Source organism: Siphateles boraxobius, unplaced genomic scaffold (genome assembly GCF_051911475.1).
Source record: "Siphateles boraxobius isolate OS27281-9 unplaced genomic scaffold, OSU_SipBor_1 12, whole genome shotgun sequence".
NCBI classification, from domain to species: Eukaryota; Metazoa; Chordata; class Actinopteri; order Cypriniformes; family Leuciscidae; genus Siphateles; species Siphateles boraxobius.
In genome coordinates, this window is record NW_027508722.1 from 16,567,442 (window position 1) to 16,711,620 (window position 144,179).

The 144,179-nt window shown below is 38.6% G+C and overlaps 7 protein-coding genes and 1 long non-coding RNA gene across 16 annotated transcripts; 6 read left to right on the plus strand and 2 right to left on the minus strand.

Annotated features, from left to right (window-relative positions):
• Positions 1-1,400: 1,400 nt before the first annotated feature.
• Positions 1,401-37,800, minus strand: setd2 (SET domain containing 2, histone lysine methyltransferase). The gene is made up of 22 exons (XM_077209417.1): positions 37,447-37,800; positions 31,988-32,110; positions 30,789-30,810; positions 26,690-30,684; positions 26,393-26,524; positions 26,029-26,157; positions 25,815-25,938; positions 25,631-25,708; positions 25,261-25,358; positions 25,011-25,155; positions 24,203-24,337; positions 23,918-24,046; positions 22,567-23,730; positions 19,655-19,703; positions 19,282-19,546; positions 11,900-12,689; positions 10,531-10,656; positions 9,803-9,939; positions 9,507-9,618; positions 5,601-5,675; positions 5,394-5,495; positions 1,401-2,873 (listed from the first exon to the last, which is right to left on the minus strand). Exons 2-22 carry the CDS (start codon positions 32,014-32,016, stop codon positions 2,703-2,705), a joined length of 8,007 nt encoding a protein of 2,668 aa, XP_077065532.1. The 5' UTR covers positions 32,017-32,110; positions 37,447-37,800; the 3' UTR covers positions 1,401-2,702.
• A 4,276-nt stretch (positions 37,801-42,076) lies between these two features.
• Positions 42,077-47,042, plus strand: rbm12bb (RNA binding motif protein 12Bb). 2 transcript variants are annotated; one of them, XM_077209234.1, is made up of 2 exons: positions 42,077-42,275; positions 44,696-47,042. In XM_077209234.1, the coding sequence occupies exon 2, from the start codon at positions 44,718-44,720 to the stop codon at positions 46,611-46,613; it is 1,896 nt and encodes a 631-aa protein (XP_077065349.1). In that variant the 5' UTR covers positions 42,077-42,275; positions 44,696-44,717; the 3' UTR covers positions 46,614-47,042. The 2 variants fall into 2 exon arrangements, with proteins under 2 accessions (XP_077065349.1, XP_077065350.1); XM_077209235.1 differs by having other exon boundaries at positions 42,094-42,140.
• A 2,637-nt stretch (positions 47,043-49,679) lies between these two features.
• On the plus strand, positions 49,680-53,639 carry gra (granulito). 5 transcript variants are annotated; one of them, XM_077209236.1, is made up of 7 exons: positions 49,680-49,811; positions 50,889-50,959; positions 51,099-51,127; positions 51,267-51,372; positions 52,517-52,626; positions 52,770-52,837; positions 52,966-53,639. In XM_077209236.1, exons 2-7 carry the CDS (start codon positions 50,896-50,898, stop codon positions 52,973-52,975), a joined length of 387 nt encoding a protein of 128 aa, XP_077065351.1. In that variant the 5' UTR covers positions 49,680-49,811; positions 50,889-50,895; the 3' UTR covers positions 52,976-53,639. The 5 variants fall into 5 exon arrangements, with proteins under 5 accessions (XP_077065351.1, XP_077065363.1, XP_077065371.1 ...); XM_077209248.1 differs by having other exon boundaries at positions 53,329-53,639; XM_077209256.1 differs by having other exon boundaries at positions 50,889-50,950.
• An 898-nt stretch (positions 53,640-54,537) lies between these two features.
• upp1 (uridine phosphorylase 1) lies at positions 54,538-61,116 on the plus strand. 4 transcript variants are annotated; one of them, XR_013196299.1, is made up of 9 exons: positions 54,538-54,684; positions 54,834-54,884; positions 55,290-55,401; positions 55,497-55,655; positions 56,694-56,808; positions 56,969-57,178; positions 57,277-57,423; positions 57,686-57,963; positions 58,631-61,116. XR_013196299.1 is itself a non-coding variant. In XM_077209287.1 (8 exons), exons 2-8 carry the CDS (start codon positions 54,847-54,849, stop codon positions 57,832-57,834), a joined length of 930 nt encoding a protein of 309 aa, XP_077065402.1. In that variant the 5' UTR covers positions 54,538-54,684; positions 54,834-54,846; the 3' UTR covers positions 57,835-61,116. The 4 variants fall into 4 exon arrangements, 3 of the variants coding, with proteins under 3 accessions (XP_077065402.1, XP_077065393.1, XP_077065411.1); XM_077209287.1 differs by having other exon boundaries at positions 57,686-61,116; XM_077209278.1 differs by lacking the exon at positions 54,538-54,684 and having other exon boundaries at positions 54,791-54,884; positions 57,686-61,116.
• Positions 61,117-62,158: 1,042 nt separating this feature from the next.
• On the plus strand, positions 62,159-69,252 carry stmn2a (stathmin 2a). The gene is made up of 5 exons (XM_077209308.1): positions 62,159-62,611; positions 64,697-64,792; positions 66,078-66,253; positions 66,462-66,653; positions 67,721-69,252. The coding sequence occupies exons 1-5, from the start codon at positions 62,593-62,595 to the stop codon at positions 67,778-67,780; spliced, it is 543 nt and encodes a 180-aa protein (XP_077065423.1). The 5' UTR covers positions 62,159-62,592; the 3' UTR covers positions 67,781-69,252.
• Positions 69,253-79,551: 10,299 nt separating this feature from the next.
• fabp4b (fatty acid binding protein 4b) lies at positions 79,552-80,603 on the plus strand. The gene is made up of 4 exons (XM_077204890.1): positions 79,552-79,685; positions 79,864-80,039; positions 80,167-80,268; positions 80,424-80,603. Exons 1-4 carry the CDS (start codon positions 79,613-79,615, stop codon positions 80,475-80,477), a joined length of 405 nt encoding a protein of 134 aa, XP_077061005.1. The 5' UTR covers positions 79,552-79,612; the 3' UTR covers positions 80,478-80,603.
• A 7,342-nt stretch (positions 80,604-87,945) lies between these two features.
• Positions 87,946-125,076, plus strand: ankib1b (ankyrin repeat and IBR domain containing 1b). Its single transcript, XM_077209321.1, has 20 exons — positions 87,946-88,166; positions 91,979-92,243; positions 93,695-93,995; positions 98,359-98,541; positions 98,720-98,837; positions 102,636-102,844; positions 111,845-111,933; positions 112,047-112,191; positions 113,154-113,320; positions 114,080-114,168; positions 114,294-114,424; positions 115,453-115,587; positions 115,814-115,900; positions 116,348-116,414; positions 116,628-116,773; positions 116,862-117,040; positions 118,905-118,956; positions 120,641-120,752; positions 121,840-121,883; positions 121,978-125,076. Exons 2-20 carry the CDS (start codon positions 92,056-92,058, stop codon positions 122,749-122,751), a joined length of 3,216 nt encoding a protein of 1,071 aa, XP_077065436.1. The 5' UTR covers positions 87,946-88,166; positions 91,979-92,055; the 3' UTR covers positions 122,752-125,076.
• LOC143713739 (uncharacterized) lies at positions 105,039-105,539 on the minus strand. The gene is made up of 3 exons (XR_013195272.1): positions 105,470-105,539; positions 105,278-105,330; positions 105,039-105,177 (listed from the first exon to the last, which is right to left on the minus strand). It is a non-coding gene; the product is annotated as an uncharacterized LOC143713739 (long non-coding RNA).
• Positions 125,077-144,179: the final 19,103 nt, after the last annotated feature.

Genomic DNA, 144,179 nt, shown 5'->3' on the forward strand with positions numbered 1-144,179 from the left:
ATGAAGAATCATTTTGACACATGAATTGGCACCTCTGAGTCCAGAACTTAAATTCATTGAGTCCTTGGGGTGTGCTGGAATAGACTTTACAGAGTGCTGGACTCTTGCATTGTCAAAACAAGATCTTGACCAAAAATGAATGCACATCCTGATAGGAATAACATTTATTTCCATCAAGAGGTGCATTAATTTTGTCAAGATCTTTTATTGACTATATATAAACTAAACGGCATATATATATATATATATATATATATATATATATATATATATATATATATATATACACACACACACATATTTTGCAGAATATTTTGCAGCACACATTTTTTAATGTACATTTATAATAGGCAATAACTGAAAATGTCTAGTCGGGTAAGGGCTTTAGTACCTGAAAATATAAAATAAGTTTAATTTTGGGAAAAAAATTATATCAAGCTTTTCTAATTTACAGTTAATGGTTATATATATATATATATATATATATATATATATATATATATATATAAATTATATATATTAGAAAAGCTCCCTAAAATGTATTACCAATTATAAATGCACATTAAAAAAGTGTAAGTGTGAGATAAGATTTGTTTCCAAAGATAAATTGGCTTTTTATATTGATGTTATACTACAGCCAAAGCAAGTGATTAATGTATCTAATAAATTCAGCCCATTCTATTTCAGGAAATAAAATATAACAGTTTGTAATATTTAAACATAGCCTATAACAATTTTAACCTACTTTGCATTTTCCCCCTTACCTTAAGAGATAATAAATGCATTAACTCGCTTTTTTTTCCAATTTTAATATATTTTATAATTCTAAATAAATATTAATAAAATAAATGGTAAATAAATTATTGCAAGTAGTTCCAGAGCAGCTTTAAAATGACTCTGGTGATGTATGGCAGACTTTTCCAATCAATTCATCCGGTTAAACTCCGCCTCTCCACAATCAACTGCTAGCTCGCATTCATTTCTGTGAGCAACTCGGTCTCAAAAATCCAATCAACAACTGATGGACAGAACCAAGTCCCCGCCCTTCATTTTCTTCTTTATCAAATAGTTCCCAATCATTCCCACAATACGTAAGATCAGTTGTTTCTTTCATCTCATCTCATTTTTCTTTTCTTTTTATATTTTAATACATTATTTTATAATTTAAATGTACAGTTTTTTTCTAAACTTTTCACTGACCCCTTGTACCCCAGTTTAAAACCCCCTGTTTTAAGCTACTGTTGTAGTTAATGCAGCCTTTCTAACACCAAGGACTGGGACTTCAAACTCCATGTCAGAGGGTAAGAAAGACCTTTTTTTGGAAGTAGTGGGTGCCATTTTCATCACCCAGGATCACCCAGGACACATAGGTATTAGGTGATAAGGAAAACCAAGCCTTATTTTTTTAGAAAACAGTTTATTTTATTTTAAAATGTTTTGACACTCAGTATGACAATGTGCTTGCACAGTACTTACAGTGGAGTGGGGTGAGACTCCTATTTGCACATAAAAAAAAAGATCCAAAGTCTTTCTACAGAGAAAGCAAAGGAAAAAGAAACCATAATGACACCCCAACCTTTAAAATCCAAACCAATAAACGGAGCAGTGGGATAGTGCGGAATTCTGCTTGATAAAGGAACAACGGAGCTGCACCGGCGGGACGGAGGACTTGGATCTAGTTGCATCCTTCAAATCCCGTTTTACCAGTCTGGTATATTACACATATTTACACAAGACATTGTGGACCTTGTCTGTGCTAATGGTCTCAAAAACTAACTCTCAATATATTCACATATAAAGCAATATAATACATGTCTTGAAACAGATTTAATGCAGGTTAATTAGGTGGGGTGAGTTAATTAATGGCCAGAGCTTATAGGATGGTAAACCTGATCAATCTATACGTGATGGCCACAAAAATAAGCTACAAACTGCCTGGAGAGCTTCACGTATGCCTTTATGACATGAATAAAAAAAGTTAATGTAAAAACAGTGAAAGACATAGATAAAATATCATTGCTACATAACCTTCCCCCCAGTCGAGAAGAAAAATAAGACCAGGGCAAATGGGGTTAGATCACAGACCTGCACACTTCTATAGACTAAAATCCATAAAAACAATGCTGGGCGACCAATGGCCAGTGAGTCCAAAACGACTAGGTCTGTGGATAGTTGATCTGAGACATACCATAATCCTTAGCGTCTGTCTTTCTCCTACCCTCTTTCCTCGACTACTATCAGCGAGGAATCGGGACTTCGGCGGAGCAGGTAAGCTAATAAAAGCCCTCGGTAACAACTACAGTAATGGTGTGGGGTGGCAAAGGAAAAGGATTTTAAATGGTCCACTTATTCTTTTTTTCCCCCCTCTAGAGTTTAAGATGATCCTCTTCTACAAATTGATGTGACTTGCCTTAGAGATAATTTGAGAAGACAAAGAGATCTTGGAAAGAGTCTGTGTAGCACCCATGAATTGCGTCCTCCGCACTTCATACCGCAGCAGTTTATTTCATCATAAAAACGTCCCCTGTGTGGGACGGCTCAGGCAATGCCCCTTCCCAGAGCAGCATTTACGACATGGTTAGAAGGTCAGTGGAATAAAACAACAGGACTTGCGTTTGAGCCGCCCTGTCCCGACGCACCAAAACTGTTCAAGTCAGGGGTGATCGGTTGGAAAGAGCTGCCAGGAGGTTCCTGGAGTTGCTTCAGGCTAGTAAGTCCAGATCTGTGTCTTCCTTGGGTCTGTACACAGAGCCAAACTTCTGCATGTACTTCTTGATGTACTCCTTGGTCTTGTGTTTGACGTTCTCATTACATTCAAGATCTTCAGGGTTCTTGCAAGACTTCAGTTCCTTGTTCATCACCCCGTGAGTCAGCTGTGAGCAGAGAGACACACAAACACACGTAAAATACTTTATAAACATGACACGCAGCAATCCAATGACATCATCATAAAAGACATCAGTGAGCACATCATTTGCTCACCCTCATGCCATCCCAGATGTCTGACTTTTTCAAATGAACAGAAATTTAAACAAAAATGATCAATTTCTTTTGAGTCCATATAGTAGACAGATCACTCAAAAATATATAAATAAAAAATAACCATAGGCAGAGAGTGGCATAGACTTATCCTTTCCTGCTGCTTCTGAAAGCTGTTAATAACTGATGATCTAGGATCAGTTTCTCCATAATAATAGCATAGCATATTGGCAATCTGGCAAACGATTTAGTGCGTATCGGTGTTTGCGCCATGGAGAACGTCAAAGTTATCTATTTACAATATTTGTGTTTTTGCAGCGTTAAGAAATGTACCCAATCACAGGCATTTCTTGAATGCAATGGTCAATAAGGGGTCTTTAAGTTAGAATCCATTCACAGCTCAAAGCTGGAGTTTTTGTCCAGTGCTGAGTTCTGCACACTCCCAAATCCTCTCATTATAACAAAGTATAGATAGTATGCGAATAAGAGAATCAAAACGAAACTTAATTAGATTGCGTCATCGAAATGAACTAAGATGAGTGACAGCTTTTTAGTGATTATAAAGGGACTGCTCTGCCCGCTTTCAAAGCAATATAAAATCAGTTCAGAATTTGAATACATCTTCATGCTTGACCAGCGGCCACATACACCCAGCAAAGTTTCGGGAGTGCCATCCTCCAAATTCATGAGGAATTCTTATTTTCATGTATAGCAATTTTCATGTTGAGCAATTCTTATTTTTATGTATACATGATTTATCTTATTTCTCACAATAAAAAATAAATTGTCTCATATAATTGGGTGGACCAACCATCAATCTGAGTGGCTCAGTGTCACCCTGGCCCTTGCGTAGCCTCGCCACTGCCTCTGGCATGGTTCGAGTCTGATAATGGTGGCCTTGGGTCCCGGGTAATTTAAAATAAATGTGCTTTTACAGAGTGGAATTCTTTTAAACTATCCCAACCTCGCACACAGAAAACCATTTTATAGCTAAAAGATCCATCAGGAAACGACACAGGTCACTGCATCTTCATGCAGGTTTTTTCTTTTGCATGCAGAAGCGGTTCGGCAGAGCGGAGGTAAATAGTGTTACAGTCAACACAAGCAGATCTGTGATTTATTACGCTATCCATTTGTTTTACTTTATTTTTCCAATCCACTGGTCACAATTAAAAGCTGAAATTCAAAAATCACTTGTGTGCATTGGGCGGGCTATAATATAAAGTAATAATAAATAAGTAAATAAATAAAACTGAACGGAGCAGTTGGCCAAATGAGTCTCCGACCACCTGACTGGTGCATGCGGTGCTGCAGGCTGTGCACACGTCAATGCCGTTTACGTTCAGTTGGGTTTGAAAAAATTGACATTGAGTCGGGTCTGATTTTATTGGGTCTGTCTTGGATCGGGTTTTTCTTTCTTTTTTTTTCTTTTTTCATTTATGCACGCCGGGTTCAGGTAAGAAGTGATTCGTGTACAGATGTTTTGACCCGAGAAGACCTCTACTTCTCGCCTGAGTTTCACAGCATACTTATATATGGACTATATGGCTATATGACTAGGCCTATATGGACTTACATTATGCTTCACAACATGCTGACGTTTCAGTCACATGAATGAATGTGTGACAGTTGGCTGAAAGCAGTGATTTATAGCTTAAAAAGTTGAAAACAAGTATTTCTCCTACACCCCCCTATTGTTTTGCTTCAAAAGACATTGTTACAATTTATCAATTGGGAGGGATACATGACATGGACTCACAGAGATGATTACTTTTTTTTTAAATCTGTTTTTGTTCATCTGAAGAAATCGTTTTTAAAAATCTGAGACGGCATGAGGGCAAGTACATGATTACTATTTTAATTTTTAGGTGGAGTATCCCTTTAAGGGTGTGTAAACTACATATTTTCAAAAGCAATTAGTCGGTAGAGTGGCTGAAAAAGGACACTGTGAATAATAAGAGTATTAGATAAGTTTCCTGTTTAATTTGTTCATGTATTAAATGTTTCATTTATTATATTTCTTTTTACGGTGTAATTTTTAATCAAAATGTCATCTTACGGTGAATCTCTGGTAACACACGCCAGACTTCTCCATTCATTTAGTCCCGCTTTACCCCATTCCTTTATTACAATCAGCTGATGTACAACAACTCATTTATTGAACCATTTTTCACACGGATGAATGTCACAGACGTAAAGTCAACTCTTTTCTTCTGTATTGTTTCACAGTTTTAAAAAGACAAGCCATAAAATAAAAAAGGTGCAAGCCATAGATGTCTATGCTTGCGTAGCGATGCACGTGCTTTAACAGGTCTTATCTATATCTGAGCATTTAAAAAGACAGACATAAATGCTTTTTTGCAAAAAGAATGCTATTTGTCTGTTTTTAAAAAGCATACAGGCACACACATTACCTTTCTAGCAAGATGTTTGAAGTCTTCTGTGTTACTGATACGGCCCAGCTTGCAGTCTGGCTTGCGGTATGGATTAAGGCATTGCACAATAAACTGTGACATCTGAAGAGATAAGTAGGAGAAATTGAAAGGTTAGACGAGTCGGACACACATGAGCTACCGCTATTAATAATTTGGTAAAAAACCCCAGGAGAATCTCAAGCTCACCTCCTTGCGGAAGACTTCTTTGCTTTTTTTGGCCAGCTCACTAGACGTGTCTGCCTCGGCGGTCTTTGTAGAAAACTGGAAAGGGGTCAAACAAAAGCCAACGCATGAAAATAAATACTGTGAATTCTGACAATTTGTTTGGAATATAAAAAACAATGACGGTTTATTTGACATATTACTCATGTAAGTGTATCTAGAGATTGTTTTAACTTTCTTTTCCAAAACATACTCGGGAGAATAAATTCTGCAACGAGCAACATTAAACACTGTAACTCCCAGAGTCCCCTTAGGTATCATATATGACATAAATGAGAAGAATCATGTTGAATCAATGTGTCAATCATTGTCCCCCAAAAAAATCCAAAGGGCAAAGCAGTGCACATCAAACAAAATGCTGACATACTGACAACAAACAACAAAACCCCTTGGTAACAATATCTGTAAAAAGTTTAATAGTTACGATATTTTAAAATCTAAAATGAAAGGACGATTCCTGAAAAGACAAAAGAGATTCTGCAAAGCTCAAGTCCCAAACAAGAAACCACACATAAATGAAAGCAGGTTCAACAGCTGGGTTTGATTAGTATCAAAGAGAGCCAGAGAAAACACCAGCAAAAGCCTGAGAGAGAGAGAGAGAGAGAGAGAGAGAGAGAGAGAGAGAGAGAGAGAGAGAGAGAGAGAGAGAGAGAGAGAGAGAGAGAGAGAGAGAGAGAGAGAGAGAGAGAGAGAGAGAGAGAGAGAGAGAGAGAGAGAGAGAGAGAGAGAGAGAGAGAGAGAGAGAGAGAGAGAGAGAGGCACAGAAAAAAGAGAAAATAAATGCAGAGTGGGTAATGAGGGAGAGAAGACTTTAGTGAATGACAGACCAAGATGGTTGAGACCTTTGAGATGACATGTCTTAAAAACGATGTTTACTGTAACTTGTTTTTTACTTTGTTTCAATTCGGTTTGGCCCAGTCATACCTCTTGTTTATTTTTATCAGATAATGTCTTAAAAGCCAATGCCTTTTAAATGCCTAGGCAAATCTAAGTGCTCTAAGTGTTTTCTTAAAAGATCCAAATAGCTTTTCTCTATTTACATGAGCCGCAGCTGCGAACCATTCCATTCTTGATGACTGGAACAACATCTTCAATTATCCAGAGAGGCAAGGACAGTCTCAGGTCCAACATGCATGTACTTAAGCGAACACTAAAAAAGTACTTAGGTTCTAAGTCGATACTAAATCAATCAAATATAAATTAATAAATAAAAATAAACACCACCAGTATTTTGACAGTATTGGGTACTTAATTTGGTACCAAAACGGTCTGAATGCATGTCTTGGTCAAAATTACCATACCTAGATGTATGTTATGTAAATACAGCCAGTTTGTGTAAAAAGAAAAAAACAGGATGGACAAAAGAATCAAATTTGAATAAAATGAATATGGCTACAATAAGTCAAAAAGCAATACTGACAAGAAAGAAAAAAAACCGAACACCCACTACTCATCTAATTTATTTATTTATTTTCTTATTACTGACATTTTGTTTTAGTAATCTGGATTTTTGTCTTTATTAAGGGTCTTACCTTAAAATCAAATTTAAGACAAATCCATATGAGCTCAAAATAAATAATATCAAATTCTTTTACATTCAGCAAGGACTTCATAGTGAAAAGCAACACAATGAATGGGAGTTTAAAATATTCAAGTCATGTTCTATTCCTTCATACTCATGTAATAAAATAAGGGCTGGGTATCGGTATTTTATTTTTATATCGATACCTTGACGATACTTTTTTCAATACTAATGAAATCTGTTTTAACAAGATTACATTAGCCAACATATATAACCTAAAAAAAACTAAAAAAGGTTTTGTTTATTTAGTTTGTTGACTTTTTACAGACTAATATAGGCTACTGGTGGTTGTAATATATGCCGCGTGCTCAAGCGCAGCACTCACAAAAGAAGCCTAATGGTTATCAATGTGTCTGGAAAAAATAGCAAGGAGACATTTTTGTGTTGGCTGCAAAGATAAAGTTGAAGTTGCGGGCTCGTCATCTCCACAGTATAGTGAACAGGCGAGCGTCTTTAGAGAGAAATGCACATTTTGTTTGGATTATATAATCAGAGAGTATTTGTTTTCGATTTGAATTGGTTTAAACATTTCAAGCTTTCTATATGCCTATTTCTCATGTCTGTGAGGCAAGTAGCCATTTGTGACGCGCTCCAGTTCTTCATGCAGTCAAAGACCGAGCAACTTTCTGTTCTCAAGTTTATTCCGTGCATCATCAGATTCGTTGTATTGCCTGTCTTGGCATCAATTATCTTGTCATAAATATTGATTTTTGCGCTGTTGGCATCTTGCCTGGTGAAATGTAGCCACACTTTTGATCTTTTCCACATCTTTTACATCGATGGGGGTTGGGACGCCTACACACCACAGCCTTGCGTGTGAGCAACGTCTCTGGGCGTTACCGGCGTTAAACTAGTGTTTTTCCTTGATGCCTCGCCACATGCTGCATGCTTATTGGCTCACTGACTATCGAAATTTGGTACCGAACGACAAGACATTTTTTGATACTCGATGGTGTCAAGGCAATTCGGTCCATGCCTAAAAAGTATCGAACTCGATACCCAGCCCTAATTAAAATTGGTTTATGTACCAATATATAAATACATAGGAAATGAAGGTTGACCAGATTTTGCTGATACAATAATAATGTGTTTAAAGAAAGGCAATAAACTGATTATTGTGCCGATACTAGCAAAATCTATATACTGAATGCACTAAAACAACATTCTTAGTCTTTCTGTCTTGTATGCAGGCAAGAGAGCCCACTAAGTTTAAACAAAATGCCAAAAAATTACTGAAAATTATCTCTTTCTCCGCCAGCATTAAAAAAAAAAAAATCCAGCCACCGCCCGCATTTTGGATCATGTTCACAAACATTTCATGCTCCCCAGATTATTTTGTTGTATGAATATCTGAACATGCAATATGATCTTTCAATATAAAAATTTATTTCATATCTTTATAAAGAAAGAATAGACCCTCCGATTTTAAACAAAAAAGCTGTTTTAATCTAGCCTCATGCATTCTTTTTTATTAAAACTTGAATGTGGGCAAGTTCCATAAAAAAAGCAACATTTGAGCAAAAAGCTGAGAAAATCGCGTTTTTGTCAAATACTACATCCAGATCGGACATCGAATGATGATCAAAACATAGATGGAGTAAACCGAGTCCAACACCCCTAACGCTTGCACAGTCCTGTAGCTCGTCCTGGATCGACATTTCATTCACTTTTGATTGATATGCCGTTTGATGTTGATGATCGCGTTATTTTACATATGGATATCATTACATATGATATCGCTTGATTCTGCTTCTTCTTCGTCTGTGTTTTGATTATTATATGCAAATACATATGACAGGCAGGAAGGACATCCTATTATTGCTATCGGACCGAATGCAATGATTGGACACACATTTTTTGGTCCTGAGATTTCCACAGATATATATACATCTTTTAATATTAAGACCACTTCTACTATTGATTGCGATCAGGATGTAAAGTGTGTTTCAACCAGTAGAACAAAAAGTGTTTAGGAAAAACGTAGCCTACTGTACCTTTAAGACATCTTAATGCAACAGACCTCTGGTATTATTAACTTATTTGCATGTGAAATGAGTAACAAATGTCCCAAGTTGCTGATCTAATGTGTAATCATGGACAGGCATCTGTTTATGTATTTATAGAGGTGATGTCAACACTGTAACAATTTCTGAATTACCTGTTTTTTGCTCTTAAGTTTTAGTAGATGATCTGGGTGTTATTAAAGCAGAACATTTACCATATTTCAAACTCAAGATTGATAAAAATCCCAAGATTTTCCCTTTAAAGCATGAGGAATTGTTTAATACCTTTGAAGGATTTTCATCGTATGTGGGCGTCCCTAGGTCCATCTCAGCCTCGTGTTCTAGACTGGCTTCCTCTGTAGTCCCATCCCAGCTGGGAGGATCCCACTGTGTTTGCCTGAAAGAGAGAGAGCACATGAAGCAATGACAATAGGACAATGGAAGACATGGTCTGTTGGTGATGTCCTAACTCATTAAATCAATCCATGCTGATGTCGTCAAGCTTAATTGAATAAAAGGAGGTTTGATTCTTGAAGTTTTAATGATGTACAGGCTGCTTGTTTAATAAGGACCATTCATACCTGGTGATGATGTGGTAGTAATAAATTCTGCCCTCTGGGTCTCGCGCCACTTTCCAGCTGGGAGGCAGGATAATGGTTTTAGGTTTGGGAGGGGAAGGAGGCGGCAGGTCAATGATGCTGTTGGGTACGATCATTTCCTGTGGTGAATCACAGTTCAGGAGAGGTTAGTAAGAATGTTGAGATTCCTGGATCCCTGTTTATAGTCTATAAAATACTAATTACAAGCTGCCTAACAGGACCATGATTATAGACTATGTGACCACATTCATTAATATTTAAGAGTAATAAACATATAGCTTATAGTTCTGTATATAATTTACACGCATCACACTGAATCAAACCCGCATTACAACTTGCTTTAATTCAGAAGACACAAATCTCAAAGTTCCTGTCATTCGGATTTTATTAGCATGTGTCTATAAAATAGTTTTTATTTCATCTTTATGTTTTTATTTATGCTTTTTTTTTCAATAAACAAGAATAGCTTGTTCAAGTCATCTTATTGTGTTACTGGTTATAGAACGCATGTGTGGAAAAAATATTTTTATTTGACTAATCGATTACTCTTTTATGTGTTAAATTAGACAACAAAATGACTAGAAATTCCAATTCTTAGTCCTTACATGTCTTTATGATTACTAAGAAGGAATGCTTAAAAAGACAAAGTAGGAGTAAGAGAGATAAAGAGTTACAGCGCCCTCGTCTGGTGACAGACATGACTTGCATACCTGTTGAACTGTCTGAGATGTGACAATGGTGGTGACGGTGCCTCCCTGCTGCACTACCACACCCTGTTGATGACCCGTGTACACCTGCTGCCCATGCAAGTAGTTGGCAGCTGGGTCAGTGTATGTCTGTACACAACCACAAACAACAGTATGCCATTACATGCTAGTTGTTAAGACTGATTATCCTTAAGTGTTCACTCTTGGAAAAAAAAAAAAACACCACCACTGAGTACATGAGGTAGTTATGCCCTGAGCTGTCATTGGGTGTAGATATTGCAGATGTCAGTTATACTCCTGTGTGACAGCCATTACATTCATATCTCACAGCACTGGTCCCATGAGTGATCATTCCCAATGGACAAAATCAAGTCACACCTATCTTTTTTTTTTCTGAAAAATGGTTGCAAATTCAGTTTCATGCAGACATTAAAATAGAGTCAGTTACCATCTTTCTTTTTTTTTCAGTCCAGCCTAACAAAAGTTGTTTTAAAGATCTTTTACCCTCCCCGTAAGGATATCCTGTCTCTAGCCACTAACATAAACAGTTTGTGGTTCAAAACCAGCATGTTTCCAATTGAAACAAAAGTAAAGACAGATATTTTCAACCATATTGTGGCGTACATCCAGGTAAAATAGATTATCGAAAACAAGAAAATTGTAAGAGGTTTAAGTCGACTAAATGATTAGAAAATTCCGGCAAGAGAAATGTTATTTCACTGTAAGATTATTTTCAAATTAAGCAGAATCTTTACTATAAGATCAATAACATGCATTTAGAAAACAGGTGGGGTCGTGCAAAAACAGTTTTTTCAAACAAAAACTGCCTTTACTTTGATGTAAATGCACAAATTTGTGCAGTGTCATAATGTTTGAATTACGAATCCATACATTCTGACAAACACATTAAAAACTAAAATCCATCACTCTAAATGCTTTAAATCTCTAAGGCTCAAAAAATTAATTTAGGCATTACATTATAATTTACAGTATAAAATAGGATTTTTATTGTGGTATTTGCTAAAGATTACCACTTATTAAATGACAATAATGTTATTAAAGGTCATCTAAATGTAAAATATAGGGGACATAAGCAATAAAGTAAAATAAAATCTGTAATATCTGCCAGTAACCAATTTTGTACAGATATTTTGTTCATCCCTATTTTTTTTTCTTTTGCAAGTAAAATGTTTAATTTGTAAAATGTCTCATTTGCTATCATTTCATGGAATTGCATTGCATCATATTTTGTATTTACAAAAGTACCTCTCTGCTCTCTAGATATCTGCAATGAAAAACTTTTTACCATAGTTGACCACTATGTGAGAATACAGTGAGAATAATGATTAAAAGGGAAGTATTGTTATCCAACCTGTATGACAGGAGTGCTGGTTTGCGGGTAGCCTGCAGGAATGCTATAGATGGTCTGGCAGGGCTGGCCCTGATAGTAAATGGCCGTCTGAGGCTGTGCCGTGGTAGAATACTGCTGGGTGGGCTGCGTCTGCACCGTGACCGCCTGCTGTGTGTGGGGGTCCCAGAGCGTGGTGTAGCCCTGCTGACTCTGGACCTGTGTGTTTGCTGTTTGTGCAGGCACCGACAGAATGGCCACGCTCGGGTCCTGTGCTGGCACGGCAGGCTGGATGAACTGCTGAGTCTGTGTGCCAGAGGAAAGCTCCAGAGAGGCAGAGATATGTGCCAAGCTGGAGACAGGACAGGCCTGGGTGGAGGTGGAAGAAGAGGAGGGTGAAGCTAGACCGAGATCTGATATGATTGGCTGAGTAGGCGTTTGTTCGAAGGGACCAGCAGCTGGGGTGACACAAAGAGGCTCTACAGGGGGTGTGGGCAGAAGCACTTTTCCTGCATTGGGATTGGTGGGATCCACATAGGTCTGGATAGGGTATCCAGGTGGGTAGGCCATGAAGCTCGGACTGGAGGTGTAGGCCAGTGGGTTAAACGCAAGCGTCTGTAATTGCTGCTGCTGTTGTTGTTGTTGTTGCTGTTGTTGTTGTTGCTGCTGCTGTTGTTGTTGTTGCTGTTGTTGTTTCTGAGCCTCACGCTGAGCCATTTCCTGTTCAAAGAGCTTTCGTCGTTCCTCAGTGGACAGCTTGTTACGAGACTCTTTGGTGTGGAGTTTCTTCTTGCTGCTGTTGGCCTGCTCATAACTACAGAAAATAATGCAAAAAGATCTAAGTGCAGGTAACCAGACTTTGAACATCTCTCATGTCTTTTAAGGAATAGTTTGTCCAAAAATGAAAACAACAATATGAGGGTGATTAAATCATTACAGAATTGTATGTACTAGTGCAATGCCCGTGCAAAAAGCCCGTGTTTTTGTGTGTTTTCTAGTAATTGTTGGTTTGGTATGTTTGAGTTGCTGGCCTAAACTCTGAGAAAACGATAACGTTAAGCGCACCAGAATAAAATATAATATTCGGAAGTAAACAGTGTAGCTGACTTACAGATCTGTTAACATCCACAAATGAATAAGTGTGACGATTCAGGGAGAAGCTACACTGAACTCCGAGAAAACGCTACGCTTGAGCAAACAGTTTGTGAATAGGGCAGGCTACTACAAATGATGGCCGTGAATAAAATATAATATTCAGATATTTTTAAACCACTACCCTCTAATGTCATTATGTTTATTTTTAAATCACAACCTTCTAAACATCATCTAAACATCATCTAAACATCTTCAATGTGTGCTTCTTTTACCGAGATATGCGAATAACAGACACACAGACAGACGTTCCTGTTTTTTTTAGATAGAATATGTATTCGTGTCAAAATGACATCTAAACACATTTTCCTATTCTAGTTTGCCTGGAAACGCTTCCAACACCCTTGCGTGTCCCCTGAAAAATAGGTGTCGGTTCTATTTCTAGCATACATGCTTTTTCTGCGACACTCGTGAAAAATAGGCGTCGGTTCTATTTCTAGCATACACGCGTTTTCGGCGAAACGTGCATGTCACGCAGGTAGTGTTCAAGCTGTTAACATGGGAGCCGAAATAAAAACGTACACGCCAGGCAGACAGTGTTTCGCCGTCCTAAAGTAACAGCTGATAGGGATTTGCCATCACGATCGGTAAAAGGATTACTATACTCGTTAAAGCCTGCTATTACTGTCGAATAGGCAGGGCAACTATTTAACATAGCATATTAGGCTGCGTTTACACTTGGCATTAACATGCGATCACCGTGATCCGATCAAGCAGATCAGATCATTAGATAATCAGGACATGGAGCGTTTACATTAATTTTGTTCACATTAAGTAGCCTCTATATCTGGATAACCGATCGGATTTCTGTTTCCTGCATAATATTTAAACTGGGTCTGTGGCATGACACCAGATTAAGAAGATGATAGCAATTAAACAACGTACCAATTGCTTTCACTCACTCACTTTACTTTCCTGTGCAATCTCCAGTCTTAGATCATATAATTGTTTTTGAACGAAGGAATACTTCCAGAGTTGATCATACAAATTTAACTGGGTTGATCATGTTAAACAAGTCACATCGATCATCTGGGTTTAAGGTTATAACGTGCAATGACTATATTGACAGAAATGGGAGATTGATAAACATGCTGAAACAATAAAAGCATTCAACATTTAAAACATTAAAAAAATACGATTCCCATTCTTCTTCTGGCAAAGCAGCGTGCAGCTCTTCATTAAGATCTCATGACTGACTGTGATTGTAGCCTACAGGCGATCGCCTCGTTCAGATAATGTTGCGCAATTAAAATGAAAAATGACACACATAGTATCGTGTAAGTCTAAATAAACTGTTTTAAAGATTGACGTTTATTATAAGGTTCAAATAAGTTTAATTTCTTGTCTAAACTGCGTCTGGACATTATTTTCTGACAGCCACGCGGGGAAACTGGGCGGGCATTTAAATATGACGTCCACCTGTGAATGCAGACCATAGACTGTAAAAAATAGATGCAGACACGATGGCTGGATTGCGTTTACATTACACTGAGATCCGATCACAGTGCGTTCTCGACTACCTCCGAAACTGGACACGCTGATCGGATAAGATCATAGCTGTCAACCCTCCCGTTTTTTCCGGGTTTCTCACGTATTTTAGCTCTTTTCCCGCTGTCTTCCCGTTTTAGTATTTTCCCGTAAAATATCCCGTATTTTTACGCTCTGATTGTGTGAGACGTACAAGCTCGGGCAGATTCGGCTTGAAGTTGTTCATCCTCGGATGCGGCGCCGCAATCGCTGTTACAAAAAAAGCCGTGCACACAGCAAAGCGAAATGTGGTCTTGCGCACCCAACTGGTCATTTTTGCCGCGCGCACCTTCGCGCTCTGCGGACGCGTCGAGTATAAACCATGGTATAAACAAAGCTTAACCCTAACTCCGTGTCAGCGTGCGCTCTGATCTGTAAAGGGGCACAGACCTCTACCAAATCATCTCCTGCAGCAGCCTCCGAACTTCCGAAGCACCACTAACTCCGCCTCCGTTTCCCTCGTAAGCTGATATTAGTATTTAAACATTCTCTATGATAAAAAATGTAACAAATATTTTAATAACACGATTTTGGCGGTTATAGAGTTCTAATGACGGTGTTCAACTATAACCGTCGGTCTCACGGTTACGGTCACACCCCTAACACACACACACACACACACACTGTCTCTCTCTACCTCTCTCTCTCTCTCTCTCTCTCTCACACACACCCACTGTCTCTTTCTCTCTCTCATACACACACCCACACTGTCTCTTTCTCTCTCTCACATATGTAGGCCTATATGTAGTTATAAACTCTTTAGATTGTTAATGATTAGTGCTTTTTTTTTTAAAGTTTGTGGGTAAGAATCGTGTAAAAAAATCCCTTATTTTGGGGATGGATTCCGGGAAATCTCCCTTATTTTCAATGTTCAATGTTGACAGCTATGGATAAGATTCTGATCAGAAGTGTTTACATTTGTCTTTTCAATGTGTATGTGGACAACATCCGGATACAGGTCGCATGTTAATGCCAAGTGTAAACGCATAGTTAACAGCACATTAAACATCACATAGTTAACATATACATGCGAACTTCAGTGCGCATGACACAGTAACGTTAATAGCATTTACTAAAAAATGATGGCCGTGAAAGAGACTGCAAACGCATTGAATATGATATGCATCTTTCACCAAAATTAAATACAATATTAAGAAGTAAACAGCGTAGCTGACTTACAGATTTAGTTGTTTGTTTATGTCAGATGTTTGCAGATGTCAGATGCAAAATGTACATTTTTAAAATGTTTATTTTTAAACCACAACCCTCTCTAATGTCAGAATGTTTATTTTTAAACCACAACTTCAATGTGAACAACTTCTTTTACCGATATATTTGACGATATCTCTTGCATTTCTAATCCAAACAACGTCAAACTCGGCACTGCACTTACTCGTGCCCGTAGCAAGACACCTGTCAAGTTTGAGATCCATCGGACTAACGGTTCGAGAGATATGCATTAACAGACACACAGACAGACGTTCCTGTAATTTATAGATAGATGGAAGTAAAATAATGACAAATGTTTTTGAAACAAAAAAAGCTTGTTGAATTCCACTACTTGAAAGAAATATGCATTCCATTAACCCTGCTTGCATTTTAATGCATTTTATTTTTATGGGCTGAAATTCAACATGGTTGTATATTTAAGCTGTGAATACTTCAATTCAAAACATTTCACACACGGTTTCATTATTAAAAATTCTATAATACATTTTCACCTTTCAGATTTCACTTACAAAATATTCTTTCTGTTTAAAAATACAACCTATAATATACGACAGGCAATTTTCGGTAGAGAAAGCTGCTTACATGTGCAAAACTAACTTAAGACTTAAATGTAAACAGCTTTTATGTTTTTATCAGCTTTTCCATATATAAACTGGTCCTGATAATCATCACAAATACTTAACTCTGGCTCCATTTCTGTAAATCTGTTTTCATGAATGAACGACAGTAGCTGTGTCCCAATATGAAGGTTGCATCCTTCGAAGGCCACGGACTTCGAAGGATGCAGCTAAGCTTGGGCGGTATCCAAATGTTGATACCGTCAAACCTCCTCCCTATTTTACCGGGGTATATGGTATTACCGTGACTAATTAAAAATTATGTGTCTGATCCCTGTTGACGGCATTAAATGTAATTATGAGCCGGAGCCCTATTTAGACTCGACTATTTTTAATACGTGGGCCGTTATAATATGGTGGCGCCAAATAATTGTTTAACCCAGGTGCTGAGGGGGTGGTAGATATAAATACCATTTATAAATGAGCAAAAATGGGACAATTAATAATATTTAATTATTTTAATTATGACAATTGTATTCATTTTATTAATTCATTTAAATTAAATTAACAAGCAACAAGCAAGAAGTGCATTTGTAAATCCGGTGACACGCGTCCATTGATTTTTATTAATACAACTTTTCTGTCAGTGCTGCAAAGATTAAGTTGACGATCGCCATCTCCTAGTGGACGCGCATATATAGAGAGAAATGCAAATCATGGATTACATAATCAGAAGGTATAGGCTGGCCTTTTTCTTTTCGTTTTGAATTGTTTCGTTTAAAGAAATTGACGATTGATATCTCCGTGGTGAACGCGCGTATAGAGAGAAATGCACATCCTGGATTAATCAGAGAGTATGCTGCCTATATTTCTTTTCCTTTTGAATTGTTTCGTTTAAAGAAATTGACAAATCGCCATCTCCATAGTGAACGATAGAGAGAAATGCACATCATGGATTAAATAATCAGAGAGTAGGCTAGCCTATTTCTTTTCGTTTTGAATAGTTTCGTTTAATTTGATGATCGCCATTTCCGTATAGAACGCGCATAGAGAGAAATGCACATCATGGATTAAATAATCAGCGAGTGGCCTATTTCTTTTCGTTTTGAATTGTTTCGTTTAATGAAATTTCAAGCTTTATTTAGATATCTGTCATGTCTGTGAGACATACACTGAGTTTCGGTTAATTTATGATGAGATTTCAATGCAAGTGACCGCGGCGCGCCAGCGCACGATCATGTCATGATTATGTTGTCTGCTATATTTGATTCTTATTTATTATTGGTTGATAAAAAAAAATATTAAAATTATGATACAATTTATACAAAACGAAATTCACTTTAAAGAAAGGCCTTTTACAAAATGAAACTTAATTAAGTGGTCAATGTCTGACTCCCGATGCATCCCATCTTACTCGTGCTGTTCAATTTTCATTATCAACGTAAAAAAAAATAACATTATAATATTTTAACAAATATAAACGAATGCGCTTATTTAATGAACTCGGGGCAAAATGCATCCTCGCAGCACTGAGTGGGTGGTTGTTTCGGAGATGCGACATTAGGTTAGAGGTGTTTCCATCTCTCGCGGTCACCTTTTTTATTGCAACATTTACAAATTGCCTAGTCAGTATTTACCGCCTCTCCCTTCTCTCTCTCTTCCACACTGTCACTTGATGACAACTACATAAGCATTTTTAGGCATTGAATAAATTATATTTATTTATCATATATAAGTGCCGGTAATGACGGTATTGAAACTGATACCGTTGCTATTTTAAGACCCCGCGGTATACGATATTACCGAAATACCGCCCAACCCTAGATGCAGCCTATGCGTCCTTCGAATGATGCACCCACTGAGCTATATAGAATGATTCGTATAGATATAGATAGTCATTCTATATAGATCAGTGGATGCACCATGTAGTCTTCGTAAGATTTCCTAATTGCGCAACCAGGTGTTTCCGATTACCGCTCCTGGTGCCAAGCAACAGTGCGAGAGTACAGCTGCCATCCTGATCAATAATTTGATATAATTGAGTAAACAGCTATGGAGCCAGAATTGGCTATTGTCATTTTTATGTCTTATATTTTACTGAGGGACATGGTGAGGATGTTTCACCCCCGGTCCTCCCGGGTCATGTATTTTCGGCTAAGCCAAGACCAATGGCCAGAGCTGGTTTACTGCGTCCCAATTCAGAGGCTGCGTCCTGACTCCTGAATTGCCGGATTACACTTTAAACTGTTCAAGTATTGGGTGTTAACTTACGTAAATAATGTAATGAAATATGAAAAGAAGACATACATACATATACATATATACATATATATATATACACACACACACAGTGGGGAGAACAAGTATTTGATACACTGCCGATTTTGCAGGTTTTCCCACTTACAAAGCATGTAGAAATCTGTAATTTTTATTATAGGTACTCTTCAACTGTGAGTGACGGAATCTAAAACAAAAATCCAGAAAATCACATTGTATGATTTTTAGAATTCTACAGTTTCATCCCGTTCCCGGATGTCAAATGTTAAATTTTCTTTCGAATTTGAACCACTGAATTTGTGGAAGCGAATTTGTAAAGCGAAATAAAATGGACGGAAAATTGCCTGTCGAATATTTTAGGTTGTATTTTTAAACAGAATTAATATTTTGCAAGTGAAATCTGAAAGGTGAATATGGATTATGGAAGTTTTAATAATGAAAACGTGTGTGAAATGTTTTGAATTGAAATATTCACAGCTTAAATATACAACCATGTTGAATTTCAGCCCATAAAAATACAATGTATTAAAATGCAAGCAGGGTTATAATGCAATGCATATTATTTCAAGTAGTGCAATTCAACAAGCTTTTCTGTTTCAAATACATTTTTCATTATTTTACTTCCATATGTATGCATTTGTTTTATTGTGCCGTAAATCTTACCGGTCATCGTTTCTGCGGCCCCTTTCATAAGCTGAAGGTGGAAGAGGGGAGGTGGAGCCTCGTCGTCTTTTCCTATCTGCACTGCGAAGGGACGATCTCTCTCCATCCCTCTCCCGTTCCCGCTCACGGTCCCAGTCCCGTTCACGCTCCCAGTCTCTGTCCCGATCTCTGTCTCGATCCCGATCCTTCTCTCTTTCCCGCTCTCTCTCTCGACTGCTCGAAGGAGTGCGAGGGGTCATTAGGGCTTCCCGATCACGACTGCGATCTGTTAGAGGAAAATAATGGAATGGATCAAGAGGTCATTACAAAAAAAGTATGAAATGGTTTTAAATTAAACTGGGTAGGATAAGAGCATGATGCGTTCTTGACCTACCATTTGACTCTTTTTCAACCTGGCTCTTCTTTGGTATCCTGTAAACCTCCTGAGAGTGAAATAAAACAGCTTGTTTATTTGTGATCCATCATTATCTAGTCTTCAAGTAACCTATTTCTTTGAAGTGACACAGATACAGTTAAGCCCAAAGCATTCTTAATTTTTTAAGTGTATGCTTACCATATGTGTAAAGCTGAACACATAGCCTTTCAAAGTACACTACATTTCATAAAAAGCTGGTGGTTGACAGGCGCATTACAAACTTTCACATTTGTCCAGTGTCAGTACTATTTCTCTTGTTATGTTATCATTGGTAAAAATGTATTTGTACTCTTAAACTAGAGTTAGAGGAATATCTTAAGGCCTCCGGTTTAGTCTTTCACATTTTTTTTTAACTGTAAAAAACAAAACAATGGCTCAGGCCAGAGTTGCTTCCTTGTAATGTTGTCACGATACTGGAATTTCCAACTTCGATAGATCAAATGAAAAACTTTGATATTCGATACCAAAATGGCTTTAATTTTTTAATGTGGGTCTAATACTAGTTTTCAGGTAAGAAATACAACAGAAATAAAAGGTGCTCTAAGCGATGTCGGGTGACATCACTTCTTGTTGACTAGGGCTGCACAATTAATCGAATTTCTAATTGCGATTACGATCACGGATGCCACGATTAGGTAATCGTTCAAAGCCGCGATTACAAAAGAAAATCCACTCTGCGTGTGTGTGTTTAGAGCATAATTATGTTATGAGAGGCGAATCACGACTACTTCAGAAAACCCAGCACAATATGACATACCAGGCAGTGACGTAAGTGTACGCTGAAATAAAGTCTTTCACCTCAGAAAAACGGACTTTACTGTCCTGTGAGCCGTTATACTGTGCTCGAAGCGCGCACTCTTCAATTGCACGCGCAAATGCGGCGGTGCGTGCTGTGTATCGCTTCACTGTATAAAGTGCAAAAGAAACTACGAGCATGCAACGTCGTTACAGTGTAAATTAGTAAATCACGAAATAAAAGTAAAATACCAATAAATCACGTGTTAGGTGAGAACGATTTGCATGAAGGTATGATTTTCATTCTATTCACCAGGAGCTGTTTCATTAACAGTTCTTGTTAGTATTGTGTATTTACCATGGTAAGTGTCGTTTCCATAACCCCAAAATGCCAATATATTTTCACTTTGTGTTATTTTTTATATTTTTAAATGACTGTGGTGGCTGTATTAACAAAACATTGTATTAACAAAAACTAGTTTGGGACTGCTATTTAATTGCTTTAGTAGTCCTAATGTTTTTCTAGTCTTTACTATGAGTCATTCTTACAATTTATGTGTATGTTAAGTAAAGGGGGACAGTACTTGTGTGTGTTAACAATTTTTGTGTAAACATGTATTATAATAAAATTGTGATAATCGTAATTAATAATCGCAATTACAATTTCAAGGGAATAATCGTCAATTATGATTTTTTGTCATATTCGTGCAGCTCTATTGTTGACGTTTAAAGTATTGTCAAACAAAACGAAGGCTAGCTAGACCCTCCCTCATCCGCGCACTAACCCACCAAACCGCACCCCCAAACCCTTCTTATCGGTTATTGGCTGGAACAGTTTGTTATGTTTCGTGGTGCGGGTAAGCCCAGTTTGTTTTTGATGCCGTATGTGGAGCCCGGGGTGTCTGCAGAGACCGTGTTTTTTTACAGTGTGTTCAGGGGACAGGCAGCTAGCAGATAGTGAGGAGATGTTTGTTGTATGTGACAAAAAATGTTTTGGCCTAAAAAACGCATGACATCGCTTTGAGCACCTTTAAAGTAATCCAATGTTAAATAACACTGGATAGTTTTCATTGTAAAAATTCCATTCTTGAATTCAATAATGCTTAAAATTAAAGTTATTTAAAGTTATTCAGTCAAGAGCAGCGAGTGATTTTCTCTTTGTCTTTTGTTCTTTGATTAACATGACAGACAGCAGCAGGTCAATTAGGCTGCTGTCACTTTAAGAGCTCATGCACAGACCCAATATACTGTTACACAACGTAAGTTCTCTCAACTATTTACGTCACAAAAGTGTATTTACCTGAATATTTGACCATTTAAGCACAATAAACCACGAAAAAGACAATAATTTGGTTCTCGGAAGTGGCTGAGTAAAATGATGTGCAATACAAGCACTATTCAACCGAAACGAATGAGATGAGTGAGTGAGAGGCGGTTGAGTGTGTTAATTTGCCGTCGGAGGGAAGAGATCGAGTGAGAACGCGCAGCTGGTATCGATACTGCAGAGGAGTATTGGAATATATTTAAGATAGTTTCGTACTAATACGTATCAAAATTATTGGACAACTCATTCTTGGGGGGAAAAAAATCAATGCGCGGGTGCGACCTTAGCATACAGCGTAAATGTGGTTAGAAAAATCAAGCTGTGTGCGTACAGTATGCACTTACTATGCTAATAAAATCAAACGCACTGTATGCATACCCTAGGACAGTGGGTCCCAACCCTGTCCTGGTGCCCCCCCCCAACACTGCGCGTTTCTTTGTCTCCCTAATCAAACACACCTGATTCAACTCATTAGCTCATAATCACATGGTTAATGAGTTAATGAGTTGAATCAGGTGTGTGTGATTGGGGAGACAAAGAAAAACGCGCAGTGTTGGGTGGGCGCCAGGACAGTGTTGGGAACCACTGCCCTAAGATACACGTAAAAAAAATTTTTTTTTAAATTGTACTCCCGGCTTTACTAGTATTGGTTTTAGGTTAAACACGCTACCTCAAATGATCTGTCCCACTATACTGTACTTAATTACAGCATTCCTAAAAAATACAGGTATCAGTGAGAACAATAAAGAAACAGTAGTTGCACACAGCCTCCAAAAAAACTATATCTGCTTTTAACAAATCTTAGTCTTGCCTTTAAGTCTTTCCAACTGTCCAGCAGCCGGGCGGCCATGTCACAGATATCAGAAGCCCGAATTTGTGGCTCCTGACTGCGCTCGCTCTCGACGTCAGAAACGCCTTCCTCCTCATCTTGAGAGGGCGTTCCCACTGCAACGCTCTCGGCTGGAACAGCCACAATAGCCAGGGCCGATGCACCAGCAGACTCTGCAGCTACAACAGCCTCTGATGTGTTTTCAGTAGAAACAGTAGCAGAAACAGGTGGAGTGGTCTCCAAAGAGACAGATGGAGATTCTGTAGGTGTGCACTCTATGGCAACAGCTGTAGAATCAGAGGTTACACTCTCCATTATAACTTCTGCTGGTTGCGTGGGTGTGATTTCTGCCATGCTACAACTTTCATTCCCTTCAGAGCTGCACTGTTCAGAAGATGCAGTCTCCACCTGGGTCTCAGTGATAGGAGTTTCCACATTAGCAACTACATCGTTACTAACGTCTTGTGCAGATGTGGTGTCTGTGACTAAAGGGACATCTTCAACGGTCACTGACTCTGTCTGGATCTCTGATGGCTCCTCACTCTTGGTCTCTTGCACCATCTTCTCATCCTCTAGTTGTTCTTCAGGCTTACAGAGGAGTTGTTCTTCAGGTTCTTGCATTACAAGTGTCTCTCCCTCCTCACTGACAATGGCCTCTGGTATTGAAAGGGGGATTTCTACAGTTTCAGGGGGTTCCTCTTTCAATTCGGCCTCAAGTTCAGCTTGACTTTCAGAAGGTGCTTCAATGCTTTCTACTTTCACCTCACTTTCAATTGTGGATTCCAACTGTGAAGCCTCATCCTCCATCTCTTCCTCTTCCTCATCCTCCTCTTCTTTTCCATCTGAAGCTTTACTAGCATCGGACAGTGCACTGTCCAGACTGTTCTCACTGATGATCTTCAACCTACGATAGACAGCTCGCTTGGGAGTGTCCCCGTCCAGCTCAGTGGCCAGCTTGGCCGGTGGACCATCAGGAGTGTTGAGGGGCGTTTGGGCACGGGAGGTGCTCTCACTGGAGTAACCATCCTGTTCGGCCGGTTGGCTGAGTGGTCGGCTTTGAGCCCAGCGCTGGATAAACTGCAGCACTCGGCTCTCCTCCAGCATGTTCTTCGTTGAGATGGGTAGCACTGCCAGAGCCTTCATTATCTAAAAAATTTTGCAACAACAACAAAAAAAACCTTCAAGAGACTGCACTTTAAATTTCTATGTATGACTTTAAAACTATACAGCCTTATTATAATTCAGCAACATTTACTAAAATATCAGGCCACAAGGAATTTCTAGAGTTTGCCAAAGGAACATAGCTTAAATAATTAACTTTTTAAACTTTTACCTCCATCTGTAGTTTAATGTTGTTTACAGAGTTGCTCTTAGCCTCAGAAAGTTCAACCATAAATATCCACAGCAGCGAGAGGCCGTGGTGATCCAAAAACTGCTTCAGGCACAAGGGATTCTGGGTATTCTGCACAGGCATGCAAAAAACTCAGTAAGACCAGATATCAATAATTTTTTTAAATGCTTAACGCCACACCAAAAACATGCAGCAGTATGTCAACACTGCAATGCTGTGCAATCTAATAAATCAAATTCATCTCAATGTGACATTGTTGCAGTTTACCTGGATGAGTTTAAGGCAGGTAAGTCGCTGCTCCATCGTCTCCACTCGCACCATTAGTCTGCAGAGTGCGATCACATCTTTCTCTCCACATAAGCCTTCTCCATTCTCCTGCAGAGCCTCCAGTTCCTCATCCAACTGCAGAACAACTCAACCAGTTTAGACACCAGCAGCGTCACAGGGGAAATCCTGCTTGTTCTCGATCAAACTGTGACCATGGCAAAAGCTCAATTCCAATTTTCAGTAATTTCATTTCATGTACCAGAAGGATGTTTCTATATTATGCCATAAATGAAGAGTGCTAGAGTGCAAACAAGCTAAAAAAAAATCCTTAAAATGCAATTAGCTTGAATGCATGCAGAATACATTAGCCATGATATTTGTAGACTGGAACAGGCCCTGAAAGTCTCAGAGCAATTCACATGCAAGCAAGAACAAAGCTGACCCAATTCAACCAGAGATCATTGTTCTGGTACTGCTGGTTTTTAAGATAAAGCTTTACCTACAATGATTTGAAAATCCAGCAGGCCACATGTTATTTGTGTCTAGTTTTAACACACAATTCTTCAGGCACAAATGTTGTGAATAACTAACAATGTGTCTGAATAAATAACAGATTAAAATCAGGTGAGGGACTTGACATGTAAAACACTTTCAGTCAATGCATGGGTTCATTCTGAATAAATAACAGATTAATATTAGGTTGTGAACTTGACATGTAAAACACTTTCTATCAATGCATGGGTGGGTTAATTCTGTCTTTGTCATGTTATTTCCAAATGCTCCACAATAATTAAGCCCTCTTCCTCACCGTGGTAAGTGCACTGTCAGTGTCTTTCTTCCGTGAGCGTTCCTTCTGTTTCTTCCCCCCTGCTGCTCGGACACTGACCCGAGTCTCTCCACCAATTAAACCCCGACAGCTAGGAGCTCCACAGAAACACTTCTGGGCCTCTTTACTGGTTGACAGGAGGAGGAAGTTGTGACATTATGGTCAACATGTATGTTGTTTCATTTTCAAGAACAGTAAGGCAATATGTTATATAAATTATTTGATCTTTTACCCATATCTTTGGAACTGATAATCAAAAGTGAGCTCTGTCCCAGCTGTCACAGCTTTGGTGGTGAAAAAGCCAACACGGAGCTGGCCATTCACAGTCCACTGCAAAGGATGCAATGGATTAGAAATTCAAAACAAAGATTTTACATGGAAATCAAAGGCTCTAAGTTCCAGTAGCGCTTATTCCTACATGAGCAAAATCATGTAGGGATGTGCAAAACATACACAATCAGAGGCATTTCTTGGCAATATTTGGATATATGAAACAGATATTAGGTTATAGAACAATAACCATTAATAAACATTTACAGCATGTTAGTAAGTAATCAAGTAGTCGTCCTTGATAATTGACTAATCATTTAAAGTGCACTTACTTTCTGAGTTTCGCAATTCGGTTCACAGCTATGATTCATGAAACGGGAACAGTTTCCTTTTAAAGTAGCATCAATTATCTGCAGACATAATAGACACATATGCTCATCTTTTTTAAAATGAATTCATGAAAGTTAGCAACAACACTACTAATTCTCATCTTTTGCACCAATGACACTAACTCACCTCATTATTTTTCAAAGCCATGAAATAATAGTGAATGTTCTTGTTTCGTGCATACTCCTTTACCCGTGCTTTAAATTCCCGGTGATCCAAAACTTCTCCGCAGTATTCTAAAACAAAGGTATTCCTGCAATATATATAAATAAATAGGTAACTTACATAAAAGAAAAAGGATGTATTTAATAAGCAATTGATAACTGAAGCAAATAGTACTTACGGCTGTAGGTCTTTGCCTGCTCGTAAACCCCAACCTTTGCTCTCTGTCAAAATTACCTCAAAGTCTGCATGCTGTTTCATTTGGAAGCGCCGGTTGGAGCAGTATGCTCCATTTAAACACCGGGAAGAGCTTGGAAGAACAAGAAAAAGGAAAAAAAATATATATATATATAATAATTTTGCCTTCCATGTTCTTTCTGCAAATTAGAACAAGTTGAATCATTGAAGACTCCAGTCTCAACAACTGCAATCTGCCAGTTATATAAAATCAGCCAGTAACAAACACAATATATTAATTACGGTCTATCTCTACAGGTTCTCTCTGCTTGAAAGCAAATATTATGTTGTAGTAGCAGGATATCTACCACTCAATCATCAGCAAGCGATTAAGGCAATCTTCCCCACAGGCCATAATCCCTCGAGCTCGCTCTTCTCTTGAGAGGATAGCACACTCACACTGCATACGCTTGATGTCACGATGAGACTTATTCTTTTTGCTGCAAGGACAAAGATCAGATTTGATGAGCTTTAAGAAAGTTAAAATTAAATGGACAAACATTAAGAAAATCAAAAACAGTAGAGCATGGTGCCACTAACACAAAGAATATGAATTCATTTGCCAAGGACAAAAATGGGTGTAAAAAGGAAAAATAGACACTTACCGTTCAGTCAGATACATATTTTCTTCAATGAGGTCAAAGTAGGGTGGCATTTTTTTCTGCTTTGCCTTTTCCCTCCACACATATGGATCCCGGAAGTTGTTAAGACTGAGCAGTGGGCGCTGCACCTCTTGAATTTGATGGAAAGATTCCTTACTATCTTTCAAACCTCTCGAGTTCTCATCCAAACTATCCCTTTTACTGGTCAGACCGGCCTCAGCCTCATTATCTGATTCAGATTCAAAATCTTGACGTCTTTTCTTAGGTGGGCCCCTACCTCGATGAGGCTTTTGGTTGTCTTCTCGAGGGGCTTCTGAGATGTTCTGATTTTCTGTGGTGAAGCTGCAGTTGCTACTTATCTCATGGGCTTGAACAAATGGGGATGATCCTGGAAGATCAGCAGACAGGATAGATCCTTGTTTGATCCCTACTACCCTTCTCTCACTATCGTAATCATGGTCATTGGTCAGAGAGTCTGGATGGATCTGGTTAACTGAATTGTGATACTGAAAAGGCACATGCATGTTGACTAGTCTGCTGGTTTCAGAGATGGCAGACTGACCCCATTGATCTTGTCTGTGAACATTATCAAACAGAGCAATTCCTGGCTGAGATGGGCGTTCGGTGCCATGACTGCTGTCGGGTTGCTGAAATGTACTGCTGGGCTGTTCTGACTGATTGAAGTCCCAGGCCAAGCAATAACCCTTCCCACCGCTGAAGTCATTTGAGTCCCCATATTGCGGTTTTCCTCCCTTCCTTCCATTCCAGCTATCTGGTCTATCATGGTACTGATGGTGATCCAATTCGGGCCGCTTGCAATTCTTCTCAAAACTCTGAATAGAAGCTTGGTTTATCTGGACACGGACATTTGGTATTTCTTGGGGACCCCAGTTCTTGTCCACATGAGCACTGGTAGCCTCCGAATGGCTGGTGCTGTCAATCATGTTGCTCTGCGATTGGTAGGAGACACCTTTAAAATCTGGAATTGCATCTTGTGCACCGGCCTTAAAAAGTGCAGCTGATGATTGTTGCGGCTTGGACTTATTGTTAAAGCCATAAGCAAATTCCCTATTAACGCTTCCTTGTGTATCAGTCAGTTGCTGGCCAGAAAACACTGAGGACCCGGGAGACGGTTCAGTCAAATCATTTGTCTCAAGAGCAATGGTTGAATTTTTTGGCACAACCACCACAGAGTGCAACCGCTTTAAGGAGAGCCGCTCATCATCTGAATCAGAGTCAGATTCTTCACTCTCACTGTCCTCACTGTGGCATTTACCATCATGGTTTAAGAAATCAGGGTCTTGAGTTTCAGGCCTTGGTTTGTCTACATCGATTTTCTCTTTAGCAGTAGAACAGCAATTAAGGGGAAGATCACTAAAAACTGCAATATTTGTTGACTGAGGAATTTCAACAGTCTGATTTACTAATTGACTATGGGTATATTGGTTTACAAGGTCAGATGTGTGGGAAATTACTTTGTGATGAGATTCAACTGAGGTTTTGTCTTGTATTTGTCCTTCTATAGATTTTTCAGATGGTAATTCAGAGTCCTGTTTCTGTGTACAAGATTCATCAGGGGTAGTATCATTGTTGAACTCTATTTGTTTTACTAAAATTACCTTTTTCACATCTGGATTAATTATTTTCGTAGGACTTTGATATTCTGAAGTGACTTGACCAACAATGTCCCATCTAGATTTTTTAGCACTACCATCCTTTTTCAAAATATCACTAGGTTGTTCAGAGTTCACGCTAAGTTGCTCAGAATCTTTTTCAAAAGGTTGAGCACTCGGTGTGATGGGTATACTGATTGTACTAATGCTTAGCGATGACCCATCCAATTTAGTGTTTAATTTCAAGCATCCTCCAGCTGGTAATTCTTTCACAGAAAGAGGGTCTGTCAGTGATCCTACTGAATCCTGACTGGGAGAGTGGCCTACGCAAAATGACTTGGCTGGTCCTTCTGTCAGAGCTTCGGTTTGGATTGGAATTTCATCTTTTATTCCAGGTTTATTAGCCTCGGTGGAACTTCTAACTTCAAGGCTTCTACTTGTTGTGGAAGTGGATGGCTTCAATCTTTCAGTTGTCTTGTGACTCTCAGGGACATTTGTACACTCTTCCAAACTAATAATATCTTGGTTTGGAGGCTGATGCTCGGTTTGTCGATTTGTTTCGAACAAATTAACTTTGAGTTTAGCTTCATGCATCTCTTGAGAAATGCATTTAGCTTCAGGCAGAGTAAAGTTGTCATCAATTTTGTTGCATTCCTTCTGAGGAGTAACTGAACAGGGGGCTAACTCTGGCTGCGTTGTGTTATTATTGTCTGTTGATTGTCTCTCTGTTCCAGTAACATTATTTAAAGTCTTGTGATCCATTGAATCTGTTTTATTGGATGATAAAGTCTGTGAACCAGATGATCTGTCTGATCCTTGTGACTGATTTTTTTTTCTGTGCTCCTCTTCAGAGTCAGAGCTGTTTTTATGGACCTTTTTCTCAGATGTTCGAGATGAGGTAGCTCGGTTGGAATTTGAGGTTTTAGCATTAATTTCTGATTTTGAGTGGGCACTGGATTTCCTGTGAACTGCTTCTGCTTCAGGAGAGCTCTTTCTATTGGATTCAGAATCACCAGCTTTTAAATTAGATCGTTCTGATTTTGAATGCTGTGTTCTTTTGTCTGACTCAGATGATCGAGAACAATCTGTGGGTTTTAAGTCCCTGTGGGATCTGGAGTGAGTGGATGATTTTGATTCTTTTTGTGAGCTAGAGTATGTAGAGGATCGGCTTGAGTCACTACCTCGAGTCCTTGTCTGCCTATGGTCATCCTCCGAGTCAGAGCTGTCACGAGACCTGCCATCAGTTCGAGACCGCGAGCTTCTCCTTTCACGATGAGGAGAACTTCTATGAAACCTCCGCTCAGAATCATGGTAATGTGACCTTGACTGTCTCTCACTCCTCGACCTTTCAGATCTGGAATAAGAAGAACTAGTTCGACATCCTCGAGATCTGGACCGTGAACGACTTTTGGTCCTTCTTCTGTCTCTGTCAGAACGAGATGATCTTAAAGACGTGTGCCTGGAGTCACGCTCAGACTTTGCCCGACTCGACCCCTTTTCATCTTCTTTCCTATTAGGCCTCTGCTTTTCTAATTCCTCTGTTTTGAAATTAGAAGATCTTTTCGCTTCATTTATCTGGGATTCAGATTTTATTTTATTTCTGTGGTCACTAGATTTATGGCTAGATGATGTACGAATTGAATCCCCATCAGACTCTGAACCTGGAAGTGTGCTTTCTGATCGTGGCTGGGATTTTCGGTTTTCCTCATGCTCAGAAATAATGGAAGTGTCCATATCCCCCTTCCCAATATGGGAAGAAACAGGACCTTTAAGGCATGAGTCTAATTTCTCCTGAGGGTTTTCCTCTTTGATAACTTTTTCAGAGGAACTATCAATGACAGAGTTCTTGTGAGACTGTTGCACTGAGATGTCAGTTTCAACCTTGGCTGAAGATCTAATTTTGTCTGACTCAGGTGGGACTACTGGCTCTGAAATATCTGCTGAGGCAATGCTGACAATGGAGTTATCCTCCACAACAGTAACACTGAGAAACTGTTTCTTAAAATGCATCTTTCCAAGAACATGTTTTGACTTGAGTGGGATGGATACTGGAGCAGGTGCAGTCTGGTTCTCCACCACTGCTGGAGTATTTGTGTCCACATTCTTGGTTTCATCAGTCTGTCCTGCTAGATCTGTAGTAGGTACAGATCCAGCTTGCAGTGGAGAAGAATGTTCACTTGCAGATTTCTCTGGGCTTGGTGGGGCTAAAAATACATTTTGACGTGGTTTCTTTGTCTGTGCAAAGCTAAAGGAGACCTTTTGTCGACCCTGTTCCTCAAGGTTTACCTTCGCCTTGTTTCCTTTAGGCAGGAGATGGTTAGTCAATACGATCCTGGGTGCAAGGCCTTTGAATATGACTTGCTTCGGGAGGCTTTCAACCTTGATCTAGTGATACATATATAAATATAAAAAAAATACAATTAAGCATTTTATTACCATGTTGTATGTACATTTAACAAACAAAAAGAGATCTAAACTTAAAGACCTACCGAACAATCGTTTACATCTTCCCTGTTGTCAAATGAACAGCATGAAAGAAAGCAGAACATTAGTCAAATTTAAAATCTCATTTTAAAGAAAATGAACCACCTTAACAACAATTAACAGTTGCATAAACATAGCCATTATCTTAAGATTGTGTCTAAACCAATTAGCGCTTAGACAAATGGCAATCAGTCTTACTTTTTGGTTGGCAATCAGTCTTACTTTTTGGTTTGAAATTACACCAATCTATATTTTAATGTAACTGGCAGTTCTGAACAGTATTTAAAAAAAGAGAGACTAATTTGTTATACTAGTCATAGCAGTTTATACAACTTGCCCCTGCTGTGAAATAACATTACTATTTTATCCAAAACGCCAATGCCAAAAAGTTATAAAAGTTCTATGCTGACAACACACAATTATAGGCCTGTTTCATATTTTCTTCCTATTTTTGAAGTCTCGTCATATCATACAAAACTGACACACTTGCAACAACAAGCATACTGCTTGCTAGTTCTAATATGAAGCCTAAAATGAAGCTACGAAGCAACAACTAGCTTACATGTTCCTCTGAGACTAATTTTCTTCATCTGACCTTCATAATGGAGTCACCCCACAATGATAATAGTAGTTATGGGAGGGGCTTCTTATGCCATTCATATGTCAGACGTCATATCTCTGAGCAATATTTTAATCTACCATGACCCTATTTGATATATTTTTTTCAATAATGGCACCATCAAGAATCAGGTATAATAGAATGAATAGCATTTTGATGCGTGACCCACAGCCATTCTAATGCAACATTTCTAATAATACTGCTAAAATTATATCCCTAATGACACTCACTAGAAGCATAACATAAACTGAAATGTCAAATCTTTTAAGCCTGCATAATATATGCAAGCACTCGCTTATCTAAAATCCCTCAATAGTGCAAAACCAAATTTAGCCTGGAACTGGAGAAGCAGGATTAATATTGCAGGGATGCATGGCTTAACATTCTTGCAAACTGTCCGTTGACATAAGGAGCTAAAGATATATTGACACGTCAAATTGAAATTGGACATCAAATTCTGCAATTCAAGTTATGTTCACTGAAACACAATTGAAGATTACTGCAAAGCCTCTGTTCTATTAACAGCCAAAGGTTAAACGTTTTGTTTTTGCTTGCAGTTTAAACAAATGGTATACTGCAACCTACCTGAGATCGGGATTCAACAGAGCATCCATGTTGGGGCAGATCTGATGCAGAGCAGCTTGAAGGAAGCTGCAACACTGGGGCAATCCAACTCAGAGAAGTATGCTCTCTGACAAAATGTCACACCTATAGAGAAGAGACAGCATCCTTTAATACAGTCAATGTAGATTCCCTGATACAAATATATTTGTTCTCTGAATTTGAACATACAGTATTTGGTCTACAGATGAAGCATCCAGGTATCTAACTGTTAAAAGGGGGAAAAATATTAAAGATCTCCTCCACAGATACATCACTAGATGTTTCTATAAGTGCTAAATTATATTTTACAATTAGGTTACTGTGTTTTTGCTGTCTAGGCCAGTGGCTCTCAACTGGTGTCACAAAAAAGGGTCACAAGTCTGTTTTTAACTGGTCGAGGACAGCGGGTAAAAACTATGCTAAAGTTGCAATGAAATGGATAGAGCTATGGAATATAATACGATGCATTGCGATGCTGATGTGAGCGATTCTGAATTGATGCATAAAAACAAAATAATCAATTTTTAAAAATGTTATTAAATAGGCCTATCAAACATACTAATGTACTGTTTTATTTCAAATAAAGTACTCTTATTATATATTAAGCACAAGGCACTTGCATCTGATGTTGGCAGATAATGTACCAAGCTTCTTGAAAGCAGATATTTGGGCACATTTCGGCTTTTATGAAAAGAACATGCATGAATGAGAAAATTAAGTGATGTTAAAAAGAGTTATTAAGCACAATAAGACACTAAAAAGACGTTTTAAACAGATTCATCATCTGTTTTACCTTTCACAAACTTGTCCATTATATTTTTACAAGGCAATACTCATTTTTGATTCTTCAATCCGGCCATCTAGTGCCCTGTTATACCACGACAACAGCCACTATAACAGATAGGTGGTTCCAAAACTGACGAAAGTGATTGTAAAAAATCTGATGTGTAACATATTAGATCCATGCATTATGTCTTAATATAATAAACCTGCTGCTGTATACTTCATTAATGTTGATCAAACAACAAAAGAAAAGAGGGAATCACCCACTGCTCTTGGCAGAATAACTTTTGTAGTAAGAGTGCAGCGTGATGCATTGAGAATCGTTTAATAATCGAATTGTTGCAAGTGAAGATTCACACCTCTAGAAATGGAAGTAGCTCTAGACAGATTCTTTTTTTCATATTGCAACGTATATCCGAGGGTAACTGAAGGGTATGCATTGACCTCACTTTCCTGCCGGAACACGCCCCCTCAGCCGGACTGAGTGGCAAAAGAGTCTGCTGTGTGATTTAATAGGGGAAACAGCGAAAACGCGAGTAAAACAAACGATTATCAGTTTAAACTAGCCTAAAGGTTGGATTTGATATAGCGTTCCTTACAACTTACCAAAGATCCAGTGATCCATGGATATTGACATGCAGCCATGCAGGAATCGTGTTTCCTGACATTTATATGTGCTTGATTTCGACACCGGGGAGATACATTAAGCATATATGCCTGTGTGAAAACTTTATATAAATACAATTATAGGTAGGTCTAAATTCGGGGGATCACTTTTATATCATCCAGCCCTAAAACTTGTATAGTTTTTTTGTCAGTGTTTATTTAAAAACATCCAATTATGCAGAATATACTAGGGTAAATATTTAATTGATGAGTTGTCAATACAATATGTTATGATTTTACCCCTAAATTTAGCTTATTAACACAAAATGATAACTGCAAATCCACCTTTCGCTACCTGGAGTCCAGTTGTTTCTATGAATTGCAGCGATCCATTTGCTTCTTTGTTCTGTAGTTTTGGCAGTCTGTACAAATATAGGTTACCTCAGATTTCTTTTTACATATCTAGTTGTGCAGTCAATCGCAAAGCTCTTTCTCATTTTAGAAGTGTTTTGTGTGTCTTTCGCTGTCACTCCGGCCGACGGTGACGTCATGTGCATACTCTCTATACTGAAAAGGAAAAATGTTGAGACATGGTCGTTGCATTCAAAAATGGAAGCAGATAAGCTCCAGGGGAAGGTTTACATTCACTAAATTATTGGAATCTTGCATACATGACCGGAGAAAAGTCTGTGAATTTCACCAGTAGATCCAGTTATGACGATATTTACATAATCATCTAAACACCGTTCTCCTCTCATCAGAGTGGGCGCCGTCAGATGTTCGATAACAGTATATCGCTGTAAATGTATTTCGAACTTCGTTTTACCCTTTAAATGAAAAACGAAAAAGAACTTTGTTGTGAGTATATCGGGCCTTTACATTGTTCCAAACCTGTATGACTTTTTCTTTTGTTGAACTAAAAAGTTAATTTTGGTAAGACAATTGACGGTTAGCACAGTAGGAAAAAAATACTATGCAAGTCAATGGCTACCATCTACTGTGTGGTTGCCAACATTCTTCAAAACATATTTTGTGTCCAACAGATGAAAGACACTCATACAGGTTTGGAACAACATAAGGATGAGTAGATGATGACAGACTTTTTTGGGTGAACTATCCCTTTAAGTTAAATAAATTAAATTCGTATTGAAATTTCAAAAGGGAAACACTTTTCATTTAGCTGTCAAAACAATCTTTACAATATTCTGCTGCAAATTAATCCGTCACTTGTCTTGAATATTAATATGGCTGCTAATAGCAAAACAATATTTGGACGAGTGTTTATTCCATGCTGCTGGTAAATTACACTTCTGTGTTATTCATTTATTTACAAAATGACTGTTTTCATATTCAGCCTACATGTCATGTTAAAGGTACAATATGTAGGAATTTTGTAATAAAATGTCCAAAAAATCACTTGCACGGTGTGATATATTTCCAGCAGTTGTGTACTTACAATATACCAAAAGTTTCCAAACATTATTTATTTCAGAGAAATTCCAATTTTAAATAATTGGTTGTCCTGGAAAATAATGTCGCCTGTCAAAGACGCAATATCCGCGCTATCTTCGGTTTCCGCTCGTAATCAAGGGGGTAATCCATCAGCCAGAAACTGAAGCCTCGCGGGAGCCGCCATTGTAGCAGAACTTCTGCTGCTGTTAGCATTCCATTGACTCCCATTCATTTTGGCATCACTTTGACAGCGAATAACTTTACATCTGAGGCGTCCAAAGACTTCATTTGTCTATTATTAATTTCTAAAGAAACGCGACATTGTATAAAAGGCTCCATTACTTTGTATCTTACGTTATGTCCCCGTAGAAGGGTTTTTTGAAAATAAAGTCAAGGGAGAAGCCCATCGATAGAGAGTCCATAAAAGCAACAGGACAAAATATTTCAACAACGTTTTTGAGGAATTAGGTGATTTAGATTTGTCTTGGCACAGCTACTAGAAGATTTACAACTGTCAGACTGTCGTCAAGCTCAGTTTGAGCCTGCGCAGTTGCTCAGCCATCAGGAAGTGAGTGCTTTAATCGTGCTTCAGTCTTCTCCGTTGAAATCAAGGGGGTCGCTGTGTCCATTTCTTTTACTGTCTATGCTCGTAATGTCATAGCCATGACGTAACCATGGCGACAGACGTGGACAACTGCGTAGTGCGTAACGTTTAGCGGCACGCTGTTCTTCTCTTGTTCAAACATAGACCATGGCAAGCAGCCTTTGGGACAAAAAAGGAGAACTAAAATGAGGATCAATATCGGCGTGGCGTTTTTGAGATGCCGAGAGCTCCACGTCAGCGACTAACTCGGACTTGACAGAGCTTCACGAGTCACGACTTGACACCGACACCCTCTTGCACATACTTTATTAGACAGGTGAGCAAATGTACATAAAACAAATAAATGTTATATAGCTCAACATGATGAAATGTTAGAATATTATCAGTATGTTATTCTAATGTTGATCTAGCTTACTGCTAGTTTCATATAGTAAACAAACTAACACATAGAATAACATAACTTTCAACGCACGTTTAAATGCTATTTAGTGTGATAGTGTAACGTTAGACCAAGTGAAACAGCGCTGCGTTACTTCATTCCTTTATGTCCACGGGCCTTGTGTGTGATACCGGTCTCTTATTAGCAATCGCGACCTGCTTCATACCACTGTAATGTTAAAAAATGTTTTCACTCATCCATAAATATTATTAGATCTACCAGCTTGACAGCAAGTCCCATCATTCAGCTTATCACTGCGTCATAAACCTACGCCTTTGTTATTGTAAGAGCGAGGATAGCGACCCATAGCGGCAAAAAAAATATTACATATTGTATCTTTTATAATTTTGCATATGAATGGGGCTATGCATTTCCTTGTAATATTCATTCATTTCAAGTTTGATCTTTAGGAAAATGGTTTGCTATACTATGCTTTAATCTATAATATCTTTAATAATAATAATAATAATAGTTAAAGCCATATATTTTCTATGCTTGTAGAAACGAGAAAATGTAGAATTGAAATGGTCATCTGGGTGCTTGTAGCAGCAGACAGAAGTGAAGGGAAGAGCACTTATCTGGCTCAGCAGGACAAACTGCCTTTTGTCTCAAATGTGAAAGGTAAACTACGTGCCTTGGACGCACAATATGGGTTTTTCTGACATAAATGAGTAACAACGGATTATGTCGTTTGTTATGTTCAATAATTATAGCTTGATTGTTGATCATATAATAAAGGATTATAAATCGACATGTTGTGACAAAGTGGCCAAATTAATGCTTAAATACTGCAGAGGAGCGCATGTGGGTGACATTTGTTTGCACAACATAGCAATGTTTTGTCTACAGATATCTCAGTTCAATTATTGCTGTGGATGACCATGTGAACAACTCAGGTTCTTTAATAACACGGCCTTCGGTTCGTTACCAGTAACTCCAGCGATGACTGTCTGGTTCATAATGTCAACGAGCTTGCAATGAACCGCGGGGAGCTAAAAAAATTTACCTCGTGGATATGAGGCCTACACGGAGGCCTCGCTGCATCTATTTTCACTTGTGTATCCACCAGGACATATGAAATACATTAACATTACAGTATTGTCTAATAATATTTGAGACATTCTGTGAATTTCCAGCAACAAAGAACATCACATTTTATATAAAGTTAATCGTATTTACTTTTTTTTTTATCGGTCCCTGCATGTAACGTTAGTTTCCTCGGCTCGCTGGCTAACTGCACAGTGAACTGTCGCTATGGTCACCCATTTAAAACGTCTATGATTGTTTATTTTTGATAACCGAATCTATTTGTTGAGCATAACGGGTTATCAACAATACCCCTTTCTCTACAAACCAAAATTTACAGTTTGACCTATGGTTTATGCTCTGAACCTATGAAAACAGGTCACGGTGAGCGTTGGGTTAGCGAGTTAGCAGTAAAAGGACTAACTAGATAGCTCAATGGCTAGCTAACTGGTTAAAATATGTAGTGCATGTAGGTTTTCATTGGGTATGTTTTGTGTGCCAAAAAACGCACAGCAGCTGTAAAGTACTTACTTCGTATAGTTCTCCAGTTCGGTCAAGCGCTCCATCTTGTAGGACAATTATGGCAGTTTCTTTCACTTGTTTTCTCCCTAAACATCCAGCAGAACACAGACGTCAAATCCACACGGGGCAACAATTCGCCTAGTGTTAGATAGCATGCAGCTAGATCCAAATGCTTGCGTTTAATGCTCGGTCCACGGTGATCAAATAAATACTCATTAGACGACTCCTCTGTACTGGTTTATCAGTACGAAGCGGGTTGAGGAAGGCACCATCCTTTTTGTTTCATGATGTAGTAGGGCAGCCTCAGATGATCTGGCGGAGTCGATATGCACCGGTCGCGGGACTCGCGGCTCCTCCTCTCTCGTTACGAGCCACAGCTCATGCAGTGAAGAAGAAGGTCGACTGATGTCTCGGCTGTCCAGGGGGACTGATGACGATCCTAGTCGACGGTCTTGGGGCCTTTGTTAAGCTACGAAATCTTCCATTACTAGATAACGTGGAATAAAATAGTTTAATGCTAAGGTAACTCGGGACATGCTCAGCTAAAGACCGTTTAGTGCAATGTTTTTGGTCAGAAAACGTGGAACCCTGATAGGCATTCAATAGTGTGGGACCCCCTGAAGTCAGTTCAGCATCCTCAGTATTATCAGGGGTTAAACTCGAAATGTGAAATTCGGAAGAAAATGGGCAAGTTGTATATGGCAAGCAGTTTAAACATTTAATCTTTAACACAAACTAGAATCGAGTTTAATGTTACTAGTTTTAGTAAGTAATCCAATGACTATTTTTCAATTTAATTTCACTGAAACTGAATATGCCCATTTGTCACTATTGGGAAAGTGACTTGTAGCAAAGTAATAAATAGTAGTAAGCTATCTAATCAATATACTTGTATTTATTACTTTGCTACTACTCACTTTCCAAATAATAGCAAATGACTATTCAGTTTAATAGTAACAAATGCCAAATTTTAACTATGGTCCATATATCAATTATTCACTTCAGACTAGTAAATGCTTCAGTTGTTGCTGATGCTTGTTTCACTTTATCTTGCCTTACCTAACCATTCATTACTGATAGTACTTGTTTCTTTGTTACTATTTCAATTTCTAATATATAATATGAATAATACTAGTGACTAGTTGAATACCAGTCATTATTAGATCACTAACTACTAGTAATTAAAAAAAACAAGTATTAGTAACATAAAATACTAAATACAATATATATATATATATATTTTTTTTTTTTTTTTAAATGCATGCATAAAAAATATCTGAAATATAAACTGTTAGTTTTAAGAAATCAATGTTAAACAGCTTGTGGTTTATATGGATGCAGATAAAAGCTTTGGAAATGCTGACTTTTCTCCAAACTAGTATTTTCAAGGAATTTCTCTGTCTATTGTATTCAGCAGTTTCATAATAAAATATTTAATTTATAATATATTGTGTCTGGTTTTATGAAAAGCCCTTCCAGTGATCTCGTTTTGAACCATTCCTTGTCATTTTTGCCAGTCTTTAAAATAATCCAATTAAAGTTCAACCTGTATGGTTTATCATTGCAGTCAGACTATATAAAGTATTTTAAAAGACATTCAGTGTATGCAAATTGTCAAATGCTTTGCATAGTGATGCCACAGATACCTACTGGTTGGTAATTTTTAACTAAATGTCTTATTTCACGATAGCGTTTGTGTTTGATGTGTTGTGTCGTAGACAATTCACTCAGTTAGTTTAGTTACTAATAAAACAATTAAAGGCAGATATTCTCACACAGAATTACTAGCAGACATCTCAAGCCACATTGGCTCGTCAAATAAAGGCATGTCTTAAACATTTAGATGGTCTATCTCTTCTGGGGTCTATTCATTTCACAACATGGTTAACTTGTTAACAGTTTGTGTTTAGAGCTTGAGAGTCTATCTATAGTCTTATAGTTTTTACTTAACTTCATTACCAATTTCAGCTGAAATCTAAAAATATTTGGGCTGATAAAAAGATTAAAATATATTTAAAAAAAGCAATTATTAGTAACATGATTATTTTGTAATAAAATGGTGTTTGGTTTGTTGATGCTGCACAAGCCTTGCTGATCGGGGCACATAATGTAAAGTGTGTTGGTTATCCGTGTCTGCTTTATCTCACTGTTCAGTCCTTGCTCTTAGCTTCATGAGGAAATTTGTGATGAGTTTCCAGTGGGAAACATCCTGACAGTCCCAGGTGGAGCCTCGTAGTGGAAATAGCCCTGCCTAGTCCATCTTGTACTGTGCAGGTCTTTTTCTTGTCTTCAAAAGTCCCACACTTGATAAATTGTTTGTAATTCTGTTCATTTTCTCTCTATACCGGTCTGATGTTTTGTTGTTATCTTTAAATGGCCTTGTCTGTCTAAACATGTTTTGTTTGGTATGTTTGTCTTTAGAGAGAGTTCACAGTGAGAACACTTCAAAAATCCCCACAGGTCCAATTTGATGACAGACCTTTTTTTTTTTTTACTCATTTAGGCTACTGTATTTTCTTTTTTCTGTTAATTCCTGTTTGTTTTATCTATACTACCTTTTCCTGATTTTCTATTAGGCCTATTTTATTTATTTGTGAATATGGTATCTCAGCACCAGGCTCATATGATTATTTAGGCAGTCTTGGCAGCTGGCCATGGTAACAGGACAACCACTTTATCACGTCTGAAGTCTCACAGAGGTTACAATGAGGGCATCTTTGTGTTCAATGGACCACTGATCAGTAACCCTTTGTAGTATCACAGTTACAGGGATCTGCTCACAGGACTATTCTGAAATCAGATTGTTTGTAAATTTTTCATTTGGTTGTTGTTGTTGTACCAACCGTGAAACAAGTATATGGGTCGTTTAACCACTATAGACAAGGGGAAATATGGCCAAATTGTCTCCCCAATATTTGATTTTATTGATGCTTCTCTGCTGCACTCCATTGCTGTTTGTTGTTAAGGTGACAAAAAGATTTTAAAAGTTATATTTAGGCTTGTCTGTTTCAGCGTTCTAACAGCGCTCTTCGATGTCAAAATGGTTGAGATGGCCAGTCAAATCAGGTAAGGTAAGATGGCTCCCCACCTGGGGTCAAGAACACTATGAGTATGATGTACCAAAAAAATTTAATGGTTATTCCTTTGCGTTTTTTGTGTAGGCCTACAGACGACATTGTCAAAACAATCCCTGTTCTCCACGAAAACAAAAACTCTGTTTTATGCTGCCAGGCCAGTAGCTGATGTCACTTTGTAAAGAAACTATGTGCTTAAACACTGAAAATGTAATACGCATGCGGATGTGCATGACGTCACCGTTTTCACAAATTTGCATTTTTGTAGTTTACACAAAGACAATAATGGTATCATGTTCAAAATTTTGCATTTTGAAACCTGCTTTTAAAAGTTTGCTCTTTCAGGCCCCCAAAACGCCAATATCGTGTAAATGAACGGTCAAAATGCATAAAAGTTTTCCGTTTGTAGTTGAAAATGGTGTCGTGTAAAGGGCCTTCTAAGTCAAACTTTTGCAGAATCAATATAATATGTATTTAATATAAAATACTGAATGAAATTCTATTTAAAATTGTGGTTTGACATTTAATTGAACAATTGACCAAAACAGACAAAGCCAAATAAAGCTGTAAAAGAGATTCATCTGAAATTTACATTTATTCTATGACTTAAATACAGCCCATAATTAGATGGAATCTAAATAGACAGCACCACAACTAGCCCCTCTTACCGCAAAGGTCTATTTTTTCCTTTTCACTTCAAAATTAAAAAAAATATATATGTTTACTCAATAAATCTAAAACCATGTGCACACATTTCTAATTAACACACACACACACACACACACACACATACACACACACACACACACACACACACACACACACACACACACACACACACACACACACACACACACACAAAAACTTGATATTCAACATAATATGTCACAGGTCACTATCCCCCATGTTCAAGACATGGTTATGGCAGCAGGAACCCACAGAATCTGTGTAAACATATGTCCCCAAAAAGAGATTTCCCATTGTCATTAAAGCATATTTTTTTATTAAATGTGTAATATTTAAAAATATAGTAATATTAAAATAGGCTAGTCAATAGTTGATAATAAAATATAGGCTAAGCTAGTCAAAATTTCTAGGTTGTGTAACTGTCAGAAATTTCAAAAATAAAATTAAATTAAATAATCGTAAGTATTTGTAAGCATAAAATTTGGCTTGTCTAAATATTTATTTTTAATTAAAATTTCATTTTTTTTTATTTCACATATTTCAAACTTTTTTTAAATGTCATGTTTTGTCCAGGTGTATGGAGATGTTAAAAAAAATCATGCTTCAAATAAAAGTTTGAACTTATCTGTAAATATAAAGTTGTAGGCCTATACACTGGTATTAAAGATGAAATAGGACTAATTTTAATTGATGGTTGTTACACCACATTACACTTTATAGCCATTAAATCAATATTTGTAGTGTGCAATTTTGTATTCCTCTTTTGAGTGGTATAAAATAATAGGAAATGGGTCGTTGAAGATATTGGAGATATTCTAGATCAGACTGGCGTCTACTGTGTCTCGTCTATGTTTCTCGATTGAGTTTTTGTGTTCAGCGCCTCCGGTTTTCCGTAGTTTACAGATGGCGTTGGAGGAGATGCGGATGCTCTAGTTTCTTTCGGTCCGTCCTTGCATCAGATATCGCAAACAACGAAATTGTTGCTTAGTCACGGTTGGAATCGGATATACGACACCGCAGATCAGCATTAATTTCGCGTTCCTTTATATTTGGAAAGGATTGATATCTTTGTTTTGTGTAAGTTTGATCAATATTGTGCGCTTCACATTCTGGGCCTCTCACGTTTAGGATTGCCGATACTACGGAAGACAGCTGCTGCACTCTTTGTTTACACCAATGTTTTTTTTTTTGTTATGACGGAATTGACGTTGCTCTTCATGTCATATGTTTGTTACCGTGTGTTCGTCATTGTGTATAAACGTATATTGTGCTGATTAAAAGAGTTGGGTTTGGTTGGTTCGGCTGAATTCGACGACGCACGTGAATGCTAGCTGTTTGATTCGGTTCGGCGCAGTTTTGATTCTGAAAGTACAGAGCCCGCTGTTCAACACAAATAGAAAGCACCCTGGACACTACAGAGGTCTACTTGTCGAAAATAAGTTTGTAACTGTCGCCAGTGTTATTATAAAATCGTTTGAAATTAAAGCGGGGATTTTATGCACCACGGATTTGTTTTTTACCGGATGGGAAAGCGGCAGCCATGAAAATGCGCCCTCAGTCTTGTATTGGTTACATAAAGAAGTGCAGCGAAATGGGAAACTTGGTTGTGAAGTCGAGTTGTAAAAAGACCTTTTTCTTTTATTGACCTTTTTCTTTTTATCAGGATTGCAATTGAAAATAGAAGTTGTTTACTGTTCCTAGTGAATGGGCTCTGTGACATCTGGAATTGACCGTCTTAAATTGACTTTTTTCTAATAGAGAAGTTTATAGAAAATAATTTTTCCTGGATTTTTCATGTGAATGTGGTGTGAGCTTTATGTGTGTTTTATTGGCAATAAAATGGCAAGTTTGCTGGAGGGTATTGCTTAATCTTATAGTTCGCATTTAAAACAGTAGTTCTCACTCTTTTCTAACATTACCCCAAGACCCCCCATTAAGCAAAACAGTGTAGGCTGATATTTCTTTAAATTCTTCTGCTGTAATGACTTTAATCTAGGGATGCACTGAAATTAAAAATTCTAGGACGAAAGTTCTGGATGCACGTGGGCGAAAACAAATGCTTTAAAAAAAAATTGATTATTTAAAAAAAAAAATTGTCATTTTATTAATAACACTTTTTAATAAAATTCAACAATTTTAATGATACTAAATTTAAAAAATGCAAGGTAATATAATAATCCCACTTTTATTAATAAAAATTTACTCTAAAATTGGACTGAAAATATATTTATATTTAATATCAAGCATCTCGTTAATTCTGGACGGTCACGTTAGTCAAGCTTGCATCAGCTGACTCTCAGCTCTTATTTTTTACTAATTATCCAAGTAATGTATATTCAATTATTCATATAAAGCTATTGTTATTAGAGGATGATAGGGTGGTGTCATGTTACCAGCTTTCCTCAGAATGGCTATACCACACGCACAGTAGGGCTTTTGCAAATAGAAATTACATGTTGGCGCGTTATTTGAGCGTACTTTGTTTTTCCAAAGAGCATGCATATAGCAGAACATTGAGAAGAGCGTCACACTGCACAGTGATAACGGTTAGAGCGAGAGTGAAACCCGGGCGATGAACACTGAGGGGCGGTGCGGCATGGCATATATTTTTGGCCATTTTTCTCTTTCGGCCCAAAACCAGAAAAGTAATTTTCCTCAGCCGAAATTTTGGTGCATCCCTACTTGAATCAAAACAATTTTTTTTAGCCCGTGGTCCTTTGCCGATCATTCCTTCCTCATTCTTATGGCGTGAATAGCACAAATAATCTAAGACCTCTTTGGAGGCCCTTGCTTGAGAACCACTGATTTAAAAGCATTTATAATTCACAGTTTGCACACAAGCGAAGTGGAATTGTGTGTGCGATGCATTGGGCTGTTTTGTTTTTTGGTTTGATGGCTGTGCAGTTTGTAAGTGGCTGTTGAGCTTCATGTAAAGTGCCTTGTTATTTTAAAATACTTAATGAGTTGATGAGATCAAGTGTCTGCTGTTGACCGGTTTCTGTTGGAAATTGTGGATATTATAAAACAGTAGCTAACAGAATTTAAAAGGACAAAGTATTTTACAGTTAAGTAGCTGCAATATGTGTATGGATGATAGCAGTGATATTTGTAATTTCTTGGTACTTGTATACACTTTTTGTGATGTTTCTCTTGATAGTGCGGTCAGCTGATAAGCTGCATTTGTAAGTGGAGTTCATACTTGCACATTTGCATGCGGAAGCTGAAAGAACGATGTTAAAGGTTGGAAAACTAGTCTTTCCTGTTAATCCGAGGCACGTTATCTTGTTTTTCTGGATCTGAAGCACTTTATTACTTGCTGCAAACTGGCTGTTATTGTTGTTAGCTATATTTATTGGCTGTGAGAGGTTTGTTTCTCCTAATTTTGTGGTTAAACCTCGGTTTGAAAATGATAGTTGGGATTTCTTTTGAATATTGTTATATGGAGGCAATGGTTGTGTCAGCGATAACGCTATTATATGTACCCCTTTTGTCTGCAGGTGCTGTTGTGTGTGCTCCATCATGGCTGTGGTCATCCGATTACAGGGACTCAGAATCACGGCTGGTTCTGAGGACATTCGCAATTTCTTCACTGGGCTCAGAATCCCTGATGGTGGGGTTCATATAATTGGTGGGGAGCTTGAGGAAGCTTTTATAATATTTGCATCTGATGAAGATGCGAGACGAGCGATGGCGCGCTCAGGGGGCTGCATTAAGGGCTCTCCTGTCAACTTGCTCTTGAGTAGCAAGTCAGAAATGCAGACTGTTCTCGAGGAAAGCACTAGAAGGTCTGAGTTAAAAGGCAGGGGAATGTACAAGGAGGGTGTCAAAAGACCTTCTGCGGAACGAGGTCCTCTGCCATTCAACAAAGATCCAAGAGTAGACGTACGAAGGCCGGATCATCAAGACACGAGGAACAGGCCCTCTCCATCTTCATTCAATGAGATACGACACCAGAGAGAAGCAGAAGTGCCAGAGAGAGCGGATCTTTATTTAAAATTGACAGGGATGCCATTCTCTGCAACAAAGGATGACGTCCATAAATTTTTCAGTGGGATAAAGATTGAAGATGTTCTGTTTTTGAGAAACCCCCGAGGAACGTTCAATGGACAAAGTATTGTGCGCTTGGCTTCCAAAGAGGATGTAATTGAAGGTCTGAAAAGGGATCGACTATACATGGGGGCGCGATATATACAACTATCAAGATGCTCTGAGGAGCAGTGGCTGGCAGCAGGAGGTGTCCCTAGAGAGGACATGCGGAAAAGACCGTCCTTAGAGCGAACGAGATCTCGATCTCCCATTTCCTTCAGATCTAGATCACGCTCGCCCCCTCACGAAGAATACTGCGTCATGTTTGAGAACTTGCCTCATGCGGTTGAAAAGAGGGATTTGAGGATGTTTCTGCATCCGGTTACTTTGAAGGATGACCAGATTATTATATTTGCCCAAAAAAAGGAAGATAAGACCAAATCGGCTGTTGTGGTGTTTAGAAATCTCACAGACTATTGTGCTGGCTTGGCTCATAATAAGGAATTGTTGCTACATAAGGTAGTGTACGTGTCGCCCATCTCCAAGGAGAAAATGGTCACCTTGTTGGAATCGTCCATTGACGAGAGAGATGAGGTGAAAGGGTCGAGGCGATCAGCTGAACTGCCCCAGCCTCAAAGAAACACTCCTGACTCTCAGTTGAGGTGTGTCTACGTACGCAATCTCCCGTTTGATGTTCGCAAGGTGGAGATCATGGACTTCTTTCATGGATTTCCACTTTCAGAGGATAGGGTTGTCTTATTGCATGACGAAAGAGGAGCTGGGCTCGGTGAGGCGTTGGTGATCTTCCAGTCTGAGAAGGAAGCCATGACGGCACAGTCCTTAAACGGACAGAGGTTTCTTGGATCCGAGGTCATGCTTAAGTGCATAACAATGGCCCAGATGCAGAATTTTGGTGTGAATGAGCAGTTGACGGTTAGCCCACAAGAAAGAAACGAAATTTTGAATGATAGTCCTCGTTTTGCGAACACCATGATGCCTCGAGATGATTTTGAGATGCAGCCTAATTTGCGCCAGGATTATGGAGGTCATGATCGCTTTGAGCCAAATTTTGGCCGCAATAATGCATTCGGGCCCGGACTGGATGGTAATGGAAGTCAGCGTTACGGATCACCTGACCAACAACTTGATGGTCCGACCGGTGTTAAATTGCTCAATCTACCCTCTCAGATAAGGATTGATGAGATTTATGATTTCTTCTATGGATACAGATTGATTCCAGGATCTGCTTCATTGCAGTATGACAGAAATGGAGCCCCCAGGCGTGCTGCAACCGTAGTGTTCGAATCCTACAGGGAGGCGCTCACTGCTCTTCAAGAATTAAATGGAAGACCAATTGGCACCAGGAAGATTCAGATTGTGTTTGATTAGATATGCTTTTGGGCTACAGTATTGATGAAACTTGTGCTTTTATTTCTTTCTCTTTTAAGTTGTATGTGCATTTTCAGTGATTTGACAAGTGCCGACATGTTTTCTTTTTCTTCTTTTTTTGAAATACTGCTTTAAATTAGATTCAAAACTTTTCTTGACTATTCGGAAATGATGCATTTGTATGCATGTCAGTGACAGTATTATTTGGGCTGTTAAATGTCATAAATATTATAATACTCGAGTAATGACTTTTCTAATCTAATGACATTTCACTGAACAGATGTCAGTAATATGTGGTTTTCAGATAGAAGCAGATTTAAAAGAATCTTCTTAACATTGTGAGATTGTGAGTTTCCTCCTACATCCATAAAACTGTTATTTCATGTTCAGTGCTATTAAAGACATCAGCTTGTTCTGATTTCTTTCCAAGCGTGTGTTTTTTTCTTTTCTTGCGGTGGTCCACATGGTTTTGTATGGTGTCATTTGCAATCCAGTAATAACAATATTCATTTTCATTTAGTCTTAATACTTATAATTGTAAAATTACTTAATTATCAATATAATCTATAGTCTAGAAAGGGTGGTCAACCCAGCAGCTGGAGGGCTACCTTTCTGCAGACTTCAGTTTTAACCCTGCTTCAACTCATTTGCCTTTTATTAACAAGTAATCCTTAACAAAGCGCTCGTTCTCTTAGTATGTTCCTATTAGGGGTAACCAAGTGATTTTTAGAGCACTAAAGAAAGTTATTTTGAATGTGTGTCGTATGAATGTAACCCTAACTGTCATATGACCTATCACCATCAGTTGCGTCCCTAAGCTGCTATCCACAAATCCTCTCCAGTGGCTTCATGAGGTAAAGTGTCCATGTATGTGCACTTCAGAATCTCGCTGGAAGTAGTAGGTCAACTAAGCACTTTTTGACAACTCTTGTATGAGTCCTGTGAATTCAGACATACTACTCTTGTCACATAGGCTTACAGTTTTTGCCTACCATGTAGTTGGAAAGTATGTCTATACACATTTTTTAACACAAAGCACGGACATGGCCATTTTTACTTTGAAATGTGCAAGGCTTCCGGTGCCAGCTGCTTCCAGTTATTTTAGCTGTACAAAATAAGTCCATTATGCTGCAGTGCTCGATACAGCAAACTGGTATTTGCAATCATATTTGAACTCATCTTAATCATTTACACACTGTATAGTGCAAATAGTTTCACCTTTACGGCAGTTTGTTATTCTTCTAGTTTAGTAGTTAATGAATCAGAAGTCTCAAAGATTCACAGGACATACTAGGATAGTTTAATTTTGTGTTAACTGAGGTGGATAGGGAAAGATCTGGTTCCATCTGCATCAAATTAATTTATAAAGCTTTATTTTATGGCAACAGCTAAACCACTTAATGTATAATTATATATTTATTATTATTATTCCATGTTTCAAAGGTTTTCTCATAACATTTGTTGAAGTGATGAAGTAAATTTGAACATTTTTAGAAAAAAGGAATTGAAATGAAAATTTTTAGAAAAAGGGACTATTTGAATTTGAGTTGTATGGATTTTTTATTAACACTAATGTTCTGTTTTTTGCATGAAGCCTATAAAATGTGTTTCAATGCCATACTGATCACGCTTTATTTCACATTACTGTGACTAATAATGTGGAAAAAATTAAAAATGCATATAACTAGATTTCTGTAGGCGTATCATGCAGCATTAAGCATCACAACATCAGTTGTCTATTTTAAGCGACTGAATCAGTATTTAATGAATTATATGTATATGCCTATTTATATTGGATTATTATTATTAGATATTATGCTTATTCCATTTTGTTTTTTCACAGCATGCTGTTCACAAACAAGATGGTGAAACTGTTTATCAGCATTCAGGCTTTTTTCATTTTGCCTTACAAACTGTAGCTCATTGTCATGGGGCCATTTTTCCAGGTAATTCAAACCGCTGTTGACAGCAATTTTAACAGCAATCAGTCAAATGCAACCCACAATGGCATTTCATACTCATATAATCTACTGAAAAAGAAGAGGCCACTAGAGGGAACTGTGGCACACCAGATCCTGAAAAAAAAAAACACTACTATGGTAGAAGAGAGCCTTATCCTTAAAAAGGGAATGTAAGAAGGCAATGCAAATTCTGTAGATGGTTCGTAATAATTTTGAAGTAAGAGTATGGGACACCATGCGTGAAAAGGGTGCAAAAATTATATAATACACTAAAGACAATGGTCATATTGTCACATAGGGTGCAACCAAAAAGGCATAAATTATAGGAGTTAAACAGAGATTTAATAATTTTACGCAAATAACGTGCTAGTAGGCCTATGTGCATCAATGTGATTTCTATCGTCAGGCGTTGACAGAAGAGTTACAGGAAACAAGTGAATAAGCAACAGGTTGGTATTGGTCGTCCTATTGGGTCGCAATGGCTAGTGCAAAGGTTTTTTTTGTGCATAGTCAAGTAAACCTAAAGCAAAGGTCTGGGTGAGAAGTTTGTGCACAGGTGAAAAGGGGAAACAATAAGCCTGTGTTTCTCAAAACTAGTTAGAAAAGTTTGTTTATCAGGTTGGCAGTCAAAGCGTTTCGAAAGCTTTGGGCTTTCAACAAAACAAACTGGCAATACTGTTAAAGAAATTAAGTGACTTGAACAACAGACAATGGAACCAGTGTTTTTGGCCTCTTATCAGAGTTCACAAGTTCACCAGACCAAGAATCAGGTACGTATAGCCTTACTAGTTCAATGAAGAACTTGCCTTCTGGACAGTTTACCTGCCTGAATGCTTAGTGAATGCTACTGTTTATAAACCTCATGACCAAATTATAACTCCAAACCTCTCCGGAAGGATTAATTTATACCTATATCAGTGGGTTTATTAGATATTTTTTTGCATATAAGTTGCATATCATCTTTTTTTTGGGCCGACCTTGATAAAAAAAGTATTCTTGAAATTTTTTTTTTTTTTGCAAAACTTGCTTACAACCCAATATTTAGTTACTCACAGTAATAATAATAATAATAATAATAATTATTATTATTATTATTATTATTTGTATGTGATGTTGGGTGAGTTCAGAGTGAACGCACAGATAGATGGAGTCACGAGCTCAGGCGGAATGAATTTGTTTGGAAATGACAGACAGACAGCGCGTTGACTGAGGCTGGACGCTACAGTGAGAACAACATGTAAGTTGCCAATATTATATTTACTAGTTTATTTTAGACTGATAGTGTTGTGACATTTTTTTTTACATTGTTGTCAATTGTAAAGATGTTATGTGGAGATAAAAAAAAGTGATTATCAAGGGAAAAGTTCGCAGTCATGGTGGCTAGCAGCTAGCGAGCACCGTTGATGCCGATTGAGTCAGATGATAAAGTTCACCTTTATTTTTAAACGTTTTACATGTAGGCTATGTTTTATTTATCTATGGTATGCGCTGTTCTAGTTTTTACACTTCTGCAGGACAGTTCGATGGTTTTCAAAAAGTATGTTTTCATGACTTACGCGTCGTGTGAAATATTAAAACTGAATTAATAAAGCTGAATAAAATATTAAAAGTGTGGATTTGCGTTTGGTAGACTAATCTATCATCATAACTTTTCCAGGGGGGTTGTATTTGCATTACTAAAAATGAAGCAACAGATATGAATGCATCACCTTGCACAAGATTGGTGACCATCTGCCTCAGTTGTAACGTTAACGTTAAAGCACTGGACAGGTTATTTGTCATAGTGTGAACCAGGATAACACCAAGTTAAACCGTGATAACAGAAGCCCAGAAAACAGCTATAGGTGATCTACAAATAACCAATATTATGGGAATCTTGAATATTACATTTAAATATAGGCTAGCATAAACAATAAATTAACGTAATCCAAATAGCATGTTCTAATTGACTTAACAAGGGCATGAAAAGGATATTCTGATAAAGTAATATAAACCTATTTATGAGTTTATTTTTCCATGTTTTACTCCGACTTGATCCTTAAAAGTAGGGGGATGGGTCTTTGTGGGAAGAATACGGACATTTGAGTACTTGATTATACACTCTGAACTTTAATACTATAATATTTTTAGACAGAATAATTTGAAAAGAAAAATGTGTGGCTGATTCTAGTTGATCTCGTCCTTCCATGTGGAGTTGGAAATTGCCCAGATTTTACTTGTCAAAGGAAATTGATGAAAATGCAAATGAAAACATGAATTTATTACTTCATGCATGTTTGTCTCACATTAATATGCTGACATGTTTGTCCTTAAGCAGAAGAATGGACAAGAGGATTGTAAAAAATCTGGAACCAGCAAGACCACTGCGCCGGCAAGGTTCAAAATGTGAATGTTCTCACTAAGTTTGATTCTTAAAAATGCAAAACATTGTGTCACTGTTTCATTTGATGCCCAATTTGATTTCTTATGTATTTTCTGTGTGTGTTGGTGTGTTTGAATGCTTCTTTGGAAATCTCTCTTATAGTGCCTCAAAGCTTTGCTGAGATTAAGCCAGTAAGTCCAATTTTATTGTCCTAAGATAATATTGTCATGTTTTGGATTTTAATTGTAGCTGCTGGCCTCTTCTTTTTCTTATCTAATTTCTCTGAAAGAGTGTATTTTTCTGTCAGGTAACTGTTTTTACTGTTGACAGGACAACATTATTAAAGTGGAGCATTTCTATGAAATCCTGCATCTTCAAAGTCCTCAACCAAAGAAGAAAGGCATGCGTCCACCTCAATGCACTCCCCAAAATAAAGGTGCTGTATTTGGCATTTATGGTCCAATGGAAAAATTTAACATCTATGGAGCCTTTTAATTGCACCGAAAGTTATTTATAGCAGAAACAGTTTCTTTAGATTATTTAAAATATACTTCACACAATTTTAAGAACCATTTAATGAAAGATTATTTGGAGAACCCAAAATGGTTCTTATATGGCATCACTAGGGGCTTTTGCACTGGGTAATTATAGGAACTATCCACCAGAGCAGGGCAGAGAACTAAATATTCTCCTGGAGCTATTTTCCTTGTTGCATTTGCACCACCAGTTGGAAATCTAAAATTATGTAAACCAGCCGACAGCGACGTCATGTAAGCGCGGCATTCTACAACTAGTGTAACGGTTGAGAGTACCTGGACTTTGGCTTCAGTCCATCTGTAACTGTTTTCCATGTTTTTGGAGATAGTTTGGGAAGTAAGTATATGTAAACTGTGTGTTTACACGTTTTAAAAAAAAATGGCAGATGCCAGTGTTTTTTATGACATGCTTTTGGCCAATCAGCATACACTTAAAGTCACTGGAAGTTCCTATTTTGCTGGGATGAACCCTACTCTGAAGTAGGATCTAATTGAGTCCAATGGGTGGAGCTTACGTCTAGCTCCCCCTCGCTAGACGTCCAGCGAGGAGGAGCGAATGTAATTTGGGTCTAATGTGTGGAGCTAGAATATCAAACCACACCCTAACCCTAGTCACAACTCCATCCCTCCAACACATTAGACGTCCAGAGAGGTGGAGCTGGCCGTCATTTGACTCTGCAGCGAGTACCACTTGAAAGGCGTTCCTATAATTATCATCAGCACATTTCACATTATCATCTTCCGGACACAAATGAAGATCTTTAAAGATCCTATAAAAAGTTGCTGTTCCTTAGATTTTTCCTAGTTCCTGTGGGGTGAACAAACCAAAAAGCTGGTACTTCTGCCAATAGTTTTAAGAACTATGAAACCTTTCCTCTTGTGAAAAAGCCTTTTGGAGCCTTTATTTTTAAGAGTGTATAAACTTTATAAAGAATTAGGGAGATGACTATATCTGGAATTAGAAGTAAAACAGTGGGATTATAATATTGAGTACAGGTGAAATATTTTTCATTTTACTAAAGTAGACCTTTTTTTTAACTGTAGCCGAAAGAATTTGCTACACTCGGGACTTCCTCATCAAGATGGCAAGTTGTCCAATGGCTAAGAAGAAACCTGAGTTTTTACCAGAACATCCAATCGTTTTGGAGAATGGAGTGAGTTATCCACAGATTTGATTTGATTTTTAATTTCATTTAAATTTTTTTGAAGCACTTATATCAGAAGATGGTTTAATAGGTGTGTGTGATAATGAAAATGCATAGCACAACTTCCGATATCATCTTGTCACCCAATCTAGAGAACCAATGATGTGCCCAGATACTTCATCACCAACTACAATAACAACAACAGCGACGACGAGGACTTGTAAGTGCATTCATCAAACTAATATCACAACCACTGCAAGAGTTGAAATGAGTATTTTGTGTGTTGCACATTAACGGTTTCACTTAGGGGTTGATTAACAGTTTATTTATTTACATTTCTTTACACAGGGCTGCCTAATGTGGAATTTCTTAGTCTTTTTATACAATGGTCTTAAACTGCACCGCATGGGGGCCAAAGTGGAAAGGGTTAAAAAATTAAGTTAATTTATTAACTTTCATTGTTATAAAAGGTTAAAACAGATGAGGTTTTGTAAATGGAACAAAAAAAAAATACTGTCCTTGAATTCTTGAACACATTTGTATTCTATGTAGGTGTTGCAATGATTGTTCCTAACCAGTCCACAGTACAATGTTAAATGATACTAAAGGACTGATGCCTTGATCCTTGCTAAAGATTCCACATCCTAATTTGTTGTTTTAAACTCACTCTTTGTGCTTTCTTGACCATGGTCTTTCATTTTACCTTATCAGACGGTGGTGATGTCGAACTCAGGCTTTTGATCCTTGCCTAATGTAGGTTGTGTTACTAGTCTACTTTCATGATCTGCTGTGTAAAAATTTAATTATTGTGTATATTTGGACTTGAAGTGTTTAAGATTGAAGTGAAGTGCATCTCAAATTATAGTTTGACTTCTCGCAAGTTCATATGTCAGATTGGGAATGTGTTCACTTTGGTTAATTGTATTAACACGGAACATTATGGCAAGCAAAACAGAACTGTCTGCCACTATCTTTTGACAATTATTAAGCCTATGGATGGGTATATAATAAGCTTTTCTTTTCTTTTTTTTAAAGGTACAGTAAGTTATTTTCTCTTTTTTTGCAAGCATGACACTCAAAAATAGATCTCTTTTGTTTACATATGCCAATGTTTGAAATTTATTTAATTCATTGCTGTAAAGTGGATTAGAACACAGAATAATTGTTTGTTACAGTACTGTAGCCCTTTCAGTATTATTATATTGTCTTATTAGGGGTTGCTAAAAATGGTAAAATAATCAACCACTCTGGATCTTATGCAAGGATTTCCCCCCCATGATTTGCACATCTGGGCAGAGGCAATATTTGTTTTTGTTTTTTGTATCACTGTAATCTGTTAACTCATTGTCTTAACTTGAAATTGGATTTGAGATTGAGATTTGGATTTATTCCGCTAAATTGATTACATTCAATAAAAGAATATGTTTTAGTTGCTTTTCTGCTTTGTTTTATTGAATTATTGCATTTTATATACAGTTTATGTATATTTTTATATATTACTATTTTTAGAGCATACAAGAAGAGCATACAAGACTACTTTCAAAAGCTTTAAAAATAGTGTTTCCAAACGTGTGTGTGAGATATTTGAAATGTACACATTTTATTGCATTGATATCAAAAAAGGCTATGGTTCAAAATTAATTAAAACATTAATTAATACAAATTACATATATTATAAAGTTAGTGTAACACATCTATAGTTAATGTTATGTGATTTCAGGTAAATTAAGCAATTGTGACGGTCATCTTAAAAATTAAAAAGTAGCCCAATGTTGTGTGATTATGAATGACGTCATTTGCGTCAGTATCCAGCCTGTTGAATCGAGGCCCCGCCCTTATCCTGACTGTTGCTATGAAGGACTTCTCAACTGTCCAATCCGTTGCTTCATCTAGCTCATCCTGCCGCAGGAGGCGGGGCTTGCGTGCAAAAAAAATACAATTCTCGTGCAGTGGCGTCACGTACGGCAGCGGATGTTTTACAGCAACCGCAACTGACAGAAACTGACGGTATTTTATAAAGTGACCTTCCTGCAGGACACAGAGCTAGGAGGCGTTATACATCTCACGGTAACGAACACCGAGCTTCATTGAGACTATTCTTTTAGGAATGCTGTATAATAATTTTTATTGTTCGACAAACTTCATTCTGCATAGGTTTAATTTGGTGGAATTTTTTTTTTACGTGGAAAAGTAATCTGTTGATGTGTCCATATCAGGAGAAAACTGAAAATGCCGCTGGATGAAGAGAATAATGGAGCTTGCGATAGGTACGAATGGATCTAATGTATTACATTAATTTGTCTTTATTATATGTGCATGGGCTTTCAGTCCTTCCGTTTGATATACTATTGAATGATTTATGTAAATATTTCATATTCTTTACGCAACTCAAAGCATTGTATAGCGCACTGGATAAATGACAGATTTCATTCGCTGGACACAATGCTCCGTTCAAATTTCTTTCAGTTTTGAGAAGGGATACAAAACGGAAATGATGTTCCCAGCGCACTTGTCACGACCCCTGGCTTATTGTCCTCCTGACTGACTGTTATTGTTATGGTGTGTTGTTAAAGTGTTACTTTAAACCGTTTCGTAATACTAGGGACAATCGCCAACAGCTAACGTTATGCTGTTTCACACCTAACTGTCAAACTTGTATTTTACCTGAATAGGTCAATATATGTGAACAATCCTCATTTAGACTCCATGACAGATGACATCCTTTATCATTTTAACCTGGGAACATCCACTCACAACTTGGCAGCGATGTTTGGAGATGTCAAAGTAAACTTTACTTTATTTCCCTTTCACACTAAAACATGACACCTTCAGAATGATCTGGGTCTGTGTAACTCACTTGGTTGGACTTTTTGTCTCAGTTTGTGTGCGTAGGGGGAAGTCCATGGAGGATGAAGTCTTTCACTGAATACATTGCCAAAGAACTGGGGCTTTCAGACCCCAACGCAGAATATCCAAATATATGTGCAGGAACCGATCGCTACGCCATGTACAAAGTTGGACCTGTGCTGTCTGTCAGTGTGAGTGAACTCAAACTCATCCATATGTACACTACTATTCCAAAAGTTTGAGTTCAGAAATAAATAATTTTTTTTTCTTATTCAGCAAGGATGCATTAAAGGGATAGTTCACCGAAAAATGAAAATTCTCTCATTATCTATTCACCCTCATGTCATTCCAAACCTGTAAGACTCATTCATCTTTGGAACAATCAAAAAGTTCATAGAGAGATCGTAAAACGAATCCATATTGATTGAGTGGTTTAGTCCAAATTTTCTGAAGAGACATGATCGCTTTATATGATGAACAGATTGAATTTAGGCTTTTTTTCACATATAACTATTCGTCAAGTCACACATCAGTCATGATAAACAGAAGTTCAAGCATGTTTGCTTGTCGTAAGAGAACCAATGAGGTTCATTCTCGTGTTATGCAGCACGTTTGAGCTTCCTCAAGAACCAATGAGGTTTCTTCTTGCATGTCAAGCAGGTTCGGTTGAGCTTCTGTTTATGTTCGCTGATCAGTGTTTACTGTTTATATGTGAATAAAAGCCTAAATTAAATCTGTTCATCATATGAAGCGACCGTGTTTCTTCCGAACATTTTGACTAAACCACTCAATCCATATGGTTTAGTTTTACATGCTCTTTGTTAACTTTTTGAAGTCAAAATGTCAGTTGCTTAGCTGTCTGTGGAGGGACTGAAATTTCTCAGATTTCATCAAAACATCTTCAGTTGTGTTCTGAAGATGATAATGTGAAATGTGATGATGATAAGAGATGTTTCTTGAGCACCAACTCATCATATAAGAATGATTTCTGAAGGATTATGTGAAACTAAGTATGTTTACATGCACTCATGATTGTGCACAAGATCAGTTCATTCTGACTGAGAAATCACATTCAGGCATTTACAAGCTTCATTTTTTCTCAGGTCTACACCATCCCGTTTAATCAGGCCGTAATTAAATTTAAATTTAGCTCTGTCAGATCGATTGAGGTTTACGTAATTGCAAATGAAGTTTGTCCGAATATTAACATTGAATATTCTGTGTTCTAGCATGGCATGGGCATCCCATCAATCTCTATAATGTTGCATGAGCTTATCAAGCTCCTGTACCATGCCCACTGCACTGATGTCACCGTAGTGCGCATCGGAACGTCAGGTGGAATAGGTACACTACTTTTACCATTGAACTGTTTAATCAAAAGGCTGTTTCCATGCTTTCACAATCAAGCTCCAACCTCACCCTGCATGGTGTTGTAAACCAGGGGATTTTTGTGAATCATTTCCTGAGTTTTCTTTGAGCTGTTTTTCTGTCTGTCTTTTGTCAGGGTTAAAGCCAGGGACTGTGTTGATTACCAAACAGGCGGTGGATTCTGTGTTTCAGCCTCGCCTTGAGCAGATCATCTTGGGTAAACCAGTGGTCAGGAGCACAGAACTCGACGGGGAACTTGCAGAGGAGCTTCTTCAGTGTGGCAAAGACCTTGCAGAGTTTGACACCGTCATTGGTAACACAATGTGCACCCTTGACTTCTACGAAGGTAGAATTATTTTCAAATACACTCTTAAATATTATAGAGTGTTATGATCATTTTGCACTGAGGTGTTTGCTGTATTTGATGGCTCTGTCTGTGTACAGGTCAAGCGCGGCTGGATGGAGCCTTTTGCTCATACAGCGAAGAAGATAAACAGAGATATCTTGCCGAAGCCTATGCCGCTGGGGTTCGTAACATTGAGATGGAGTCGTCTGTGTTTGCGGCCATGTGCAAACTGAGCAATCTACGAGGTATGTCTTTAACACACCATTTCTTCAAGTTAATGAGTAATACATGCACGAGTTTGTGTTATTCCATTGGTTGTTTAGGTTCATGCAAATGGGCGTTTATGGATTTGAAATGGGTGCTAGAGGTTTATGATCTTTTATTGAAGTTAGTCTGTTTGAGCTGACTGCTTTTGACCTCTTGTCAGACATTAAGCCTGCTAGTGTTGTTTATTGTGGATGGGTTGAGATTTGATAATACGAAAGGGCTTTTTTCCTGTATTTTCAGCTGCGGTTGTGTGTGTAACATTGCTGGACAGACTGAAAGGAGACCAGCTGACCAGCTCTCATGACGTCCTGAATAACTACCAGCAGCGACCTCAGGCCCTGGTCGGACATTACATCAAAAGGAAGCTGAAAGCCTACAAGAAAAGCTAGTTAACTACTAGTCAGAAAGCTTTCCAAGCATACTTTCAGAACAGTCCTGAGCTGAAGGTAGGGAATAGTATAGTGCAGTTTTGATTAGGACAATGATTATATTAATATATGGTAAAAAGAAAAAACGCAGCTCTTTTAAAGGGATAGTTCACCCAAAAATGAATATTCTGTCAGTATTTACTCACCCTCATGTTGTTCCAACCTCGTAAGACCTTCGTTCATCTTCGGAACACGAATTATGATATTTTTGATTAAATTTGAGAGCTGGATCACTCCTCCATAAGCTTCTTAAGGGATTGAAGCTTGCCAGCCCCTAAAAGTTATTAAAGATATCGTTAAAATAGTCCAAGTGACTACAGTGACTCAATCTTAAGTTTATCAAACGACGAGAATACTTTTTGTGCGCAAAAAATAAATAACGACTTTATTTCAACTATTCGTTTCCTTCTCTGTGGGCCTCGAGTCAGTTCACTAGTGTAATGGCATAAGCTTCTGTTGTTGTACGTCACACGCATCACACACATCACCAGCGTCGGCCAATAGTGAGCCTACGTGTGACGTAGCTCTACGCAATCACACTACGTCTAACTGACTAGAGGCACACAGAGAAGGAAATGAATAGTTGAAATAAAGTCGTTATTTTTGGGGGGATTTGCGCACAAAAAGTATTCTCGTCGCTTGATAAACTTAAGATTGAGCCACTGTAGTCATTTTAACTATTTTAACGATATCTTTAATAACTTTTTGGGCATGGCAAGTTTCAATCCCTGAAGAAGCCTATGGAGGAGTGATCCAGCTCTCAGATTTAATCAAAAATATCATAATTCGTGTTCCAAAGATGAACGAAGGTCTTACAAGGTTGGAACAACATGAGGGTGAGTAAATACTGACAGAATTTTCATTTTTGGGTGAACTAAACCTTTAAGTTGACCGGTTTTATAAAAAATGACCAAAGTAACATAAATATCTTAAAAATGTTCAATGGCTTAACACTGCAGTTACTTACAAGCTCATATAAATTCATGCCTTGAATGTAATAGCTTCTTTTACTTGTTTTGAAATGGTAGGCACTGGGGATGCACCGATACCGATCGGGTCCGATACCAAGCTCATGTACTTGTACTCGTACTCGTAAAAATACCCCGATACCAAAGACCGATACCTCACGTATATCCTTAGCTTATATTTCTTAATTCTTATGAACACTCTTCCTGCAGTTATAGTGTTGCTAGATTTAATAGTACACTCTAATATTTCACTTTACACTTTCGGCTGTGATTACATTGTTACTCAGTGTTATGTTAAACATTTGTTCTGTGATTTCTTTGGCACTTTATGACAAATTTGATTGTCTTGTTGTCTGTGATTTCTTTAGCACTTTGACAACTTTGTGACAGGCAGGTAAAAATTACATTCATTATGTCCTTGGTTTTGCCCTTTCACATAGTGAAATTTGGGCTTTGAAAATTTGTGATAAGCACAATAAGAATGATTTATTTTTTTAAGTTTATTTAAGTTGTTGAAAATAAAGATGCTGATATGTTCATTAGTCTCATTGTGATGTTCTTAGAAAATTGCCACATAAAACGAGAACCCCCCCCCCAGTACAACAGGCATCGGTATCGGCGAGTACCAGGAAAAAAATATCGGTACTCATACTCGACCCTTAAAAAGTGGTATCGGTGCATCCCTAGTAGGCACATTATGTTCTAGACGGTTTGATTTGTCTAAAAGGTCCCATATTGTACACCTTTCTGAAGTTTTATTTTAAGTTTTGATGTCCTTTAAAATATACATATTTGCGGTATAAGTACCAAAAACCATCCCAATATATTTTTACAGCTCCCTTTTTTGAGGAGCTCTGCTAAGAACAGGTCGATTTTGGCCTTTCTGATTAATATTCATGGGCCTCTCTTCTGATTGGCCTGCTGTGTTCTGAGTGACGCCCGGCCAGGACAACCACAATTAACTGTGGCTTGGTGATGCTCACAAGTAAGGTAAATAAAACCGCTGTAATGGGGGAAATGTTGTCCCGCCTCATATGTTCAAGCCGGACTCCGGACCCTGAATCGCCGACGACAGGAGGCAAACAACCACCTCCTTACTTTCGGCGCATTATAATTACCATTACATAAATGCTGCACGCAGATTTAACGTTAACGCTAATTTAAACTGTCTGTAAAAAAACTCACACTTTTTTTTGTCTAATTCGATTTAAATCTCCAAAATATGTACGTTAATAGTTATACACTGATTTTGAAACCCTTAGCTGCTTTATAATGGAACGTTGTAAGACAGACACCGAATGCAGTAAGCTTTGTAACTATTGCTTTCCTACTGATACAGTAAGTTTACGTGCTACAATTTCTTTTACAATGTTACTTCTTTCTGTAAAAGGTTGTGGTAAATGTGCAAAGATGCCCACAGAACGTGAGAACATATGCTGCAATTGACGGCCCAGGTAAACTTGTAAAACTATGAACTGTAGGTACTGCAGCATCTTTGCGGAGTAGCTTCTTTGGAAAATCGGCATTGAACTGTGCCTGATTCACAAAGCAGTCACTTGTGAAATATAATAAAATAAATAAACATTAGCCACTGTTCTCTTATATTAATGTTTTCGGAAGCCTGTGCAATGATGTAGTTTTGTGACGGTGGGCAGAGTTTGACTGAAGGCGGTGACTGAGTAGTTCTGACATCACATTTATACGGAAGTCACAACACAACGGCTCGTGAAAAGGCTCAGCTACTTTATGCAGGCTGTGTGCATTTGTCTGTGGATTGACTGTTTTGAAACTTATATGGTAGTTTCATAGCCCCTAGACCTCTGTTATAATGAAAAAGCCAGGAAGTTTTGACAATATGGGACCTTTAAATACCGGCTATTTATTATTGTTTTAAAATACGCTGTATTTAAACTACTCCTGATGAAGTAGTTGTAAGGGAAAGATGTTTTTAGAAATGAGAGAAAACTAAGCAGTTTTAGCACTAGTTACTTTATAAGAGTCTAAAGATCCTTTTTAAATAACAGCAAACCTATCTTGCTTATGTTTGTCACTGTATGGTTATGTTACAAACAAACTGTTTTTAAAATTCTACTGTAATGATCACAAACGTCTTAAGGAGAAATATTATGCAATATTTAATTAAGTTTGCAATGTTTGACATGCAAAGTGTTATTTTAATTGTCACTGAATGATTTGTTTTACACCATTCTGAGGACCCCCCCCCCCCACACACACACAAAGATTAAATAATTTAATAAATGAAAGTTGAATGAAATGAAGTTAATTTGTCTCATAAATGCAAAAAACAAGTGTTAACAATGTGACAACATTATTATGCACATCAAAGTCCATTAAAATTTGAACATTAGAATATTAAAATATGAAAATGTAATAGAGAATATTAATAGAAACGTCTGACTGAGTTTTGGAGCATACTGGGTTGAAGTACCATTGCTTAAATTGTGACACAACATAATTAACACCCTTTATACATCACACAAGGCAAGTAAATCTCATTCCATCTTATCTCACAAATTCAGTTATTGTAAAAAGCACATAATAATACACTTTATTTTATATAGCACCTTCCAAAGGAACTTTAATCAAAAAATACAAGGGAAAAAAAAACACAGCTTAAGAAAAAAAGCGTAACAAAAAAACACAACAAAAAATATTTAAAACCATTAAAAAAAGTTAACCTAAAAATGCTTACATTTTGTGTATCTTTATGAGAAGGGTTCCAGAGTCTATGAACATAGAATGAGAAAGCCCTGTCCACTACAGATCGCAAATGTGTCTGCGGAACAGCCAGTAAACCAGTTTGAGAGGAGAGCAAATGACGCTTAGGAATATATAAAGTAATAAGCGCAGACAGATACTGAGGGGCCAGACCATGCAGTGCCATATTATGTGAGCATAAGGATTTGAAAATCAACGCAGAACCTGATTGGGAGCCAGTGCAAGGACTTAAGTATTGGAGTGATCTGTTATATATCTTTCTTAAACCAATATTTGGTCCAAAAGTGGCAGTTTAATTAAATAAAACTCTGTTCCCAATTTTGCCTTTTTTATGATTGTTTATTTAATGTTGATGTTTATTAATTGTTACGAAATTACACAAATTAGAATTATAAACATTTGTAATAGGGTTTTAATATTACAGCTAATATTATATTAATATTATATTATATTTTGTCCTTGTAATGGATCAATGAAATTGTATTGATCATTGTTGTTTGCTATTGCTGTGATGAAATATGAGTGGCATGTTGTCCCGCCCCCGCGGCAGTAAATACGTCATCGGAGAATTTCATTGCAAGACGGAGGGAAATTTATTTTGATTAAAGACTACTGTGGCATATCAAAACAAAAAAATGATGTGAACGGATAAATCATTTTTAGAATACTACAATATTTCATAGAAAAAAAGAATAGTCGATTTGGATATCCTGGTGTATTTGATCCAAGTACATGGCAAAAATATAGTGGACCGTTACCGCATCTAGCGCTCGATGAGATGCAGGCCAGTTTTGTTTCCTCCCACACACGTCAGTGAAGTGAAGTGCTGCCGGTGGCCAATCTGCTTTTGCGCGCGGACTGGATCATAAGTCAGCCGCTCCCATTCCTCACATCTCTCCGCGCTCCTCATTGTGCTCTGCTGACTCAGTGCCTTAAGCATCATCCGCTCTCAACGCCACTGGCACAAACCACGACCATTGTGGAAATTAACACGGATTCAAGAAAGGACACCATGGCCAAAACAGCTATCGGTACGTGCTGCGCATTTCTTAACTTGCCACCTTAATCCATTGTTGCATTTATAAACGCGTCAATGGAGACTGTCTATGAAAAGATTCTCTGAGCGTTATACCATGTACGGTTTATATAGAATACATACAATGTTATATTAAAATCTTTTTCATATTGGCTATAGCCTATTCGTGCTTAAAACACATTTTACAGCTATAGCCTAAGCAACTGCGACTAGAGTCTACATTATCGGAGGCATCCTATAAAGGTACGTTTCGCATTTCCCCCATTCATATAGTTTAGAATATTTAGTGAAGTGAATGTAACTTGCATTATGAATTAGAATAAATGGCGTACTACGTACATTTCTGAATATAGTGACATGTATGGAAGATGATTGGCGATGGCGCACCTGCTCCTGCTGCCTCGCATCATAATGCAGAAAGACCGCACCCAAGAAACGCTGCCCAGACGATATAGCCATAAAAACACACACACACATACCTCCTCACGGAGCATTTACCTTAATGAGACATATTTAACCAGCCATACGTGCTTTACATGGAGTAATCATGAAAATTTGAGCAGCTTTTTTGTTATGGATGTCATCGTCCTTGTTTCATAGTCATGAAGTCTGAGTGCTGTCATAAACTGGCATCAAGGATAAGGTGACATTCTCATTCACACTCCATATTATGTTTTAAAATAGCCACTTTATGCATTTATAAACTGAAAGCAGACTAACAAGGCTCGTCTTGAGATATAACACACAGGCCTGGCTCATTCCTCACGTGCATTGTTATAATAGGCTATAACAACATTGATATTGCTCTTCTCATTTTAGTATATAAAATAGATAAAACAATCAAATCTAAATGATCTATTGTGTTTATTTCCCTAGTAAAATCAGCCTCTATTTTGTTGTGGAGTCTGGTCCATGCAATTCATGACCAGATGGCATGGGCGGATTTCACTGTGCATTTTTTTCGGGCTCTGGGTATCTTGTAGAATTACTGAACCAGTAAAGTCCCCTTTCCGAATCTATCATGGGCTGTTCTGTCAGGATGCGTTGATCAGTGTAAGGCTGCCGGACCGTGGGCCTGCTTGTTGATATTGTTAAGAATGGCCGAGGAGCAAAGATTGGGAGACCAGCCAGCCCTGCAGCAGTGGGATGCTGCATGGTGGCCTTTGCTGCACTGGACAAATAAGTATTGACACTATTTTGGACACCAGTATCTGACCCTGGCAGGAAATTGCTCCTGCGTGTGATTTGGACATTGAAAGTATGGGATATGTAGATCATCCTAGATTAGAACTACTTGATGGCTATTATATTTACTTTATTTTCTTATACTTGTCTCCTAGTCTGACTGATTTCTGGCTGTAAATTTCTAGCTAATGTGCTTGTAATCTGTAAAACGCTACAGAGGGCAGGAAATGGGAAGTGTCATTAGTGTGCCTGCCTGCTGCATTTTTCATGAGTCTGCCAGCTCCATTTGTTTGAATGTAGAAAAGTCTCTCAGTAGACTCCATTTTTATGCTTTGTTGTATTTCAGTATTGTGTTTATCCACTAAGCTGTACAAAATTATTTTTTCTAAGTTGTAAATGAAACAAAGATTATTGAAGTATGTTTTACAAGAAATTTCACATTTAATGCAATGTGTTGCTTGCCATTTTTTTGTATTTGTGAAATCTACTAGTAATTTTGTGAGTGAAAACTTAAATCCTACACTTTTTCAGTGTATATAAGGTGATGGTGTTGGGAAATTTCCCATTTTTTATGTTTGTTCACTGAATTCCTGATGAATCTACTTTTTTCATTGTTCGTAGCTGTAATGATAATGATAATAAGCTTTTTAAAAGAGCTAATGTAGCTAAAGTAGCAGTGTCGATCAGTCACTCAGTTGAAGCATCATAGAGACAGACACTTAGAGATGAAGTACAGGATATGTTATAGCCCACAATTGAATCCTCTAAAGAGCTGTATAGACCGGGCGAATGAAATATGCTCCGGCCGTAAACTTCAGCACATTTGTGCTTGACTAGCCTATAGTGGATGTGTGTGTAGTACGACTAACAAGGGGCCAATTTTGTGTTGTTCCAGCATACAAAGAGAAGATGAAGGAGCTGTCCATGCTCTCGCTCATTTGCTCCTGCTTCAGTCCACAGACGCGCAACAACCTCGTCTGTGAGTTTGAAGGTAAGCGAGAGAACAAATTAGTTTTCATTTGAAGCAATATAATACAATATATGAAATGCATGCTGTATGCTAATTTGGTAACACTTTACAATAAGGTTCCATTTGTTAGCATTAGTCATCTACATTAGTTAACATGAACTTATAATGAAAAATAGTTCTAAATCTTTTTATTTTTATTTTAGTTCATGTAAATTTCAGCATTTACGAAAACATTATTAAAATCAAAAGTTGCCTCTGTTACCTGAGCTAACATGACCTAACAATGAACAGTTTTATTACCAAATGTTTATTACCAAAGATTAATAACTACTGCAACAAATGTATTGCACAGTTTTAGTCAATGTTGTCAGTTAACATGAGCTGATGGGGCTTTATATTTTATATAATAAATAAAAAAATAATACATTTGACAATAAATATAAGGAAATATAAGATGTTTATATAATAAATATAAATATAAGAACATATTTAAAATGCTGATAATTTCTTGATTAGAATCTTGATTAATTATTTTCTGAAATTTATGAAAAATAAATTAATTGAAAGCCCATTTGCACCACATAAGAAATATCATCCTTTAATAAATCACAATTATGACATAAAATTCTGAAAAAATGTCAAATTGATATAAAAAGTCTTAATTATTACATTCTAAGTCATAGTTATGAGTTGAAATGATGACAAAAAGTCTAAATAATGAGATAAAAAGACAAAATTAAACATTTTGTCATAATTATGACTTTGTAACTTAATTAGTAAATAGAGTAATAATTTCGACTAATATTCTCATAATCAACTACTTATGTCAACTCGACTTTTTATCTTATAATTATGACTTAGTATCTCATAATTGTCATAATTGCAATTTGTAATTCATAGTTTCTCAATTCTCTTAATTTCAACTATTTCCTCATAATTAAAACGTTATAATTATGACTTAGTAGTATAGCATAATTATGTATTCATTTCGACTTTTGGGCATAATTAATTATGACTTAGTATGTCTCAATTTTGACTGTATCTCCTGATTATGACTTAGTATCTAAAATTGGTCCTCATTATTATGATGCCATAATTCCAATTTTTGTCATATTACATTTTTTTTTGTCATATTTGTGACTTAGCATGTCATAATTATGACTTTTAATGTCCTAATTATTATTTGCCAAAGCATTTTTTTTCTTATGTGGAGGAAATGATCTTCCATAATGAACTGACATGCATTCATTGAATCTATGCCCGCTTTATTAAGTGAGGTCATTTAACATTGGTCATTGTCTTGTAGATATGGAAGTAAAGCCCATAAACAAAAGGGCTTCAGGCCAGGCCTTCGAGGTGATCCTGAAACCGCCCTCACCTGTGTCAGATGTGGCCCACAGCATCACCTCTCCTCCAAAGAAACGGGATGTGTCACTGGAAGACATCCAGAAGAAATTGGAGGCTGCTGAGGACCGCCGGAGGGTGAGTGGATTGAATGTAGAGAAGCTTACTTAGCTGTAACTATAAATCTTAGAATTTTATTAACATAGACAAGTGTACATGAATAAATGCATTAATAAATATTGGTAAACCACTTTGAAATCCATTTAACCCTCAGAATTCAGAAAATGCATGCCATTCCATGCCTTTATGCTTGAATGCTCATGTATGTAATGACTTTCCTCAACAGTCCCAGGAAGCTCAGGTGCTCAAAGCTCTGGCTGAGAAACGTGAGCATGAGAGAGATGTGCTGCTCAAAGCCATGGAGGAGAACAGCAACTTCAGCAAGATGGCAGAGGAAAAGCTCATCCTGAAGATGGAGCAGATCAAGGAAAACCGGGAGGCTTACCTGGCAGCCATGATGGATCGCTTGCATGAGAAGGTGAGCAAAACCGTTACACACTATAGACAAATTATTTGAAATATTATATATAGTAAGTGAATTGCTTATTTTTTATACTATTGCATTATATCTAATGATAAATAATAATAAATTAGTTTGTTAGTTAAAGGTACGCTATGTAACTTGGCCCTGAATTCTTTATTTTGTGGAAGAACATTGTTTTGGTTGTGCTTCAGCTCAATGTGACTGTGCGGATCAATATGGTTCTTTCTCATTACTTAAAAGAGAGAGAGAGAGAGAGAGAGAGAGAGAGATTATCCTACTGCTCAGAAAACATTAACTACAGGCTTTAGAGATATAACCTGTTTAGATGGAAAGGATCTCAAGCTGACTAGTTTCAGACATTGCTGTAACTTTACCCATTATTAGACACAGTACTTCCTTGAAAATAAATCCCAGCACAGCGCTAGAACAACCATAATGACATTACCCTACACGATAGATAATGCTTTAGAATGAACTCTCTTAGAGAGCTGCATATGGCAATTAATCTGTTCAATAAAATACTTTACTCACCTGTTGAGTAACCGCCATCTCCGCATCACTTTTACATTTCAAATCGCTCAATTCTCGCCATCTCCGCCAATTTTGATTGTCGTTTCATTAAGAGCTCTGTTGCATTCTTTTTTTGCCAGAAGACTTTCCTGTTTTTTTAAACTGGTGATTCCCCTGAGGTTTAGTTGCTTCATGTCAACCTTTCTCACTCGCTTTGACAACTAATCTATGCCATTCCCACACAACACACGCATCAAAGAAGCCAGAGCAATTTTCTTTATTCACAAATATGAGGAGATCGGCACTGGCGAGTAACATATGTACGCAATTTCCGACAAAACCCCTCCAAGTCTAAAATATAAACACTTATAATAGGCTTACCATAGTGAATCAGGGTAAGAGAAAAACATGTTTGTATTGACTCATTTCATTTAGTTAATTTTGAACAACAAAAAGGTTAGATAGTGTACCTTTAATTATTCTAATGTATTCTTACATTAATGATCAGTATTATAGTATGTGATACTATGTGTCTATTTTGGTCCTATCAGGAGCGACATGCTGCAATTGTCCGCAGGAACAAGGAGCTGAGGGAAGAGCTAATAGCATGAAGTTCTCCTCCTCCTCTTCATACTCTTCATCAGCCAACCTATCATCCTATCCTGCTCACGCACACTCACACACAACCACTGGTCAAAACCAGTCAAAACAACTAGTATCACACTCGTATACTGTTTGAACGGTCTTGCTTGATTTCATAGAGTAATGGGAAGACACAAGTATTATTTTGTAAATAATTTTTTTTATCTATCTATCTATCTATCTATCTATCTATCTATCTATCTATCTATCTATCTATCTATCTATCTATCTATCTATCTATCTATCTATCTATCTATCTATCTATCAGATTGAATGATAACAAATCAAATGTATCAAATCTACATGATACATTGTTAATTCTTTTATTATTATTGTAAGTCAGTTTCTCAGTTTTTTTGTTTTGTTTTTTTTCGATTCAGGCACGTCTGGTTTGATCATGTGAAAGGTTTTTGGTGTTGTGAGAAAGCTGCTCGCTTACGTTTGCAGTGTTAAATGATGTAAAGTTTGGTGTAATTGTGAAGAATGCAAAAAGCTTCAGTGCTCACGCCCCAGGTCAACATAGATTTACATTTTAAAAAGCAAACATAACCCAAGACTCATAAATATATATTGCACTTAAGTTTATATACAGCATGATCAAGACATAGCTACTTTTTCCTGACCAAATAGCTTGAGATATGAGTACTGAAACGAATAAAAAATGTTTATAGTGTCTCATTTTGAATTCTGTATTTTAGTTCCTTTGCTTAACCTCTGTGAAATGAAATATCCCTTTCTTGAAATGTTATGAAACATCTGCATGTCGACATCTGCAAACGTACTCTTTTGTTGGCTGACGATTGGAAACACCACCCTTTCTGGACCCTTTGGACTAGACAGCTTGATATCGCCTGTATTATATTAAAAAAAAGGAAAGAATAACCAGCCAGTTCCTATCCTGTTGCTCTATTTGGTGGCCTGCTCCACACCCACACATTGATTCAGGCCTTCGGCTCTCAAGGCTGATGTTTGTCATCTGTCTCTAGCAGGACATCTTCATTAGTACAGCGGTGTAATTAAAGGAGATGTATCTCCCCGAATGTTCTGACGTGTTTGGCTTGATAAAATAGGTAACATCTTTACCAGCTGAATGTATCCCCATATACTCCCAACTACATCCTTTGACGTGTGACTATTTTCTATTTGGTTTATTTTGGTGAGATTGGAGTGAGTGTGTGTACTGTAATTGTGTGTGTCCATGTTAGGTTGACCGAGCATTTGTGTCTTTTCTCTCCAGAGGTGAAGTGATGGGCAGATGCAGAACATGCACTGAATGATTATGAATTTATTTCGAATCATTTTTTTTTTTTTTTTTTTTTTTTAGATCACTGTCTCTTCTATAAATATGCTTGAAGTGTCTCCGGCTGCCTAACTTGTCTTTTCCCCTCTCATTTCTGTGTGTGCAAACTTTGGTGAAAATAAAGGTTTGGGGTTCTGTGAACATGGTAGACTCTGTTGTTTGCTTTTTTAATATAGATTTTCGTAATGCCATTATAGCGGTTCACCAGCAGATGACAGTAAAGCTATTGTAATATATGGGCTAAGCTTAAAAACAATTTGAAAATGTAAATATCTAATCATCCAATTGCATGGCAGCAACTCTATGCATTTAGTCTCAATCTCTGCTGCGACATTCAGATGGTAAGGTGAGAATTTGGCGTAAACAACGTGAATGTATGGATCCATCCTGCCTTGTATCAACGGTTCAGGCTGCAGGTGGTGGTGTAATGGTGTGGAGGATATTTTCTTGGCACACTTTGGACCCCTTATTACCAATGAGCATCGTTTAAACGCCACCTGAGTATTGTTGCTGGTCATGTCCATGTCCATCCCTTTATGACCACAATGGACAGTCTTCTGATTCTTACTTCCAGAAGGAAAACGCACCATATCAAAAAGCTCAAATCATCTCAAACTGGTTTCTTGAACATTACAGTGAGTTCATTAGTAAGTAAGTAAGTAAAGTATTTATATAGCACCTTTCACAGACAAGGAAGGATCACAAAGTGCTTTACAGAAAAAAAATAATAATAATCAAAACAAATAAAATAACCTATACAAATACCATAGAAATTTAATAAATGCCAAACCATATTTTTAATTAAAAGTTTGTCCAAGAAAATGTGTCTTCAGGTGTTTTTTAAAAGATTCCTCAGAAGCCATAGTTCTCAATGCTAAAGGGAGAGAGATCCATAGCCTTGGAGCCACAACACAGAAAGCACAGTCACCTCTTAAGATGTGTTCTGGGAATAGTTAAAAGGTCTCGGCCTGAAGACCTCAGAGACCGACCAGGTGTGTGTGCATGTAATAAATCCTGGATGTAACAGGGGTGCTTGACCATGCAAGGCTCTATAAGTAATGACTAAAATTTTTGAACGTGCTCTTAAACCAATAGGAAGCTCTTAAACTCAAATGGCCTCCACAGTCACCAGATCTCAATTGAGTCAATCCACTTTGGGATGAGGTGGAACAGGAGATTTGGATCATAATAGAATGACATCATGTCAATGTGGACCAAAATCTCAGAGGAATGTTTCCAGCACCTTGTTGAATCTATGCCACGAATAATTAAGGCAGTTTTGAAGGCAAAAGGGGGTCCTACCGAGTACTATATAAATATATATATATATATATATATATATACAGGTCCTTCTCAAAAAATTAGCATATTGTGATAAAGTTAATTATTTTCCATAATGTAATGATAAAAATTAAACTTTCATATATTTTAGATTTATTGCACACCAACTGAAATATTTCAGGTCTTTTATTGTTTTAATACTGATGATTTTGGCATACAGCTCATGAAAACCCAAAATTCCTATCTCAAAAAATTAGCATATCATGAAAAGGGTCTCTAAACGAGCTATTAACATAATCATCTGAATCAACTAATTAACTCTAAACACCTGCAAAAGATTCATGAGGCTTTTAAAAACTCCCAGCCTGTTTCATTACTCAAAACCGCAATCATGGGTAAGACTGCCGACCTGACTGCTGTCCAGAAGGCCATCATTGACACCCTCAAGCAAGAGGGTAAGACACAGAAAGAAATTTCTGAACAAATAGGCTGTTCCCAGAGTGCTCTATCAAGGCACCTCAGTGGGAAGTCTGTGGGAAGGAAAAAGTGTGGCAAAAAACGCTGCACAACGAGAAGAGGTGACCGGACCCTGAGGAAGATTGTGGAGAAGGACCTGTTCCAGACCTTGGGGGACCTGCGGAAGCAGTGGACTGAGTCTGGAGTAGAAACATCCAGAGCCACCGTGCACAGGCGTGTGCAGGAAATGGGCTACAGGTGCCGCATTCTCCAGGTCAAGCCACTTTTGAACCAGAAACAGCGGCAGAAGCGCCTGACCTGGGCTACAGAGAAGCAGCACTGGACTGTTGCTCAGTGGTCCAAAGTACTTTTTTCGGATGAAAGCAAATTTTGCATGTCGTTCGGAAATCAAGGTGCCAGAGTCTGGAGGAAGACTGGGGAGAAGGAAATGGCAAAATGGGTGCCATGTCAGCTGCTGGTGTTGGTCCACTGTGTTTTATCAAGGGCAGGGTCAATGCAGCTAGCTATCAGGAGATTTGGGAGCACTTCATGCTTCCATCTGCTGAAAAGCTTTATGGAGATGAAGATTTTTCAGCACGACCTGGCACCTGCTCACAGTGCCAAAACCACTGGTAAATGGTTTACTGACCATGGTATTACTGTGCTCAATTGGCCTGCCAACTCTCCTGACCTGAACCCCATAGAGAATCTGTGGGATATTGTGAAGAGAAAGTTGAGAGACGCAAGACCCAACACTCTGGATGAGCTTAAGGCCGCTATCGAAGCATCCTGGGCCTCCATAACACCTCAGCAGTGCCACAGGTGATTGCCTCCATGCCACGCCGCATTGAAGCAGTCATTTCTGCAAAAGGATTCCCGACCAAGTATTGAGTGCATAACTGATCATAATTATTTGAAGGTTGACATTTTTTTTTTTTTTTAAACGCATCTTTTAATGGTCGGATGAAATATGCTAATTTTTTGAGATAGGAATTTTGCGTTTTCATGAGCTGCATGCCAAAATCATCAGTATTAAAACAATAAAAGACCTGGAATATTTCAGTTGGTGTGCAATGAATCTAAAATATATGAAAGTTTAATTTTTATCATTACATTATGGAAAATAATGAACTTTATCACAATATGCTAATTTTTTGAGAAGGACCTGTATATATATATATATATATATATATATATATATATATATATATGTGTGTGTGTGTGTGTGTGTGTGTGTGTGTGTGTGTGTGTGTGTGTGTGTGTGTGTGTGTGTGTGTGTGTGTGTGTGTGTGTGTGTGTGTGTGTGTGCATAGGTTTGCTGGTAAGTACTGTTACTGTAATGAAATAAAATATAAAACTATTTATCTTGCATATATCTGTTTTGAATGTTAGATTTAAATTATACTATTCTTTCTTAAATTATTCTATTCTTAAATTATACTATGCAGTGAGAATAGCTTTCCTGTAGCTCAAACAGTAGAGCATTGGGTCATGGGTTTGATTCCCAGGGAAAGCAATAACTGATAAGAATATAAAATGTGTACCTTGAAATGCAATGTAAGTCGCTTTGGATAAAAGCGTCTGCCAAATGCATAAATGTTAAATGTGTTCTTGTTACTGTAATTGCAAGCTGTTCCGAACATGCACCACCTGTGAAAGAGATGAGGTTGTACAGGAATAAAACATAAAAAATTCTGAGCAAACATGATATAATTATCTCTTTTGTATTGTCTTATTATTTGATAGATTATACTATTATAATTTCTATAATCCAAAACTGCAAACAAACTTTTGACCACTAATGCATGCCATAATTTTAGAGGGAAAAAAATGACAGCAAAAGTTTAGTTTAGACAAAAAAAAAGAAAATCCTTTTGACAGGAAAGTTTGTCTCATTCTTTCCACACGGATTCCACTTTACCAGCTGCTCAGCAGCAGTGAGAACAGGTTCAGCCTCAGGGAAAATATGTGGAAGGCAGTAATTGATGCTAGTGCAGCAGAACAAGCAATAATCATCCCTCTGCAAGAAGCCTGTTATTGGCCTACATTTTCTTATTACCCCCCTCTTTCTGCTCTCTACAGATTCCTTAAACTAATTATTGTTTTGTTGAGTGCAGATATTTGCACTCAAAGACCTTTGTGCTATATTGTGTACTCCATTATGGTTTGCTTCGTTCTGTATTTGTGGTTTCAACCACATAATTGTGATCCCCTAAAGTCCCCTAAAGTGTATTTTCATGTGCTGCACTGTTTGTGAAGGGAGTAGATTAACTTGAGACACACACAACCACTAGTAAATATTATTTACTACACATGCTAACTTTTTTTCCGTAAATTACTATTTACAATACCAAAATGAGTCAAAGGTTTCAATGCAAATGTATTTAATAAAGAAATAAACTCTGATAATCCTACGTAACAGCATGTCTACACACAAACTATAACCAACAACGAACTGAGGAAACACAGGAACTTAAGTATACAAAGATAACGAACTCAAGTTCAAACAGCTGTGATGATTAATGAATATCCATGGTAACAAACATGTGGTGGGAAACGTGAAAAAAGACAACAGGAAATAATGACAAGCAAACTAAAAGTCCCTGAAAAGTGAAAACTAAACTGACAGTTTGTGACATTACGAGAAGGCGCGGCGTTGCGCTGTGGTAAGGGAGAGGAGGCAGTTTAGGAGGCGGATGAGGAGCAGGCTAGTTGGTATTCGGAGGTCTGGTTGCCAGGAGATGCCAGGGATGAACCGGAGGTGGCAAAAAACAGGGATGTGATGATGGTTTTGACCAGGACGGAGCAGAAGGTGGTGATGTGATAATAGGGTGATTCCCAGCTCCCCACGGCGGCGTTGAGAGGAACCATGGTGGTACGGAGTTTAACACCACCATGTGGACGTCACTGATGGAGAAGGAGCCCAGGGTGCAGACGGAGGGTAGACGGATCTGCACGACACTGATGACATCAACGACCGTGATGGAGCTGCCACAACGACCCCCCGAGGGCTGTGTCGGAAATGGGGTGACTGATATCAGTATATCAGCATATCAGTCTACCAGTCCAGCACACACTCACTGCGATGAGGTTGTGGATGGGGAACTTCTCCATTCTCTCAGACTCCACTAGTATTTACTCTGTCACTGGCTCGGTGGCCTGCTCGCACACCAGGTCAGACGTAAGGGGCTCAGCCTCCGGAGCGATGGTGGGCATATCCACTTCCATTGCCATTGGCAGCTCCATCGTGCCAGGCACTGGCACTCAATCTGCTGGGAGCTCTAGCTGTTGCTCCGTGTCGCAGGGTGGTGGTGGGCTGGGCTCTGGGTCCGGTGATGAGATGGACCGAGGGTTTAACCTCTCTAGACAGCAGAATCGCATTCCTCCAGCTGAGTCCTTGCATGTCTGGGAGGTCTACTTGATGTTCGTAGTTTGCCCTGATCCAATACAGAGGTTTGATTATTTCGTAATCACATGGTGAACGAACGGAGAGGTGGCAGAATGGAAGGGTGTAGTCCACCAAATTTTGGCCACTCCTGGCCAGCGTAACAAATGCAGCTGCATAATCCCTTTTGTGGTCGGTTATTCTGTCACATTGATAAAGGTCTGTGATAAGGTTCAAAGTGTGTGTGGAAGGAAGAAGACAGGGGTCGGCGTGACTGGGACTCACGTTTATTCAAAAAACAAAATCAACAAAACAAAAGGAGGCGCACAGTAGGGCATTCACCGAGCCACCAGGGTGACACAGCACAAAAAACACAGAAACAGGATCAAACAGACGCTTAAAGAGGGCTTTGCGGAAGATAGCAGTGCACGAGGTCCCAGTCCATCTCTCTTTCGCTCTCTCGCTCCCGCCGGCTTATATGTGGTCTCTCCACGCCAATTACTGCAATCAAACACAGTTGTTCATCATCTGCACTTGACATACTTACTCACCGCTCAGCTCCCTCCTTTCTCTCCCGCTACAGACTTCGCAAAACCACGCCCCCCTCGCCACATACCCCCACCGCCCGACTCAGGCCGGAGAGCCATCCGCCCTGCAAGGCCCCCCCCCCCCCTCCTGGAGAGGAAGTGGGCCATAGCCATCTAGATACTAACGGGTGATCCGTGCGTTGGTATCCTTCATGCGGTGGAGCCACTGCAGGGGAGCGCGGTCCGAACAGAGGGTGAACTCCCGTCCCAATAGGTAATAGCGGAGGGTGAGAATGGCCCATCTGATGGCCAAACACTCCTTCTCTATGGTGCTGTACATCGTCTCTCTCTTAGAGAGCTTACGACTGATGTACAGCACCGGCCACTCTTCATCCTCAAGCTCCTGGGACAGGACCGCGCCCAGCCCTCTGTTCAAACCTCCTGTAATATCCCGCAGGCCCCAGGGACTGTCTAACCTCCTTTTTGGTCTTGGGTCTCGGACAGGTCGCAACTGCTGCCGTCTTGTCAATTTGGGGATGCACCCATCCATGACCCAAGTGGAAGCCCAGATATCTAATCTCCACATGCCCAATCGCACACTTCTTCGGGTTGGCCGTGAGCCCAGCCCTTCTCAGCGTTCTCAGGACAGCCCACAAATGCTGCATATGACGCTGCCAGTCATTACTATAGAAAATTATATAATCCAAGTAGGAAGCGGCATATGCAGCATGCGGCCGGAGAATTCTGTCCATCGGACGCTGAAAGGTCGCCGGAGCCCCAAATAAGCCGAAAGGAAGAGAGACAAATTGGTGTAATCCAAACGGCGTTTTGAAAGCTGTCTTTTCTTTGGACATGGGAGACAAGGGGATCTGCATTGGCATTGGATAAGCGTCGAACTTCGACATAGCGTTCACCTTTCGATAGTCCACACTCCACACAGAACCGGACCGAGCCGTCGGTGTTAGGCACTAAAACTATCGGGCTCGCCCAGTCACTGTTGGACTCTTCTATTACTCCCATGTCTAGCATTTCCTCTAATTCGCTCTGGACCACCTTTTTATTGTGTTCAGGCAAGCGATACGGCCGGCTGCATACGACCACGCCCGGCTCTGTCTCAACGTGGTGCTGAATGAGATCCGTCCGACCAGGCAGGGGCGAGAACACATCAGCAAATTCGGCTTGTAAATTTTTCACATCAGTGAGCTGGGAGGGTGAGAGGTGGTCTCCACCAGGTGCCAGGGCGAGAGATTGGGTTTTTAGGCTTGCTTCTGGACCGAGATCCTCCTCTCCACCTCTCCACCGCTCACCACCGTCGCCAGCATCACTGATTCCGCCTCAGACCATTTTTTGAGGAGGTTGAGGTGGTAAATTTGATGTGCCCCATCCCTATCTGTTCGGACTACCTCATAGTTGAGATCTCCAATTCGCCGAGTGACTTCGAAGGGTCCTTGCCACTTTGCGAGTAATTTTGAACTAGAAGTAAGGAGTAATACAAGCACTTTATCTCCCGGTGCAAATTGACGAAGCCTAGCTCCCCTGTTGCACAGCCGACTCTGTTTGTCCTGGGCCTGTAACAAATTCTCCATCGATAGCCACCCCAAAGTGGGGAGTTTTGTTCTCAGGTCCAGGACATACTGAATTTCGTTCTTGCTAGTCGATGGTCCGTCCACCCAAGTCTCCCTAAGGGCGTCTTACACCCCGTGGGGCTGATATCCATAGAGAAGCTGGAAGGGGGAAAACCCCCGTGGAGGCTTGGGGGACCTCGCGTACAGCGAACAAGAGGGGTTCTAGCTATTTATCCCAATTTTTGGCGTCTTCCTGTACGAACTTTCGAATCATGGTTTTCAACGTGCGATTAAATCGTTCCACCAGGCCATCTGTCTGTGGGTGGTAGACGCTGATGCGAATCGATTTAATGCCCAACAATTCGTAAAGTTCGAGGATGGTTCGTGACATAAACGCCGTGCCTTGATCGCTGAGAATCTCTTTCGGGATTCCCACCCGGGAGATTAGTTGAAACAGTGCGCCCGCAACGCTTTTGCCGGAAATACTGCGGAGGGGCACTGCTTCAGGGTACGCGTTGCATAATCTAACAGGACTAAAGCAAACCGGTGCCCTCGTGCAGACCGTTCTAATGGCCCTTCTAATATCTTTTAAGATAGTAAAATAGGGATAGGAGAGCGGTTGGTCTGGGTGGAGCAGCTGGCCATCGATTGAGCGACCTGATCAAAAGCATGTTTCAGCGTTTCATCCTTGGACTGCTCCAGGGGAAAATCATTGCGCTCTCGTTCCCGCTGGCTTATATGCGGTCTCTCCACGCCAATTACTGCAATCAGACACAGGTGTTCATCATCTGCACTTGACGTACTTACTCACCGCTCGGCTCCCTCCTTTCTCTCCCGCTACAGACTTTGCAAAACGACGCCCCCCTCGCCACAAGGTCCAAATATGAAGATGATACAAAAGGAAGTGATGTTACGTTCTGTGCTAAGGCTTCGGAGCGTGTGACGAGAAATCCCGGAAGCTTTCAGTAAATTGTTGTGCGTTCAAGTCCTCCTGGGAAGTTCGTACGTACAAGGTGGGAAGTCGTGTTTATGATGACACTGCGTTCAAGTCACTTTCGTCGGAGTAAGATGGTTGTGTACTTTCTCTTCATTAATCACACAAAAATACAGCAAGGTCCTTAATCTCTAGTTCTAGAAAACGAAGAACAAAGAAATGTACATCAGGTGTGCTGAAACTAAACGATCTTTACGAGATGATTTGAACGCACCATTGTATCGCTTTAGACCAATGAGATCATTAATGACGTCCGAAGCCTCGCTTTCACTTGAATGGTTCAGGAGGCAGTTTGAATATTGGCGTGATATTTTGACACCCATGGGATCCCCTCAGAATGTGTGGTTGTAAAAGAGGTGAGTTTGGGTTATTTGGTAGTCTGATAGTTTTGCATGTTGTTTCGATGGACCCGGCAAGAAAGAGAAAGACTTCGCCTGTATGGGAATACTTTGATCTGATTTCTCTACAGTTATGTTATACAATCATTATATAGCAACAGAAAATACACATTATAGATTAGTCTATCTGGAAATTGTTTTTTTCTTCACCGTTATTTCTAAGCCTTAACTGGCGCAAAATACAGTGCAGGCTATTACAGATCACATCAGGTCATCTGTAATGTATTTGTAATGTAATGTATATTGTTTTACACTCTTTGACCACCAGGTGGTATTGTGAGCAAATGAAGCCTCGAGAAATTAACCCTTTTGTGAACCACTTGGATGAAAAGCTTCAAAGCTTCATGAGGCTTCATTTCACCACCACTATCAAAAGGTTCCAATACAAATGTATTTAATAAAGATATAAACTCAGATAATCCGGTAATAAAAAAGCTTACGAACTCATATACAAACAGCTGTGATGATTAAATGAATATCCATGATAACAAACAAGTGTCTTTGTTCACAAATGTGAACAAAGACAACAGGAAATAATGGCTGCGTCCAAAAACGTAGGCAGCTGACTTCTTACCTCGCTGCCCTATTGAATGTGCAGGCAGTGTTTGCACACGGAGATACCTCACGAAACTGATTTCGGACAGACTTCTGAGGCAGCATAACAGTTTAATGATCTACAACAAAATAGAGCAAGCTTTGGTGAAAACTAAGTGAATATTTAATGACTACAATAGTAATTTCTCTAGAAATGACATCATATGGGGAAAATATTGATCAAAAACGTACATTTGCACACAAACTGATGACCAGCCGCAACTTTCAAATGCCATCTTTATTTTTCTAGCTCAACTGTCACAGATTGGAAAGGGCAGGACTGTGGGATATCAAAGGCAGCGAAGGATCCATCTATGCGGCCTTCAAAAATCGATCAGATGAAGGTATCTCAGGAGACAGGAAGTGGAACTAACATTGCATTCGGACGTGCCTTGATGCCTTCCAACCTTGGAATGTGTCCTCCGAAGGCAGCATTTATCAGGCTTCGGCGCAGCCAATGATGAGAAAACTAAAAGTCCATGAAAATGAAAACAAACTGACAGTTCGTGACACGTATATGGTTTGGATGTTGAGAGGACAAATATTAATTCAATTAATCTGACAAAAACACAGGAAAAAAGTAAATACCTTTATCAGCCGACTTTTTAAGGTAGGCTAACATTCTTTTAAAAATATAAAGCTTGAAATTGCTGAATTAATTTGCTTATAAAATTTGAGAGTAGCTTTTTCTCAGACGAATTATGATTGTAAGTTATGACTGAGGATTGCTGTGGATTTGAAATGTTGCTTATGATGGCAGGGGTGAGACTTCTTGCAGTGATTTTAGATTGAATACCAAACTGTGAACATTATCTTTGTTTGACATGTCAGTCAGTGTAATCTCCAACACTGATCCTGAGTGAATAAAAACAGAAACCCTATTGATCTCCCTTCTGTGTGACTATAATGCTCTTTAATATCAGGACTATAACCCTGCCATATAGCCTATTCTTTGTTGCATAAATGCTTTATTATTAATAATCAACAGATGTCAGCGTTTCCGTACAGTACTAAACTTGACATCGAAATGTATGTACCTATTTATGGACTTGTACCAATTTTGGACTGTTATTCTGTTAAATACAGATCTATCAAGCCCTCCCCTTTCAAAATCTGTTATCCAATCAAATTCTCAAATATCACACCAATGCTACTGATTGGTCAGCAGGTGGTTACTCTTATCCCTGCACTCTTTAAATCTCCCTCTGGTCTGCGCTTTTGCAACACTTTATAGCCTATACATATATTAAGGAGTAAAACGTCTTGTGTTGTAATTATCCAATTGTTTCTTTGTTGTAACAATGGTTGAGCAATTCGTTGGTAAATGGAAAATGACTTCAAGTGACAATTTTGATGAATACATGAAGGCTGTAGGTAAGACAGAAATCGACCAATATTATTTTATATACGCAATTATATATAACTATGTTTGTACTATGTTTTGTTTTTATGCATTTATGTCAGAAGGAAACTTTTTGTCCAGTTGTAGGCCTATTACAGTCATGCACCTGTTGTAATACCATAATGTCATTTTTTGTATTGCTGGTTGGAGGTGCTGGTTTTGCCTCTCGGCAAATGGCTAACCTAGCAAAACCCAGTCTGACGATTGCTTTGGATGACCAGGGGTTCATCTCTATGAAAGCTGTCACTACTTTCAAGACCCTGGAAATTAAATTCAAATTATATGAAGAATTTGATGAGACGACAGCAGATGACAGAAAAGTGAAGGCAAGAGCATTGAAACAAACAAACAAACAAATAAACAAACGTGTGTTAGAAAAAATATATATACCTTTTTTATTTTAAGCATTATGTGTCCTTTCATTTTCATTGATTTCTTCATTCTCTTATTCAGACTGTTATGAGCCTTGCAGATGGTAAACTTATCCAAACGCAGACCTGGGAGGGAAAGACCACAATAATTGAAAGAGAGGTTCTGGACACCAAAATGATAGCGGTATGTGTACAAGCCATCTGCAATTTGTGTTTTTTAAGTGTTGCATCCATTGTTAATCTCTCTCTCTCTCTCTCTCTCTCTCTCTCTCTCTCTCTCTCTCTCTCTCTCTCTCTCTCTCTCTCTCTCTCTCTCCTTTCTTTCATTCATCTGTACAGAAATGCACCATGGATGATGTGGTCGCTATCAGGACATATGAGAAAGATGCATGACCGGCTCAAACTGTGCTTCAAGACAGATTTAAAACTTTGTTGGATTTTAATGACTGACTCTTAATTTGATGTGATATAAATTGCTTTGTTGCAATAAAAACCTTTTTTTGCTTTATAAACATTATAAAATACTAAACAATATCAAATGTCTCTTTACTCATTATTGATTGGATATGAATGAGTTTTCCTATATAAGTTCCTATATAAGAACAAAATATATGAACAAAGAGGTGAAGAATTGGAAAATAGTTACATGAAATTAGTTAAGTACACACACAGCATAATTTAACATAATTAGAATTAAATAATCCTAATGTAGACACTTTCATTTGAATTTGGACACAGATAAAATGGTAATCAATATGTAAAAAAAAGTTGCTGCCTTAAATTGTTAAGTACAATAAACTTGGATGTTTAAGTCATTTCAACTTAAATTACATTAAACTGACTTTTTGTTGAATTTGAAATTGCTCTTTTGGAAAAACTTTTTGATGCTCAATGCTATTGCTATTTGGTATTGCTAATGCTATTTTCAATGCTATTGTACATTTCTCTCCTCAGACTCTCCTTAGAGATTTTCAAAGGCAGCCAATGCAACATTGCAGCTCTAGAATAAAAATGATATCAATTGTGAGCCTGCATCATGCCCCATGCTGTTTTCCATGCAAAAGGATTCATATTTCCATTAATCTGTGGTGTAAAATTCAAACCGCAAATGACTGCTATGGCAAGATGCTTAACACCCAATCACATACGTAAAAAGATATCATCCGAGCACCATTCATCAGCACCTCCTATAGTGCCCAGTGAACATGTGATGTGTTAATCCTCAGCAGTCCAGTTCACAATAGTTTCCTGAGTCTAATAACCTCAATACCCCCAGGATTAGCACAACTTTAGCAGTTGGAGTGGCTGACCATGCGCTCCTTGCAAACTTCTGCTTCTAAAATATTTATTCCTCTTTTGTGATCCTAATCTTGCAGATTATTATAATGCAATTTATATTAAAGCATGTGGTATGAAAGAGGATTTTGTTTTACTTGTAAGGATTAATATGCATTCATCGGGACCCAAGTTAAGGTATACTTTGACCAAACAGTATTTTAGGAGAGGCAACAAGTATTGTGCATTGATATGCTTTTAATTAGCTTGCTGGAAACCAATCTTTTTTTCGTTTAATTGTCACGATCTGTGTTTAGTTTCGTTTTCATGGACTTTTAGTTTACATTCGTCAGTTACCCGTTTCCTTTGTCCCTAGTTTCCCACCAGTCATCAGTTGTCAGTTTCCTCAAAGGCTGTCCCAATTCGAAGTCTCCTTCAAATGCGGCCTTCTTTTCCAGTGAAATGAAGGATACAAATGGATCCTTCGCGGCTTTGCCTACCCCAGAATTCATTGAGGGTAGGCAATCCAGTGATGACAGGATTTCTTTTAAAAATAAATTGCCGTATTACACTTTTAAGCGTAAGTATTGGGGTTCAGCTTACTCAAATATCTAATGACCCAAATGTAAGATTATAGTTTATACTCTTTATTATATACAGAAATGGACCATGGTGATCATATTTGGACAGTTTGTGAACCTGGTTTTATTTTCAGACAGTTTAATATAACATTCAAAAAAGTCCAGTAAAAATGTTACTGCTGCTCATCAACGGCAGCTGTCACATTTGCTAGGTGACAAGAACAGTCCTCCGTAGGCTAGAACGTCTCACTTAACAACGCTCAGTCCGACGTTCGTGGCCTACAAATGACCCAGCCTCTGAAGTCCGAGTCCTTTGAAGGATGCAGCCTCTGAATTGGGACACAGATACTGTGTATTTAAGTTCCTCTTTGTGCTCCTTTCAGTTGTCTGGTATTGTTTGTGTGTTCACTCTTATTAAGTTCTACACGCTGGTCCATTGCTGTTTCTAGCCATTGGATTACCTGAGTTTACTTTGTTTTACTTTATTTCAATAAAAGGACTTATATTTGATCTTATCTGCCTCTCCTCTTTATCACCATACTTACTACATTACAGTATACCAGACTTTAAAAGAAATTTAGCTGGATCTTGCCTTCATTAATTTCGCTCCAATGGGGAGCTCTAACAGACCCAACGGGGCCACGATTTTTAGGGAGGTAGAGACGTATGTGGAGGAATTAGTCAGCGTCAGTCACCTCACCCATTCCAATGTCGTGAAGGGGTTTTGGATCGGACTGGACGATGAGATCCGGCTGTTGATGCTATGGGGAAACTCCTGCTGGACACTGGCCAAGTACATCAACTTTGCCATTTGGGTAAATGGATCTTCTTTAACTGTTGACAGTTTAACCATCCATCTCCATCTCCAGCCCAGAGCCAGACCCAGCGACCACACTCACCACAGATAAGGAGCCAGAGCCCACAGCAGACAGAGACCCATCATTACCCACCACGGACATCACTCCTGAGCTAAGCCCGCAACGGAGACGGTGCCAACTGCAGAGTCCGTCCCGGAAGAGATGCCTGAGGACCCGTCTAATCAGTTGTGTGAGCCGGCCATTACATCCGTGCCTGTGGGAGTTTTAGTGGAGCTGGATAAGGAAGAATGGCTAATAGACTGGATTACGGAGGTAGTGCTCCGCCATGCAACCTGGATCCGCCTTGGAGCTCTCGGTCACCAGCTCCGCATTGGGATTCTCTGGCTCCACCTCGTCCCTCTGAGCCCTCAGCTCCAAAGGGCTCCTTCGTCCCACCGGCTCCGCACTGATCAGTCATCACTCCACCAACTCCAAGGACTTCCGGGCTGCCGGCTGCGCTCCATTCCTCAATCCCTACGACATCCCTCAGGCTCCACCAGGATCCTCTCTCACACCGACATCACCTTAAGGTACATAATAAATAATACACTGGGTAACTTTTTGAACAATGTTGCTGGGTAATGTTGCCGTCAACGGGCATCCAGGTTAGACATAGGACCGACGACAGATCTAAATTATCCAGAGAGCAATTTGTTGACAAGTCTCAATGTGAAAGTGCCAAAACAACACTCGTTTGGCAACATTAGCTTTATCAGAAAACGAATCAGAAAGAAATCATTGGAAACAGCGAGCAAGATCCCAAACGAACATGATAAAAGCTGTAATTTGTAGTTACAGGACATATTTACATCACATTTAGAAAGAATTATCATTTCTACAAATATGCTCTGCCGTCTCCAGACTCAGGTAAACTCCACTGTTTGTAAACACTCCTCAAGCCTGAGCTGGCCCGCATTTGAACAAGGTATTTGGGCCAAAAAAACCTGGCCGTTGACCCCGAGGAAGCCCCGACGAGGTCCGATCAAGCCCCGGAAGTGACAGTGGAAACGTGACTGGCCCTGGCACGCACTAGCACGCCCGCTTTTGGGCCGAACAGTGGAAACACTGCTAATGCCTAGCAACATTGCACAAAAAGTTGCCCTGTGTATCATCACCTTCAGTCTTCCAGGCCCACTCAAGCAATGTTACTGGGTCTTGAGGTCCATAGGAAGTTGCCTGGGCCTCACTATCTTCCTGCGACACCTCAGTCAGTCGGGCTCAATTGGCTCCTCCCTCCATCACCACCGTCTCCTGGGTCAATCTGAAATCTCGTCTACCGTCCTTACCTTCTTGGACCCTACCACCATCCAGGCTCCATGGGCCCTTCCACCGTCATCTCCTCCATGGCTTCTCCTGCTGTCTTCTCCACCCTGCTTCCTCCCTGCCCCCCTATAGGTTTTCAGCGCCTCGCCGGTGCCTCGTGCACCTCTACAACCTCCACCCTTTTTTTGTTTTACTTTATTTAAATAAAATGACTTATATTTGATATTCTCTGCCTCTCCTCTTTATCATCTGACTACTACATTACAATAATAAATGTTCACCATTAAATAATTAATTATTCGTATTATTAATGTAACCTACACAAGTGTTATTTTCATTTATTATTATTCTCATACATACAATTATAACAAGTAGTATATATATTATAGGCTAATTATATATTGTTTATTATTATTATTTAACAACAGCAACAACAACAAAAAAATAATGATATTAATAACAATCCTTCTTTAAAAAATCCCCAAATGCAGTATTTTCTGTACGCTTCAGGCAGTGTTATATCAAATGATGTAAGCTTTATAGGGTCATGAGACAGGTTTAATATAAGTCTGAGAGAGTGAAGCCTTGAATGGTCCATTGTTTTCGAGACTTTACTTATAAGGGGAGTTGGGACACCCTTTTAAGAATGTCCTTACAGCTTACAATGTCAGGGAATTGGATGATATTACCCTGCAGCAGGAGCGAACGGTTGGATTTGAATCAGCCTGTCAAGTAATTAAAAGGATAGTTCACCCAAAAATGAAAATTCTGTCATCATTTACTCTCCCTCAAGTTGTTCCAAACCTGTATGAATTTATTTATGCTGCTGAACGCAAAATAATATATTTGGAAGAATATGGGTAACCAAACAGTTGATGGTCCCCATTGACTTTTATAGAATGAAAAAAAGACAAATAAAGGAGAAAAGTGGATACAAAAGATACAAAAAAAGATAAAAAAAAAAAAAAGATCACTGTTAACTCTAAGACATAGTTTATGCAACAGTTAAGCTGCATCTGTCTTTAAAATTCAATATGGAATTTTACAAATGCAGTCTCGTCTTTGTCTGACAGATTAAACAGTAGTTCAATTTATATTTAGTTATATTTGGTTATTTATAACTATAATATTTATAACTAAATACTTATATTTAGTTTATTTTAGTTATATTAGTTCATTCATGAAGCGTGTTTGCAACGTTAAGGCTATGAGGAGCAACATTTTCTTACAACACTGCCACCTGGTGTTCAATATCATAACTATCACGTTTCTTGTTATCGTGTTCGATCCAATCTCTCTGAAATGCATAAATTGCATAATAAGCACCGTAGTCAGTCTCCATTAAGTAAACAGCATCACATTAATTTGTTACAATAGTTTTGACAGATTTAAAAAAGAAGAAGAAGCAAATTATGGAGCTGCAGTTAGCAATCGTAGGCCTACAATTAAAACAATGATGATGATAAAAAATTTTTTTGGGGGCTTTTATTTCAAAACTGAATAATTATTTTCTGTAGCACTTAACCATTATGCTTTTTCTCTATTGAATTAGTTTAAGAAAGAAAATTCTATTGATGTCATACTTTCCAGTTCTAGTGATGTCATAGGCTACTCTTCAGTATTTTGTAAATTCCAAAATGTAAAATGTATTGGGGGTGAATGCCTTAAAAACATTTTCTATTTAAAAGACATTGATATTTATAAAAAAATGGTTAATGAAGAATTAAAGATGAAAGATGAATTTTGCAACTTTTAAGCATATTTGTAATCATCACCTACAGGGAGACACTATAAAAGTCTTGTTTCCATACCCATTCATTAAGGGGACAATGAAGAGAATCACTCCAAGTTTGTGAAAACACAAGAAATTCAGGGACAATATGATAAGGTAACACTTTATTTTACAGTGTCATTGTTACATAGGTTACATGTACTTAGCATTGTAATAGCAGTAAATTATGCATAATTACATGCAACTAACACTCAACCTAATCCTAATCCCTAACCCCCCATAAGTATGTAGTTTCTTAATATTACCCAGTACTTAAATATATAATTACAGCGTAATAAGGGGAACTTGAAATAAAGTGTAACCAAATGCAATAACTGATTGCATGTAATCTGGATTATGTAATCAGATTCCAAAAAATAGGCTTGTAGTTACAGTTAGCCTACTTGAGAATTGATTCTACCTAATTCTTCTTGTTTCACATGTCAGATATAATAATAAAAAGAAAACATTTGAAGATATGCTGGTTTTCTCAACAATGCATATCTAATCAACTTCTGCATGGTTTCAAATACCATCACACACACACACACACACACACACACACACACACACACACACACACACACACACACACACACACACACACACACACACACACACACACACACACACACACACACACACACACACACACACACACATTTCATCAACTCACAAACCAAAACTTTAATGAAAACCCTGTGATGTCATTTTAATGTATTTTAATGTGTTTTTACACAGTAATCCCATTCAAATGTGATAAAAGTAACATAGAAGTAATCAAAACGAAGTTCATACCTGAAATATGTCGAAAAGATTATGCTACAATTGTCTTAATGTAATTTGTAATCAGTAACGGACTGCAATTTTAACACAGTAAATACACATCTCAGAATGTAGGCTATGTCATTATAAATAGAAATTGTAACTATTTAACATGTTGCAAAAGGCGTCTGTATAAAATGGAACTGAATTAAAATGACATTATAAGGGATTACAGTTGTTCAAACTTAAAATATGATAAATTAATTCAATAAAATAACACCAGGGCAACTGGCAAAAGTTCGATCGGTGCTGCAATTACCACTTCCAAAATAATAATAATAATAATAATAATAATAATAATAATAATAATAATAATAATAATAATAATAATAATAATAATAATAATAATAATAATAATAATAATAATTTGATACAGCGCTTTTTCTGGTACCTCAAAGCGCTTTACATTGAAGGGGGAATCTCCTCAACCACCACCAATGTGCAGCATCCACCTGGATTATGCAACGGCAGCCATATTGCGCCAGAACGCCCACCACACACCAGCTTACTGGTGGAGAGGAGACAGTGATGAAGCCAATCAGTATATGGGGATGATTAGGAGGCCATGATGGACAGAGGCCAAGGGGCAAATTTGGCCAGGATGCCGGGGTTACTCCCCTACTCTTTATCGAAGGAAATCCTGGGATATTTTATGACCACAGAGAGTCAGGACCTCGGTTTAACATCTCATCTGAAGGACGGTGCTTTTTGACAGTATAGTGTCCCCATCACTATACTGGGGCGTTAGGTCCCACACAGACCACAGGGTGAGCGTCCCCTGCTGGCCTCACTAACACCTCTTCCAGCAGCAACCTGGTCAGGAGGTCTCCCATCCAGGTACTAACCAGGCTCAACCCTGCTTAGCTTCAGTGGGCAACTAGTCTTGGGCTACAGGGTGATATGGCAATTAGAAAAATAGAATAGTTAGCCTACCAAAAGTATTGTCATTACATTTAATCCGGGCTAGCTTAGCATATGTGATGTCATAAAATGTTTTACGGGGTTCAGAAAAATGAATGATTATACCAGATAAAAATATGTATAATCTTATTTTATTTACTACATCGTAATCTTTTTTTATATATTTATTTATTTATTTATTTCAAAGACAAATGCAATTGTTTGTACAGAGATTGTATTTTTTACATTTTCAATCCCACCCCAACCAACCCGAACATCGTATTTTTTAATCTATAATTAATAAAAAGTGAACTTGGAATGGAACATATTTCGCTTTGTAGTAACGAAAAGTCGCGCTTAAAAATAAGACCACTATAATTCCTTTCGGTACTTTAGTCCGGGAGCGCAACTTGTGGGACTTTTAATTTGAAATACAGAATTTCAGTGAAAGCATCGGCGTGATTGACGGAGGCTTCACGGCGGCCGAGGAGTACCCGTTCACAACAAAGGCGAGAGGCAGATTTTTATTTGGTCAACAGTTTCACCAGACAACCGCTAAATTATTCTGAGTCAGAAATAGAAAAACGGCCGCTATCGTCGTGCTAATTGGGTAAGTAGGTTATTTAGATGGTATTGTTCTCCATCGTGGAAATTACTTGTTTATAACTACATGCAGTATTATTAATACGTGTAACGTTATGTGTCACACACGTATTGCGTTTATTTCTTAAAGTTATGCTTATAAAACAATCTGCATATCTCTCTTTGATGTAACATCTTGGTTGACAAGTTGCCAAGCTAACACAGTTATCATGACTGATCTGTACATAAGCGAGCAGCTCATGTATTGATTGTATAAAAATAAGTAACGTTAACTGTTAACAGATGCGCTTTTAAAAGTGCGCAATAAGGAACGTGCAGGAAAAAATAAAACTGTCCAGCTATTAAAACAGTCGCTGAAAACACGCCCCGCTGACTATTTTCGTCAGTGTAAATAATGTTTTGCAATAATGTTACATGACAGCACAGCTCAGTGTTGATTTCCTCGTGATTCGAGTGTGTAACGTTATCTATGTAATGTGTATGTAAATTGCAGAGGCTGTAAACACGTCGCCCAGCCCCTTCTAGGAAATCGACGTTTGGCTATAAACAGCGCAAATAATCTGGAGCAGCACGAACACACACACACACACACACACACACACACACACACACACACACACACACACACACACACACACACACACACACACACACACACACACACACACACACTCACTCACTCAACAGCTGACTTCCTGCATGCCGAGCATTTCACTTTCCAACTGTAGAAATGAAACGTTAACTTATCTTAATACCCCTACAAAGTTACCATGGTGCCCATAGTTTCCCTTCCAAAATGCCATAGTTACTACATTTGTTGTTGCTACTGATGACGAGCCATAAAAGAGTTAATGAAATCTGCTTCAGATCGTGTTTTACAGTCTCTCTGTCTCTTAAAGGTGCAGTCAGGAATTTTTGCTAATTAAACATTTGCACACAAAGGTAGCATTTTTGAGAAATTTCACAAAAATGATTTACATCCACATAAAATGAAGGCTCCAGATAAATCAGGCTTCTAGAAAAAGCTGTTTTGTTCTACATGAAGTGGGTCGCCCACTTGTGGGTGCTGCCATGCTGACACCACATGACTAGCATTATTCATATTGTAATGTAGAGGCATGCATTTTCTGTAAGCTGCTTTGAAACAATATGTATTGTGAAAAGTGCTATGCAAATAAATTTGAATTGAGTTATGCAATTGACAGAGATGCATATAATAATTAAATGTTTACTTCTTTGAGGCCTAATGTTTTACAAAACAGACACATAAAAGCACAAAAGTTTTTGAAAGTCCATTATATGGATGCGTTTAGAATGTGATGGAAAAAAAACATACATAAAAATGAAAAAAAAACACGATACCAACATGCACTGCTGGTATGAAACAGCTGCAGCTGCTAAACAAAACCTTATTTTTGTGAAAGATTTTAAAATTGCCATAGTATTATGGGAGTAACAACTGTTTTATGGTGGAAACTATGGGTAGCATGGTAATATCTTTTTGTAAGGGTAGATATGACAAGCGCATTACAATTCCGGTTACAATTTAGGCTATTTTAAGGTATCCGTGTTACAGTGTAAGTATACTTTTTTAAGTACTGAGTAAAAATAATTAACTATATGTACTAGGCCTACTTACTATAGGGTTAGGATTGGGGTTTGATTTAGGGTTAGTTGCATGTAATTATGCATGAGTGTGTGTAACAATGACACGGTAAATAAAGAGTTACCCAATTCCCTGCAGATATGGGGTGCTTTGATATTTTAAAATAATACAATTATGTGTGTTAAACCATCGTAGCCGAGTGGTTTTCTGGTACATTTTACCATGGAGAAGCTTAAAGTTCATTCATATTTTTTAATTATGTACTCACCCTCATGCTGTTCCAAAATTCCATGACCTTCTTATTTTTTGTGGAATATAAAATAAGATATTTTGAGAACTATCCCTTTAATGTTGTGAATGAGACCCCTCTTTAAATTATAGTTCACTCTGCTCTATAAAAGCATACTCAAGACCAGCCAAAGAGGTTAGCCATGAAACTAGGCCAGTCGAGTTTTTACCCATGAGGTTGCCTGGCTGTGGTGAAATTGAGTCTGCTTTTGCAAATGGCCTGATTAAATTTTTCAGCTTTTTTTCTGCTGTTGAGATACTACACCCATAATGTCAGTGTAAATATGAATACAACTGACACCTCAGGTGTCCATGTTGACAGATGGCATTTGTGGGGGCATAACTTTTGCCCTGCTGAATCCTGCCCCTCAACAGAACCTGCTCGCAGTAGGCCGACAGCAGTTGCCGGAGAGAGCCGGAAGCCCCTAGTGTTCCTGGAGGAAGTCTGTTTCTTTCCTCACAAGCTCCTGCGGAGAATGAGTCAGTGTTGTTAAGACAATTAGCCGTCTGCTTCTGATCCAAGACCTGTTTTAATTTCTCTCTCTGGACGGTTGACAAGGATTTGTGTAGAAGATGCGCTGGTTTCAGGTCAGCTCTCAGTGGCTTCTATGCTCTTGCAGGTCTTCTAAAGGACACACATGTGAAGTGGGACATGGTTAGCATCTGTTTCATTCAGGCCTCTTCTGTGGTTAAACACATGAGTTTGTTTTGTAAGTGCTGTTTGGTTATGGTGGGGACTCGGGAGTCAGTTCACTCCCAATAACACTTCTGGCCTGTTCCTGCAGGTTTTGACTAAACATGGTTGTAAAGGTTATTAATTTAATAGATTTTCAAATAGGATTTATTTTCTATTTGGTTAGTTTTGCGAATAACATGCTCTGTGGTGGAGTTAGATGTTTCTGATATTTGCTGTGACCATGTGGACACTGATGTTAAATTTAGTTGTCAGTTCGCCTTGTAATTCTTAATCCTGTTCTGTACGCATATAATTCAACTACATTCTACAACCGAAATAACTCCCAAAAAATTGCATTTACAAAAATTCTACGCTGTGTGTACGGAGCCGAACTGAACAACTGGTTAATGATGTATTTAAACACCCATCAGCGATCTTTCTCTCTTCTGTATGCGCGGTGCAAGAAAACCACTGGGAAAGAGGCTTGACTCATTCGTGTTGCCAGATCTTGTTGGAAACGACACCAAACAAGATGATAATAATATAATAAACTGAAATAAATCCAAATGCTTTAGATTGAAAAGAAGACCAAATATTTGTCTCTCACCTTCCTGCTTTAATAGCTTCATAAACCTGATAGTTTTATGTGCCAAGCCCTAAAATGCTTATATTAAGTGGACAACACTTCAAGAGAATGCGCCACGAAGCAGCCTTCCGAGCATAAACTAAAAACAACGTTTGACGTTTGTTGACAGTGGTTTAGTCAAAATCGTAGAACGTTTGAAAATTTGAAAATTAGAAACTTTGGTCGCTGCAATATTACTTTGGTCAAAAATAGTGGATAACAAAGTCAGAACATTGGAATCTTTGCAATTGTGGGAGCGAGTCTTGTTCCATACACACACAGAATAATAATTCAGGGAATTCACTCTGTATTTAAATGCAGTTGTCACTCCTGAAACTGTACAGTGTGTACCTGGCCTATATCGGGGTGTTCAATCCTGCTCCTGGAGGGCCACTGTCCTGTAGAGTTTAGCACCAACTTCAATTAAACACACCTGAACCAGCTAATCAAGCTCTTACTAGGCATACTTCAACGTCCAGGCAGGTGTGTTGAGGCAAGTTGGAACTAAACTCTGCAGGACAGTTTCCCTCCAGGACCCAGTTTGGCCTACATAATGTGGCCAGTGCCCATCTGATGAAGTTCTCCGTACATTGGACACATTGTTTGCTTAATTCTTGTTCCCAGGAAGCACACCATGACTTCTATCTGTGGGCCCACAGGCTGAAGAGGTCTGATTGTTCTGGAGAGCTGGGAAGCGAGAGATGGGGAACACGGCCACCAAGTTCCGTAAGGCACTGATCAATGGCGATGAGGTTCTGGCCTATCAGCTCTACGAGGGCAACCCTCAGTTCAAAGAGTCACTAGACCCCAACACCTCATATGGGGAACCGTACCAACACAACACCCCGCTCCATTATGCTGCCAGACATGCCATGACACGCATACTAAGGTAAGACATAGTTTCTCCAGTAATATTTAGCATTTGGGCATTCTGCTTTGTTTTTATTTATCTCTAGCAATCATTATGGGTCAGTGGCACTATTTTGGCATCTATTAGGCCTAATGCAGTGGTTCTCAACTCCAGTCCTCGGGACCCACTTCTCTGCAAATTTTGTATGTCTCTCTTATCTGACACACTCAGTTCAGATCAAGGAGTCTCTCCTAACGAGCTGGTGATCAGGTGTGTTAAATAAGGAGACATAAAAAAATGTGCAGAGCAGTGGGTCCTGAGGACTGGAGTTGAGAACCACTGGCCTAATGTATTATTTTGTAAAAATTTCATTAATTTTTTAAAGTACATTTCATCAATGAATTGAACTATTTTTTGATTAGCATATTTTCAATTTCTGAATGAAAATTAATTTTGATATTTTTGGGGGGGCATAAAATAAAATTTGAAAAATGCTTCTCTGCCAAATACCATGTGGTCCAACCAACATGAAAACATTTTACAATAAATAATACCATACATATAATCATGAAAACACAAATGACTCTGTGTCAAGGTCAATATGTCTTAAAATATCTCATAATTTGACCTTTTTATGACAAACTAAGGTCGGTTCTGGTTGTAAATTTTGTGTGGTGCAACAACTCAACGATATAATGATATTTATGAATTAATAATCTGTATTTGTTAAAATACTTTTTTTCTTGAAAAAATATATTTCAAGTAAAAAAAAACATGATTAAGACTCAGATTTATTCAAAGTGACAGGAAAAGAAATATGCTATTACTTTTTGATGGTTACACCTCTTGACATTTTTAGAGTCATTAAACTGTAACTTTTCTTAAAGTTTTTCAAAACCATATGAAACCAACCAACATGAATACAGAGGGAACAATTTGAAGAATTTGGCATGTTTTAAACCTTTCCATCATTGTGGACTCTCCTATATGTCATTGACCCGCATAACAATTGGATTTGACACCCTCGTAAGCCATCTGTCAGGCTCCAGGCGTGATTTTATAAAGGATGATTTTCTTGGTTCTTAAATGTGTTCATACTGTTAGAAGTACTCAAGTCATGTATAGTCAATTTCCGCTGTTTTTCCTGTCGAGTTTTAAATGCTTTGGCCTAAAAAGTGAGGAACCTTAGGGGCCAAGCTTTGAAAGTTATTTTAAGGCAAACCAGCTGTTTCAACTACAAATGTGCTGAAGATTCTGGGTCTGAATCAGCAGGCCAGTGTTGCTCAATTTATAATTTTTGGAAAGATATTTGGAAAGCTATATGTTCTTTCTTGGGGTGGTGTGATGTCAAAATAATCATCAGCTTATTGTATCGTCATAATTTTTATATCGATATATCCCTAACATCTGTTCCTTCAGCGAAACCAATGATTATTAAGTGCTTTAGTTTTTACCATTTACTTGTGTTTCATCATGCCATCTTTCCACAGGTCCTTCCTCTTCAGCAAGGATGGGAACCCCAACAAACGTAACGTGCACAATGAATCCGCACTGCATGTGTTGTGCATGGGGCCGCATATCCTGCTATCTGAAGGGGCGCTGCAGCCGCGACTGGCCCGGCCCTATGAAGATGAACGCAGGCGGGCTGAGTGCCTCCAGATGATCCTAAAGTGGACTGGTGCCAAACTGGACCGTGGTGAATATGAGAGTGCAGACACCAGTGCCACTGATAACAAAAAGAACACACCATTACACTATGCCGCTGCCTCAGGGATGAAGACATGTGTGGAGGTATGTAAAACACATTGTAGCTTAGGTGCTTGTATTTGTCCAAATGTGCATGTGCACTGACACTGTTTTTTTTAACCAAATCATGAATAGTGAACACTATATAGAGAATAGGGAATAGTTTTTGCACACAGCACCTGTCTACACCGAAACAGGTATAGCACGATACTAAGGGTATGTTTACATGACAACAATGTACTAAAAACATTTTTCCTTCGCTTTTTTTGCGTACAGACTAGAGCCCAACCGACATGGATTTTTGGGGGCCGATGCGATACCGATATTATGAAGTAAAAAAAGCCTGATAACGATATATCGGCCGATATTATGTGTATATTATAATACAGTAGCAATATTATTTATGTGTATATTATAGTACAGAACCAGTCAAAAGTTTGGACACACTTTCCCCATTTGTGTGTACAAACTTTTGACTGGTACTGTATATAGTATACATAAACAGAATATATAATATTATATATATAACATATATTTTTTGCAATGATCACTCAAATGTTGTGATCAAACACTTGTGTGACAAAGATTTGTAATGGAGGCAGGGTGAATGATAGAATGAGAATGATACATTTGAGCTGTAACCAAAGTAGCTTGCATTCCATGTTCTATTCTAAATTATATTCTAAATACTGTTGCATAATCTTCATTAATGACTTTGTCTTTTTATTTAGTCACGTTATATATAAAAAATAACTTGTATCAATAAATATATCAAAAGTGTCACTGGCATAATCTTGTTATCTTCTATTACCAGTGAAGGAAGGAAGTACTCAGATCTTTACTAAAGTAAAAGTAATAATACCATAATGAAAACATGTTTAATTACATAAGTACAGTACTTATTATGCAAAATGGCCCTATATAAAGTGTTATAATTATATAAATTATTGGAATATTGCTTGATGTTGTAATGTAGCGTTAAAGGCAGAATGGGCTTTAACACTGTCTCTACACCGGACGTGGACGTTGTCGCTCGCGTCGCAACGGCTGTTTACCCTGGGCGCGGAAAAGCGCCCGTTACAAAGCAGAACGAGGCATCAGTTTACTGTCGGAGATTTGTCGCTTGAGTTGCGCCCCAACCCGTGTGAACAACATCACTGATTATAATGGGTTCAACTGTCTTTGTCACATCGTGCCGCCTGCATCCGTTGTCTTGTTCAGGCAGCAGCAGACAAGCAGTCTTAAAGATAAGTTGCTAAGTAGTTAGCAGTGCGGTGGAGTCTGTTGAATGGTGATTTAACGTTACGTTGTCACCAGGTGAGATAATATAAAGTAAATATACAATGTCCTTTACTCTCACAACGAGCTTATCATACTCGTTTGCTACATTAGCTAGCTAGCCATGTTTCATACCTTGTCAGTGGAGTGGAAGCTTATGTGTGTGCGCATCTTACACCGTGTCTGAAGAGACCTCATTACTGAGGTAAAAGGGTTGGCTGGTGTCACCACAGTGACCTGGGTCGCCAGTAGCAAACAATGGAGCGCGCTCTGCTGGACAAACTATGTAGTTACAAAATTTACAAGCATTTTATCCGCGTTATATGTTCTGTAAAAAAATAGTTCATATCGGCGGCATATCTGCGTCATATACGCCGATACCGATATATCTGCGACAGTCTCATATCGGCCGATAATATCGGCAGACCGATATATCGGTCGGGCTCTAGTACAGACGACAAAGTTCCCCATTCACACCACAAAGTTCCCCGTTCATACGGATCTGCGGAAATTATTAAAAATGTTGTGTGTTATGCTGCCAGGCCAGTAGTTGGCGATGTCATTTTGTAAAGAAAAGCTACACGCCTATAAACTGAACATGGTACAGTCATGCGCATGACGTCACTGTTCACGAATTCACATTATTGTTGTTTACATGAGGACGATAGTGGTATCGTTTCAAAAACTTGCACTTTGAAACCTGTTTTCAGGCCCCCAACGCCATTGTCATGTTAATTAATGGCCAAATTGCATAAAAAGTTTTTAGTTGAAAACGGTGTTGTCCATTTAAACGGTCCCTAACATCTCTCTGTATAGGCAGATCGTGGAGACATTTTAATCGCTCTTGATCTAGTATCATCATGTCACATATTTAGACCCCCGACCTGGAACATATGGAAATCATGAATGAATTGTTTGTTTTGACAGTAGAGATGATTATATCATCTGTTTGCAGAAGCCAAAGAAATCCATTCAAAGAACATTAATTCCTAAAAAGTGTGCATGTTTATTGGGCAATCATTGTCAATCATTTTTATGGTAGGTTTATTTTAACGGATAGAGACAGAATATCAACCAAAAAATCCAGAAAAAACACATTATGTAAAGGTTGTAAATTGATTTGCATTTCAGTAAGTGAAATAAGTATTTGATCCCTAAGCAAAACAGAATTTAGGGTTTGGTGGAGAAACCCTTATTGGCAAGCACAGAGGTAAGATGTTTCTTGTAGTTGGTCACCAGGTTTGCACACATCTCAGGAGGGATTTTGGTCCATTACTGTTTACAAATCCTCTCTAAATCCTTAAGATTTCTTGGCTGTCACTTTGCCATTCGAAGTTTCAGCTCCCTCCACAGATTTTCTATACGATTAAGGTCTAGAGACTGGCTAGGCCACTCCAAGACCTTAATGTGCTGCTTCTTGAGCCACTCCTTTGTTGCCTTGGCAGTATGTTTTGGGTAATTGTCATGCTGAAAGACCCATCCACGACCCATCTTCGGTGTTCTGGCTGAGGGAAGGAGGTTCTCGTCCAAGACTTGACGGTACATGGCCCCGTCCATTGGCCCCTCAATACGGTGAAGTCGTCCTGTACCCTTAGCAGAGAAACAGCCCAAGAGCATAGTGTTTCCACCTCTGCGCTTGACTGTAGTGATGGTGTTCTTGGGGTCATAGTCAGCATTTCTCTCCCTCCAAACACGGCGAGTTGAGTTGATGCCAAATGCTCAGTTTTGGTCTCATCTGACCACAGCATCTACTCCCAAGCGTTCTCTGAATCATTAGATGTTTATTGGTTAACTTTAGACAGGCTTCTGACTTTGGTCTTGCACATGGTGGTGGAGAGGTTGGAATGGAATATACAGATTCTGTGGAAAGGTGTCCACTGACATCAGGAGTACTTTCTTAAAGTGACAGGACTAATCTGTGTTACACATGGGCACATAACCAATCTGTGGGAGGCAGAATTCTTGCTGGTTTGTAGGGCATCTAATACTTATTTCACTCGATCAAATGCTAATCAATTTATAACTTTTTATATTATGTTTTTTTCTGGATTTTTTGATTGATATATTCTGTCTCTATCCGTTAAAATAAACCTACAATAAAAATGATAGACCCTTCATTTCTTTGTTAGTTGGCGAACTTACAAAATCATCAGGGGGTCAAATCACTTTTTTAAAGCTAATGTTAAATAATAAATATACTTTTTTTCATTGTTAAATTCATGTTGATAACAGATTAACTAATGTTAACTAATTTGTACAACTTGAAATGTTAAAATGTATTAGTACACATTTAATTTTTGATTAAAATTAGATTAAAGGGGACCTATAATGCACTTTTTCAAAGATTTGATTTTGTATTTGGGGTCTACTAGAAAAGGTTTTCATGCTTGATTTTTGAAAAAACACATTATTTTTCACTTATACTACAGGGCAGTTGAATGTTTGAAACTGATTGGTTAACGAATGTTCTAAGGTGTGCAATTATTTTCAGGGAAACTCATGGCTTAAGTAATTCCAGGTAGATCTTGACTGCATTACAGTTCCATATCACTACGCCAAATGATTTCAGTAATTTCAAAAATCCTTACAGCCTACAACAGCAAAAAAAAAAAAAACCCAAAAAAACAACAAGAACAACACAATGAAACGGACCGAGCAAATAAATAAAGTAAACAATAGGAACCGAAAAATTATTTCCATGTTTTTTTTGCCACAAAATTATGTTTTATTATGTACGGAAAGCACATAATTCTCTTTCTCATGCTCTCTCTCACACTCAAACACACTAATACTGCATGGACACACACTCGCACAGAAACGTGTTGTCAGCCCTGCTCTGACGATTTTATCAGTAAAATAATTTAACAACTTAAAAGCTACATTAATTTTTTCAGTTATGATGCGAGATCATAACTGCCCTGTTCTTGGAGCAGATAAACTTAGTTTCGCTATTACTAGAGACGCTGCTGCTGAACACTGTTGAGAGAGACTTCACTTACAACAAACAATGAACAGTCTTCAATGAACACTCATTTCAAAAGATCCAGGAACATTTTATTCCTTGCTTCATGACCTCTTAAGTCTGTTGAACTGTATACTAACAGTATTTCCCTCTTAAACCCCTCTGCAGTTTCTGGTGAAGCGTGGTGGAGACCTGTTTGCGGAGAATGAGAACAAGGAGACCCCATGTGACTGTGCAGAAAGGCAGCATCATAAGGAGCTTGCGCTCAGTCTGGAGTCTCAGATGGTCTTCTCCACTGACCCCCATGCCGAGGATATCGAGGCAGAGTATGCAGCCTTAGATCGCAGGGAGGTGAGCTCTCCGAATAAACTCCGGAATTTCTGGACATTAACATTGGCCTCGAGCCCTGATGTCCAGATGAACAATAAATTGCTTAGAACAATAAAAATATAAGAGTTTATTGCAGATGACTGAATAATGATTTCGCTATGACTCAATGATTAATAGAGTAGCTCTGTCTGTTTTTCAGTTTTATGAAGGTTTGAGAGTGCAAGATCTCAGAAGACTGAAGGACATGCTGATAGTGGAGACGGCAGACATGCTGCAAGCTCCTCTCTTCACCGCAGAGGCTCTTCTAAGGGCTCACGGTACGATTGTGTCAAAAGATATTTTGACTCCATTGGCATTCCCAAATTTAATTATGTTATGTGTTGAAAGAACTACATATTGGTAGCTGAAAACTGGGTTTTTCTGAGCGCAACCCTCTACAATGCAAGTTAACATACCAAATTTCAAGCTAGGTGGCTAAAAATGCCTTTAATTAGCCAACGGCTAGTAAATTGTATGATTTCATTCGCACGTGATTGTAAGAGGCAAAATAAAAGTTTAGCTCAGATATAGTTTCATTGCCTTCTTAGTTTTATGCACCGTCACTTGGTTGATGCCCTCGGTCGCTTTCTCTCACGCATGGTACTCACCGTGAGAGAAAGTGAGAGGCATACACATGCTATGTAAAGAGAATTGAAAGTTGATCATTTGCACATGTTTTTTTTTGCTTTTTTAGAACTCAAACAACTTCCATTCATTGGCAAAATAGATTACCAGTATAATACATTATAAATAATAATAAAGAAAACAGCTCAGAGTACAAACTTCCATTGCAAACTATTAGCTCACTTTTTGGATAAACAAAGTTTTCATCAGTAAAATCTAAACAACAAAGTCTTGCCAATTTAAACATTCAAGCACAAGGAGACATGAAAGAGATCTCAATTTGGTACCCGCTCATTGTGAGAAGTTTTGTGCCACGTCTGACAGCATGTGAATACTGTTTTGAGTTCTTTCATGTCTTATTGCACTTCAATGGACAATTTCACAAAAAATGTTTTTTCTTGGCAAGTATCCTAGTAAACATAGCTGGTTATGCCTTTGAATGTAAACAGTCGAGAAAGACAATGCATGTCTAACATTATTAGTATACTGGATCCGTGCACCGTCTTAAAGTGAAAGCAGCCTAATATTCCTGCTGCTGTCTGTGTTTTTAACGTTAATCAAACAACAGACTTACTGCAAAAAATCACTCAATGCTCTTGACTGAATAACTTTTATAACTTTAAAGGAATAGTTCACTTAAAAATGAAAATTCTGTCATCATTTACTCACCCTCAAGTTGTTTCAAACCTATATGAATTTCTATCTTCTGCAGAACACAAAGGAAGATATTTTGAAACATGTCAGTAACCAGACAGTTAATGGACCCCATTGACTCAATGACATTTAAGCATTTTTTCGATCTTTTCACTCAAAACCCACTTGACTAAAAACTGATGTGACATGTAATTTGGTTTGAATGGATACAGTGCTTCTGACTTTTATGTACAGTATATGATGCTTTTGACTATTTAACAAACAAACATGCAAGGGGCGAGAAATTTGTAGAACTTTGTGTGGGCTGGGCGTTTGAATTCTGTGTAAATATGTAGGCATATATTCAGTGCTGGTCTACTTATTAGGTTCATTCTGATGCTATCCTTCCAGTTCCTAACTCATGAAAAATATTGCTTCATGTGCATTTGAAATGGGTATGGTATTGTCCCTGGAGAAGTTTAATAAACTGTAAGGTATTATGCTGTACGGTAAATCTAAAAAGCATTTGTGATCTCATGTTTCGGGCTGCTAAACTCTCTGGCACAAGACTCATAATTGGATCAGTGCTTTCTTTAATAATCTCCAATTATGTGAGGAGGCTGTCTAGCAGGCCTTGTTCCAGATGACTAGAACCCATGGGAGAAAAGGGCAGAGCTCTGATTCATGGGCGCTGCTATTATTGCCACAGCCTCTCTTGAGACCACCATCTGAGGCTCAAATATGCAGTCTCGCCTTCTTTTGATCTTAAACCCAAATTCACAGTTTTGACTCCTAAAACTATGATACTAAACACAGTAGAGTACAAACAATTGGGTTTGCCGATGTAATGCATTTTGAGGATTTTCATTTGGGAAAACCTTGATTCTTCTTTGGAAGTTATTTGGTTGTAAGTTGTTTAGCCTTGGACTATGGACTGTGTTATCTGTCTTTTGCCGTCTGGAATGTCTCCAGGATTTCCTCTGAGAAGTGGCATTTCTTATCTATTCTTACCCTAGTGCTCTTCATTGATGCTGACCGATAAGTTTACTCATTGATGCTGACCGATAAGTTTACTCAAAGATATCAAAGTATATGTCCTTTTTTTATGTCACCACTGTCCCATTCTGTAGCCTTGAACAAGAGGAACCTTTATGTGAGCAGAAAACTGGAACTTGGAGCTAGTTTAAAACTCCATTTTTTTTTTTTTAAGAATTCAATGTCTTTTTGCACTTATTATGGATTGAATGTCTTGACATGCATTTTAATAGCTTTTAATTGTCTTATTCTTAGTCCTGTGTCAAATGCCATTTTTATTTGTTTTTTGTTTAATCAAAAGTTTTAGATGACTATCCCCTGGTTTCACAGACAAGGTTTAAACCTAGTCCCAGACAAAAATGCATGTTTGAGGTGTTTTAACTGAAAGCAACTTGCACTGACATATCTTAAAATATGTCAGTGCCATTGTTTTGTCTCACGATGCACATTTTGTAAGGCACGTTTAAAAAAGCTACTTAAATGTCCTATTTGAACTAAGATCTAATCCTGGCTTAATCTAAGCCCTATCTGTGAAACCAGGCCTAAAAGTCTGGGTATTTTAGTCTAGTTTTAGTCAATGAAAACTTTAGTCATGCTGTTATCAGTTAAACTGATAACAACTAGTTTGCTCCAAATTGATTTCTGATGATTTCATTTTTCATGTCAATCAGAATTATTGCACTTTCACTTACAAACACAAATCAAGACAACGTCAACTCATAAACTTGATATATTTTACTTATACTCACCAAGTTTCCTGGTTTATAATATTATCATATAAATTAACACTAAATTATGAAAACTGGTGAAACTTCTCTCAAAAAGCTAAAACAGTGAATTTCCTAATAGTAATCCCAAATTACGTTAATAGTAATCCCAAATTACGTAATCCCAAATTACGGTCATGTTTTTCGGTTAAAACAACAGCAAAAATGAATTGTTGTCATGCAGAGATTCCGTAAGCAGCTTTATTCCACAACCAAAATTGCAAACAATATGTTCGAGATCCATGTTTGGATTTATTACAATTCATCACTAAGAAGGTTTGATCGCAGGTTTAGTCACAGCAGTGGCCAGTTTTTTTAGTTTTTTTGAGCAGAATATATAATGCTTTTTTGGAGCCCTGAGGGAACACATGCTCATGGGTGCCAGGTTGCGAAGATTACGTAAAACACGGGGCAGAAAATGTATTCTTTTAAGACAAAAGCTCTAGTTTGCTAACATCTGGAAACCCCAAGCATTAGAGCTCATGTAGGCTTGTTAAAAACAGTCTTTAATATTTGTTTCTGCTCTTTTAAAAAAAAGAAAATATAGAAATATTTTGGTTGCTTTTATTTTTTTAAAACTACGTTTTTGTCTTGTCTTTCATTGACACATGTTGGTATAGTCGCAGTTAGTGTTTAATGATGGTGGTGTTGTCTCGTTTTGGTCATGGAAAAAAATGGTGAATTAACATTTTTCGTTGTAGTCTTCTTTAATAAGATTAACTAGCTAGTAGCATGCTTCACCTCCTTTTTGTTCCTCGCATGTGGGAGTATACCAACCATGACTGACAGGTTTAATTGGATGACAATCAAGTCTTCTCATATCCAGTGGAAAACAACCTACTGAACATCTGCCCCCCCCAGGAACAGCCTTGTTGAAACGGTTTAATTATTTGTAAATTCCAGCTAATTCAAAACATTTGAAATGTGAAAGGATGTATATTGTTAGAATTGGTGTGACTCTTCCAATTGTTGTTTTTTTGCCAAGCACACTGACCCAAGTATCCCTTTGAAATTTAGACTGGGACAGGGAGAAGCTCCTGGAAGCTTGGATGTCTAATGCTGAAGACTGCTGCCAGCGCTCAGGTGTACAGATGCCCACTCCCCCGCCTAGAGGCTACAACACCTGGGACACCCTGCCTTCACCCCGTACGCCTCGCACCACCCGCTCATCCATCACCTCTCCGGACGAGATCAGCCTCACCCCTGCTGATGACGATCGCTCCCTGGTGAGGGATCAGATTTGGTTCTCTATTAGTAATAGTATAATAGTTAATTATACAGCCTCTTCTGTGGAGATATGCAATAGTTTGTTTTAATTTTTTTTGCAGTTTGTGTAATAAAATTGAAATGATTAAGTGATAAATTTAGTGGTGTAGCAATGGGGTTAGATTGGGGCTACTAAAGTTTGTAGGTTCAAATCCCATAAACTGAATCAATGAACTGGTACCATTGTTACCTTTAAAAAAAACATATTCAGTATTCCTTAATATGAATAAAAACAGTGAAATGCAAACTCAAAATATTACACAGACCTGCAATAATTAAATATGTTAAAAGACACCAATGTACTTTATGTATTTAATCTCACTTTATTAACCATTGTCTTTGCTGCTGACCTTCGGTGACCCAATTTAATTATACTAATAATCTGAAATCGCATACTCTGAGTTCATACTTATTTTGAATAACTTTGCAAATAGGTACTTAAAATCCGGACGTACTACATTTGGCATATTGTCATCATAAGACCTACCAGCATCAGTTGCGTCACTTCACTGCCATTCACAAATCCAATCTTGTGGTCTCATGGGATAGTAAAGTGTACACTTTCGGTCATCCGAGTATTTTTTACAGGCTTTACAGGTGTGAATTTGTATTTTATAGACGGAGGTTTATTCATCTCTCTTTTGGTGTGAAATAGCCTTTACATTTGCCAAAAATAGATCTGTTTTTTTTTGTTATTAAGCAAGACCAGTGCAGAAGAGAAAAAGTAACATAAAAGTAACATAACACATTACTTTCCATAATAAGTAACTAGCTAAGTAATGCAATATTGTAATCCACTACTTTTAAAACGATCTTTCCCCAACACTGCTCTCATTATAAAATATTCGAGTGTCTTTTTACACCTCACCATTGTCTGATTTAGCCAGACAAAATTACAAAATAAATCCCTCTGGTAACCGGATCTGTGGCATGAAGAGTAAGGCAGGCTGCGTTGTTACAGTGAAGAAAATCTGTGCCACGAGTCACAACATTGTTTGCTTTACTTTCGCTTTCCTTTTTGCGTGAAAGGGTGGAGTATTTCAATAAACGTTAATTACGGAAGGAAGTTGAATATAACTTGTGTGTTGTTGTACCTGAAAAGACGGGTACAGTACAACTCCCTTTTCTTTTGTACCCGTTTTTTGGGTACCCGTTGTACCCAAAAAAAATTTTTTTTGTTTATTTATTTCCATTTCTCTTTTTTGTGTTATTATTATGAACAGTGTATCATTTACGAATAAATATCCCTTGTGAACACTGAATTTTTCTGGGATTATTACTATAATTTTGTGGTGTAATTTAAATTTTGAAAGGTTTTTATCCTGTCTTGGGCCCAGTTTTTTTTTTTTATTTTTGTTTTTTATTGGTACAAGGAAACTGGGATGCCTTGTTTGACTTAATGGCAAGACAAGACCACCACCGTTACAGAGTGGCGCCCGAACAGGGACTTGAACTGAACACTTGAATTGAACACTTGAATATGAAACCTCAGATTTGAACACTTGAAACTAGTGAAATTGAACTTTTGACATTTTGATTTGACCGTTTTGAAAATGCTTGTGAATTGTTGAACAATTGAAGTGAAAAAAAAAAACAAACAAACTCTGAAACCTTGTGACTGTAGATTTTATTTTTGATGGAAATTTGGTGAAACAATGAAATTGTCTGAATTAACCTTGTAAAGTTGTTTGCTTGTAAAAACAAAAACAAAACCTGAGGTTTTTTTTGTAAACTGTGAACGCTTTTTGAATAATTAGAGTGTTATCTCTAAGGTGTCACAGTAATTGAAGGTGACCTACTTTGAATGCTTATTGTTTTGTGTGTGAAGATATTGATTGAACATTTGTGAAAATGTTGTGTTTTGTAAAAATCTTTGGGGGACAAACACACTGACACACATCTCATTTACTTATATATATATTTTGCACCCAACATTCTTACACGCAAACAATCACAGCAATCATGGCAAATACCTCTCCTCCCCAATCTACTTTCGTGGAAATTGAGCCTCCACCAGACATCTCAACTCCAGTATGGCCGCCTGCACTGCGACCTCGAATGCCTCTGGTACCACCTCCATGTGCTCCTGTCTTCTACCATAACCCTATTCCGCTCAGCCCTGTTCATCCTGGAACCCATGTGCACATGTCTTTTCCTGCTCTGGCTGGCAGCACTCCAGTGCAAACCCTCACCTGGGCACCACAAGTGGATAACATGCAACTTTGTACTTCATCTGAAGGTGGAACTCCTTTGTCAATGGCACAGCATGACCTGCCCAGCATTTTACCAACTCCTGGAAGGGAAACACAGCAAGTCACTGCTCGGGTACAAGGAAACTGGGATGCCTTGTTTGACTTAATGGCAAGACAAGAAGAGAAAGTGAAGGAACTTACCCGGGAAGTGAAAGAAACTTCTTCTCATCACAAGAGTCAGATTGCTGATCTTGCTGCAAAAGTGGAGGATAACAAAAGTCAAGTTTTCACCCTGTTTACTACTACGAAGCAACAAGAGGAGTCTGAAGCAGACAAGCTGACTAAAGCAATGAAGTTAATGATCACCGGAGAACTCCAAATGGTTGAATCTACCTTGGTGTGTGAGCTGCGTTTCATGGTTAATCAGCTCCAGTCAGAGGTTCAGCAGGACATCAAAGCTGTTCAAAATGTATTCCAAACAAGCCATGATAAGATAACTTTAAAACTCCAACAAAGTATTACACAAACTGATCAATGTCTCACCAGTTTCAAAGAATTGAAAAGTGAAGTGGAGAAAGGATTTCAAAGTGACAAAGAAAGTGCGGATCAACAAAAGTTAAGTGTATTGAAACCACCAGATCCCAGGACCATCAGTACTTCATCCCTGCCATCCGATTCTGCTCCAGTGACTCCTTCAACTTCTTCAACCCCTCTTTTAACATCTGTGTTTAAAAGTGACCATATAAAATTAACTTTCCCCACATTTGGAAGGTCTTCAGACGATGCAGACCCCCTACTTTACTTAACCAAATGTCAGGATTTTTTGGCTCTACATCCCCTGACAGATGCAGACATCCTGGCTACCTTCCGTACTGTCCTATACGGAACAGCACGTGACTGGTGGGAAGTCAGACTGTCCACCATAACCACTTGGAATGAGTTTGAGGCTGCATTTTTATCTGCTTTCCTTTCTGAGGATTATGAGGACGAACTGGCTGAACATGTCCGTACTAGAATTCAAAGAGACACAGAATCTATTAGAGACTTTGCGTTTTCTTACAGAGGTCTTTTTAAAAGATGGAAGGCAGGTTTACAGAGGGTGAGATTGTGAAGATGATACTCAAGAATATCAAGCCATACCTTGCCAGCCAATTGCGTAGCCGGGTGAATACTGTGGAAGAGCTGGTAAAATTAGGACATCAACTGGAAAAAGATTATGAACAACAGCTTTGTTATGATTGTGGTTGAATGGGCCCTAAACAACTATCCACATCACAAAGAACCTCCTCAAACCAACCTGCTGAGAAAATCCCAGTTCAGTGTTGGAGATGTAGAAGACAGCATCCACCAGGAAAATGTCCACACTATACCTCTCCATAGTCACCTCAGACATCGGGTCCACAGTATTCGACCAGCGGCAAACATCCTTATCACCCCAAGTTAGGTGGTCACCCTTCCAACAACTCTGTTGCTGTAACTAGAATGCATAAGTCACAGTCAGCAACCAAAAAAACCTCATCCTTATCTCCAAGCTCTAATGAACGTGTAGCGGTACCTCAACAACTAGTTGTTCCCCTGTGTATCGATGCCTGGTCAGGTAAGGCCATTGTGGACACTGGTGCAAGCTACACACTCATCAATGAGAATCTTATGAGGCAGCTTACCTCACCAGACCAGCTCCAACCGTGGTCTCGTGGTCCCCTTTATCTGGCAAATAGAAAAGCAGAGACTCCATTAGGATGGCTGAACACCACAATTCATTTACACGACCAAGCATTTACCTTACTTACTGCTGTACTTTCATCCCAAGCCCTAGCCTATGCTGTAGTTTTGGGGTTGGACTTTATTTTGTTCAGTGGCCTGCAACTCAATGTCATTGATCAGAAATACTCCTTCAAGCTTGATACTTCAAAAGAGTACCCCTTTCAACCAGGAAATCCAAGTGTGCCAAATGTAAGTCCCCAAAAAGAGAGGAGTCAACTTAAGAAAGCCACTCAAAACCTTTCCTTGTTAACTTCTGTTCCCCCTCTATCATCACCATTGCAAATTCAACACTTTGACAGTATTAATGAAAAGGCATTGATAAAAAAAGCTGTGGACGCTGCTCATTTACCCTTGGAAGGTAAGCTACAGTTACTCCAAATCCTGGAAGGCCGCCCTCAGGTATGCACTCTCAGTACTGGACGTACTGAGGTTCTCCAACACCGCATCTATGCCACCAGCCAAGTACCCATCAAACAACGACCATACTGTTTGTCTCCCATTAAGCAACTTGCAGTGGATGAGCAACTTGAGGAAATGTTGAGGCAAGGAATAGTTGAACCCTCCCACTCTGGTTGGGCATCACCGGTGGTCTTAGTACCTAAAAAAGACGGCAAATTGAGATTCTGTGTGGATTACAGAAAGGTTAATTCTGTAACCGAAAGTGATGCTTACCCTCTTCCCAATATCACAGAAATATTGGAATCACTCTCTGGGGCAGCCATCTTTTCTACTATTGATCTCAACAGTGGATATTGGCAGGTGACCATGGACCCCGAAAGCAAAACCAAGACAGCCTTCATCACTCCTGCAGGTCTCTTGCAATTTAATGTTATGCCGTTTGGGCTCAAAAATGCTCCCGCAACCTTTCAGAGGCTCATAGAGACTGTTCTGGGAGAACTAAGGAGAAAAATATGCTTTGTGTACATCGATGATATCATTGTGTACTCACCTTCAATAACTCAGCATTTCCACGACCTCCAGACTGTCCTCCATAGACTAGAAACTGCTGGTCTCACCATTAACTTTAAGAAAAGTCAATTTTGTCTTCAAGAAATCACCTTCCAATGACATGTTGTAAGTGTCAAAGGCATTTCAGCAGACCCATGTAAGACTCAAGCCATTCATGCCTACCCTGTGCCTGCGAACTTGAAGGAAGTTCAGCGTTTCCTCGGTTTAGCAGGGTGGTATCATCGGTTTGTTCCGAATTTTTCTAAGATTACTGAACCCCTCAACGCACTGAAAAAGAAGGGACATAGTTATCAATGGACAATTCAGTGTCAACAAGCTTTTGACCAACTAAAGTCTTGCCTCATTTCACCACCCATTCTTTGCCATCTGATGCCAGTGACACCGGTCTGGGTGCCATATTAGCACAACGGAAGGATGCTGGCAGAGAGGAGGTTATCGCCTATGCAAGCCGAACCTTAACTGGGGCCGAACTTAATTATACTGCAACAGAGAAAGAATGTCTTGCAGTCATCTGGGCCCTGGAAAAGTGGCAACATTACTTGGAGCACAAGCTTTTCACAGTTGTCACCGACCATTCTGCGTTGCAATGGGTCATGAGCTCCACTAAAACCACCAGCCACCTCATCCGTTGGGTCCTGCGATTGCATAAATTCGATTTTGTTATTGAGTACAGAAAAGGGAAGCTAAATGTAGCTCCGGATGCTCTATCCAGGTCTTCTGTTACCTCAAGATGTAACTTGTACTCCAGTGGAAAAGACCCAGCACTGCCTGTGTCAGATGTTGTCCTATGGGAAGAACAGCACAAAGACCCTGAAGTTTCAAAATTATTGCAAGCAGTTGCAGATAATTGTGCCAGTCTGATTGACCAGTAAGAAAATTATTGATGACAAATTATATCATAAAACATAACTGGCAAATAACCAACTGCATTATAGAATCTACATTCTCAGCAGTCTTAGGTCCACCCTTCTCCAGCACTATCACTCCACTCCCATGAGTGGCCATGGCGGAATCTACAAGACCTATAAGCGACTTTAGGAAGTAGCATTTTGGCCTGGCATGTGGTCAGCTGTGAAACAACATGTGAGAACCTGTGTTAAATGTCAAACTCTAAAAAGTGATAACCAAAAACCTGCTGGAAAGCTACAGCAAATCACTACCAGCGGCCAAAACCAAATGCTGGGAGTTGACATCATGGGTCCGTTACCACGTAGCACAAACCAAAATGAATACCTGCTGGTCATTTTTGATTATTATTCGAGAAGGGTTGAGTTGTTCCCCATTCGTAGTGCCACAGCCCAGAATATTGCCTCCATCTTCAGAAAAGACATCCTGACACGGTGGGGTGTACCAGACTTCATTCTCTCAGACAGAGGCGCTCAGTTTGTTTCATCTGTTTTCAGAGAGTTATGTGAGAACTGGAGTATTACTCCCAAATTAACTACAGCTTATCACCCACAAACCAACATGACAGAAAGAGTGAATCGAACTCTCAAGAGCATGATGGCAGCCTATGTGGATGACAACCATCAGAAATGGGACCAATTCTTACCAGCATTCAGATTCACCCTTAATTCAGCCGTTCAAGAGACCACGGGACTAACCCCAGCAGAACTCCAGCTTGGTAGGAAACTCCAAAGCCCAATGGACAAAATACTCTGTGGGCCTAATCTAACTCCAGACGCTGCCTCCTATGATGTGGTTCATCATCTTCATCATCTGCAAACTCAAGCCAAAGAAAACAGCAAGAAAGCCAAAATGAGACAACTGAGAAACTATAATAAAAATAGGAGAGATGTAATATTCAAAAGCAAGGATCGAGTATGGTTACGAAACTTTCCACAGTCTTAATGCACAGCGTAAATATAGTGCAAAACTAGCCCAAAAATGGAATTGGTCCGTACCGTATTCTCAAGTAGCTGGGTCCTTTGAACTACCAAATAGCCCTTGAAGACACAGGAGAAGATGTGCGTTCAGCTCATGTTTGCAATTTAAAAATGTGTTATCCAACGGCTGCGGAATTTGAGTTGCAGCAAAAGGAAAAACTCCTGGATATATTTCAAGAAGCCTCGGATAACGAAGATTTTCTAGGATTTTAATTTTTGTTTTCTCTCTTCTAAACAACCATGGGTTGTTTTCTTCTAGGGGAGGAGAGTGTGACAGTGAAGAAAATCTGTGCCATGAGTCACAACATTGTTTGTTTTACTTTCGCTTTCCTTTTTGCATGAATGGGTGGAGTATTTCAATTAACGTTAATTACAGAAGGAAGTTGAATATAACTTGTGTGTTGTACCTGAAAAGACGCGTCATCCGTTTGTGTGTGTGTTGAGAAGTTGCCAGTTCGGGATCGTGATGGATTAGCGGGGAAAGACGGCCGCTTGTCAATCTGTTGCTTCTGGTGTTTGAAGTCTGGTGCGTCGTGGAATTCGGTGCATTTCCAGACAAACTGATCTTGAGCTGTTCTAAGGATAAGCCAATGTTTATCCGACTATCCATGTGTCGAAGATGTGCGTGGCGCGGAGGTTTTCGGCACAGATGTCGGAAACGGAGATCTGCTACCACTAGAGTTGAAGTTTTTTTTATTTTATTTTTTATTTATTTCCATTTCTCTTTTTTGTGTTATTATTATTATTATGAACACTATATAATTTACGAATAAATATCCCTTGTGAACACTGAATTTTTCTGGGATTATTACTATAATTTTGTGGTGTAACAGGTGGTTATTTTTTGGCTATCCTGGGTTGATTTAAATTTTGACAGGTTTTTATCCTGTCTGGCGCCCGAAGTTTTTTTATTTTATTTATGTTAGGGCTGCCACCACCGTTACAGCGTTAACTTTCAACACGACTGACCCAAGATCGTTTTCTGAACTCATTCTTCTCCCTTTTCCCATTGAATAGCAGCTCAGAGAGGCATTTATTTTAAATAAAAAATAAGAAAATATTTGAAAAGTGAAAATAAAGTGCCTTGGGTATAAAGTGTTGGGTTGATCCTGCTTTTCCTGTGCTTCTGATAGCCGAATGGCAGACATCAGTTAAGTATGAAAGCACAGTAAGCTGCTTTTGGAGTGTTATCTAAGGGCTGGGACAAAACAAGGGCTAGTTTTTGCAGTGTGTTCCACACTTCGGCTTTTGTCGGACTTCCGTTGGCTTTATTCTGGCCGGTTGAGCATGTTGGTTAATTGGTTAGCTTTGTAAACCAGTGCACGACAAGAAAAACGAAAAGCACAAAGCAAGCAAACGCTGAAGAAAAGTGGGCAGACCATAAAGGTGCTTCTAGATTTATCTACATCTTTATATTCCAATATGCAAATATTTTGATAGCGGCATGGCCAATGTAGCCCAGTTAATATAAGTGAAGACAAAATGATCAGCATGATTAACAGTTTGTATATTCACATTTCTAGTTCATGTTCCCTTTTTGAATGTACGTTACATGCTAGTTGGACGTGTAGTTTTTGAGGTGTGTTCAAGCAAAACTTTTTTGCCCAGACACAGCTGACGTGAGCTGTCACAACCGTCGGCTTTCGTCGCTCTTTTCGATCTTTTACCTGGATTCGGTGTGTACTAGCCTTAAAATGACAAATTAGTTAAAAAGTAAGCTTTTCTTACACTCACTTATCTGCATAACACCTAGGATTATCTATATATTTTCAGGAGACCTTTAAATGCTTTGTGAAGTGAGCTTAGTTCATGAGCGATCAGAATGTTGTAACAATCAGTTCTTTCATTATATCAATAAAGAAGACATTGTAGTCTAAGAACGGGTTCCTTTCGGTGCATTATGACCACTTTCACAAAGCCAGTGAAAGCCTACACCAGAAATTAACTTTATATTCATTGAATAGGCATGATTTTGGCAAAATTTCTTGAATAGTGCAGTTTGTCATGAGATGAGTCAGCTAAATGTGATTTTATCAAACGTTTATTATTCTCATCCATTTTGTACTGCTTCATCTGTGTATAATGTATTTTATGTCTAGGTATACATTAGATATGCTCTTACTAAGGTTGTTTTGTTCTCCGCCATCAGTGCGGTATTTGTATGTGTGCAGCCTCCATGTTTGAGGAGCCTGTTGATATCCCATGTGGTCACGAGTTCTGCAGAGCATGCTGGGAAAGGTGAGCGTTTTCCTTATTAGAGCCTTTCACATTTTAGTCACATTACTGTCACCGTCAGTTCTCACTACTGCTATAATATCATGTAACAGTCATATGTACGTTGTCCTTGGCAGTTTTCTGAATCTGAAGATCCAGGAGGGGGAGGCCCATAATATCTTCTGCCCAGCCTATGACTGCTTTCAGCTGGTTCCTGTTGAGGTCATTGAGAGTATCGTGTCCAGAGAGATGGACAAACGTTACCTGCAGTTTGACATCAAGGTATAATTACATGATCAGATACACATTAGTCTGAATTATGTGGATAGATGTCATTGTATTATTTTTGTGAAATCGTGAGTTAAACATGAGGATAAATTTAAGAAAAACAGCAGTCAGTCAGCATTCGGTTTTTGATATAAGATTTTCAGTTTTGATTTAAACCCTGTGATTCTGCCTTCATAGGTGGTTTTCCAGTCACGCAGATCAGTTCTCAGTGGAGTTTTACGGTTTAATGTTATTGTGAAGTCAGTTTGGAACTGTGTAACATTGAAATGGGAGCTGAGAGGATTGAAGTAACTGTAACAATGGCAGCTCTCATCTGAAAATGTCTGAGAATGACACTTCTCTCTATGGGGAGTCCCAAGCCTTTCATTATGTTGCCATGGTGATGTTGACTCTTCCACAGGGGTGTCTACCCTCTTGCAGCCATTTTCAGGGTCAGAGTGTACTGACGGACTTCTGGAGCTGTGGGTAAAAATTAACTTGCATCCCTGCATCATAACAAGACTCAGCAAATTAGTTGAACCTTAGAGGAAAATATATTTTTGTTAAGTTCTGTTCAAATAACAGAAGTTTAAGGCAAATTCGCAAAACTTCACATGACTAAAATAAGCTCTGGGGGGATCGGGAAAGGACCACGAGCCGGGACTTGAACTCGCCTTCTACAAATTTAAATTTATATTAACCTGCAGCTGTTTAGCTTGGATATTTGCAATGTAACATTTTATAGATTTAATTTATATCTTTGCATCTCATAATTTAACATATATTTATATATTTTTACTCATTATACAAAAATATTTGACTGCTCAATGCTGCATTTGACCAATCGGAATCAGAGAATTGCAGAGAGCCTCGTAATACTAAATTAATGTTTTATGTTGCAAATGACTCCTTTACTTGCTCTCTCCTCTGTTCTTCCTTGCTCCTACTTTTTACTTCTTTTTCTTCTTCTCCATCAGGCATTTGTTGAGAATAATCCTGCCATCCGGTGGTGCCCGCGGGCTGGCTGTGATAGAGCGGTGCGATTGGCCGGGCAGGGACCAGGTGGCTGCACCTCTGACCCGCTCAGTTTTCCTCGCCTCCAGGCCCCTGCGGTGGACTGTGGAAAAGGCCATCTCTTCTGCTGGTCAGTGCCAGTCACTGATACAAATCTCTTAAGCCATAGATCCAGAAGAAAGAATTTATGATTCTGAGCAACTGCAGTTCACTAGAACATGATTTATTGGGCTCATATTCAAGAATGCGTGTTTGTATGTATGTTCTGCTCGCAGTGATCTCTGCGATGCAGCTGGCTGTGTTTCTCTTCCCCACAGCTCTGGTCCTTATGTCCCCAACACACAAACACATAGACACATACACACATCCACACAGTGGGCTCGTATCTTATCACTGCCCATGCCAGATCTGAGCATTATATTTGAGTCAAAACACCCTCCTCCCTTTCTCATACACAAACATTTCATCTGTCTGAGTGAATATGGATTGAATCTAATATGGAAGAGCATTGCCTAGACTGAAGCTGTCATTTAAAGGCATTTGCGGTCAACAGTCTGCTATTAAATGTTGTTTAATAGCTGTGGTTCTCAACTTGTGGGTCACAGTTCTGTTCTGAGTGGTTTGTGGATGGCAGGAAAAAAGAGTTCTAAATGTTAAACTAGAACATATCAGTCTCCTGAAATTGGAGGGTAAAGATCAAAAACTGTTACGTTACACCATGTTAATATGTTAGCATAGATTAATCTTTTGCTCATGATTGACACCGATTTATCCCTACAAAGCCTTTCCTCTAACAACTCAAATGCATAGAACAGAAATATGATATTCTCTAGAAATGTATTTTCCCTCATACTTGGGCCAGACATCATGCTGGTGTTTCTCTTCACAGGGAGTGCCAAGGAGAGGCCCATGAACCATGTGACTGCCAAACTTGGAAGATGTGGCTTCAGAAAGTCTCTGATATGAAACCAGAAGAATGTAATCATGTTTTCCTGTATACTTTGCAGTAACCACCTAGATACATTTTCTGAAGTGCTGTTCCTACCTGTCCAAAAATGGTTTTGGACCTGCAGCATCTTTATTTCTGTCCTTTTCCATTTCAGTGGCAGGTGTAAGTGAGGCGTATGAAGATGCTGCCAACTGCCTGTGGTTACTCACCAACTCCAAATCTTGTGCCAACTGCAAATCTCCCATTCAGAAGAATGAAGGCTGTAACCACATGCAATGTGCCAAGGTTATTTGCGTAATAACAATAATAGGATTTATTTATATACCAGGTTAAGTATGGGGCGGAGACATGGAGTTTTTCATAGGTGTAGAATGCAGGCTTGAAAAGAGAGTTGAAGTGAACAAAGGGTCAAACGTGATACTAAGGAATTTTAAAAGGGATTGTCAAAATCAATATGGCCCACTTAGTTTTAATTCTGCTTTAAAAAAATATTCCCTGAGCCGCTAACCAAAATGAGTGGGAGGGTGTGAATCAGAACAGGTGGTTAAAAAAAAAAACTCATCAGCAAAGCAGTTATAACTAAGACCATGATGGCTTGGGATTTGACAAATAGAACGTTTATAGATTATGGAAAGGAGAGGGCCAAGAACAGAACCTTGGGGGACACCTTGACTGGGGGGTTATTTTTCGCAGTAGAGATGAAATATTATCTTCCAGTAGGAAGTAAACCAGGAGGGAATTGTGCAGACATGGCTGTGAGCCAAGAAAAGTGTATATCAAGAAGACCAAAAAAGTGGAACTTTGGATGAAAACCTGATTGGAAGGATTATTTGAAAGCGCTGAATGTAAGCTTTGCTGCTTATCATTACGGTCTTTCATTTTATATCATAATTGAATGTTGTTGTAAAGATTAAGATTTGTTTCTAAAAGTGCTGCCTCTGCAACAGCAGGTTGATGTTGAATCATTTTAAGAATAAAAGAGAGAAAGAATCTTGATACATTTCTTTGATTAAAGAACAAGAAATGCGTATATGTGCCTTAGGATGTAATGCTTTACTGTAAATTCAATCTTGATCATCCTGCAACAAGGTTACTAAACAGAGACTTTGCAAATACTAGCACTCCAAAAATAAAAAGTGAGAGAGATAGTCTCCTAGCAACACACATAATCCCTGCTGTCAGAATCCCACAACTTCCAGTGTGCCTCCTGCTAGACTGATAAATGCATTTGCTTGTGAGTAGTGACATAATGAAACTAATGGTTTGTTTTAGCATAGGTGTTATTAATAAAGAATGTTTGTGTGTCTGTACAGTGCAAGTATGATTTCTGCTGGATCTGTCTGGAAGAATGGAAAAAACACAGTTCCTCTACAGGAGGATACTACCGTTGCACACGCTATGAAGTCATTCAGCAGGTGGAGGAGCAGTCTAAAGAGATGACTGTTGAGGTACACATTACTCATGGTGCTCATGCTTTTTAAATTAGTTCTGTACATTACAAGCACCACACAGATGTAAAGGGCATTTATAGATTTTTTTAAACATTATTAGATTAATAATAGAGCTTTTAATACTGAAGAAATAATACTGATACTGAAATTTAATACCGATCTCACTAATGAGTATGCCTGCACTTTTACACACTCTTAAATATTGTTATATTATTATTTGCAGGCAGAGAAGAAACACACCAACTTCCAGGAGTTGGATCGCTTCATGCACTATTACACACGCTATAAGAACCACGAGCACAGCTACCAGGTAAAAGTCTACAAAGATAAGCTTGATTTTATTTACAATCTTTGACTAAACACAAATATGTCTGGTTCACAATGCAGCTTAGTCTGGCAAAGTACTGCCTTGACTGGAAAAGACCGTCTGACCGTTTTTGTTTTTACATGCTGCTTAGCAGAAAAATATTTTTCCTTAATAATAAACTGTTGTGAAACTGTTTATCAACCCAGTGCACTGTGCATTAATCATGACTTTTTCTTGGTGACTGGTTAAAGACCCTGTGTGTCCTTACTCAGAGATATTGCATAAAGACAGCCAGTCAAATTAGAGCTTGCCAGATCGTGAAAGTTATTTTCCAGTTTTGTAGAATATGCGGCCAATGAGCGGAGTTTTGGCAGTCTGTGGACTGACATTAGATCTGACATGATTTTAAAATAGTGTATATGTATTAATCTGTATTACCCTGTCCTACAGCTTGAAGAACGCCTGCTTAAGACTGCCAAAGACAAGATGGAACAACTGAGCAAAGTTCTGAGTGGAAGTAAGATGCAAAACCACATTTGTATAATTAGTAAATTATTTCCAAGCCATGTCAATGCATGGTCAACCTTGTGTCCTTTCCCTTTGTTATAATTTACAGACTGGAAGTACAGTGTAAAGAGTAAACCTACATTTAGCAGCAGTTTAAGTTTAATACTTGTAGACTGTTGAAATTATATTTTAACTCCTGTTTCACATTACTGTGTTGTTGCAGGAGAAGGAGGCCCTCCAGACACTACTTTCATTGAAGATGCAGTGCACGAACTACTTAAAACTCGTCGTATTCTCAAGTGCTCTTACCCTTATGGGTTCTTTCTGGAGCCCAAAAGCACAAAGAAGGAAATATTTGAACTTATGCAGGTTAATAACACAGATGCTTGTCTTGGGATATTCTTAACGTGCTAGTTTTGAGTTAGTGACAACGCAGCACTCTTATTTTTCTTGTTAGACTGACTTGGAAATGGTGACTGAAGATCTTGCACAGAAAGTCAATCGGCCTTACCTCCGCACTCCTCGTCATAAGATAATCCGCGCCGCTTGCCTGGTGCAGCAAAAGAGGCAGGAGTTTCTGGCATCTGTGGCAAGAGGTGTGGCCCCCAACGATTCACCCGAAGCCCCTCGACGCAGGTAATAAGAGCCTCTTCCCCAATGATAGACTTCTTAAAATAGTTTAAATAATAACTGTATTTGCAACCAAGAATGAGTCAATGACATGTTGCATTTTTTTAATTGCATTTTGCTATTAATTTATTTTAAAAACCCTCAAAACACATACAGTTACTTAAATACACATCTTCTATGATTGATAGTTTTTTTTCTGAATGAATATATTTATACATGTGTTTTTTTCCGAAATGTAATGTTTAATTTCTGAATAAAAAATTATTCACAGACAGAGACACAGACAGAGACACAGACAGAGACACAGACAGAGACACAGACAGAGACACAGACAGAGACACAGACAGAGACACAGACAGAGACACAGACACAGAGACACAGACACAGAGACACAGACAGAGACACAGACACAGAGACACAGACAGAGACACAGACAGAGACACAGACAGAGACACAGACAGAGACACAGACAGAGACACAGACAGAGACACAGAGACACAGAGACACAGAGACACAGAGACACAGAGACACAGAGACACAGAGACACAGAGACACAGAGACACAGAGACACAGACACAGAGACACAGACACAGACACAGACACAGAGACACAGACACAGACACAGAGACACAGACAGAGACACAGACACACAGAGACAGAGACACAGACACACAGAGACAGAGACACAGACACACAGAGACAGAGACACAGACACAGAGACACAGAGACAGACACAGAGACACAGAGACACAGAGACACAGAGACACAGAGACACAGAGACACAGAGACACAGAGACACAGAGACACAGAGACACAGAGACACAGAGACACAGAGACACAGAGACACAGACACAGACAGAGACACAGACAGAGACACAGACAGAGACACAGACAGAGACACAGACAGAGACACAGACAGAGACACAGACAGAGACACAGACAGAGACACAGACAGAGACACAGACAGAGACACAGACAGAGACACAGACAGAGACACAGACAGAGACACAGACAGAGACACAGACAGAGACACAGACAGAGACACAGACAGAGACACAGACAGAGACACAGACAGAGACACAGACAGAGACACAGACAGAGACACAGACAGAGACACAGACAGAGACACAGACAGAGACACAGACAGAGACACAGACAGAGACACAGACAGAGACACAGACAGAGACACAGACAGAGACACAGACAGAGACACAGACAGAGACACAGACAGAGACACAGACAGAGACACAGACAGAGACACAGACAGAGACACAGACACATTCTACCCCTATATATGCATTCTACCATATTATTTTAAAAAAAAAATTTAAAAGATGAAATTATTGAAAGGAATTACTAAAGCCATTTGGCATATTTATAATAATCTTTTATATTCTTTTATTATCATTGTGGGATAAAAAGTTGCGAAGCAGTTTTGATTATGTATTATACACATTTAAAAAAAATTGTCCACCAAATGAATGCCATATGATGCTATCAGCATAGAGGACGAAAGCAAAATGGGAACCTTTGACACTGTATTTAATACTTTTTTTTTAAATAATAATGAAGATATATATATATATATATATGCTGGTCATACCACATGTATAGTCTTTACATTTAAAAAAAACTATATGAAACATTTCTAAGTACTTACTTCGTGTTTTAAATTAGATTTTTAAGAGACATAGCAAACTCATTTCTATGAAATGTAAGAGAATAGGGTCGAGTTTGATTAAGTATTGTTTTTCAGCACTACTAATGTATTTCCCAAGAGCTGCTTTTCCTTTGTAACAGAACTAAACCTGCAGCCTAAAAATGTATAGGATCACATGGAACTTCATTCTTTTTTTGTTTGCGTCTACAGTTTTGCTGGTGGAACATGGGACTGGGAGTACTTGGGTTTCGCCTCTCCCGAGGTAACTGTTTTGTTTTGCTTTGCTTGTTTTGAGACTTTGGCCATAGTTTGTGTAAGAGTGTCTTTGTTAAATGTATATTTGTGGCCAACTTAGTTTGTGAAGGGTGCCTGAGGTTTTGCCAGTGCATACCGGCCTATAGAACAAGATGTAGTCTTGTTGCAGCAGTTGTGAATGTGTAAGAACTGTAATGTGCAGTTAAACAGTGTACCGCTATTTTGTTCTAATCTAAAGATCCAGAGGAATCATGCCTTTCTCGGGGGAATTGATCCGAGAGAGCACTGTCAGTATACAGGAAGCCATCCGCAGGTATTACAGAATCCTCATTAGACCCTATCTCTGGAACGGCTGAACGAACCGTGGAATGGCACCTGTCATGTACACCCCATCACTTCTGTCATTGTCAACTTTTAGTTGGTTGCATGTTTTCTTTTTTTCTGTTCATACTCTATTGCCGCTGTTTATATATTTCAGACGATTGCCGTGCACTCCAGATTAAGAATTCCGATGGTGTTTTAACATCATCTGGAAACCGATATCTTTTTCTTTTCTTTTCATATATCCCGACATGGTCTTCTAAAAAATGCTTTTGGTCTTGTAACTTCAAAAGGCAGATTCCTGCTTTTTGCTTTGACTATGTCATGAAAGGTCATGAAAAATGCGTTTTTGCAGACATTCCAAGGTGAACCAGGTCACCACTTCAGTCTGTATTGCTGGTTGCTGCTCTTCTTTTGAAATCATGTATGCAGGCTTGCAGTTTAATTTTGCTCTGGATTTATGGCTTGTAGAAAGAGGAATAATAGTGATGCACTTTATTCAACTTTTTATTATTGATGCTTGAGCGTTACCTCTCAGGAATGTTTTGTCCAAATGTATTTGTTTCCTTTTTTTGAGTTTGCTACCGTTGTTGCATGCTTATTGCATTCAGCTTCAGTTTGGTTTAGATTTGTCAAACTATGGTGAAAATTAAGTTTTAAGAAGTGCAGTATAGATTAGTTATGATCTGTGATTAAATCCCAAATAGATTAAACTAACATGTATACACCCGAAATGCCATATCTTGTTGGTTTTGTAGTAAATTTCATTACAGATGTCAGACTGTTTGAATATGTACGTGATTTGAGGAGCTTAAAGGATTAGTTCTCAAAAAATGTAAATCCTGGTATCATTTACTCACCCTCAGAACTTGTTTGTCTCATTAATTTCACAAAATACAGGAGGAAAAACTTTTAGTAATGCTGGTCACATTTTTCCATGCAGTTACAATGAATGAGATTGAAGCTTTCAAGGACACAAAACACAATAAAAATATCATAAAAGCAGTCCTTATGATTATATTATATTGTCAGTCTGCTGTAGCCATATGATAGCTCTGTGTAATTTTTGCACATTATTAAAAATGGTCTTCACAGGTCTTGGAGAACATGGTTAGTACTAATAACAGGATTTCAATTTTTGGTTGAACCATTCCTTTAAAGGGCTTTTTGACTTTCCTCAACTTCTATCTGTTATTGTGAAATGATAAAGCCAGAGCCCTGAACGTTGATGATGTCACACAACAGAATTCCTGTAGAGAGGTGTAGGGTTCTTCTGAAAGTCTGACTTGTATTCACAGGGTCCATTGGGAATGCTGGTACACCTCATGAAGCAGCTTTGAAATGGGGTTGTGTGTGTTTTTGTGTTGTAGGAGTATGCTGAATTCCAGTACAGACGCAGACACAGGCAACGCAGGAGAGGAGACATGGCCAGCCTCCGCAGCAACACACCCGACCCTGATGACCCAGGCCATGGCACTTTAGGTAGGTTTTGTGAACGTGTTCTCATTTTGGAGCCCATATTTGGTCTCCAAAGTTCAAGCAGCTGCAAGTACAGTTTCATGATTTTTTTTGCCGTTCTTTCCACACTAAGCTCAGCGAAAAAATGCACTGTAAATCTATTTATCACTTTCTTTTGCAATATATGAAGCAGCATAAATTCATGGAATGAATCTTTTAGGCCTGATGTTCTGCATATGATGACACAACATTTTCTATACATTAAATCTGACTGAATCCAAATTGTTTAAGCAGTTTATAGCCAAAGTTTGTGTTACATTCTTTGATTTAAAATGTTGATTTTTACATCCAAAATATTACACTCATAATACTTAATCCACATCTATTTTGACATGGTATCTGATTGTTTTGTCCCGTCTGTTGCTATAGTTATATCACTGCCAATCATTGCAATTTCGGATTCAGTCGCGCATTTAAATACTGTTGTATATCTAGAAACTTTGCAGTGTACTGAGCATCATGGAAAACAAAACTTTTTTTTCAAATTGCATATTGGTTATAAGCAGAAAGCGAACAAAGAGCGCTCCCTTTATAATCACTGAAGTTAATCACTTCAAGGCTATGTTTTGCACCTGCTCACTATGATCTGCACTCATTCGAAAACTCCTGCTATAATCAAAAATCTGTCTACACTGCACAATGTTGGTAATAATGAAAGGATTCAGAAGTGTGCAGAACTTTAAAGTGTGTGGTGAACTAAAACTGTGGTGTTTTGAGCAGTGTTGAGTGGATTCTGACTTAAACACTTCTGATTGGCCACGGAGTTCACTCGCTCAACAGATATCTCTGTGATTGTCTACAATGAATGATAAAGCTTCAAAAACACGTTGTAAATGGAAACCTTTGACGCTCTTCACATCCCTTAGACAGACACACGGGAGCGTTTGAAAGCAGCCGCCTTCCAGTGGGTACCGAAATTTGTTCTGTATTTCTGAATAGACAGATGAAGACTGGAGCTCCACTGCACAAAATCATAAATCCAATCATTTTTTCCACCATCCCCCTAGCAAACTAACTAAACAAATGATTTTCCATTTGTCTTGTCTTATAGACACGCAAGAAATTGGTGGTGGTCACAGACAGGGTCTACCCATGGTGAGTCGAGAACCCTTTTAACAGAGGTTCTGTGGTAGAATGTCACAGGCGTTTACCCTCAGCTGACAGTAACGTCTGATCTTTTACCCTACAGCCTCACAGTTCCCTGGATGAGGATGATCCAAATATCCTGTTGGCCATCCAGCTGTCCCTGCAGGAGTCTGGGATGACTGCAGGCATTGATGCTCAAGAGATCCTCGCTACCGAAGCATCTCTGGGGGCCATCGGAACATCCCTGCCCACGCGGCTGGACCCGGTGCTGTGCGGGATAGACTTGCCCCGAGCTGCCCTGAGCAGCTCCGAGCTGCTAGAGATGGGTGACAGCCTAAAGAAGCTGGGTAATATCAGTGGCCAGAATGTCCCTCTGCGTTTCGACAATCTCAACAATCCTTCCCATGAGTCTGCAGAGGCCCCCTTCCAAGCTCCTTCGGGACGTATGGAAACCTCTGATTTCGGTTCAGACAACGCCAACCTTCTAGGCAACATCATGGCTTGGTTTCACGACATGAATCCGCAGAATATCAGTTTGGTTCCTTCAGCCGGTGCAACTCACCAGGAATTCGGTGCTCAGTCGGCAAGGATGATGTCAGAGCAGACCGAGTGCGCCATGCCAGAGTGGACAACAGGGGGCGATAGAGAGGCGGAGTTTGACTCCGGTATCGGCACGGGAGAGCGTGAGCCTGTCAGGCCGACACAGCTGGACCTAGTAGGTCTTGATATGTGTCCGGTACCTCTTTCGTCCATCGAGCTGGGCGATACTCCGAGCGGTTCGAACCCGTGTCACTCCGATACCCCAAAATGTGACTCAGACCCCGACCAGCCTAGCAGTAGCTCCTCTGAATGGGAGGGTCAAGTACACCTTGTATGAAATATTGACTTCACCCACTAGTTAAACCACTTTTTTCGACGAAGTAGCTGCCGGATTCTAAACCTGAGGAAAAAGATCAATCCTGACGAGAAACTTTGTATTGTCAGATATGTAGAAATTGAAACCGAGATATGTAAAGAAGTCGTTTTTGAGTACTCATTCAGTACTCGTGTGTTTCAGGCCTTTGTGCTTGTGAGGCCATGTGTTCTTTGCTCACTAAAAACTCTTTCCAATCCTGGAGTGTTAAACACTTTTAAAAGAGTCAGCAACTGAACTAGGAAGAGATACTGTATGAAGACGAGATAGGAAGTGAGGTAGCCAGAAAAATCTACTGTATACAACTGGACGGTATTGGGTGCGAGTTCCTGTTCTTCGTATTAAAAGGATGTAAAAGATACTGTAGGTGCCAAAAACACTGGCTTGCACACGCCGAGTGGAGGGTGTGCTGATTGTGCCTGCTGCTGAGGGCCTGGTCGCCCTATTGAGTACACTATCCTTCCTCTAAACTAGACCTGTAGTATCAGAGATGTACACATCAGCATCAGGCTCACAAGAGCTTTGAGGCTGATAATTGCCGAAACGAAATGAACAGTAATTCTAGTTGCGGACAACATTTCTTTTTCTATCAAACATTATCACTGTAATCCGTCATTGGTTAATGCGAACGGAAAGCACCGGCGAGGTTCAACTCGGTTCAGGAGCGCCGCACCAGCTCTGGAAAACATTTTCTCTCTGCAACTTATCACAGTGCCTTTTCTGTGAAACTTCTCTTTATTTATAGCCTCTCTCTTGTGCTCAGAGCCTGGAGTGTGGGAAGTTCCAATACACATTGTACTTGTACTTTCAGGTGGCGATTAAGCAAACTGAGCTCAATGTTTTTTAAAAGACATTTTTTATAAATGTTCGGTTCCTTTCGCATGCCTTTGGCCCCTTCCCCCAGGGTGTTTTTAAAGCAATTATTTAAAAAAAATATATATATACATAATTTGCGGATTATATCCATCTATACTATACATTGCGTATTAAGATGTGATATCCACATTGAAAACATTGAATAAAAATCAAATTCTCAGATAAAAAAAAAAATCCATAGATGTGGTCCAGGTGCATCTCTGATAGAAAATTATGAATACGTGTATTTTAATTTCGTTTCTTTCAAAACGTACTCCTTTTTGAAACCATGTTTTCTCCTCAGAATATCTAAGGTCTCATCTATGGATCATTAGGCAGAGGCTGAGACGTCTCAATGTGAAATTTCTATTTATTTAAAATTGAATCTCCTTCAAAATGAATAAAGATAAAGTGGATGACAATGAAAAACAAAAAGCAAAAACACATGAGCGCCAATATATATATTTTTTTGTATATAACACAGTGCCACTTTTCAATATCGGCTTATTACTTAAAATACGACTGCTGAAATGATTGTTTAAAGCCATTCAGATAAATTAACAGAATGTTTTTGATTTGCTTTTATTTTCTTGCGAACACCAGGCCAACTTATCATCAGATGAAACAATCAGAGCAGCACTGAGTTTTAAGCACTTCAGAAAAATTGCACAAAATTAGTTCACATTTCAGCCTTGGAATAACCCATTTTAGCTCATAGGTTTGCCGTTATAGTGGCGGTTTTAGCTGAGGGTTTGATCGAGCAGATGCCTGATGCTTTGCTGTGGGCTTGATGTCATATGTATGTTGAAAATGACCTTATGTCCTAATGCAGTATTGCATAGCATAAAACTTTACAAAGTGAAAATGAAGGCAAATCTGTTTGCGAAGTGTTTTTTGGAATCATTCCGTTAGTTTGGAGGAGTGCACACATGATTTTTTCCCCTGTATGTACAGTATGTATGTGCGATCAGAATCAGTTAAGCTTACTAAATCGCAGTATTTCTTCGGACTAATGTATATCGCCAAAGGTGGACGGGGAGGTGGAGCTGATGTCTGTTCAAATGAAGCATATGGTAGATTTTGAACATCTGTCCAAACATGACAAAAAAGTGAATGACAAAAGTTGTCCTGTATGTGACAGTATGCTGTGCATTAAGTAATTAAAATAAAAAATAGATCATGTTTTCTTGACAAAAGTGTCAAGGCTATTGTTTGGGAGAGGGGGGTGGCTATTGTTTTTGGGGTGAGTAAAGCACATTTTGTAACCCATTACAGATTTTATATTGTTAAACATCTAATCCTTGAAATGGTATTTGCACTTTCATAATCTCTACTTGATACATTCCCAATTTATATGGAAAATACAAATGTGTGATGTTTGGCCAATGAATTGGACCGATTTGAGTGTGAATCTGAATAAAGTTGCTAAGACAAGTTCATTTGTAAAAGTGGTAGAATTCTTTGAACATAATGTACAATGAAAGCCCAGGTGCAAAATCAACATGAGAAGAAAAAAACAACAACTTATTATTATTTATTTGTAACTTCAAGACATTTTCGTCAGATTAGTTTATTTGTATCTAATAATAATATTTGTGATGTATAGTATATTTCAATTTGTATCATATAATAATGATAATAATAAATATCAGTGTTAAATTATTAAAAAGTATAGTGTATATAAATCAGACAAATAAATCCACAGCTATTTTAATGCACGACATGGAGGAAAAGAACCACCTGACGTGAAGCGGAGTGCATTTAAACCCTTTAAATCACAGCTAGCCGTGAATTATCCCGCTTATACCATGGTCATGTGCCAGCACTGACAACTTCAAGCTGGTTTTGATGTTTACAGGGTTAAAATGATGGTTATCTCCATAAGGATGCACTCCGCTACAATTTTTGAGATTGTATGAGAACCGAAATTTGAAAGTTGAACATTTTGTAGATGAAAGAATATTTTGAACTGAAATTTCACAGACACATTCTGGGAACACCATAGATTTATATTACATCTTGTGAAAAGGGGCATCACCTTTAAATACAAATTATATTCTTATAGATTCTTATATTCTTATATTATAGAATTTGTATCGCATAATTATTTTGGATAATAATAATGTTTAATAAAAACATTTTTTAAGGCAAGGCTGAGGTTAAAAATAATATTCTTTAGATTCTTATTTAAAATGAAATCTTTGAGGTTATTGTGTGAGCATTTGGCCTTCTAGTGGGCAAAATTGGAATAACGCTTTCCGGCAAAACAAATTTCAATGCCTGCTTTCTTGAACTGTAACTTCCCATGAAGTAAATATAGTAGACCACAGCAGTTTAACATTCAGAAATGGGCACTTTTAGGCACAGAGCTGGGTTAATGAGCTGGGTAATGTTGTATAAAGCCATGCATAATTTATGATTTTATTTATTGGATAGATGCCCAGGGGAAAGAAGTTGGGGGAATACCAGGAGGTCACGAGCACAGTGGTTTTACTGAGCCAAATGTCAGATGGGTGGAAGTTGCTATTTGCAAACTGCTGTTGAATTAGGGCCCGTTTTATGAGGGAGTATCTGTGATCTTGCGATGTGAAGGTCCTTTTTAGGACCAACAAAGATTCACTTTCGATTAGGCAATAGTACTGCAGTTGACAAAAAAACGTTTTTGGATACTTAAGCCACATTTAAAAATGCATGAAAAAGGTTGCTTTATATTTTACATAAAACAATATCAAACCAAATGGCATTAATTTTAAAAAGAGAAAACACAAGCACACTTCTCAAGGACAGTTTGTTAGGTTTTCCCCTAAAATGATCTTGGCAACACTAATAAAAAGGTTCACAAAAGTCAATTGTGTTCTAAAATAATAAAGGTCTCTATGACATTTAGAAATTTGTAAGTGTGGTAGTGTGAATAATGTGAAACATTGCAAAAATGTAATGATAATGATGAAATAATTGTTAGACTTTTTATTGATGTTTTTTTTAAGCCTGTAATTTAATGATAATCTAGTTTATTTACACTTCATGCTTGATGAAATGTGATAAATCCAAATCTACAGTATATAGGATTTTCATATTTGTATAGTCATCTCGAATTTGAAGATCTTCCAAATTAATTCCTAATTGATTTACATTTTTACTGATGCTTTATTATAAAAGTTACATAGAAAAAAGTGACAATGTCTACGGTGCTAACTTTAAAGCACTTTAATAGATGTGATGCACTTGCGGTCCACTAGAGAGGAGTAAGTTCCCAGAGAACGAGGGAAGAGTTTCGACTCTTTTCTTGGAATCACTCTGGCACGAGGGCGTCTGTGTTACTGGCAAGCATTGTTGGCACTCTTCGTCCCAGACTCATGGAAGCAATTCAAGACATCATTTAGAGAAGGATCTCAAAGGCTCCTCAAGAGGCTATTAAAACATGTCAGAATATCCTGCATTAGATTCCCACAGTCAAAGCAAATTCAAGGTAAATCATATAGTTCTGAAAGGCATGTGAAATTGCTGCAATCAGAAGCTTGGCCCACCCTGGCCCAACACCACATAACAGCCTATCACAAAATTGGTGCGATATTCAATTCAGCTCGAGATAGCCCCCCCCCGACCGACCGGCCCACCTGGAATATCAGTTGGCCCACCTTTAATCTCATATCTGGAGCCGGGCCTGATGTACTGTATGATTACAAAATAGTTTGACAGTCATTTGTTTTGTTCTCTGGTATAGCACAAAGACCTTGGCGTGTTTGGATGTTTCACTGGCTCAGCTGGAATTGATTTCAAAGAAAGGATTTCACTCGGTTATGGAGTTCTAGAAACAATAATTTTCACATGAAAATCTCTTTGATTGTAACTAGGCTGAATCGTTCTCATTCATGCAACACGCACCCATCTAGTTTTTCATTAAATAGGTTTACATTTACAATCGGGTATTTATTTGTTTACTTTCTAGTGTTATTAAATTTCGAGCCACCGTTACGATTCAAGAACATCTTTAAACTACAAAGAGCCGCAGTGAACTGAGAAGTATAGGCTAGTTCTTGACCCTTTACTAAGCGAATCATCTGTAATCTAGAATGAAGGTTTCTAGACAGTGAATGGACTTTCTGAATGGTCTCTGTAATATGAGAGATATGTCTGAGTGGTTGACCCCGAGACTTCCTCGTGAAGTTTAAACAGATAACCCTGACAAGGCACCACGCTGGAGGATGTTATTGTAAGGACAATCCAAACCTAAACTCGTGAGGCATCTTTTGGTCATTGCGCAGCAGAGAAGAGCAGCCAGATAAATGAGAACTTGTCTGAGAGAATTAAGCAAGAGGAAAACCCCCAATGAGCTTATCTGGTCTACGATTACACAGCATTTTGAGATTAAGAAATATCCCATAAATACGTTTTATGTATCAGTATAATTTCGTTTAGTGGGAGGAAGTTGCTATTTGCAAACTGCTGTTGAATTAGGGCCCATTTTATTTTGGAAGGCGATGTGAAGGTCCTATTTAGGACCAACAAAGATTCACTTTTGATTAGGTAATAGCAGTGGACAAAAATATGTATTTGGATACTTAAGCCACATTTAAAAATGCATGAACATTTTTGCTTTTTATTTTATACACCAAATGGCATTAATTTTAAAGAGAGAAAACAAAAATAGGGGAGAGCGGGGCACAACATAACACTTTTCGACTTTCTCAGTTTGTGTAAATCTACTACGGGTTCAGAATATTTATTTTTTCCCATATGTCTAGAACAGTTATGTGGTTTTGTTTTGTTAATACAGTTTTTTCTTGATATACCCTGAAAGAATGGAAGTGAAATGTGACAACCATAGGTGGGGTACATTGTAACATGACCATATGACAGCTTAAAATGCTGTCTGATAATAAAAAATATATACAATTATAAAATACAATTATTATCTTTTACATATAAAATAATGGCATTTTCTAATAATTAAAAATAAAATATTTTTTGAGTTTGACAACGAACACACAGGAAAACATAGCTATACAACATAGTTCAAAACATAATAATAATTAATAATTTCTGAACATTGACTCTCAGTCTTCACCTTTTTCTCATGTTTTCTCAATTGAATGCATAAAAAGTATAGAATAGAATAGCATAGTTCTAATAGGGGCACATTGTAAGGCATGTGTTACAACATGCCCCACCTGCATACCTTAGATTTAAACCCTGCTAGTGTCTTCTGCTAGTTAGCAAAGCATTACAGAACCATACCAACTGTTAAATAACATATTGGAGATTAAAACAAAATCAGATTTGTCTAATTTAAATAAACACCAAAAATAGAGATGAAAAATGAACATAAGAAATTTACGTTTGCGTTAAATAAATGTTCAGTGATATCTTCCAAAGATTTATGAATTTTGCGCAATTTTTTCTCTATATTGTGTAGTAAATACATTAATTTTCGTCCTTTTAGCATGTGTAGAAGTATTTAAAATAAGTGTTAAAACTAGCCCCGCTCTCCCCTATACACTTCTCAAGGAAAGTTTGTTAGGTTTTCCACTAAAATTACCTTGACAACAGTGATAAAATGGTTAAGAAAAGTAAATTTTGTTCTAAAATAATATATTGCACAGGAAAATAATCTAATTGCATAGGAAAACTTAGCAATGTCTACTCGCTATTTCACATGAGTAACGTTAGGCCTAAGTGTAAAAAAAAAAAAAAAAAAAAAACGTTATCCATATTAAACCGTAATTTACTAATAAAGCATAATGAGATCGTTTACTCAGTTTACTTGGATCCAATAAAGTTGGCTGCTTCATCTTTCAACAAAAATGTCTTTGCCACCTCTCCATCACACTGTGGCCCGTTCAGTGCTCGAATTGAGTCATGTCTTATGGGGGGTCCCCACATTTTTTTTTGGATGTAGGTTTATTCTTGCAATATACACTTTATACAAAATATACAATATATTTGATCATAATATAAATATATCTTATTTATTTGTCAAGATAATTTTATATTATATAAATATAATATATCTTATATATTTAAAAGAATAATTATATATATGTAGCGCAACGACTGAGTATTGCACTCCAAGAATGTCATGTATAAGTCATGTATAATGTGTGATGTTCAATATAAATATAGTGATAAATGTTACAGTCTTATAGCGCACCAGTAGGTGGCGGCGATGTTGCGTGGTGTTGGTTATGGAACCGAGCTCACGTGTTAAGCCTCGCGTGAGTTTTGAGAGCGAGACTTCCCCGTGAGTGATGGTGTGTGATAACCACGAGAGCTGTAACTAAACGCGATTTATTTCTGTTTTGCAGGTGAGCTGGTGGAAAGTTTGTGAGACTTGTGTATTAATGTTTGTGTATATTCCCGAAGTGTTTGCATAGAGTGTGAATCATATATATGTTGTATTAACCGTGCTATGCGTTGAGTTTGCACGTGTGTTAATGAGTTCATGGTCATTTATACGGGTGTTGTTTATAGAGAATATAGCAGATATATTGTTAATTAGTTCGTGCTGAACGATGAGAATATTTGCATGTTTACAATAGAATATTTGCATGTTTACAATGTAATATTTGCATGTTTATAATAGAATATTTGCATGTTTACAATGTAATGTTAAGCATCGCGTGAGTTTGGAGAGCGAGACTTCCCCGTGAGTGATGGTGTGTGATAACCACGAGAGCTGTAACTAAACGCGATTTATTTCTGTTTTGCAGAATAAATACACTTTAAATGTGCAACCCCCCTTTGTGAATTATTCCTTGCACACTGGGAAGTGTTACATATTTTGGCGAGCCAACCAGCCAGGAGCTGCAAGTTACAACGAGTGAGCTCCAGAGACGAATCTAGACAGTGAAGCAGGGTAAAATGGCAAGCATGGATGAGCTGCGTGATCAGATCAGCCGAGCAATACTGAAGCTGAACAGCTCTGATCTTGTTCCAGTGTGCCAACGCCTAAAATGTGATGAGCCTGTCGGAGGGTTTGAAAGCAAAACACGACGTGGCCTCATCAGACTGGTGGAGAAAACGCTGGATGACATAGAAGAGATAGAGGATGATGAGGTATTTCTTCGGTGTCTGGAGGATCTGTTGCTGCAAATAGACACGCAGATACAGCCAACTAAAGCTGCATCGAACATTACACCAGATGAGCCAAATGAGTTAGATATGCTGAAAGAGAAATATTCCAGATTGCAGATGGAACAAGCTCAAGCCCGTCAAATATTTGAAGAGGAGATTGTCGCAATGGAGCAAAGACTGAGGGAGGAAACTAGAGCTGTCACAGTGACACCACCTGCGCTGTCTGAAGTGACTCTAAGGAGAGAGTTCCGGATCTGTGGACAAATTGGGGAGGCAGGACAGCGAGAGAAACTGTCCTACACCAGCCTCATGAACCAGATTGAGTCCGCACTGAGAAAGGGTCATTTAGAGACAGAAATCATTGAAGCTGTGACACGCGCGGTGAGCCCAGGCCTCCATTTAAGAGATATGCTTGAAATAAAACGAGATCTCACTCTTCCGACCTTGAAGACAATCCTGAGAGGACATTTCAAAGTTGATCCACCATCTGATCTGTTACAAAAGTTAATGAATATGTCACAAGACCCAAAAGAATCAGTCCAGAACTTTCTGTTCAGAGGAATTGAGCTCAGAGAAAAGTTGCTGTGGAAGCTGAGTGAGGAAGATGAAGGTGAGCAGTTTAGCCCAGAATTAATTCAAAGGAAATTTCTACGCTCTATAGAGACCGGACTACTAAGTGAAGGGGTGAAGCTGCAACTTAAGCCCTACCTGAGCAACCCCAGAATCAAAGATGATGAGCTGATAGAGCGAGTGAATGAAGCTGCAAATCTAGAACAAGAGCGACAACAAAAACTGAAAAAGACGGTAATGAGCAAGTCGCCAAGACTGAGTGAAATACAAACCAACATATGTCCGTTTGAGTCCCAGCTACATTCTCAAGGTTGCATGGAACCCAAGAGAGATGACAGAGTACCTGCAGTTAAAGCTGATTCAGCCACCAACAGCAGAAGGAGTCAAGTCAAGCGGGAGGAGGCAGATTCAAACACCAGCCAACTGATTGAACAGCTCAGAGCAGAAGTCCTGGAAATGAAAAAGATGATGAATGAGACGATGGAGACAGCTAAGCTGCGTGGCCGAACGGAACGATCAACACCTGTAAATGTCAGCAGACTGCGAGGTTGCAGAGCCTGTCAGGAAGCTCAAGTCGGTGAGCAGTGCGAACATTGCTTTCGTTGTGGACAGGAGGGCCATCTTTCCAGAGGTTGTCGGCGACCCAGAGAACAGCAGGGAAATGGGAGAGGGCTGCTGCGTCGGGACCCTCAGTAGCCCTTGAGACAAAGTCCCCCCTCGATTACTCCAAGCAGACAGTGAAGCTGAATGAATTGAAAAAAATCGTTAATAACATTCCTCTTTACCAGAATGGGAAACTGATAAACCTCATTGGCAGAAAATGTCTGGTTCAATGTTTGCTGGAGGGAGAACCCGTGGAAGTTTTGTGGGACACGGGTGCACAGGCAAGTGTTATCAATGAGGAATGGAGAAAAGAAAACGTACCTCATCGAACAGTAAGACCTCTCGATGAACTGCTTGAGTCCGGTACCCTGGTGGGGTTAGCTGCAAATCAGACTGTAATACCGTTCCTGGGCTGGATTGAAGCTGAATTCAGTTTAGGCACAGACTCAAGTGCTACTCCGCCGTTACTGGTTCCAATATTAGTATCCACTGACCCACAGGTAGCTGAACAGCCTATCATTGGGTTCAACGTAATCGAAGCAGTTCTCAGTCAAAAGAGGGGCTATAAGTCAGAAAAAGATACAATCTGCGAAGTGAGTAAAGCGTTCTGTGTGCCATTCAAAACAGCAAAGTTGGTGCTCAAGTTAATTCAGTCTACAGATTCTGGAAGTGAAGCAGGTATTGTGCAGACGGGAAGGAGACTAATTCATTTACCAGCTAACCAAGTCACAACTGCATTGGTTAAGATCAATACAGGGTCTCAGTTTAAAGGTCAAAGTCTACTATTAGTCCCAAGCAAACAGCCTGCACTGCCAGAAGGGGTTGTTATTGAAGAAGGAGTAGTTACTGTTCCCGCTGACAGATGTGCAGTTGTACCAGTGCCGATTGCTAACACAAATAACTATGCTGTTGCCTTAGATCGTCGAACAGTCCTGGGTAATCTTCAAGTAATAAAATCTGCTTTATCTGTGGCTACAGAACAAACAAACAGGGGCGAGTCCACAGCCAGCAAAGATCAGGACAACATTGATGACAGTAACAGTAAGGAAAATGTGAGTAAAGGTGATTCACAGAGACAAAAACCTAGCCAATGGGATCCTCCTGTCTCCCTGGATCATCTGAGTGGAACACAGAAGGAGATAGTGAGACGAGTGTTGAGGGAGGAGTGTCATGCTTTCGGCTTTGATGAGGATGACATCGGCTGTATTCCGTCATTGAACCTGCATATTACACTTCACGATACCTCACCGGTGAAGAAAACATACGTGTCAGTTCCAAAACCGTTACATCAGGAAGTGAAAGAGTACTTACAAGACTTACTGAATCGTGGGTGGATTGAAAAGTCCAGGTCACCCTATGCATCACCGATGGTCTGTGTGAGAAAGAAAGATGGGACATTGAGATTGTGCTGTGATTACAGAGAACTGAACAGAAAATCAGTACCTGATCGACATCCAATTCCAAGAATACAGGACATGCTGGACTCTTTAATTGGAAGTTCCTGGTTTTCAGTGTTGGATCAGGGAAAAGCTTATCACCAGGGGTTCCTGGAGGAGAAGAGCAGACCCTTGACGGCCTTCATAACTCCCTGGGGACTATACCATTGGGTGAGGATACCTTTCGGCCTCAGTTCAGCACCAGCCGAATTCCAACGGAGTATGGAGGAGTGTCTGGTAGGTCTTAGAGATGTTGTGTGTCAACCCTACCTTGACGATAATCTTGTCCATAGCTCTAGTTTTGAAGACCATGTCAGTCACCTCAGAGCTGTTTTACAGAGATATCAGCAGCATGGTGTAAAGCTCAGCCCTCGTAAATGTGAGATCTTTCAGAGGAAGGTGAGATTCCTTGGACGCCTGGTGTCAGGAGATGGATATACAATGGATCCTGCTGAAGTGGCTGCTGTGCAGGCCTTAAAAGATAGAGTTCCTGCCACTGTAGGTGATTTGAGAAAGCTGCTTGGATTTATCTCATATTACCGTGCATACATACCTGATTTTTCCAGACTGGCGAAACCCCTGTATCAGCTATTGTCATCATCCCCTGAGGAAAGATCACCTGTGGAGAAAAGAGTAAGAGGAAAATGTATCAGCAGACGACACAAAGGTGGTCTTCCATCAAACACACCGATACAGTGGACTCAAAGCCATCAGGAGATATTGAACTTTCTCATTGACAAACTGACCACCCCACCAATATTGGGCTATCCAGATCTCACCCAACCGTTCATTCTGCACTGTGATGCATCACAAGAGGGGCTTGGTGCCGTGTTGTACCAGAGGCAGAATAGTAAATTGGTGGTGATTGGTTATGCTTCCAGAACGCTAACTACACCTGAGAAGAATTACCACCTTCACTCAGGGAAGTTAGAATTCTTAGCATTAAAATGGGCAATATGTGAACGTTTTAGGGACTACCTGTACCATGCTCCCCATTTTACAGTCTATACTGATAATAATCCTTTGACTTATGTTCTCTCCACCGCCAAGCTCAACTCCACAGGCCATAGATGGGTGGCTCAGCTGGCAGATTTCAACTTCTCCATAAAGTACCGTCCTGGCAAGAGCAACGCGGACGCTGATGGTCTGTCCCGGATGCCAGTAGCCATTGATAAATTCATGGAGCAGTGCACTGGAAGAGTGAGTCAAGAAGTCATCAGTGCGTCTATTCAGGGAGTGTTGGTGGGGATAGACACCCCGCTTGCCTGGGTTACTGCAACTCAAGTACAAACCCTCCAGATGGTGAGTGATACTGCTGTGTCTACGTCAGACAAACCGTTCACACTGAAGCAGATCTTAGAAAGTCAAAGGAAAGATCCTGTAATCGGTCGAGTTCTGCAGTATAAAGTTAATGAGCAGAGACCACCAAGACAAGTAGTCAAAACGGAGCCGACAGATGTGAAAATGCTTCTGAGACAGTGGGAAAAATTGTACATCAATGAGCATGGCATACTTTACAGAAAAGCCGGTGGAAGAGACCAGCTTGTTTTGCCAAAAGAATATCACCAGACTGTATTCAATGAGCTTCATAAAGAAATGGGACACTTGGGAGTAGAGAGGACAGTGAATTTGATTCGTGATCGGTTTTACTGGGTTCGTATGCATAGTGACACAGAGCATTTCATCGCCAATGTATGTGAGTGTTTAATGCGGAAGAAACCACATAAGGCCACAAGAGCTCCTCTTGTCTCAATCGTCACTACACGACCGTTTGAGCTAGTGTCTATAGACTTTTTACATCTGGAAACCTCTAAGGGAGGGTACGAGTACATTCTGGTTGTCATAGATCATTATACTCGTTTTGCACAAGCTTATGCCACTAAAAACAAATCAGCCAAGACGGTGGTGGACAAGATCTTTAATGATTTTGTTTTACGTTTCGGATTCCCAGAAAAGATTCACCATGATATGGGTAGGGAATTCGAGAACCAGTTGATGTACCAACTGCAGAAGTGCTGTGATGTGCGAGCGTCTCATACTACCTGTTATCATCCACAAGGAAATGGACAGGTAGAGCGCGTCAACAGAACATTACTGTCTATGCTGCGCACCCTTACAGATGCAGATAAAACTCAATGGAGAAAGTCACTGGAGAAGATGGTTCACGCTTATAACTGTACTCGCTGTGAGGTCACCGGGTTTTCCCCTTTCTATTTGCTTTATGGTCGTTCCCCCCATCTGCCAATCGATCTGCTCTTCAACCTACGGCCAGCAGAAGGGAATGAGAATTATGCTGAGTATGTGAAGAACTGGCAAACGAGGATGCATCAAGCTTATGAGATTGCCTCCAGAACAGCTAACAGGGAAACCTCAAGGAGTAAGCAGGGGTATGACAGAAGAATTCATGGAATTGACCTTCAGCCGGGGGGACGAGTGCTGGTCCGAAATCTATCTGAGCGAGGAGGACCCGGTAAGCTCAGATCGTACTGGGAAAACAGAGTGTACGTGATTGTAAAAAGAAGGAGTGATGAGAGTCCGGTGTATGAAGTCGTACCGGAAGGAGGAGGTAAAATGAGAGTTTTACATCGGAATCTACTTCTCCCTTGTGATAGTTTGCCATTGGAGAACTCCGAAGCAACACCACAACCAGAGACAGTGAGAGAGACAAAAGTAAGCAGAAAAGACAGAAAATGCTTGGAAGAAGGTCAGAGTGATATGTCAGAGAACGAGGATTTTCAAGATGGTGAGCTAGTGCTACAGTTTCCTACTTCCTTGAGGCAGTGCCGGAAGTCTGTTCGTCTCAATCCGGATGTAGAACCGTTCACGCCAAATGTGGAACAGCACTGGGAGCAAGAGTCACAGAGAATAGAGGAGGAGATAGCAGAGGATGGGCCAGAGGAGGGGATGGAAGAGTATCTTGGAATGCCTGCGGAACAGTCGGGGGTATCGGAAAAACAAGCATCAGTTGAGAGCGAAGATGATGACTCTACACCTTTCAATTCTTATCCAAGGAGAGAACGCCGTCGTCCAAAGACTCTGACTTATGACTCATTGGGTCAGCCATCTGTGGTGGAAGTTGCAATGGATAGACTAAATGTGAGTAGAGAGGCTGCTGTCCAAGGACTGTGGCAAGGACCATGGACAATGTTGGTTACCAGCTAAACTTACATTGATTGGCCACACTTGATCAGGACTGGTGTGGAAACGAATGTTTTCATGGACAATGATAGATGTGGAAAGGAAAAAAACTGATCTGTTTCAATTGCTGAACATAGGCAACTAAGGACATTGTTGACTTACTCTACAAAGTAAACTAAGAGGGGTAGTAGACTAAAGAATTGTCTGGCCGAAATGGGGAGTCTATTACAAAAGAAGGTGTATAAGCGAGAAGTGTTTACTGTTGCTGGAAATATAATATCATTGTGCGACAATGGACAATGCATCCAACGGTTAATTTGACCTATTGTAGAGGGTATTTCAAGTGTTTGAAATTTAAGTCATCACTACTATTATAAGGTGTTTGCTGCGAAAGTAATTGATTATCAATTATAGTCAAATCTTGAATGTAGTAAACATTTTAAAATTAGTAGGGGAGAGTGTAGCGCAACGACTGAGTATTGCACTCCAAGAATGTCATGTATAAGTCATGTATAATGTGTGATGTTCAATATAAATATAGTGATAAATGTTACAGTCTTATAGCGCACCAGTAGGTGGCGGCGATGTTGCGTGGTGTTGGTTATGGAACCGAGCTCACGTGTTAAGCCTCGCGTGAGTTTTGAGAGCGAGACTTCCCCGTGAGTGATGGTGTGTGATAACCACGAGAGCTGTAACTAAACGCGATTTATTTCTGTTTTGCAGGTGAGCTGGTGGAAAGTTTGTGAGACTTGTGTATTAATGTTTGTGTATATTCCCGAAGTGTTTGCATAGAGTGTGAATCATATATATGTTGTATTAACCGTGCTATGCGTTGAGTTTGCACGTGTGTTAATGAGTTCATGGTCATTTATACGGGTGTTGTTTATAGAGAATATAGCAGATATATTGTTAATTAGTTCGTGCTGAACGATGAGAATATTTGCATGTTTACAATAGAATATTTGCATGTTTACAATGTAATATTTGCATGTTTATAATAGAATATTTGCATGTTTACAATGTAATGTTAAGCATCGCGTGAGTTTGGAGAGCGAGACTTCCCCGTGAGTGATGGTGTGTGATAACCACGAGAGCTGTAACTAAACGCGATTTATTTCTGTTTTGCAGAATAAATACACTTTAAATGTGCAACCCCCCTTTGTGAATTATTCCTTGCACACTGGGAAGTGTTACATATATATATATATATATATATATATATATATATATAATATAATATAATTATTCTTTTAAATTACTTACTAAAGTAATACTGGATTTGGAGGGCAGCAGACCCAAAACAGCAACTATGGCAAATATACCAGGGCACTACATATAAGGCTCTTGAAGACCCGTAAAAGCAAGTAACTTCAAAATACATTGAAATGTCTCAAAAACAGTAGAAAATAAACAGATGGCTTCCAGACTCACTGGATGGTATCACTGTCAAATTCAACAGTGGCACAGGAATAATTATTTCCTAATGTCTCAGAAAGCAGTGATAGAGCTGTTGGTGGGAGTTAGCTGTTCTGAGCTGTTGCTGACCTGCCGTTTGCTTTTGTTGATCTGTGCTGAGCTGCTGTTGGTGGTACAGACCCATATAAAGCTGTTATCTCTGCATTTGTCCTCTTCTGAGATCTTGTCGCTGCTAACCTGTGCTGAGCTCCTGCCACTGCCCTCTGCTAAACTGCAATGGCCTGTGCTTGCCTTGGAGGTCCTCTTTACCTGCACACTAGACAATGCCATGTTTTGGTTTCAATATTTTTATTTTTTAAATAAATACACATAATGAAATTAAATATACACTACAATTCAGAAGTGGAGATCGATACAATTTTTTAAAATGTTTTTAAAAGTCTCTTCTGCTCAAAGCTGCATTGATTTAAAAAAAAAAAAAAAAAACCCAGTAATATTGTGAAATATTGTTTTCTATGTGAATATATAGTAAAATGCGTGATCAACGCTGAATTTTCAGCATCATTACTCCAGTCTTCAGTGTCACATGATCCGTCAGAAATCACTCTAATATGATGATCTGATGATCAACAAACATGTATGTAATAAACATTTATTTTATTTTTTCTGGATTTTTTGATCAATAGAAAGTTCAAAAGAACAGTTTCTATTTGAAATAGAATATTTTGTTACATTATAAATGTCTTTACTGTCACTTTTGATAAATTTAATGCAACCATACTGAATAAAAGTATTAATTTCTTTCCCAACATTTTTTTAAAATACATTCTTACTGACCACAAGCTTTTAAATGGTAGTGTATAATGCTACAAAAGTTTATATTTCAGATCTGAAGGATCATGTGATGAAGACTGGAGAAACGATGGTGAAAATTCAGCTTTGATCACGGAATTAAATGATATTTTATTGTATTATTATTTTAAATTGTAATAATATTTCATAAAATTACTGTTTTTACTGTATTTTGCATCAAATCAATGCAGGCTTGGTGAGCAGAAGAGACTCTTGAACTTTTGAACAGTAGTGTACATCCAACAGAATGATTGTAGCTTTTTTTTTTTTACCAATGTAGTCCTAAAAACTATCCTAAAAACAATCCTAAAAACAACTGGATGATTAATGTGGATTATGTGACACTGTGATAATAATGTTTGTTCCAAAAAGACTTGATTAAATGGATGAAACTTGTTTATTAGATATTAAACATATAGGTGACAAAACAGGCTGTCAGTCTGTGTGTTGGTGGGGATTTTTCAACTATTTCAGCACATGCTATTTTTACATAGTTACGTCCAGTAGGTTGCGGAAAAGCACTGTTATGTATGGTGGCCGAGAGGTGCGAAACAAATCACAATTATAAAAACAAAATAAGTCAGAAAACACAATAACAATTCAGAAAACACAATAACAATTCAGAAAACACATTGACAATTCAGAAAACAAAATAACAATTCAGAAAACACAATAACAATTCAGAAAACACAATAACAATTCAGAAAACACAACGACATTTCATAGAAAACAGAAAAGGTAGGTACATTTTGAGAATGGCAAACTTGTCGCTGATTGGACGAGACACCTGTCAATCAAGCGCGCGGGCGGTTTGAAGCACAATATCTGTCTCGCATGCACGCTCGCTCTACATAGATTACGGGATATTTTTTTCTAATTTGCGGTATAACTAGTCGATCATGAGTGGCTCGACAGGTAGATATATAGATAAACTCATCTTTCAGGCATTTGACTGACCGGGTTGACACTTCAGCGTGAGAAATCGGGGGTGTGGCGTGAGAGTGTGAGAATTGGGTCAATTGCGTGAGTCTCACGCTCAATGCGTGAGAGTTGGCAGCCCTGTAAGTGACATCACTAACCCTAAATTTTACACAAACCCGCCCCCAGCAACGAGATTTATAGATTATCGTGACGGAATATGCTAATCAATGATTAGAAGATATACATCAGCTACATAAATTCATCAACTAACCATTCAGAAAGGCATTCTACATGTTGTTATTTCAGTCAACAGTCTCTCCATCTTTGTGGACTCATATTTGAACATAAAAGGCTAAAAGTTTTTTACATTTTCAGTGTGTCTGTGTGAGGCATAGACAGTACACAGCGACACCCTTGATTTCAACGGAGAAAACTGAAGCCCGATTAAAGCACTCACTTCCTGATGGCTGAGCGACTGCGCAGGCTCAAACTGAGCGTGACGACAGTCTGACAGTTGTAAATCTTCTAGTAGCTGTGCCAAGACAAATCTAAATCACCTAATTCCTCAAAAACGTTGTTGAAATATTTTGTCCCGTTGCTTTAATGGACTCTCTATCTATGGGCTTCTCCCTTGACTTTATGCCTCTAATTTCCCCCGATTGCCTCATAGACAGTAAAAGTTTGCCTGCAAGCTTCTCCTCCTGTCTATACGGTAATTTCTCTATTGTGCGCCAGAAAGTCGCATGGTTATGACACGATCGTTAGTATATTTTTACAAAAACGGCTTCTACGGGGCCATAACAAAGTAATGGAGCCTTTTATACATTGTCGTATTTCTTTAGAAATAAAAAATGGACAAATGAAGTCTATGGTGTAATGATTTTTAGGCTTTAACTATTCGTTGATGTCTTGATCTGGAGCCTGTGTGGCATCACAAATCCCACAATATCCAAGTGAGCCTTGTTTTGGAGCCCGATCAAATAATTGCTTTGTTCATAACGAGCAGGACGTTTTAAGCTATGAAACTTGCAGGATGTTATACGTCAAAAGATCAAATTTGATTTTCATATCATGACCCCTTTAATCAGAGCCGGCCCGAGCCTTTTGGGGGCCCTAAGCAGAATTAGATTTTGGGGCCCCCTCCCACTACGCGGAGTCACCTGTGCTTGACGATTATTGACACAAATACCACACAATAATGATACATTATAAATTAATACAGTGAGGTTATGTCTTATTAATACAAAATAAATACTTAATAAAAAATAGATAGCCTACTTAAATAAAAAAGTTTTAACTTTTACTTTACTCTTTTACTAACTCTCTGAAACTTCTTAAAACAAACTGTCTCAAAACATATCATATAAATTATTTGCTAAAATAATGACAAAACTGAGAAATCAGAAACATAATAAGAGCAAGGGTTCAAAAATGACAATTATTGTTGAAAACTGTAAAAATATTATTATTTCTCAACTGTCTCAATACAGTGTAACTGTCTTCAAAATCTTTTATTTTTATTATTATTGTAACAGACTTTGTTGGATTGTACATGACAGAATCCAACAAAGCCTGTTACTATAATACCGGTAATGATGTACTGGCGCTCGTTGTATATATGTGTATGCAATGTATTTTTCCCCTCGGGGCTTGCCGTAGATAGGAATGGGTCAATTGCTGCACAAAACACACCGTAAATAATCATGCAAACATACTTGTATCTTGCTCTTTTTGTCCCCTTCTCTGTCATTTTTGTCTTTCTATTTTCGGCACCAGAGGGATACGTCCTTTTTGTGACATGGCTTAACATTACCGTGACTATGCACATTTGTGCACGAATTGTCTATGCACGCGTTAGGTGTCTAGATTATGCGCATGACTTAAACGCTGGCAAACCCAGCAGCCGTTGTAGGCAGGTATATTGATCATGAAATCAGAATTTACTTGTCTTTAATTATTCATTCATTCATTCATTCATATTAATTAATTCATTTAATTCACTTTGCTCGTGTTTCTGAACTGTTTTAGGTCTCATACTACTCACTGTCCAGTGTAATGTATATATGTGTGTATTTGTTTACAAATATGGATTGTATACTTTACTCGTGCATGCAAGCAGATGTATTTCTAAGGGGATGTATAGTATGCTTATGTGTACAAATGTCTATCTCTATTTTTTGTAAAGGGATTTATTTATTTATTTATCTATTTTTTTTAATTATTATTATTGTTATTATTTTTTTATATTCTATATTTTTTATGTATGTATATATATATATATATGTGTGTGTGTGTGTGTGTATATATATATATATATTTCTTTTTTCTCCTTTTTTTCATACCTTGTATAGTCTGTACATTATTGGCTGGTGAGGGGGTGGGGGGCTAGTTTCAGGGAGCATTGTTGGAGTGTGTGTGAGTGTGTGTGTGTGTCTTTGTACTCATGTGTTTGGAATTATCTCTAATATTTACTCTTTATCATCTTGTCTTGTTTGTCATTATTGTAAGGACCCCCTCGAAAATGAGATGGTACATCTCAAGGGGCTATCCTTGAAATAAAGAATAAAAGAATTTATGTCACTTGTTTAAGTCATCTAAAAAATTTTTTTTCGATGTTTCGACTCGATTGGGTGGCCCCCTGGTGGCCAAGGGGCCCCAAGCAGCCGCTTAGTTCGCTTATGCCTCGGGCCGGCCCTGCCTTTAATGGTGCTATTGTGGTGCATTTGTGTCCCTTAATTGCTTTATTGTACGCAAAAGATCGTCCAGCAAATTCTTCAGAGTATCTCATTGTGCTCAGCAGAAGAAAGTTTGGAACAATATGAAGGTGAGATTTATTTTTATTTTTATGTGAACTATCCTTTTAAGATGTTATGGATTATAAGCAGCAAATTACTAAAAAATAATGGGTTTTTCCTTTTAAGCATTCTTTTCCATATGGTTTTAAAATGGATGACTACATCAGTAACACCCTCTGAACAAATTCAGCCTCCATTTCAGCCTCAGAGTTCTGAATGTCAGAGAAATCAGCCTCAACAACTGCCTGCATGGGAACAGGTGGTTTTCATCTCAGGTAGAAGATCTCAATAATTTCTCCTTTGGAATTGTAGAAAAAAAGAGAACAAATGTTGTATAAAACATTGTGAAAAATGTCTTGGCTTTTTCTTGCAAAAGTCCGTTGTTATCCAGGGACTTTGATTAATTAGGTTAATAGGCAAGTCTCTTCAAAGACAGTAGACACCATTAGGGAAAGTTACTCTGAATTATTGTAATTAATCCCAGTCCTAAGTATAATTCTCATGTTGCTATTAATAAAATAATTTATATGATGCATTTAAAAAGACAGATTTGTTAATAAGGCACATAATTCTTGCTCCGTTTCAATCACAGTCACAAAGCTGTATGAAAGAGAAGTGGTCAGACGTACACCCAGTAGTTGTCTGGAGCAGAATGAATGATTTATGGGCACTCCTTTGAATGCCATTTTGGTTACCAGACTCTTAAATTTCACAGGGTACGAAAAATAAGTGGCAGAGTTGGTGGGAAGAAAAAGCAAAAGTCTTCTAAACACCAACTGAGAGGCCCAGAGGTAATGCCAAGCCCCTGGAGATGGAGCCCAAGATGTTGTCCTGAATCAGGGTTGGTGTTGGATTACTGGTATAATGACAACATGATTACCACACAATGAATATGCCTGCCCTGGTTACAGAAACACAATAGCTAACTGCCAGGCTTTGTTATATTGAGAAACACGAAAGATGGCTGGATCCATCTAACCTTTCTTATTGTAAAACTTTATGATAAACATGAGTTTTCAACTGTATAATTATAACTATAGTGGGTCTATTCCTGAATATGTTATGTATATTTATATGTCAATCTGACAGCTTTTTAAAGACTGGTCAGAAATCATGAGATTAATGGCTATTATTTTATTCTATTGAAAGTACTACCGTTTTAGCAATAAAACAGATAATATTTTAGAAATTATTTAGTACAAGGGCAATATAAAGTCAAGTCAAGTCATCTTCATTTATATAGAACTTTTAACAATATAGATTGTTTCAAAGCAGCTTTACAGTGATAATTGGAAATTAAAGTAACAGAGAGTGTTGTGGCTTTACAGCAGCTCTAAAATAAAGTTATTGTCTAGGTAAGAAAACTATTTTGTTGTGTTTATATTAAACATTTTATAACAACCCCCTCACATGTTCCTTTTCAAGGGAACTCGAGCTGCGTCAAACGCTGTGGGAACGGCCCTGCGTTGTGCGTCATGAAGCACGTATGGAATCAGCCCAATGGAGAGATGGAACGTCATAGGTGGGTGACGTCATCGACCAGGAAACTATAAAGCACCCCATAAACACAACCGCAACAGCTTTCTGTGCCTTCAGTCGCGCTATATGTGAATCTGTCCCTGTGTGAATATTGTCTGTCTTTACATACTCTGCACCACACAAACAATTTATATATATATATATATATATTAAGAGAAATATGGCGAACGAACAGCAGTTTAGGAAGTGTGTC

Coding starts and splice junctions, on each gene's coding strand:
- setd2 (XM_077209417.1), bottom strand. CDS start 32,016: ATGGATGCTCTGTTGAATCCCGATCTCAG. Junction 9,940..10,530: donor CATCTCAGACAGTTCAACAG/GTATGCAAGTCA, acceptor GATTCACCACAG/GAAATGATCGTACCCAACAG. Junction 5,496..5,600: donor AAGAAGTCTTCCGCAAGGAG/GTGAGCTTGAGA, acceptor TTATCTCTTCAG/ATGTCACAGTTTATTGTGCA.
- rbm12bb (XM_077209234.1), top strand. CDS start 44,718: ATGGCTGTGGTCATCCGATTACAGGGACTCAGAATCACGGCTGGTTCT.
- gra (XM_077209236.1), top strand. CDS start 50,896: ATGGACAAGAGGATTGTAAAAAATCTGGAACCAGCAAGACCACTGCGC. Junction 50,960..51,098: donor GCGCCGGCAAGGTTCAAAAT/GTGAATGTTCTC, acceptor TCTCTCTTATAG/TGCCTCAAAGCTTTGCTGAG. Junction 51,373..52,516: donor ATGCACTCCCCAAAATAAAG/GTGCTGTATTTG, acceptor TTTTAACTGTAG/CCGAAAGAATTTGCTACACT.
- upp1 (XM_077209287.1), top strand. CDS start 54,847: ATGCCGCTGGATGAAGAGAATAATGGAGCTTGCGATAG. Junction 54,885..55,289: donor AATAATGGAGCTTGCGATAG/GTACGAATGGAT, acceptor TTACCTGAATAG/GTCAATATATGTGAACAATC. Junction 57,424..57,685: donor CAAACTGAGCAATCTACGAG/GTATGTCTTTAA, acceptor CTGTATTTTCAG/CTGCGGTTGTGTGTGTAACA.
- stmn2a (XM_077209308.1), top strand. Junction 64,793..66,077: donor CCTCGTCTGTGAGTTTGAAG/GTAAGCGAGAGA, acceptor ATTGTCTTGTAG/ATATGGAAGTAAAGCCCATA. Junction 66,254..66,461: donor CTGCTGAGGACCGCCGGAGG/GTGAGTGGATTG, acceptor TTTCCTCAACAG/TCCCAGGAAGCTCAGGTGCT.
- fabp4b (XM_077204890.1), top strand. CDS start 79,613: ATGGTTGAGCAATTCGTTGGTAAATGGAAAATGACTTCAAGTGACAAT. Junction 80,040..80,166: donor CAGATGACAGAAAAGTGAAG/GCAAGAGCATTG, acceptor TCTCTTATTCAG/ACTGTTATGAGCCTTGCAGA. Junction 80,269..80,423: donor TGGACACCAAAATGATAGCG/GTATGTGTACAA, acceptor TCATCTGTACAG/AAATGCACCATGGATGATGT.
- ankib1b (XM_077209321.1), top strand. CDS start 92,056: ATGGGGAACACGGCCACCAAGTTCCGTAAGGCACTGATCAATGGCGAT. Junction 92,244..93,694: donor GCCATGACACGCATACTAAG/GTAAGACATAGT, acceptor ATCTTTCCACAG/GTCCTTCCTCTTCAGCAAGG. Junction 117,041..118,904: donor CCCGAAGCCCCTCGACGCAG/GTAATAAGAGCC, acceptor TTGCGTCTACAG/TTTTGCTGGTGGAACATGGG.